Source organism: Sinohyriopsis cumingii, chromosome 5 (genome assembly GCF_028554795.1).
Source record: "Sinohyriopsis cumingii isolate HCF-2022 chromosome 5, ASM2855479v2, whole genome shotgun sequence".
In the NCBI taxonomy this organism is placed as follows: Eukaryota; Metazoa; Mollusca; class Bivalvia; order Unionida; family Unionidae; genus Sinohyriopsis; species Sinohyriopsis cumingii.
Window position 1 is genome coordinate 44706984 of NC_142965.1, and position 139025 is coordinate 44846008.

The 139025-nt window shown below is 36.6% G+C and overlaps 1 protein-coding gene across 1 annotated transcript; it reads right to left on the bottom strand.

Annotated features, from left to right (window-relative positions):
• Positions 1-21258: 21258 nt before the first annotated feature.
• Positions 21259-114538, bottom strand: LOC149799053 (exportin-4-like). The gene is made up of 24 exons (XM_089958030.1): positions 114419-114538; positions 110359-110464; positions 109842-109983; positions 106218-106359; positions 99146-99262; positions 97758-97914; positions 96630-96742; positions 91816-91973; positions 88373-88547; positions 81142-81318; positions 80140-80267; positions 72738-72886; positions 71745-71925; positions 70171-70330; positions 65498-65667; positions 60906-61077; positions 50895-51099; positions 48947-49035; positions 43598-43664; positions 40081-40200; positions 37906-38006; positions 32403-32533; positions 27256-27373; positions 21259-22967 (listed from the first exon to the last, which is right to left on the bottom strand). The coding sequence occupies exons 1-24, from the start codon at positions 114467-114469 to the stop codon at positions 22677-22679; spliced, it is 3420 nt and encodes a 1139-aa protein (XP_089814156.1). The 5' UTR covers positions 114470-114538; the 3' UTR covers positions 21259-22676.
• Positions 114539-139025: the final 24487 nt, after the last annotated feature.

The following is a 139025-nucleotide window of genomic DNA, read 5'->3' on the forward strand; positions in this document are numbered from 1 at the left end:
AAGACATGAACGGAGAAGTGCTCAAAGGAACGTTTTATTTGCCCGAGTTACAACGTGTCACCAAAAAAGAAGACGACGTGTACGACATCGAAAGCATTCTCGAACGCAGAACCCGTAAAGTGGGCAAACGACGTGTCAAAGAAGTCAAAGTACGTTGGAAAGGATATCCACCCAGTTTTGATTCTTGGATCGACGCTTCGCAAGTCATCGACTATAAAAAGAAGTGACCATCATGCCCTTTCACACACCAGACGCAGCTACGTCGACCACTCCTCCTTCACCTAGTTCTTCTGTGCAAGATTTACAAAAACAACCCTTGTGGGTGTGGTGTGGAGAACGTGTGCCTAAAACGCAAATCGTCTTTTTCTGCCAAATCTTCGTGGTGTATTGTGTCATCGGGGCAGCCATCGCCAATTTGAATTTGCAACAAGGAGACAAACAATTGTGGACCATTTTATTGAGCAGTTGCATCGGTTACCTGCTTCCTAATCCCTCCCTGAAATTCACCTCGAACGGGAACCCCGGGAACCTTGTGTCCAGTGCCAGTGCCAGTCACCACTTCAATCACAACCAGAACCCCATTTTAGACGGAGACACGCCTCTGACGTCCAGTAACCCCTCGGACAGCCACAGAACTCTGGAATTATGAGTCACCAAAACCAATTTTACTTAACCTTACCCAGTGACAGTTCCATGGAGGTGTTTCCCAAGAACACGTTGTGCTGTTACACGGCCAAATTACCTCAAGCCATCCAGTTAGATCACGAAGCCCATTGGGAAGTGGCTTTAGTAGAAATGATTCACCCGACCCAAGTCCTCAATGTCCTTCCCAATCAAAATTTTTTTGATGTGGAAGTTCATGACGAGCAAATGCAACAGTGGATGGATAGCAATGTCAAGTATGACAAGAAAACCCGTACACAAAAGTACACCATCTATCACTTGTTCATTCCCCCAGGTTATTATTTTAGTGGTCAACATTTGGTCAGCACCATAACCTCCAGGTTTAATGTCGTGTTTCTGAAAGCTTTGGAGCATGTCAACAAAAATGTCACCATGGAGTACCACAAAGCAGCTCGTCGCTTCTTGATGAAATTTGAACGGAGTAAAATCCTGTCCATTTTATTTTGTCCTGAATTGTTTGACATGTTGGGCGGAGACATGGACATGAGAAAGACCATGATCAAGAAAAACGAATTACCCATCGTTTACGACAACGAGTCTTTTAGCAAGTTATTTCGTGCCCCGGTAGAACTGAACCAAGGACTGAATTTGATGTTCGTGTACTCCGATGTGGTGGAGTACAACGTGGTGGGACACACCTCCGTACCGTTACTGCGTGTCATTCCTTTCAAAGTGGATTCTGCCACGAACACTGACGAGGAAGGTGGAAACACTTACCACGTCCACCGCGAATTTGTCCATCCTCACTATTTGCCTGTCAGTAAGTCGTATTTGGACACGGTCAACATTGCTATAAAAGGAGATCTGGGACAAAATATTCCATTCACCAAAGGAAAAGTCACGGTGAAACTCCATTTTCGAAAACGGTTCTCTCACGACTCTTAAGTCATGTATCCAGTGTACCGAGGGGTTGCTCGACAGCGAGGACACGGCTTAGGAGATATGTTAAAATCGGCCTTTCGTTCGGTGGCCCCGGTGTTGAAACCGATGGTGACACGCGGATTGCACGCCTTGAAAGATGCGGCACTGACACAAGGCAAAGAATTTCTCCAAAATGTCATCATCGACAAACAAAACCCTAAAGAAGCCTTCATGAGGGCAGGCAAAAATGTCTTGCTGCAAACGGGCAAAGACATTTTAGGCCAACGAGAAATACCTATAAATGCCCTGCACGCTACCGAGTCAGGCATTCAGCAAGGACAAGGCAGAAAGAGACGACGAAGAAAACACCCTTTCACCAGACTTCAAGCGAGAAAGGCCAAGAAAAGAAGAACCATTCGAGACTTAGACGTTTTCGATTATTGAGAAAAGAGACAAAAAAATGATGCACCGAGAATCTTGCGCTTGTTCCAAGACGGAACTGGATCTGTTTGCCATGCCCCCCACGATGATGACGATGCAAGAATCCCAGTGGGTGGAATTTCACCCCGTCTCCTCACTGACCGATTCCGCTCCCATCGAGTTTGAAATCAAAGGACAGCCCGAAGATTACATCGATCTGAATAGCAGTTACTTGTACCTGAAAGTCAAAATTCTAGATAAGACTGGAGGTGCTATAGACGATGAAGCAGTAGCTCCCGTCAACAATTTCATGCATTCCTTGTTCAGTGGAGTGGACTTGTATTTGAATAACAAACTGGTCAGTAGCAGCATGGATACTTACCCTTATCGTGCCTACCTGGAAAATCTCTTGACGTACGGAATAGATGCCAAGAACACTCATCTCAATGCCTGTGTGGTATGGGAAGCTGACGAACCTACCAAGTTTGAAATATTGGAAACTGATGAAAAGAAAGACAACAATGATGGATTTGTAGAACGAAGAAAGAGAATCACGGGAGCCGACACAAGTTTAGAACTGATGGATCGTTTGCATTTGGACATGTGGTTGGAAGAAAAGTATTTGCTGAACGGGGTGGATGTCCGCCTGAGACTGAATCGTAGCAGTGCCGCTTTCCATTTGATGGCTGATAGTGAGGGTTACAAAACCAAAATCCTAGAAGCCAGACTCTACGTACGCCGTGTGGAAGTGTTACCTAAAGTGGGAAACGACATCAGTCAGACGTTGAGCAGAACGACCGCCAAGTATCCCATACGACGCGTGGAAGTGAAAACCTTCACCATTCCCAAGGGACAGCGATCCATGATCGAAGATCATCTGTTCCAAGGACAGTTACCCAAACGTTTGATCGTTGGTATCGTCGAGAATACAGCCTTCAACGGAGCTGCCGAAAAAAACCCTTTCTACTTTCAACACTTTGGTGTGTCCAAAATCGAAGTCAGTCGCGATGGCAAGACCTTGTGTACCCGACCTTTCGAACCTGACTTTAAAAAGAAGAATTACTTGAGATCGTACTTGTCCTTGTACGAAGCCACCGGACAGTTAGGAACCAATACCAGTCACGGTATTACGTACGAGGATTATGCAGGAGGCTACGCTTTGTGGGCTTTCGATTTCACTCCAGACCAAGGCAGCGACGAGGGACATTTCCACCCTATAAAATCCGGCCAGATTCGTGTGGAAATTCAGTTTAAAGACCGAGACCCTGATGAAACGGTGAACGTCATCCTGTATGCAGAATTCGATAATACCATAGAAATCAACAGTTTGAGAGAAGTCATCCTAGATTACTAGAAACCATGGAAGACTGTTATCCCTCTTTACCTAGTGGAGAAACTTTTAGTGTTGCATTGTTGTTAAAAAATGTTAGAGTTGTTGTTGTTTAGTGTTAAGTGATTTTTGAATAAAAAATGTTGTGTTTTGAAAAAATTGTTTGATGTTATATTGTTGGATTATTGTTAAAAATGTTAGAGTTGTTGTTTAGTGTTAAGTGATTTTTGAATAAAAAATGTTGTGTTTTGAAAAAAATGCCTTTGTCTTTTGTTTAGCTATAAGAATGTTGGATTGATGCTCTTTCATTTCTTACTATCCCTCTCATGACACTCACTGAACGTTGCGACTCAAAAACCGTGTGGGGGATGTTTTCCTTCACGTCCGCGCTTTGACTTTAAGAACCGGGGCAGTTTCCAGTCTAACCATCCATTGTCGACTCATCCTCCTAAGAAGATGTGCTCCAAACTAGCTAAACTCAACGAAGCCTACGTGAATTTGCATAGGGTCAGACACAGTCTGATACCGAAGCCAGAAGAAATAGAGAATGTGAGAATGTTAAAAATCACTGAAGACCTGATAGAAGAGCTCTTCAGAGAAGAAATGAACAGGGAAAAAGAAGAATGGACAGAGAAGTACAGACTTCAGAGACAGCAGCAACAACAACAACAAGAGCAGCAGCAGCAACCTGAAGCTGACAGAGGCTTTGTCGATTGTCGTATCGACACCAAAGAGTTCTTCTTCTCTTTCCGAAGAAGCAGACCTATCGCCAGAAAGTCTATCCTCAGAGGACATCGCATTCTTAGAAACTAAAAAGAATGCCATAGCAAACAAAAAAAACAGCCCTTTTCAGGGCTACCCAATACTCTAGAAAAGAAATAACAATCGATTTGCCAATGTGTGTAGGTAGAGTAGTGTGAAAATAAACACTAACTCTTTTTTAAAAAAATGTGAGGGTATGTGTTTGTGTGTTTGTGTTTGTAAGTGGTTAAGTAAGTTGGTATGGATAGTAGATTAAAATGATGTCTTTTTTTTTTTGGTGTTTGAGGTGTAAATTTGGGGTTAGATTGGATTGCTTTGCGTATGTGGATAGTCTATTGAAGTGATTTATAAAAAATTTTAAAATAGTGATGGGTAGCATAAAAAGTGAGTGAGTGTTTCTTTTAGGTCCGCGCGTTGTTTTATGGTCATGATGTAGGTAAGATCAATTTTATGTTTTTAGGGGATGTTTTCGTTCACGTCCGCGCTTTCACTATAAATTGAAACTCGTTCGGCAGTCCAGCTACCCTTGTTGATTGATCAACACCAAAAATGAACACGAGACTGGAGAAACTGTTGGAACTTCATGTGCATCTGGAATATGCCAGGCGCATATTAAATGAACTGGCCGCGGAAGCCATTGTGGAGGAGGGAAGGATAAGAGAGGAGGAGGAAAGAAGAAACAAAGAAGAGGAGAAGAGAAGATATAAAGAAGAGGAAAGAAGATACAAAGAGGAGGAGAGAAGATGCAAAGAAGAGGAGGAGGAGGAAAAGGAGAGAAGAAGAAGAAATTTCAGAATCCCAGAGAGCGAAAATTGGGATTCTGAAGCGACATATCCTGCCTCTGCTCTCTCCCCTCAAAAGGTAAAAAGTAATTGGGGGATAAGATGTGTATGCGGCGCCAGGCCTGGAAGGTGCCACCATTAACCAGGTGTCCATGAAGTTCCAAACAAAAAAAAACAGCCCTTTTCAGGGCTACCCAATACTCTAGAAAAGAAATAACGATCGATTTGCCAATGTGTGTAGGTAGAGTAGTGTGATTATAAACACTAACTCTTTTTTAAGATAGTGTGAGGGTATGTGTTTGTGTGTTGGTGCTTGTAAGAGCTCAGGTATGTTTGTGGGAATAGTAGATTATGGGTTTCTTTATTGTTTCTTAGCGTAGGTGAAGAGTATAGTTAGGGTTCTGTAAGCGCTCACGTACGATTGTGTGGATAGTAGATTATGGATTAGTTTATTGTTCTTAGCGTATGTGTTTGTGTGTTTGTGTTTGTGTGTTTGTGTTTGTGTTTGTACCCGCTCACGTACGATTGTGTGAATAGTAGATTATGGATTTGTTTATTGTTCTTAGCGTATGTGAAGAGTATAGTTTGGGTTTTGTAAGCGCTCACGTAAGATTGTGTGGATAGTAGATTATGGATTTTGTTTATTGTTTCTTAGCGTATGTGGAGAGTATAGTTTGGGTTTTTATTATATGAAATGAAAAAGTATAGTTTGGGTTTTATTATATGAAATGAAAAAGTAGGGGGATGTTTTCCTTCACGTTCGCGCGTTGTTTGGTCATGATCTAGGTAAGATCAATTTTACGTTTTAGGGGGATGTTTTCCTTCACGTACGCGCTTTAAGTATAAGAACCCATAGTATTCGTCGTTCAAACCATTCTGCAAAGAATAAAAAAAGAAGATGGCTTCTAACCAAATGGACAAAATACAAACATTACAAGACGTTTTAGACAACTTAGGAATGATGGAGCAGATGTTGATAAGACTGGTTGAAGACCATTATTCCTATAGTCCCCATCGTGTAAAGATGGAAATTAATAACTTAAAAAAGGTAAAGGACAAGATTAGTGGTGTCATGAAAGAGATAAAGGAGGAGAAGGAGGATGAAGAGGAAAGAATAAGAATAAGCAAATGGAACGAAAAGATTGAAAAAGAAGAAGAAAATGAGAAGAGGAAGAAAGAAGAGGAAGAAGAGAAGAAGAAGAAAGAAGAGCAGGAGAAAAAGAAAGAGAAGAAGAGAAAGAGTGTTGGAGATAAAATAAGAACTTGGTGGAGAAAAAGAAGAAATTAGAAGCAGAAGAAGAAAACCCAAAGGCCCTTTTCAGGGCCAGCCATATTTCTCGAAAAGAGATAGCCTTTCCATTGCCTACCCCTTTTTTAAATTTAAATTTAAATTTAAAAAAAAAAAATCCCAAAAGCCCGAACTCTATTCCCCATGTTAATTTCCCCTTGTCGCTAGACAGACCCACACTATAGTTCCATGTTAAATTCCCCTTGTCGCTAGAGTGACCCACGATTTATTCCCATGTTAATTTCCCTTGTCGCTAATCTGACCCACGATTTTTCGCCATGTTAAATTTCCATTGTCGCTAATCTGACCCAGGGGTCTCTGTAATGCTAATTCCCATTGTCGCTAATCTATCCCCATTTACTACTACTAAGTTAAATGACGAACCAACAAGATGGAATTCATTTTCAGCTGATGTAAGTCATTATTATGCTTTAAGAGAGAGAGAGAGAGAGAGAGAGAGAGAGAGAGAGAGAGTTAGTTTCGGTGTACACTGTTTAAATCATTTATAATTAAAAAAACGCGGATTATAAATATTTTTTCTGGTTATTTTCTCATGTTAAAAATAGTTAATAAGTGGAAATTCGCCACTATTCTACAGGGCATAGAAGCAATTGCCTACTGTTTAAACCATGTTTATGTAAGTGTATTCGGGTGCTATTTATATGTGTGCATGTATTTAAACACACACACACACACACACACACACACACACACACATGATAAATCTTGTGCAGCACATAAACATGACAAAACACTGTACAGAAAGTAAGAGAAACTGCCTAGCGTTTGCGAGACCTCTGAGTACTTTTATTAAGGCGCACGGCACAAGAACAATTACAAGCACAAAAACATAGACAAAATATGTATTATATACTGCTTATCATAGTGAATCTGTTACTAATTTATCCAAAATATATTATACATTATTATACTATCCTGTTACAAATTTATGCAAAATATATTATATATTATTATATTACCTTGTCCTTTACAAATATGGACCAAATTCCTACATTACTATTACCACCTCTGGAAAAAATTGATTAAGTAAATTGTATTCTCTTTAAAAGTATTATGGCTCGAAAGCTGAAGACAAGGTAACGTTTGAATTGGATCATAAACATCATTTAATAGCTTTATTAAAATAAACAAAATATATTTTGTGTAACAATGCCATAAATATATTTTAATTCTGAAATATTTATGGATGTTTTTAGCATGGGCACGAACTTGGTTCTATTAGTATGGGCATGAATTTAGATATATTAGTATGGGTACGAAATTGGTTCTATTAGTATGGACATGAATATGATTCTATTAGTAGGAGCATGACTATGATTTTATTAGTATGTGAATGAATATGATTTTATTAGTATGGGCATGAATATGATTCTTTTAGTAGGGACATGAATATGAGTATTTTAGTATGGGCATGAATTTAGATATATTAGCATGGGCACGAACTTGGTTCTATTAGTACGGGTATGAATATGATTCTATTAGTAGGGGCATGAATATGATTTTATTAGTATGTGAATGAATATGATTCTATTAGTATGAGCATCAATTTAATTATATTAGTATGGGCACGTACTTGGTTCTATTAGTACGGAAATGAATATGATTTTATTAGTATGGGCATGAATATGATTTTATTACTATGAGCATGAATTCGGTTCTATTAGTATGAGCATGAATTTGTTCTATAAGTATGGGCATGAATTTGGTTCGATGAGTATTGGCATGAATTTAGTTCTATTAGTATTAGTATTTGTATGAATATGATTATATTAATATGGGAATGATTTCGGTCCTGTTAGTATGGGCATGAATTTGGTTCGATTAGTATCGGCATGCATGTGGTTCGATTAGTACCGGCATGAATGTGGTTCGATTAGTATGTGCATGGATTTGATTTTATAGTAGCATGGGTAGGGATTTGGTTATATTAGTATGGGCATGAATTTGGTTCGATTAGTATGGGCATGAAATGGTTTCTGTTAGTACGAGCATGAATTTGGTTTTATAGTAGTATGGGCATGAATTTTGTTAGAATAATATGGGCATGAATTTGGTTCGATTATAATGGGCATTAACTTGGTTTTATTACCATGGATATGAATTTTGTTCTGTTCGTATGGCATGAATTTTGTTCTGTTCGTATGGCATAAATTTGGTTCTATTAGTATGAGCTGGAATTTGGTTCTATTAGTATGAGCTGGAATTTGGTTCTATTAGTATGAGCTGGAATTTTGTTCTATTAGTATGGGTATGAATATGATTATATTAGTATGGGTATGAATATGATTATATTAGTATGGGTATGAATATGATTATATTAGTATGGGTATGAATATGATTATATTAGTATGAGCATGAATTTATCTCTATTAGTATGGGCATGCAGTTGGTTCTATAAGTATGAACTGGAACTTGGTTCTATTAGTATGGGTTTGAATTTTGTTCTATTAGTATGGGTATGAATATGATTATATTAGTATGAGCATGAATTTGGATCTATTAGTATGGGCATGCAGTTGGTTCTATTAGTATGGGTATGAATATGATTATATTAGTATGAGCATGCATTTGGTTCAATTAGTATAAGCCTAAATTTCGTTGAATGAGAATGGACATGAGCTTGGTTTTATTAGTATTTGCATGAATATGATTCTATTAGTATGGGAATGAATTCGGTCCTGTTAAAATGGTCATGAATTTGGTTCGATTAGTATCGGCATGAATTTGGTTCGATTAGTATGTGCATGGATTTGGTTTTATAGTAGTATGGGTAGGAATTTGGTTATATTAGCATGGACATGAATTTGGTTCGATTAGTATGGGTATGAAGTTGAGTTTATAGTAGGATGGGCATGAATGTGCTTCAATTAATATGGGCATGAATTTGGTTCCATTAGTATGAACCTAAATTTGGTTGGATGAGTATGGACATGAGCTTGGTTTTATTAGTATTTGCATGAATATGATTCTATTAGTAGGGACATGAATTTGGTTCGATTAGTATAGGCATGCATTTTGTTCGATTAGTATGGCATAAATTTGTTTATATTACTATGAGCATGAATTTGGTTATATTAGTATGGGCGTGAACTTGGTTATATTAGTATGAGCGTGAATTTGGTTATATTATTATGCGAATGAATTCGGTTCTATTAGTATGAGCATGAAATATGTTCTATTAGTATGGGAATGAATTCGGTTATATTACTATGAGCATGAATTTGGTTATATTATTATGGGAATGAATTCGATTCTATTAGTATGGGCGTGAATTTGGTTCTATTTGTATGGGCATGAATTTGGTTATATTACTATATGAATAAATTCGGTTCTATTAGTATGAGCATGAATTTGGTCCTATTAGTATGGGCGTTAATTTGGTTATATTACTATGAGCATGAATTTGGTTATATTATTATGAGAATGAATTCAGTTCTATTAGTATGGGAATGAATTCGGTTCTATTAGTATGGGTATGAATTTGGTTCTCTTACTAGTGGCAGGAATTTGTTTCGATTGGTATGGACATGATTTTGGTTCTTTTAATAAGGACATGAATTGGGTTCGATTAGTATAGGCATAAATTTGATTATATTAATATGGGAATAAATTCGGTTCTGTTAGTATTGGCATGAATTTGGTTCTATTAGTAACGGCATGAATTTGGTCTGATTAGTATTGGCATGAATTTGGTCCTGTTAGTATGTGCGCGAATTTGGTTATATTAATATGGGCGTGAATTTGATTCAATTAGTATGGGCATGAATTTGGTTTTATTAATGGAAATCATCCCTCTAATATGACGTAATATAAGGAGTACGCAAGCAAAATAACATCATTTTCCCATCAAATTCAGAATCTGCAATATTTGGCGCAGTGTCTGGGGACCACATAACTTAGGAATCGAGTCTGTGGTCAGTAAATTATTTTGCGACATCAATTTAATTGTATGCACCAATTGGATATTCGAAATTTAAATTAGATCTTAAAAAATCTTAACCAAATTTCTTTTTAAAAATCCCATAAGAAAATTATTTAGGCAGCTTATGATTTTGAAACCACGTATGTGCGCGAATCAGTTTTTTCATCCATCGGTCTATTCATCAGTCTTTCTATCTGTCCGTGACCAAAAATCGTGTCACCACTTATCCTAAATCATGAAAATGACTTAAGGTGTCTAATTGATTTTTTGGTACAAATGCGCAGTCCACATTTGCTTTATCATCTTTTGTTTTAGCTACTATTTTTTTGTTAACTTACTGACAAATTTGGAAAAAAAGACATTCTGAGTATAATTTTATGACGAAGCTTTTCATCGTTTCTGGTTCTCTCAGATCTCCATGAGAATGTACATCGTTGGGCAATACAGTTTTAACTTTTAATGATGGGCATTTTTATTACTGTGTCTACTACACACTTCATAGGTTAGGTAAGTGGGCAATGGAAATTTGCAGTGTAATATATATTTTATCTTGAGAATGAGAAGAATACTTCTTTATGAAGAAAATCATCTGATAGACTAATTGTGTCAGATGGAATTTTCATCCTCCAGAATTTGTACTGTGGTAAATTTTTTACAATGAACGTCCCCATCACCAACTCTCTCTCTCTCTCTCATATATAGTGTTACGAGTCTATGCTCTTAAAATAAAAGTAACATAAAAGAGTGGGGCCCCGAGTGGCCGAGTGGTCTAAAGCGCTCTCCGTTACGGATCACTGCCATCTCACCTCTGTCTGCGTGGGTTCGAGTCTAGGATTCGGCAAACGTGGGTATGTGACAAAGCTCGCTAGTAGCTTCTCGTGGGTCGGTGGTTCTTCCCGGGGTTTTCCCGGGTTCTTCCTCCACCAATAATACTGGCCGCCATGTATAGCCTCTCGTGCGCTGAAATATGGCGTTAAACCCCACAACAACAACAACATAAAAGAGTAAAAGACAACAAGCTTTGTAAAATTTAACAAATATATTTATTTCCATAGAATATAAAGTGAAAATGAGAAAAACAATTTACGGTATGGCGAATTAAATCCCTAAATAATCAAAGAAGTCCAGAAAATATACCAAAACTGAAGTCAAAGACATGTCGGTGGTAGCTATTGAAGTGTTAATGTTTCAACAATCTCGTAATTCCAGGTTTGAATTCAGTATAAATTGTATAAATTCCACTGAATGTCTTTATCCAAGAATTTGAAAAGAGTTAATTCCAGAGAAAATAATCACTTGAATTCAATAATTTCAACCAAAAAAGAAGAGTTTCCAGCCCAAAACTCCTGGTAACAACATATAACACAACTTAAAAGTGCTCGATATTAAACCACGTATGACCAAGTCTTCACAGTCACAAGATTATATAGTTCTCTACTTGACCTCAGGTCACAATTAATATTTTCTAATGGAAAATAACTTTCTAGAATGATGCTAATGTTTACAAAATCAAAAACCATATCCTGTAAAACTCACTTAGGAAAGTCCAAAACCCGATCCAAATCAACATATTTACTTCTTCTATTAATAAAGATCCTGATATTAAGCCCATAAATATAGATAATAATTTAGTTACATATTAGTTGTTGACATAAAATGAAAAAAAATAAAATAGTAAATCAGGTTAAGCAGAAATGAACTCAATTTTGGACAAGGTCAAGTCCAGCACTCAATGTTACATTACAATATAATGTAATGAAATAATTTTTTTTGTAAAACTAACAAACAAACAACTAATATACATAGCAATAGGCCTAAAGTAGAATTTTTGAACATATATGCAATGTTTCTATGAGTATGAAGTTAATACATGAAAACGGGAGGGCTGCGCTATGAACAAAAATTTCACTCCTATCTGACATAATCATAATTTTCTCATTATTCTGGTCAGTGCACTTGTAGTGGTTTCCTTGGAATTGTCGATATGCAGAATCTTCGATATTTCTTCACTTCATATTGCAACAAAGCTAGAGTACGTACATTTTGTATTTTTGTCTCCGTTTACACTATGAGAACATTTAGTGATTACTGATCAGACTAGGGGGGAATTGGTAATGGGAAAATATTTTAAACCAAATAATTAGCTAATTAGATATAGGCGTCGTTCATAATGAACTGCATACATACTTTAACGAAGTATGAATTGGGTTTGTGATATTTCCCCTGATTAATATAGGGAATTCTTGAGACGTTTTCAGGCATAAACGCATAAATGGCTTGAAATACCGATCTATGAATTAGAATTGTGTACTGACAACTCATATCGATGGGAATCAAGAAAAACATCTAATTGTGAAATAATGACTGTGTGGTTCTTAGTTCGATTACAATAAAAATAGTTGTGGTTCAGCGAGTTTTGTAACGACTGTTATCTTGCGGTCCAGAGATGGAACTGCGTCAAGTCAACTCATAGTGTGTTCGACCATATTATTTTCTCTGCTAGGTCCTAACGTGAACTTACACTGACTGCTTTTAGACCCCGGCATGTTGAAATACATTAACCCCAGATTCATAAGTTTTGGGTACATTTATAGAACAAATATTAAAAATAGAGAAATTTTCAAACAAAAATAATCGTCATCTCTTTTCTTCATGTTTGTTATTGTTATTATTATTATTGGTTGTTTAGCTGTTATAATTACTATTGAAATACAAATCCTCCAAGTAGGAATTAAATGTATACTTTAATATTTAATCTCAGTTTTCACTAGTTATCATCACACAGAAATCAAGATTCATGCTATTACTACATTATCCAACAGGCTCGATGTTTGCGATGTTTGCGATGTTTTTAAGTAACAATATTAGTTTGATCGGAACCACGAATCTATTTTTGTTATCGTAAAAAAACATGGAAAGGATCCTAAATATGTTCTTCATATAGCTCTTTTGTGACTTTGTAAATATATAAGAATAGGAGTTATCTGATAACATTTTTATTATGTAAAGAAAGCGTTCAAATTTGTGTATGTATATGTGCATTAATAACTTTGCTGTTTTGGCCTGCTTTAATGACTTACAAACCAACAATAACTAGTAATTTACAATAAAGATGAAATGATCATGGCTGGGTATTAATAGAACTGTAAATTTTTCGTTATTACTTACAAAGTAAATAATGTCAGAAGGACATTTTTTCTCCATTCTGTCGTCACATCAGTGGATTCCATCTGCAATACATTTAAGAAGTACACAGTTTGCTTTCATGAGCCTCTTGACATGGCGCTAGAATACTGAGAAACAAAACATAAGAGTTGCTGACGTCATCATGATTTTCACTAACAAATTCCATACTTAACATTGTGGTCATCATGATTTTCATTAAGAAATTCCATACTTAACAATGAGGTCATCATGATTTTCATTAAGAAATTCCATACTTAACAATGAGGTCACACTGATTTTCACTGGAAAATTCCATACCTAACAATGAGGTCACAATGATTTTCACTGGGAAATTCCATACTTAACAATGAGGTCACAATGATTTTCACTGGGAAATTCCATACCTAACATAGAGGTCACACTGATTTTCACTGGGAAATTCCATACCTAACATAGAGGTCATCGTGATTTTCGTTAAGAAATTTCGTACTTAACATGTTTAGCATTCGTTTCCGTAATATGAATAGCTGATAAGGAGTGCATGTCAAAACCTTGACCTTTCATCTGATAAAGTTTGAATTCATAAAGAAAGAGTTGTAACTGGTTTCAAGGAAATACAATAAAATATCGCTTGTTTATATTTCATTATACATCACATGCGATAATAACAAAATGAATAAAACTGATTTTCATTGCTTCGTAGAATAACATATGACCTGGCCAGATGTAAAATTTAATTCGTCTTATTTTAGCAACTGAGAGCTTGATTCATTACGAGTGATCTCAGGTCACGCAAGTAACAAATTAATTAAATATTCATGTTTATCAATTCTTTTTTTTACATAAGCGTGATGAGTGGTACCATCATTGCCAAGGAAAAGGTTAGAGAGGACTAATTTCATAACGTAAGAATCATGGCATTCGTTTACACACAATGTGTATTCATTGACTTATTTGAAATCATGGAACTTAAAGATGCTGCCTACATAATGAAAATATAATTAATCTGTCATTTTGTTTCCGAACGTAAGCTGTCTTTTGTTCTCCATATTTTCAAAATAGCTGAATCCATATAAGCTCTCTGTTTGTCTCTGATTGCAATTAAACTGTCTTTGTTTTCCAAACTTTCATATCTGAATGTAAGTAAGTTCTCCGTTTGTCTTCGAATGTAATCAAGCTGTATTTTATCTTTCTAACCATTGCTAATTTCTGAATTCCTACATGTTTTGTCGCCTTCTTCTACACGTTGTTTCCATTCAATGCCACAGAAAAGGACTATAATGTAGTCGCAAGGTTAGAATATATTAAACCTGAAATGTGTTAATAGAACGCGGATGCTCCACCTCAATCTCTGAAAAATTTACCTAATTGCAAAAACAAACCAAGGTGTGGTGGACGGACGGAGAGACGGATGAACTTTGTACGTACGTAAATACGCGACTGACAAACGTAACTCAATATACCGTACCTCCGTCGTCGTGGGGCATGAAAACGTCTAAAAATATTGGGAAGAAAATAGTTAAAAAATATATTTTTCTCAACATTTGCCGATGAAGACAACCAACCTATTAAATCTGACGAGAATTTAACTTTATGCTCACAGCCTGATTATATTCAAACTTAAAAATATCCTAGTTTTATTGAATTAAATAAGTACTCGTAAGACGCCCCATGCAACTGGAGTCGGGGTTTTCAAAAGGAACAATGTCTAATGTGTCGGTCTATTTATAACTTGACACGGCATACCATCCTCATGCAAACGATCATGTCGGACTCTAATGAACTGACACACCACATCGAGGTCCGATGCGTCAGTCCACCCCGTGCAACCCACTGGTTACATCACTCCATATGAAGTTGTACGTCTAAGTGTAATGAATAACGAGTACGTGAGTCATTTGTTAATAGTTATGTCTCGATATGATGTATTGATCCTTCACACACTCTAAATTTTGAATGTTGCATCATTTTCTTAAAGATATTCTATTTGAATGTAAAAGGTGCCTTGGAAAACACAGGTAGGTTTCCAAATCTTCTCGCCGCGCTTGTCAGTATAATCTGAGAGGGTAGATGCTGACCTCTTTCCATGAGAGATGATGACGCTGCCATAAGCTCAAATCAGAGGAAATGAATTTTGCCTGCAAATTGTGTTAAGATCACAGCGAGCCTATGTTAAAACGTGACAGGTGTTCTCAGTAGCTGCCTTTAACTAATTAAATTCATCTGATTTTTGTTTCCACAAGAATGACAGCTGATGGCGATTAGAAAATGATTTTACCTAAAAATGAAGCTGATATCCCGCTTGTGATTATATAATGATTTTACACAAAACTGAACTCATGGCTAGCCAACAATATGGTTGGCAATGATAGCTTATATAATGAATTTACATAAAAAATGTTGGCATAGCTTGAGGATGATAATGGTGATTATATATTGATCTTAGACTAAAACACAAGTGAATTTTCAATTAGACAATACAATCTTACTTATATATTACTGTTTTGGAGATAGCACCCGGTCCACAAACGAGCATGGAGATATCAAACACATACTACGTCATAAAATTCTAATAAAAACCACAAATAATAATGGCTACTTTCTGATCGCAGTCGCCAGCATAGGAAGATGCCAGAAGGTACTGAGCACACATCATTTTATTTTTCAGTGCTTTCATGGTATTATACCATGAAACATGATTATTAATTTGATTAGAAAAAGGTTGGATAATCTAATCAAGAACATGAAAGTGGTATGCACATGGACGAATGATCTGCATGGTGAAATTAGCAAAAATAAAAAGACAGCTCAACCTGTAAGCACAACAAATGTCGATTCTGGCGATCAAGAAACATTCAGCCATGTGTTTAAAGCAGAGAACACACTTGGTACTAGCCGATGCACTGTCTTGTTTTGTTGCAGAAGACTACGGAATAAGTTTTATTTACCAAATTCGAGGATGCTCGTATGAATTTCACCTTGTGTAGGTTGCATAAAGTCTATTATGTGGTCATTTTCTGGTATGTTTTCGTCTCTCTTTGGATTGTCTATAAAGTGAACGCGAAAGTAGATTATATATCATGACCTGCAGAATGCATCCTGTATTTATAAATTAATATAGCGAACGCGTTTGGTGACATGTTATCTCAAGCATATCTATTCAAATCAGACAGGCAAAGTTGGTTACATCGCAGTAGGAGTTTCTGGAATCAGCACTGCACCAAAGACAGTGCAGGAACATTAATTTATTTTTTAATGTTGGCATGGTATCATTCCTGGTATCCTTGTTGAATGGCAACAAAGAAGACAACATACTGGAAAATTTTGAAGTAATAACTCAGCAAATGATTGTTAAACAGCTAATATTGGGGATGCTAGCAAATGTAAAAGTCCACGACCAGTAGAAACAACGAACTTCACAACGCAATAGCGAGAAAATTTCCATCAATGAGTAATGCAGGTGTATCTCTTGGCATACACAAGTTGCTACTACTGTTGAAACAGAATACAAACAATTCTTACTCTGCTATCAACAATGCAAGGTACACCTTCAATTATATCTGAGGTATCATTAGAATGTTTTCCTTTTTAATATAATATTTAGCTTAGTTTTTTTTTTTACTTAAATCACGTTCAACTCCTCAAGAATATCTGGTGCTGCAATATCTGCAGCCTTATTTCTGAAATGTACATGAGAACGTGTATTCACGCCGTCATCCATAATGCAATGCTTACAATCATAAACATATAGCCAGATTTTATTTTGCGAGACTGTACTCAGCACATGTCGATCTGAACGAAATGTATCCATCTCTTGTTATTTGCCAGACAGCGCCGCCCTGTAATTATCATACGTGATATTTTTGACAATATTTTCTTGATTCCTTTAGCACGCTTCTCCAATTCATCCAGCAACTTAAGTCCATTGTACTCCTTAGTGTAATAACTTCCTCAACGCCTGTCAAATGTTCTTCCTTAAATCTACACACGTTTGTTGTACTGGTGTCATAGAATTTACTTAGCACATTATTAATCACGAAGACAACCCAAGAAATCAAACTTGCCCTACATTGCAGACATCATCATAAAGATTTTCCATACTAATATTATTACACAAGGAATCAGTATCAGTAATCAGCAGCTGGACTTGGTTGCTATATTTCGCTTTGATCGTATTGTAATGAAAGTCATACATCGAGTACATTGAAAGCCCTAGCACGACAAACCCAACAAAGAGAGGCTCATTTCATTTCAAATTTATTTTTCTGCGATGGATGGCCATTAGATTCTCGTAAAATATCTTGAGAAATGCAGAATCTGCTACTAGCTCGTCATGCATCGCTACATCGTTTGCTAGCTCTATGTTAACATGTTTTCTAATATTCTCCATAGTTTTTACAAATTCTAGAGTATTCAAAAGCTTGTAAAAATCTGTCTCAAGATTGTCTGTATAGCTGCTCATATGGCTGAGTTAAAATTATTCTAAAGCTTCAGCCAAGCTTTCTGCCTGAATTCCGTAACATGGTGAATTCTGATTAGTCTCAGTCCCAAGTCCAGGAATTGCATCGGGTTTTTGTAGTGGATTACGCAGCACTATTTGGCAAGCAGATTTGGGATACATTTTTAGCACCCCGAAATTGCCAACACTAAATTATTTTATTTGCGCATTGCAGAATACAGACTTAGCATTGCATCATCATCAAGCACTTTCTGGTGCAAGCAGATAACTGACATATCGCCACTTGTCAATCATACTGATCAATTAACCAATTAGCGAGCGTAAATAAGACACACCTCCAGGCAATGCTTACATCTGCCATTTTCCTCCGACAAGCTGCTTGTGGCAATAATGAATTGATTATGATAAGTATTTACAATTTTTTCAATGATTTGTTGATTTCTCAATCGATAAGGAGAAGTTAATGGGAGCCTTGTAATTCTGACAATCGATATCCTGATTGTCTAAACCGAGGAATTCTATGTATTCCTTTACCAAAACATAGACAAAACTTTGATGGACATAGACTTTATCTGTGGTTGCATGAATGAACAGCTGAATATGCAAACAATGGATGGAAATTACAACACGTTTGATAAAAGTATGTAGAATAGCATGTCCTATTGATGGCTTTAAGAAAGAAAAAAAAAAAAGAGAATTGAAATTGAAAAATAAACATTTCTAGAATATGGGTGGAGAACCCCCTCAACTTTTGAACTTTGAAATATATTATTTTTGTTTGCATAGGAAGCACTGAAACCCAGACTACATTATTTTAAAGTTTGAAAATTTACACTTTAATGTTGGTTTGTCCCAAAAACAATGATTTATCGTCTTGATCTTTCATATCCTTGAGTGACTGTTTACTTTCTCATTGGGCTGAAGGAGGGATGGGGATACAAAAATGCAATAATAAAGAAATACAAAAAAATGGTTTCAGATAGTTATCGTCCAATATACATGTATTAAGAATGCATTTACATGTTTATATCTACAGACATCATTGATCAAAATTTCATCTGATGAACAAAGTAGAACTTTACAATTATTATGTGCAACAGTATACTTCTAAACAGTAATTATTTACGATTTTGTTATTAATTGTTAATTCATTTACTTCCAAGACAGCAGGAACATAAGCCAGATAAAATTAATAAGTATAAGATTATATAATAAACACATTAGCTTCTTTTGGAGCAAATTTCCTTGTACATGAATAAGTTCACAAGAAGCTTTAAGACTTATTTTTATCATTTACTGAAATAAAACAGATTGTTACTATATGAACTTAAACTAAAAATTTAAATATTGTCTACTGTGTTATAATTTATGCATTTTTGAAATTTTACATTTTTAAGAATAATACAAATCATTTTCAATAAACATATCTCTTAAGCTGAAACATATTTCTTTGACAATCAGTGTATGTTGGTCAGAGGTTAACAGGATGTCATGTCATGTGATTTGGTAGACAGAGCAATTTATCATCTCATGTAAGGTCAATTATGATACTCGTATAGCTCAGCAGGATATTCTAAATCGACTTCAAGAATGTAGCCTGTGTCATAATCACCATGTAATATGTTTGTGCTAACCTTTCAACCATTGTGTTCTAGACTAGTTGAAATATTAATGAATTATAAGCTATTCAACAGAGCTCACTTGGAGAGAATGATAACTAGTACTCTAAGCTATTTGGTATTCACGTTATTTTCATCTCAAACTTGCCAGTGTTTCACTATGAAATGTGTGCCATAGTCCCTGAGATTATTAAATACGCCAGGATTAAATTCTGGCGGCCGTTATGGCTGATTGCATTGGTTTTGAGCAGAACCATGAGAGATTTCAGTAAAACGACAGTAATTTCAGATTTTGTTATAGCAAGGTGACTACTTAAAAATCCAACACAAAGTAGAAGACAAAGTTCTATCTGTCGCTCACATCACAAACATCACAAATTATTTTTGCAGTTGGAATATATTTTACATGGCTGACTTCTCATAGCAGGATCTGTATGAAATATTCTCCATGCTAGCACTGCAATATACTTTTATTAACTTGCTTAGCTCGTTGTTGATGCAGATGATTTTGTAAGCCTAGCAGCAAGGGTCATGTTCTTGATATTTTTTAAGTAGAAGCTCTATTCAGATCGCTATCTGTGCCTGCAATAGGAACAAACAGTGACTTAAAATTATATAGGGCACCCTAGTCATTTGACTAAAGTTTCCAAATTTTGTACAAGGTGTGAGAGCTTTTACGATTTTGATAATAAATTCTTGTTACAAAAACCGTGGAGACACTTTCTGCATTAAAATATTTTGCCCTTGTGATTGTTGTATTGGCCATTCATCTGAACTAATAACTTTTTTAATCCAGAAGTAATGGATGTACATGGTGTTGTCATGTATGTTGCTTTTGCTGTGACTAACGCCCAAAATACTTACTGAGATATTATTTAGTCTCTCAAATTTTAAGGCGGGAGGTCGCGGGTTTGATCCTCGGCCGAGTCATATCAGAGACTTACAAAAATGGTGTCAGGATAATGTGACTGGGTGGGACATCATGCTGCATGTCTGTGGCATGATGCCCCAGTTCTAGACATCACTATAAACTGCCACACTGCAGACATCGTAGCGATATGACTGAAAAATTGTTAAAGCTATGTTAAAAAAGTTCAAATCACAAATCACAAATTTTAAAACGTCATCTACTTGTATAGGGAAAACTTGATAAAATTCAACATATATTGTTATGCGTCATAGTTGCTTAGTGTCTAGACTTTTTGCTAGAGAGTAAAATGCAGATAACACATTCTACTTGAAACATTTGGTGTCATTATTTTACATTCATGTATCTTTGGCTAGCCTTAAGTTTTGCCTATAGTTTCAAATATAATCGACTACGCAGCGAATTGTATTTTGATGTTGTTCTAGGCATCTTGATATGCCAAGCCAGAGCCTTTGTGTTGAAAGTCATCCATCTTGTTCCCGAGCGAGCTAAAATATTTTTGAGATTGGGTGTTTCCTTGTTAACTGCATGCACTGGCTCAGAAATAAAATGTGCTCAAGTTTCTGAATCATCTGTCTTTTAAACAGCACACTCATGCCAACAGACAATTTTATATGATGATGCAAATGTAGCTCATATAACAAATCTTTCTTATATTAGATTCTATGGTAGTGATCACAATTTCATATGGCAAAAGGTTGTGTGGTCACATAACAAGATTCTTGTTGAAGCCAGCAAAGGCCTGCCCCCTCTGAACGAAGCTCGTGTTTTGTGTTCATTATATATCACAACTAGATTGTTTCTCTAATTGATTATTCTTAGTGCCACCAGCAAAACAATATTTTTTAATACAAACCATGCTGTTATGCACAGCAATGTACTGTCCTGTCATGACATATAATCTTTAATCTGTTGGGATGTCAGTCACTTAGTAGTGTACAACAAAAAGGATAATAAAGGAGCTATCCTGGTGCTCTACACACTGTTAGAAATGAACAACTCCGATTTCTGATAATATCTTTTTCCTAAATCTTTATTAGGAACAACAGAGAAGATGAACAATGCTATACACACTTTACAATTAAAAATATATGAGAATCAACTTTATGCTTTAGAACCATAAGGTTCAACATCGTCTTTTTTCTGATCGGGACCCCCTGCATGGGAGCCAATAAATAATATCTCCCTCGCAGACAGGGCAACATAAAAAGAATGTTTTATGAATTTCTACACAGTGTTTTGGAAAGTGTGGTAATTGTAGTCACAGAAAGACATTTGGATGAACAAATTGATGGAGGGTAAAACAATATCCCTGATGCTTTTTAAAACACGGGGATAAAAACTAATTGGCATATAGCCAGAATGATCATATTAAGAGGTTGGTTGTTAGTTTTTCTATTTAAACTTCTAACAAATTATCTGATATATCCTGCTGAGGATATGGCAGCTAAGTGCCCTTCCCATGGACACACTAAAGCAGTCAACATGGGAAGGCTTGGGTGGTTATTCAACCCACAATTGATGGATTATACCTCTGGTGCTCCACCAATGTGCTGACTGCCCTACAAGAGGAGACTAATGCTTAATAACTGAGTAGTAGAGATTGGACTACAAACTGTTCTAACTATGTATTTAGAACTTTATTTTATGCAGCTATATGATAGAAAGCTGAAGCTGAACAGATGAGGCTGGGCAAGACTGACTTGAACTTCTTTGTGGATGTGTTCCTATCCAGCTTTCCATCCTCAATCTGATGCAGGGTAAAATACAAAGCCCATTTGAGAAATTTTGTCCAGCTGTCTGCCATTTTGTATAACATTCATGCAGTTTTATTTATAAGAAATCAATAACCGAAGTTTAAATACAATATTCAAAATATTTTTCAGGTATGTTACTCATGTATTTATATTCAAGACTCCAAAGTGAACAGCTCTGGGACTACTCAGTCCACACACTATTACTTCTTTAAGAAAATGTTATGTTCCTGCCAATAAAAATACAAGGAATGATTGTGTTCACACTGAGAGAGTATTCAATATTTCTACAAGTCATGGAAAATGCTTTACAACAAAAAATTCTGTACACTGCTTCTTCTTTTTCTGGCTTTTTAACATATGAATAAGTAACTGAATAAGACGCAGTTGTATTTATTGACTACAACCAAAGAATTTGCATAACAATATCATAACCTGGATAAGTAAAAAACCAAAGTTCCTAAAATTCATTTTCTTCTGTGATTCTGAGCAGTATCTGTTATACAGATTGCGTCTGCCCTTATGCAGTTGCCAACAAGTGTAACTGAATGATCTCTAAGCAGAAGAAAGTCTCACAGTATTAGTTCGATCACTTCTTTGAAATATTAAACTAATGTAGTTGCCAAGAGGTAAGTAATACATATGACAGTACAGTCGTGTCCATGTTCTTTTTAATATGTATCATCTTACACACAGAAAACCCCGTACATTGACAAGAAACTGATCAAAGAACTCCATGAATTGAATCTTGCTGTGCCGGTTGATGGTCATTTCAAGGGACGGTGGCGTCAGATTGTTGAATGCTTCAATAAGACGCTGTTTGTACAATGGGTCTGTGTGAGTGTCCAGTAACTGGTTCACAAGGCTGCGATACTGGTCCAGATGACAGCAGATTAGCGCAAACAATGCAGCACTGGCTGTTCCCAGCAGTTCCATATTGAATGTTTCTAACAATAACATTTTGAACACAAGCTGTAAGAAAATAAGAACAAGATTTGTGTCAGTAAAAACAGTATCCCCCTATGGTGACCAAAAAGTCTGTCCCAAAAGGATCATAAATGTTGAAAAAGTTTTAAAAAACTGCTACACTGCCATGAAAATCTAATCAGGTCAACTGAATATGCACATAAACATGCCAACTAAATTTCATTTGCCTACCTCATGTGGTCATTGCTTAACAGTGTTAACATGGTGTTTGTAAGATGAAGCCTATGTCCCAAAAAATCAAAATGCGTTTATCAAAGATACAGTAGCTGAAAATGACCTAAAATCTATATTAAAGTTATGTAAATATGGATACAAATATGATTAACAAATTTTATTTGTCTACCTCAAGTGGCATTTGCTTATTCATGTTAACAAGATGTTTGTAAAAAAAATAAAGTACAACAAGTTGAAAACTGCAAAAGACAAAAACTAATGTAATGGCATGAAAATTTTATCAGGTTTTCTACATATGGATAAAATATATATGCAAAATTTAATTTGTCTGTGTTTATGGTTTCTGCACAATTTGTTAACAAGCTTCTCAGAATGCAGAGGTGCTGCCAGGATTTTATCTGAGGCGTGTGGGTGGGTCTCCTTCCTTGACAACAAAAACAAGGAGAGTTAAAAAAAACAGGGAAGGAGGAAATCACCATCCATAGTTCATTGTTTACTCAACATTTAACTACCCATCTTTCTTTCTTCCTGCTCCTTTCTGTTTGGTATCTACTGAAACCAAAATCCTCGCAAGATTCCACACTCTAGTTGCATAAGCATTTTATGTATTCACTGTTTCTGAACTTATCTGTGTATGAATACTGTTCTATGCTGAGAACCCCACTTTCACAATCTGCCATCTGATGGGCTATGTGCAAATGTAATGCTAGCTTCAACAAGTTGGAAAAATGTTTTTTATGGTCGTTTTGTATAATTTTCCAAAGTTTGTATTAACTGATAATTCTGCTCCAAAACAGAAGTCATCTGGTGATTTGGCATGCTGAGTTGACATCCTAAAATTCAAATGCAGACTTCCATCATAAAAGGGTTATTTTTCCCACAATGTTTGCAAATGCTAACCAACATATCTCCCATCTTGGTGTTGTGTTGCATTTGTATTGTAGCAAAAACAGCCAAGGCTTCTTCTTTGGCAACTCATCTTAAACCTGGCACCTGACATTATTTTAGAATTATCATCCTCTATCTGGCAAGAAACTCCACAACATCTTTTACTTTTGTCATCCTGCCATTCATTTGCACATTCAAACCAGTATTGATTTTGAGCTGAAAAGAAACAGTAACTCTTTGCCCAGCCATGCCTGATTATAATCTCACCTTCTACAAATGGACCAAAGTTTGTGTGTGCACAATTGTGAGGAAATGGCATTAACTGCAGAACCCACTACTACAGACGTTTTTGGTATAATTAATTAGTGGGACTTCCAAACATCCTTTTGTATTACCCTATATTTACATACTTTGAAACAGACAATTTAAATCAAGTAATTGTCCTTATTTTTTATTTTATTTTATATTCTTGTCTATTAAGTTTATCTTAACAGTTGACTGCATATTTCATACTGGCCAGAGTGCATATTTATATGTGTAACTTTGAACTAATTTGTGTTAGTTTCCATGCATTACTGCTTTTCAAGTGTGCAAATTAGTAAAATGTTTGTGATTTGTGGACTCATCTGCCTTGGCAGCATCTCAGAAAATGGAGTGACAGACATACTTACAAATTTCATTCAAAACAAACCATGTCAGTTTTTCTTAAAATGAGTTGTATATGCATGACACCATTTGTGTATTAACAACTGAGATCAGACAATCAAACCAAATAGCATGAAAACTTATGCATTACAGTTGTCAAATATTATAAATAATTTAAATAATGATCATTTACACTTTAAAGATAATGTAAAAGAATTAAGTTATTGCACAGTATTGTTCATTTCACCTACAGCTGAACCAAACTGAACCTTTAACTTTATGAATAGAAGTACTAGGATAGAAGATCAGTCATAATGCATTGATATAAACTGAAAATATTAAAATTGCATTCAAGGATAATCAGCATTATTATGTATTGCATTGTATATTATATTATATTTGCATTGTGTATTGATTTTTTCCATGATTAAATGTTATGTATTTTTGATTTTCTTTTTGTGACTGACTTTATCAATGAAACAGTGTAGGAGTTTAAGGCCTACCTGACTAATGTCATTTTTTTGTAAACAACATATAACATAGCTAACTCCTATCTATGATTTTTGATTATATATTATGGTTATTATTACTTGTTGCTCTTTGCTATTAGTTTCAGACTAGAGTTGTAACAATATGTATGTATGAATGATATATTCTTATCATTATGAAATCTATATAATTATATAATAATAATGATGACTTTGTATAGTGCCTAATCTTTAGAAGCTCTAAGCGCTTTGCAACATTAGACAACACCTACAAGATAATAATTAAAAAAAAATATAATAATATTATTAAAAAAACAAACACCATGAAATTAGAAAAAACATTAAAAAAATAAAAAACATGCAGAGAATATTTCAGGTAGGAATCATTATTAGGTCTTTAAGTTTGTTCTTGCAGTCGAAATAAGTGAGTTTTGAGAGCCCTCTTGAATGTGATCACTGTGTCTTTGTGTTTAAGTTCAGTGGGCAATTCATTCTACGTTGCTGGGCCTTGGTATGCAAAAGAACGCTGTCCATATGACTTTGTTTTCATAGTGGGAACAATGGGTATATGATTGTCAGAAGAGGAGCATAAGTATCTTGCTGGTGTGTACACATGGGTGAGATCAGATAGGTATGTTGGACTTGAGTCCAACAGTGAAATGTAGCACAGAGAACAAATTCTGTGTTTGATTCTGGATCGAATGGATAGCCAGTGTAGGGTACAGAGCAGCGGGGGGGTGGGGGTGCTCTGATTGTGGTACTCTAAGTATGATCCGAGCAGCTGTGTTTCGAACTTTTTGAAGTTTCTGGAGTAGATATTGAGATGAACCAGACAGAATAGAGTTATAATAGTCGTCTTGAAAGTACTAATGAACACATAAGTGTTTTAGTGGCATCAACTGAAAGATATCTGCAAACTGAGCTGATGCATCTCAGCTCAAGATATGCAGCCTTGTATACGTTCATGAAATGTTGGTGCAATGTGAGAGTACTGTCCAGAGTAACACCTAGGTTTCGTACTGATTGTGTGAATTTAATGTTGGCATTGCTGATATTTATTGTTTGAGGTAAAGGATGTGAATGAGAAAGTCTTTGTGTTGTGATCAGAATAGCCTCAGTTTTATCATCATACATCTGCAGCTTGTTCCATGTCATCCATGATTTCACATCAGAAATGCACCTCTCTACACCTTGGATGGTAGCATCAACTTCAGTTGGGTGGCTAGATTTGTATATTTGGGTATCATCAGCATACAATTGGTGAGACACTGGATAATGATCTATGACACTTGAGAGCGGGTGAGTGTACAGAATGAAGAGAACAGGTCCAAGAACAGACATCTGTGGAACGCCACAACATAGATCAACTGGGCTGGAGTGTATTCCATTTGCAGATACAATTTGTGTCCTGTTGACCAAGTAGGACTTGAACCACAGTAAGGCTGTATCATGAATGCCAAATACATGCTGGAGATGGTGAAGTAATATATCATGGTCTATTGTGTCAAATCCTGCAGTCAAATCAATGAGGGTGAGGACTGTAATATTTCCGCTATCCAAAGCAGAGAGAATGTCATTAACTGCGTTTAGAAGAGTAGTTTCAGTACTGTGGCAAGGGAGATAAGCAGATTGTACACTGCTAAAAAGACTGTTTGAATTTAGATGAGATACAAGCTGGGATAGAACAACCATTTCTAAGATTTTTTATATGAATGGGAGATTAGAAACTGGGTGGTAGTTCTTTAAATCGTTATGGTCTTTATATCAAACATTCTTTGCTAGAGATTGCACATTTCTGAATGAACACACATACAGTCTGGTAATTTTCATATCAGCAAAGTTTTCTCATAAATATTATTAGGTCAAGTGTTTACAAATTGATCATAATAAAAAAACACATACGTATCCATTGTAACTAACATCAATTTCAAGTTCTCATAAGAATATTTCATCATGTATCTGGTGTAATTAACATCAATTTCATGTTCTCATAAGAATATTTCATCAATGAGGAAGCAGACATTAATTCTTATGTATCCATTTCTGACAATGACAAACAAAGCATGCAATTAATTTACCTTGAGGAAATGTTGGAGTATGTTGTGCACCTGTGAGCCCACAAGGTTTGACTGGAAGACATACGTTGCCAGAGATGTCATGGCCTCTAGGCATAACTTGGTAATGTCTGGACCAAAGCTAATTTACTATTTAAGGAAAACTGAATCAACTGAGATTTGATTATTATTAAGGCACATAACAACATGGTTTCAATACATCATAATTCCCATACCAACATGGTTTCAATACATCCAAAGGACCATATAAACATGGTTTCAGCATACTATCATGGTTTCAATACATCAATAATCCCAATCTATATGGTTTCAATATATGAAAAGGACCACATAATCATGGTATCAATACATAAAAAAGACCAGACTATAATGGTTTCAACACATCAAAAGGCTCATACCAACATGGTTTCAATACATCAAAGGCCAATATCAACATGGTTTCAATGTAGTCCTACAATGTAAGACATAGCACATGTTGATTTTGTTTTAGTGCTATGTCTTACTATCCAAATAATGGCCTTGTATAGTACGTTGTGATGTCGTTGATATTAGAATGAGTAGTCAAAGTTTCAGCAATATCTCACACATTTGGCAGCATATATCGACACTCTTCCACTAATTTATGTGTAATTAATATACTTACTGTGTTGTTTTTATCCTGGAAGAATGAAAATATGATGCTAACAAATGGATGCATTTTCATGTTCAGTTGACATATCTGAATTTGTTGCAATGCAATGGTAGTCGAGATATGCCGAAGTATGTTTAAGTAGGTTCATGTTGCGGATATGTTTCTTGAATGAAATGAAATGTTGCTTTACAGTTTCAATAGGCATAATATATTTTTATTCATTTTGTTGATGAACTTAACCCGATTTCAGCATTCCCGGTTTTCATCGCTTTCCAGCCAACTGAAATGTAGGCCAATGAAACTTGAAAACAGGTCCATTTCGTTTGTGACAATTTGAATTTATTAGAGAAAAGATATCAGGGTAAGTAAAGTCTAACAAAAACATAACTTTACTTTGTAGAAACGTGTTGTTATTGGTTGCCGGTTGTGTGTGATATTTCTGAAAATTTGACTTTCATTATAAAAGGTCCATACCAACATGGTTTCAACACAAAAAAAGGCCCAAACCAACTTGGTTTCAATACACTAAAAGGACCATATAAACATGGTTTCAATACCAGACCTGCCAACACTAACAAGTCCGTCTCAGTAAGGCAGCTGATTTTTTTCTGTATGAATGATCAGTTTTCAGTAAGGTGTAACAAAATATAAATAACTGCTACTGCAAAGCTGGAAAATGTAATTAAAAGTTATCAACGATAAACATTATATTAAACTTAAAAGTTTGTAAAGTACGTGTAGACTTTATTTACCATTAGTACAGTTGCACAAACTCTAGTTCCAAACCCTCTGCAGCTCAATGGCTTGTTGCTATCTCTCAACCTGACATAATTATTGGAAATTCTTTTCCATTTCACATGACAATGGCAATCATATCTCCTGCCACGAGACATACTCAAACTGGCATGTGATGTCCAACAGATGTAATTGTGTCCTTTCCAGCTTTTAATCACAAGAATCTGAATATTCCTTTTTACTCTTCCATGTTGATTATAAACACTTTTCTAGAAGCTTATTTTCCCTTTTGTCTTAAACATGCACCACTTTCTGGATGCCATTTAAAAAAGTTCTATAAAAAAACAGTTTGATCATGCAGATGCTTCTCATAAACAAATAGGTGCAGTTTTAAGCATATGGGGTGCTGCTGTAAAGTTGGTTCCCTGACTAATTTCACTAATTCTAATATGAAACCCGGATCCAAATAAAACACAGATTAACCAATTATCCGGATTTTTTGGCAACCATCATTTTTCCATAGATTTTGCTAGTATGCTGTAAGTCTGTATTTTAAGGGTAATTTTCGTAAGACTTAGGGCAAAATCATAAGAGTTGGCAGGTCTACAATACATCAAATGGCCCATACTAACATAGTTTCAACACATCAAAAGGCCCATTCTAACATGGTTTCAACACATCAAAAGGCCCATACTAACATGGTTTCAACACATCAAAAGGCCCATACCAACATAGTTTCAATACATCAAAAGGTCCATACTAACATGGTTTCAACACATCAACAGGCCCATACCAACATAGTTTCAACACATCAAAAGGCCCATACCAACATGGTTTCAATACATCGAAAGGCCCATACTATATGGTTTCAATACATCAAAAGGCCCATACCAACATGGTTTCAACACATCAAAAGGTCGATACTAACATGGTTTCAACACATCAAAAGGTCCATACTAACATGGTTTCAACACATCAAAAGGCCCATACTAACATGGTTTCAATACATCAAAAGGCCCATACTAACATGGTTTCAACACATCAAAAGGCCCATACCAACATGGTTTCAATACATCGAAAGGCCCATACTATATGGTTTCAATACATCAAAAGGCCCATACCAACATGGTTTCAACACATTAAAAGGTCCATACTAACATGGTTTCAACACATCAAAAGGTCCATACTAACATGGTTTCAACACATCAAAAGGCCCATACTAACATGGTTTCAATACATCAAAAGGCCCATACTAACATGGTTTCAACACATCAAAAGGCCCATACCAACATAGTTTCAACACATCAAAAGGCCCATACCAACATGGTTTCAATACATCAAAAGGCCCATACTAACATGGTTTCAACACATCAAAAGGTCCATACTAACATGGTTTCAACACATCAACAGGCCCATACCAACATAGTTTCAACACATCAAAAGGCCCATACCAACATGGTTTCAATACATCAAAAGGCCCATACTATATGGTTTCAATACATCAAAAGACCCATACCAACATGGTTTCAACACATCAAAAGGTCCATACTAACATGGTTTCAACACATCAACAGGCCCATACCAACATAGTTTCAACACATCAAAAGGTCCATACTAACATAGTTTCACACATCAACAGGCCCATACCAACATAGTTTCAACACATCAAAAGGCCCATACCAACATGGTTTCAATACATCAAAAGGCGCATACTATATGGTTTCAATACATCAAAAGGCCCATACCAACATGGTTTCAACACATCAAAAGGTCCATACTAACATGGTTTCAACACATCAACAGGCCCATACCAACATAGTTTCAACACATCAAAAGGTCCATACTAACATGGTTTCAACACATCAACAGGCCCATACCAACATAGTTTCAACACATCAAAAGGCCCATACCAACATGGTTTCAATACATCAAAAGGACCATACCAACATGGTTTCAATACATCAACAGGCCCATACCAACATGGTTTCAACACATCAAAAGGTCCACACCAACATGGTTTCAACACATCAACAGGCCCATACCAACATGGTTTCAATACATCAAAAGACCCATACCATACGATTTCAATACATCAAAAAGACCCATACTATATGATTTCAATACATCGAAAGACCCATACTATATGATTTCAATACATCAAAAGACCCATACTATATGGTTTCAATACATCAAAAAGACCATATAAAAATGGTTTCAATATGCTGAAAGTTAATGAGCAGAATTTTAAAAAAAACTGTGATGTAAGGGTGAACTTTTTATTCCAATAAGGGCCATCACTCATTCAGTCAGTGAAGTAAGGGTGAACTTCTTATTCAAATAAGGGCCATCATTCAGTCATACAGTGATGTAAGGGCAGACTTCTTATTCAAATAAGGGCTATCACTTAGTCAATCAATGATGTAAGGGCGAACTTCATATTCAAAATAAAGGCCATCACTCATTCAATCAGTGAAGTAAGGGTGAACTCCTTATTCAAATAAGGGCCATCATTCAGTCATACAGTGATGTAATGGTGAACTTCTTATTCAAATAAGGGCCATCATTCAGTCATACAGTGATGTAAGGGCAGACTTCTTATTCAAATAAGGGCTATCACTCAGTCAATCGATGATGTAAGGGCGAACTTCATATTCAAAATAAAGGCCATCACTTAATCATTCTGTGATGTAAGGAAGAACTTCTTATTCAAATAGGGGCCATTACTTATTCAATCTGTGATGAAAGGGCAAACTTCTTACCCAAACAGGGTCCATGACTTGTCAATCTCGGTTCGAGTCTAAGATTCAGCCAATGTGGGTATGTGAGAAAGCTTGCCAGTAGCTTCTCGTGGGTCGGTGGTTCTTTCCGGGGTTTTCTCTGGTTCTTCCTCCACCATTAATACTGGCCGCCATGTATAGCCTATTATGTGCTGCAAAATGGCGTTAAACCCCACAACAACAACAACAACTTGTCAATCTGTCATGTAAGGGCAAACTTTTTATTCAAACAGGGGCCATGACTTATCAATCTGTGAAAAGGGCAAACTTCTTATTCAAATAAGGCTATGATTTAGTCAAATCGTGATGTATGGTCAAACTTTTACCCAAACAGGGGCCATGAGTTATTAATTTGTGATAGAAACAGAAGAAAATCAAACTTGACCTGTGTATTCCTAATATCTGACCTCATACTAATATGACTTTAATATTTGTCCTTCAAAGGTTACCTGAATGAAAACATTGCTTTAAAATCTATGAATTCCATCAAAATTTATTAAAATGAAAACAGTGTTTAAAATGTATGAAGTCCTTCAAAAGTTATCAAAATGAAAACATTACTTTAAAATGTATGAAGTCCTTCAAAAGTTATCTAAGGCAAACATTGCTTTAAAATTTATGAAGTCCTTCAAATGTTATCTGAATGAAAACATTGCTTAAAAATCTGTGAAGGCCTTCAAAAGTTATCAAAATGAAAACAGTGTTTAAATTGTATGAAGTAATTCTAAAGTTATCAAAATGAAAACATTGCTTTAAAATCTATGAATTCCTTCAAAAGTTATCAAAATGAAAACATTGCTTTAAAATGTATGAAGTCCTTCAAAAGTTATCTGAACGAAAACAAAATTCTTGACATAATGGACAGTCAGATGTACATATCAGTTAACAATATTAAGCCAAAATGTGATGGAGGTATAATAATTAACAAATTAGCTTTTAATTAGTTTTTAAATCCCTTTCTGCATGTATATACATTTTCTAATATTTTTTTCGTGGCAAAAGGATACGAAGACAATCCAAGTTCTACTGAGTACATCAGGGATTTGAAGAGATCATCAGGAATGGATGGGAACTTCTCTGGGTTACATTCTGCTAAAAATGTAATCAGCCTGAAGTACTGTAGACATAAACTTGGAAACTGAAAACAAAAGAATCAGTCATTAATGTACAATAACAATATGGAATAAGAGGCCCAAGAGGCCTGAGATTGCTCCTCTAAATAATGCTGAATCAGTAGCAAAAAATAACTGCTGTTCCTAAGGTAGACCAGAGTGAAAGAGCTCTTTGCTAGGTTGATCCACAAAGCATTTGGTTAAATGTAGTTGTTTCTGAGAAGACATGTCTATTTTATAATTTGGGAATGGCAACCATACTGGAATGTGGATTGGCATTATTTGCAAAACAGTTAAAGGTCATGATATAAGATAGGCAATGATAATTTGGCAATCTGACTTGGGTTAGGATCATTTAAATCTATCTGGAGATGGGAAAATGCTCCTGTTTTACAGAAAAATCATAAAATAATACAGACCCAACTCAGCTATAAATTTGTCCATATACCATGGATGCCACAGTATGTAATGTAATTAACGGGCTAAGATCTCAGTCAAACAGGGGTCATAACTCTGTAAAATGCTGCCAGAAAATATTCAAAAAATGACTCAATATGACTAATGCTCTAATGTCTTAAGTCTTTTTCCAGAAATTCAATAGACTGGTTTTTTTTCTTTTTAATTGAAACCATCTGATATTCTTGAGTGAAAAGATTTTCAGATTAGGTACTGAGGAAGTCAGACTAGATCAAAGATCTGTAATTTTCATTTAGGACAAATAAAACACTATATAAAACCCATAATTGATATTGCCTTTTATACAGGAGAATTAGTGAAAAGATTTGTAGTCACATCTGCACCACTTCCATTCAGGACCAATTAAATATCGTAATTAGTTTTCTGATGAAAACCCATACTGATGTGACCTCTGTTCAGGAAGAGTTCAAAATGACTGCTGTGGTGGTCATATTGGATGCTGATTTGATTTGGCACCATTTTTATTTAGGACCAACAGGACACCATAAGAAATCTTTCACTGAGAGCCCCCATGTTGATATGACCATCTGTTCAGGGGAGTAGAGATAACAAGATTAACAAGATGGTTCTTATGGTGGTTGCCATATTCATTTTCATTCAGGACCAGATAGATATTAGTCTTTTGGTGAAAATCACATCATGATATGACTTTCCATTTACGAGGAATCGTAATGACAAGATTTTTAGAAGTCTTTCAGTGAAAACCCTATGCAGAATAGCAATGAAAAGATTTTCAAGATGGCTGCTATGGAGGCCATATTGGGCATCAGATCAGCACCATTTTCATTTAGGATCAATTAGGCATTATAAGAAGTATTTAGTGAAAACCTGCTATTAATGTGACCTTTCATTAAAGATTTTCCTGATGGCTCCTGTGGTGACCATAGTGCATGTCATGTCAGATCAGCACCATTTGTATTTAGTACCATTACAATCATAAGGAGTCTTCTGATGAAAACCCCATGCTGATGCAACTTTCTGTTCTGGAGGAATAGCAACAAGATTATCAAGCTGGGTGTCAAGGTGGCCATAATGGACATCAGATCAGAGCCATTTTCATTTAGGACCAACTCCAAAGCAAAAAGAAGTCTTTTTAGCAAAAACCCATGCTGATATGCTTATCCATTCAGAAGAAGTAGCAATAGCATGATTTTCAAGATGGCAGCTTTGGCATCTACATTGAAAGTCCAAGCCAAAACTATTTCCATTTGGAACCAACTAGATATCACAATAAGTTTTCTCGTGAAAACCCCATGTCAATATGACTGTCCATTCAGGAGAAGAAGCAATAACAAAATCTTCATGAATGCTGCCAAAGTGCCCATTTTCTCATCCAGACTGGCACCATTTTCATTTAGGACCAATCAGACATGATATAAAGTCTTTCAGTGAGACTCCCCCATGTTGATATGACAATCTATTCAGGAGTAGGGATGACAAGATATTCCAGATGGTCACTATGGTGGCCATACTGGATGTCCAAGTGGAACCAATGTCATTCAGAACCAACTAGACATCATAGGAAGTCTTATGAAGAAAACTCACAACTAGATTTTTAAGATGGTTTCCATGGCAGCCTTAAAAGATGTCAGATTGGCAACATGTTTAACATCGTGAGACGTCTTTCGTAAAATCTCACCTCAATATAATCACCATTCAGTAGGGGTTGCAATAACAAGATTTTAAAGATGGCTGCTGTGGAGTTCATATTGGATATCTGAGCAGCGCCACTGTCAATTAGGACCAACTTGACCTTAGGATGAATGTGTGTAAGTTTCACTGTAGTCCTCCAAGTAGTTTGGGAGAAGCAGTGATAACAAACTTGTGCTAATAGACAGACAATAGATGTTGTACAACAGACCATAGGCCATACAATAAACTCTTCTGTTCTGTGACTAGTAGGCCATACCATAAATTCTTCTGCTCTGTGACTAGTACAGCTAAATTCAAACAGTTACTTGACTTAGTTCTTCTTAGCATATAACCTCCTATCAAATTTTGTTTTAAATCAATGAAGTCCTTCAAAAGTTACTTTGTGAAAATTAAATGACATTTTAAGGTCAAACAGGGGGAATAACTCCATAAAATTGTGCTAGATAATAGTTAAAATGACCAAAAACTGAACTTGACCTAGATCTTTTTTAATGTAATGCATCACAACAAATTCCATTTTGATCCATTTACTATGACAAAACCCCAGACAAACGAAAGCAATATAAAGCAAAACAAAAACAATACAATAATTGACACAAATGTTATTTTGGAAAGGAAAAAATAATCCTTCAAAGTCCACATTTTAACTGACATGCAGGAACAGTCACTGAAATACACCTTTTCCTCAATAACTTGTTCACATCAGGGTAAAAAATCATAAACTATGGCATAGAATTGTGAAAGGCATGGACATCAATATGAAGACAACAATTAATATCTGTGTTTCCATTTTATTTGACTGTCCTTGTCTTATATACTTTATACACTATCAAGTTCCTTAATGTTATCTCCTATCTTTTCACATGGAGCTTAATCTGCCTAATTAATGTATGTAGATTTAGTTCATAATTGAACTCATCCAAGATCCTGATAATATTAACCTGTTCATTAAGTTTGACCGAAATATTGTTTTTAAATACAGATATAAAAGTGGCAGTAAACAGTTGAAGCTTGCCCAGTCAAAAGCTATAATGCCTTATAATAAAGGTAGCTGTCACTCATTCTAGAATGCCTTATTGATAAAGATAGCTGTCACTCAATCTAGAATGCCTTATTGATAAAGATAACTGTCACTCATTCTAGAATGCCTTTTTGATAAAGATAGCTGTCACTCATTCTAGAATGCCTTATTTATCGATATAGATGTCACTCATTCTAGAATGCCTTATTGATAAAGACAGCTGTCACTCAATCTAGAATGCCTTATTGATAAAGATAACTGTCACTCATTCCAGAATGCCTTTTTGATAAAGATAGCTGTCACTCATTCTAGAATGCCTTATTGATAGATATAGATGTCACTCATTCTAGAATGCCTTATTGATAAAGATAGCTGTCACTCATTCTAGAATGCCAGCTTGATATGGGTAACTGTCACTCATGCTAGAATGCTAGTTGATATGGGTAGCTGTCACTCAAGCTAGAATGACAACTGATATAGGTAGCTGTCATGCAAGCTAGAATGCCAACGATATAGGTAGCTGTCACTCAAGCCAGAATTACAACTGATAAGGGTAGCAATTACTCAGGCTAGAATGACAATAGATGTGGGTAGCTGTCACTCAAGCTAGAATGACAATTGATTAGGGTAGTTGTCACTCAAGCTAGAATGCCAATTGATATGGGTAGCTGTCACTCAAGCTAGAATGCCAGCTGATATGGGTAGCTGTCACTCAAGCTAGAATGCCAATTGATATAAGTAACTGTCACTCAAGCCAGAATTACAATTGATATGGTTAGCTGTCACTCAAGCCAGAATGCCAATTGATATGGGTAGCTGTCACTTAAGCCAGAATTACAATTGATAAGGGTAGCTGTCACTCAAGCTAGAATGCCAACTGATATAGGTAGCTGTTACTGAAGCTAGAATGCCTTATTGATATTGGTAGCTTTCACTCATTCTAAAATGCCTTATTGATATAGGCAGCTGTCACTCAAGCTAGAATGCCAGACTGATATGGGGAACTGTCACTGATTCTAGAATGCCTTATTGATAATGGTAGCTGCCACTCAAGCGAGAATGACAGCTATGGGTAGCTGTCACACAAGCTAAAATGCCAGTTGATATGGGTAGATTCTAGAATGCCTTATTGATAATGGTAGCTGCCACTCAAGCTAGAATAACAGTTGATAAGGGTAGCTGTCACTTAAGCTAGAATGCCATTTGATTTGGGTAGCTGTCACTGAAGCTAGAATGCCTTATTAATATTGGTAGCTGTCACTCATTCTAAAATGCCTTATTGATATAGGCAGCTGTCACTCAAGCTAGAATGCCAGACTGATATGGGGAACTGTCACTGATTCTAGAATGCCTTATTGATAATGGTAGCTGTTGCTCAAGCGAGAATGACAGTTGATAAGGGTAGCTGTCACTCAAGCTAGAATGCCAACTGATTTGGGTAGCTGTCACTCATGCTAGAATGTCTAATTAATATGGGGAACTGTCACTCATGCTAGAATGGACAATGGACAATAATGACTAGCAAAAAATGCACAAATACAAATAAATTCACCAATAAAAATGCAAATGTTGCATATATCAGGTATATTAACTTTTTGACTTGCTGTACCACTGAAACTGAATGTCTGAATGTCAAAATTAAATATAAACTGCAATGGATTCTTCAGAGCCGCTATTCAAATTTGCAAGCAAATGTTTAAACTGGTTACATCTGGGATATGGGAGGCCACCATGTTGAAACATAATGAGTTAATATCTAAGAGTTACTCCTCTTTCTCTATACAATGGAAAAAGGTTTCTCATCTCTGAGGGAGGGTTGGATTTGGAGATAGCAAAGAATAAGCCCTAATGTGAATAGGAAATGCATTTGACAAAGAAATAAGTGAATAGCAGCTGGCTGTAATTATTGCACTAATATAAGTACTAATATGCAACATTCCTCGACTTTAAAGAATAAAGTCAGAAACTGGCAAACAATAAGCATCTCATATTGTTTACATTTAGGGATAAATGGTTTGATAGGTCACAGCTACTGAACAAAAAGGGGAAATTAGTCTTTAATCCTGGGATGATAAAGAATATATTTCCAAAAGTATCCATGCATCATTACTTTTAAAAAAGAGCTGTAACAAAACAAAACTGTTTTAAACAATCTTTTCCATATGGTATCCAAACACATGTGCTAATTAATGTAAATTCTAAGTACTATAATGTTTTAAGAACTACATCTTTATAAATATGTTTTACCTTTAACAAATCTACACTCATGAGTGGTATGATTGTATTCAATCCATACAGAACCACATCTGCTGCATGTACTTCAGGTCCACCCTGTGGAACACCCTCTTCTGCAAAAGATTGAAATGAATAAGCCAATCCACTGATGCCATCTGGTATTCAATGAACATACAATGACAGACAGAAGTTCGAATCATCAAGCAAGAAAAACAGGCCACAATGACTTGTTTTGATGGAGGAATCAGTATTTATGCACACAAAAGCAGATTTTAAAAATTATTTCAGTACCACAATATGAAGGAGACTTATTACATAGAAATTAAAAAGTACAGCATTAGAAAATTTGGAGAAAAGGAGACATAACTAGTCATATAAACAGAATGAGCATTGAATCTTAGCTCTTGCAAGATTTTATGTATACAAATTTTTGAAATTCTTAAATGGAATTCATAAGGTCTTGATAAATGATTTAGTTTGGTGGGGGGGTAAACAAAACTTGAAAATATAATGCCAACAGGTCTGAGTAATAGACAAGAACATCTGCATTGTTGTTGAAGTGAGATATTGTAAATACAAATGTTTAAGTGAAATCATATAATACAAAACCTTTTGCACAAGAGAATTAACATGTATCTAGTTGACTTATTGGTACTAACCCCTATACATTAAGGGCCATACAATGAGGGCTTTTAACATGGTCAGAATATTAGTGTGCTGTTGAATGAAGTTCTTTATTAGTGAACAGTACTTCAGTACATCCCCTCAAATTACTCCCATGCACCTCTACACACTTTCTCAGCTTGATTATCCAGTTATTAAATGCCATTTTTGTATTCACTCTTCGGCATGTTGTTCATATTCTGGAAAATTGCATCTCTTACTGCATGGTTGACTTCAAGTTGTCTGCCCCTCAACAAACCTTTGATAACAGGATTTAGCAAAAATTGGATTAGAGCTTGAATCATGACTGTACAGAGTATGTGACAAAGTTTGACAACCTTTGGCAACACTATTAAAGCATAAAGATGCACTAGCAAGGTCAAGAAGATGTATAGTGGCACTAGCAAGGTCAAGAAGGAGGTACCTGGATGACCAGGATCTAAAAATAATATGCATAAAACTCTCTCAACAGTCTGTCAAGTGAACTGTCATCTCTACTTTCTTTTCTCAGATCCAAACTTTATTATTTTCTCTTGAGTTGGGTTCAAAACAGTAAATCCATTTTTCCCAAATCTTCTGAGCATCAAATGATTCTTCAATATTTCAAAACAGCTGACAAATTAATGCCCATGTTAAAAGAAATATCTAGCACCATGTCTTGAGCATCCTCCATCACAGCAGATGCTTCCTATCCTACTCACCAACCCCAAACATTTGTATTCCAGAATACTGGTCATCTTTGGGATTCACAATTAGCTTTGATATGATTAAAACAGCTCAAAATTGAAGGATAGTGAATTACATCTGTATCCAAGTCATCTTTAATATCAGCTGAAGTGTACCCACAGAGCACCCAGATTTTACTGAAAGCTCTTTCCTCAGAGGCAGAATTATTATCCTCCATAAATATCAGGTCGTAGACATTAACCTATGTTGTATTACATGCATATATTCAAGCATGCTTCACATCATTTTATTCAATGTTCTCTATTTTTTGGGATAAAATTGCTGACAGGTTCAAAGAGACAAAAAATGGAGCAAAATATTCAAAAAATTTCAAACACCTCTAGTAGCTACAATTTCTGTAAAATATTTTATTTCCACTTAATAACTTTTTCTTCTCAATGGAGTTCCAACCATCATGAACATTCATGTTCAGTATTTTTTAGAGAAGTTTCAATTTTTTCATCCATTTGGACTTGATGCCTCAAGGATTGGGAAAAATAAAAGAATGAAACCAGTCACATAACTATTTAAATCAGCATTTTGTTCCATATTTCGATACATGGACATTTCAAACTGAGAATTAGGCAACAAAAGGTGTCTTACCTGTATCTCATAGCCTAACACAAGAGTATTTCAAACTGAAAATTAGGCAACAAAAGGTGTCTTACCTGTATCTCACTGCCTAACACAAGAGTATTTCAAACTGAGAATTAGGCAACAAAAGGTGTCTTACCTGTATCGCATTGCCTAACACAATAGTATTTCAAACTGTAAAGTACCTAACAGACAGTATTTTACCTGTATCTGGGTCCCCAAAGTCGATGAAATCTTTTGACAGAAGGTTGATCAATAGTTCCAGAACAATCAGAATGTCATTAAACCGGTTTTCTTCCTCATCAGCATTCACAATTTGCTTCCCTTAAACAGCACAGGAGAGAGATGGTGAGTTCACACTACTAAAACATATATGGACTATGCAATATATATCATGTTTACAGTGTACAGTGCTATATGGTTAGCAATGTGTCTGTGAAATATTGGCTATATAGTGCAAGGAAAAGGTTAAGTTCTAATAATATTATTATAAAAAAGACACTAACCTAATGTATAGCATTTGACAGGAAGCCAAACATAAAGGTTACAGGGTCCAATGACATTATGCCATTAACACTAGTGCTACCATAATTCTGGTTCTGGGCTACCAAATGATCAAATTTAGGCACCCCATTGGTATCATGGTTTGTTGTGTATTCTTCAAACTTAAATGTAAAAACATTTCACAAAGGAGAGTTACAATTTGTCTGCCTCAGAACAAGGAAAAAGAATGATTGGACCTGAGACTGTTTTCTTTTCTATTATAGAATATGTCATACTTGTCACCTTTCAGAGGGTGTTGAGGAGTTTGGGGGAGAGTAAATTTGTGGTCCTAAAGGGTCAGTGCATGTAATCCAAATAAGTGACACTTTACAATTGAGAATATGTTATCTACTCAAATGAGACCATAGAAAATAGCAGGAAATTGTTTTCAATGAAGTGTTCAATACCCTTCCTAACAAAACATATCTAGCAGAGTGTGTGTTGTAATAATATGGCATTTTATGCAAATTAAGAGTGCCATGAGGGAGACATTTGATGTAAAATACATATCCCACTGCAAACAGCATTGACCCCGATTTCGTGTCAAAAATTCATGCGGTGCACATAATGTTATTTTGCTGTGCATGAGTAGTCTTTTGGGTTGCTTGGACTTTTCTTCTCTCTCTTCAAGATATAAGCAGCTAAGGTCAGATTATTTTATGAGAGAGTATTACTCAACCACATGCAATTACACATCCCTGAATGGCAATTACTCATCCCTGGTCATTCACTATATTATAAATGGCAATTATATATTACTGGTCATACATAAGGTTTTGAATGGCAATTACACATGCCTGGTCACAACATGTTTTTGATGAAAATTACACATCTTTGGCCATACATAAGGTTTTGAATGGCAATTACACATGCCTGGTCACACAACAGGTTTTTGATGAAAATTACACATCCCTGGTCATACACAAGTTTTGAATGGCAGTTACACATTTTTGGTCACACAGCAGGTCTTGAATGACAATTACACATCTATGGTCATACAACAGGTTCTGAATGTTAATTACACATCCATGGTTCTACAACAAGGTTCTGAACATCAATCACTTTTGAATGTCAATTACACATCTTTAGTCATTCACCAGCTTTTGAATGGCAATTACACAACCCTGATCAACATAAGGTTTTAAATGGCAATTACCCCCACCTGCTCCAATCTGCTGGAACATTATTAAATGGCAGATCTGTATCACTATTGTTTAGTTACATACTAATCGGCAAGCACATTATGAAACAGCAGATCTATAGCAATGATTTCACAGCTGGGACTCAATCTGCTAGTAGATTATGAAATGGCAGATGTGTCTATGCTTTTCATGGTTGGACCTCAATCTGCCAGTAGATTATGAGATGGCAGATCTGTGTCTATGCTGTTTACGATTAGATTATAATTTACCTGCACACTGTGAGACAGTGAATCTGTATGCTGTTTACAGTTGGGTGCATGCAATACATAACAAAATATATTAGATCACACAATATTTGTTATAGTGGATGACTAATGTCCTAGTATGAGCATCCATCAATATATCTTGACCATCAATTTGGTCACAAGGCCCTCGAGTGGCTGAGTGGTCTAAAGCGCTCTCTGTTACGGATCACTGCCATCTCACCTCTGTCTGCGTGGGTTCAAGTCTTGGATTTGGCTAATGTGGGTATGTGAGAAAGCTATCCAGTAGATTCTTGTGGGTTGGTGGTTCTTTCTGGGGTGTTCCCGGGTTCTTCCTCCACCATTAATACTGGATGCCATGTATAGCCTATTGTGTGCTTAAAAATGGTGTTAAACCCTACAACAACAACAACAACAACAATTTGATCATAAAGTTAGAAAGCACAGATCAATCAGTCTATTTCATGCTAATGAGCTAGTTATCACCTGTAAAGTTTAATTTGGTATGGTGTGAAAATTATGACATCTCCTCAAATTCCAAAAGTACCCAGACAGATAGATGGAGTATACAGGTAGGCAAAGAGAAAACAATGATCTTCTGTTACAAAGCTGACATCTGTCATAGATTAGGTCATGTAGAGGGCAACAAGCATCTCCCCTGCATCATATGCTTGTCAGTATAACCCCTGTATCTGACTTACCTCCCTGCATCATATACTTGTCAGTATAACCCCTGTATCTGACTTATCTCCCCTGCATCATATATGCTTGTCAGTATAACCCCTGTATCTGACTTATCTCCCATGCATTATATGCTTGTCAGTATAACCCCTGTATCTGACTTATCTCCCCTGCATCATATATGCTTGTCAATATAACCCCTGTATCTGACTTATCTCCCATGCATTATATGCTTGTCAGTATAACCCCTGTATCTGACTTATCTCCCCTGCATCATATGCTTGTCAGTATAACCCCTGTATCTGACTTTCACAAACTTTAACACAAAACTTAAACATGATGACCATGGTGATTTTATAAAGTAGGTGAGATTGAGAAAACAGGAACTCATTCCATATAAGTAGGTGAGAATGAGAAAACAGGAACTCATTCCATATAAGTAGGTGAGACTGAGAAAACAGGAACTCATTCCATATAAGTAGGTGAGATTGAGAAAACAGGAACTCATTCCATATAAGCAGGTGAGATTGAAAAAACAGGAACTCCTTCCATACAAGCATATAAACTTTAACCCTACAGAGATATTAACCTAAGGCTTCAATTCATTACATTAACTGAGGTAAAAAAATATAAAACTCTGAATAATTTTAATACAAAACATTTAAGCTGTTTAAAATGATGCCTAATCAGGCAAGACAGACACTTCTAGCAGACAAGCATATAAGTTTTAAGCAGGCAAGAAAATCATGATAAGAACTCCTAGAATATTAGCATATAACCTTTAGACCCAAAGTAGTACTGTCCTTCAGTTTCAGTTGAATGCAGCCAGTGATGTAGAAGCAAAACATTGATGCAGAACATCATGATGCTAAAGATGGTGATATCAACAGGCAGAAACTCACATCAAATAATGGACTAGACACATGACCTAGAGCAACATTATCTCAAATTTCACTTGAATTTTCAAAAACTTCAATGCTTAACTTTAACATTCTTGAATCTCCCTGAAAAGTGATTTGTGCATGCAAATGTACATAACAGTCTTATGAAAAATGTATAAAATCTGATTACCAAAAAAATGAAATATCCTACCTTTGTTATGTTTTGAGTACATCTGCAAGGCTGATAAACATATACTGTACAAACTCTGAGACTTTCTCTGTAAAATAGAAACAATAACAATACAGAAAATGAATACAATTCTTAATAAAAATTGTATAATGCAGATAAATGCTAAGCCTGAATGTCCTGATTTTGTCAGAATAGAAAATTTTGCATAGTCCCACCATCCTATTTTGAGCTGAAAGATGAAAATGCAATATAATTTACAAGGAGATCAAGGCTTTTAAATTAGATTTTAATTTAGTAATTATTCTATCAGCCTTTAACAGAGGCATGTGTGGGACTGATATCACTTACCTGACTTGTATAACTAAACAGATAACTATTGGCTTAAGTAGTATTGTGAGAAAACAACCCAGGTAAAAGATCTCCCAAACTTTATTTTTTCTGTCGATTTTACTATATCCTGATCACAATTTCTTTCTTAAAAAAAAAAGGTATAATAAATATGTAAAAGTCTCTTGCTCATAATAAAAGCAATCCAAAATCTTGATGATATAAACCTATTTACCAAGTTTTATGGAAATTGGATGAGAAATAGTCTTTAGATCTAGCGATGTAACAAAATCAATCTGTCAGTTGCCAGGTATCCTTAATATGTACTGATCTGACTTATTACAGAACCTAAGACAATGATAATATAAACTTATTAACAATATAGATCAAATTCCAATTCTGTCTCCAGAGTGGTAACAGGCTAAACCAATCAGATACAAGATTACCTTTTATTGGTATGTTCAGATCTGCCTCACAATTAAACACATCCACGATCTTGATAATGTAAAACTATTTAACAAGTTTGATAAAAATTTAATCTGAATTATTGTTGCTAGAGTACTGACATGCTCAGCCACTCGTCCAGATTGAAACCTATTTACCAAGTTGATATAAACTGGATCAGAAACAGTCTCCAGGGTGGTAACAAGCTCAGCCAATGAAATGCAAGTTTGATATAAACTGGATCAGAAACAGTCTCAAGGGTGGTAACAAGCTCAGCCAATGAAATGCAAGTTTGATATAAACTGGATCAGAAACAGTCTCCAGGGTGGTAACAAGCTCAGCCAATGAAATGCAAGTTTGATATAAACTGGATCAGAAACAGTCTCCAGGGTGGTAACAAGCTCAGCCAATGAAATGCAAGTTTGATATAAACTGGATCAGAAACAGTCTAAATGGTGGTAACAAGCTCAGCCAATGGAATGCAAGATCATCTTATATGTATGGATCCTGTGCAAAATCTTCATGACATAAGAACACATTCCAAGTTTAATCAAAACTGTATCCGAAAATTGGCTTCCAAAATGGTAACAAGGTCAGCCAATCAGATATAAGATTACCTCACACATTATGAAACCCATCCAAGCTTTTAATGAGATAAACCATGCATTAGGACTGATCAAAATCATGTAGAAATATATTTCCAGAGTTGTAACGAGCTCAGACAATCTGATGCAAGATCACTGGATTAATATCGTATATCTCACTCATTACCAAACTTTTCTAAGATCCTAATGATATAAGCAAATATTCTAAGTTTGACCGAAAAAAGATTTACCTCCACAGCAGTAACCTGGTCAGTTATCAGATCATGTCATTATTATCTCTGGACCTCGCTCATTATCAAATTCAACAGACTCTGATGACAAAAGTCCAAGTTTGGTTAAAAGCAATCAGAAAAATGGACTCCAGAAAGGAAACAGTAAATTGTTTACAGATGGACAACAGATGAAGCACTATGCATGATGGGCATAGGGCCATACCATAAGATTTTTAAAGTCAAAACTACTAGAAGACAAGGGCCTGCATATCAAGCACAAGATCGAAGCATTGTTACAAAATGTGACCCCAAAGTAAAAAAGTTCAGTAAGTATGTCACAGACTTAACTGCCATAGCTTCATAATTTTTCATGAGGAAAATCCCTCAAACAAAAGAAAAAAACAAAACCTTACTGCAAATTTTCTATGACTGGGTCCTAGACCCCAATGTAGTTAAGGTAAGCAAGCATGTTGCAGAATGAATTGTCTTAGCTTACATGCCAAGTATGATGATTTTGTGGTTAAGCAGAGCTTAATGCCTTTTTCAGCACATGATAGGCTACACATAGTGACCAGTATACTTGGTGGAGGAAAAATCAGAGAAGACCCATTGACCCACATGAATCCGGCAAGCTTTCTCATATATCCTTGTTAGTCCAACTGAGACTTGAACTAACTTGGGCTGAGGTGTGATGTGTAAATGATGATAAAGTTGTCAAGGAATTTTGGAAATATATACAAATTGAAAAGTTTTAACAAAACCTGAAGAAATTATAGATGCTGTCAATGCAACCACTATAAAAGCTACTTCTATGTCCCACTTCCCACTAACATATCCATGAAAATAAGTATTTGCTTAGTCTAATATGAAAACAAACACGAGTTTAAATTCATTACAGAAGTGCACTTACAATCCAGAACTAAAAGTGACCTAGAGTATCCAAAATTTGTTTCACGTTATACTATGAATATCTGAATTGACAGTGTGTGATTTTTAAGATCTACCTGAAAGTTTAGTATAAATTTCTTAGTACAAAAGACAATGAATTAGGTACTTCAACGTCTGTGCCAATGATGTGGTTGTTGTAATGAGTTTAAGCCATTTTTCAGCACATGGTGTTTTTATGCCATCACTGGTGCTGTGAACTGCATGCAGCTCAGGTACAGATTATATGTATTAATTTGTTTAAAAATTATGCACCAATAATCATTACTCAGAGGTATAATTTGCCCAAGAACTTCCTTAATTTACAAGAATCCTATGGGAAAAGTACTTTTGATTTAAGCCAGTTTTCATGCACACAATAACCGCAGGAAGGAATCTATGGAGTGAATCGAGCGTCTCCTCTATGTACATCTTTAGATGATTGTAATTATGTTACCAATTATCACAGTGAGCCATAATAAACTGCAAGACAAATTGTGGTTCTTAAGAAGACTGTCATACACTGCATTAAGTAACAAAACAAAATGGGCAATAACTCAAACAAAAGTCACAGGAGCATAAAGATTTTTCAACATGAGCGTCTTCAGGTCATGAACATAATATTTACTACGTTTGATGAAAAAGTTCATGGCAAAAATAAAAAAAATGTAGGTCTAGTTGTGCCATCAAGATTGTTTTGTATTCAGGTACAAAAAGGGTCAATAACTTGAACAATACTTGCAGTAGCAGAGTAATTTGTAGATACGTATCTTCAGTAAATAACTGTAACATTTTCATGGCAATACTTCTAAAACTGCAGACTAGTTCCACTAAAAAGACTTGTCATCAATGGTACATGACAAAATGGGCAATAATTCCAGCAAAATTTTTGGGGAAGAAAGTAACTTTTTTTAAATGCCCATTTTCAGGTGATGACTATCTATTTACCAAGTCTGAAGGTATTCCATAAAAAAGCAGCACTAGCTACAGTAGCATGTGCCTGATGGAAGAAGGGAAGGTACGAAGGAGGATGAGATATAAAAATATGGATCAAAGTAATATACTGGTTATAAAGATTTTGCTATAAACATAATAAGTACCTAGATTTCCTGTTATTTTGATCTAAACCAAAAGAAATAATATTCATTACAGACAATGTAACCTTAGAACTCTTATTCCAATACAGCCACTGTAAACTTAGAACTCTTACTGCAATACAGCTCTTATTCCAATAATGCTGTAAACTAAGAACTCTTATTCCAATACAGCAACTGTAAACTAAGAACTCTTATTCCATTATAGCTCTTATTCCAATACAGCAACTGTAAACTAAGAACTCTTATTCCATTATAGCTCTTATTCCAATACAGCTATGAACTAAAACTCTTATTCCAATACAGCTATGAACTAAAACTCTTATTCCAATACAGCTATGAACTAAAACTCTTATTCCAATACAGCTATGAACTAAAACTCTTATTCCATTACAGCAGCAAACAAAGAACTCTTATTCCATTACAGCTGCAAACAAAGAACTCTTATTCCAAAATGACCTTAAACTTGGAATTTTTATTAAAATAGAGGTGCACGATAAAAAAATCTTATTCCAATAAAGCTGTAAACTAAGAACTCTTATTCTAGTACAGAAAAAGGACTGTGTGTCACGGAATTGTATAAATCTATTGTTTTATTATTTACATGTACTTGGGTTTCATTTTTTGTGTGTACAGGATTACCTGAGGGTGATTTTTGTATATCGCATATTACTTCGAAACAATGAGTTCGGTTCATCCTATGCTGCATGAGTGAAGTGCTGTGTTGGGATAACTGATTTTCCTCAAGTGCACAGATGATGTAGGGCTAAATACTCTGTGTATAAATTACCACACTGTAGAGCGAAATGTCATATTACGATTAGTCCTGTCAGTGAGCAGTCTACTTTAACGACTCATGATCTCCAGCAGTAGAGCTGACTGACTGGTGGAATTATTGACCAGTGATTGATGATTGATAGACCAGTGATTGACTGATTGTTGATTAACTGGCAGCCAAGTGTTGTACTGGAAGAGTGATGGAGTGATATGCTATATCTCCATATATGCACCAGATTGTAGGTGTCTTTTAGTGTGCTGCTGAGTGAGAGGACATTGGCCGGAATAAGCTTCTGGACCAACGAGTTTGCAGAGAACAAAAGATTGAACAGATCTTTAGGCAGACTAGGAGGGGCAGACTATTTGTGGTGGCTCCTCAACCTCCTGACACAGAGTTGGGGCTGAGAAGATATTTCGCACATCATTATTTGAATGAAAAACTCATACAATTCACTATTTGAGTGAAACACAACATTTTACTATTTGAGTAAATCATATCATATTTCATTGAACAATATCATTTATTATTATTGGTATGAAAATTGTCAATGTCTATGTGAATCATTTGATTTCATTGTGTGAAATCACTTTGAATCGTAAATCTCTGTACTATTTAATGTTCTTTTCTTATGTATCACTGAGCACTATTTCTGTAGTTTTTAAAGTTTATAAAAAAAGTGCATGAAGCTCAAGCTTAAGCCCTTAACTCCCAGATACCTTGTCTGGAGTCCCCAGTCAGATACCCTGTGTGGAGTCCCCAATCAGATACCCTGTATTGAGTCCCCAATCAGATACCTTGTCTGGAGTCCCCAATCAGATACCCTGTATGGAGTCCCGAATCAGATACCATGTCTGGAGTCCCCAATCAGATACCTTGTCTGGAGTCAAAATTTCCAGATTTTGAGCTCAAGATAAAGTTTGTTGATCAAAACATTGTGATAACACTTAGTACTATGTTTTTACTCATACATTGTTTGTGCTACTTACCCTTCCCAGAAAACACAGCTGTTTGTTCACAACTTCAGAAAACAATTCCAGAACCAGTGGTACTACATCATCATAGTTGTGATAAACATCTGAAATGATTAAGAAATAAAATATTGAAATATGTTCATAAAACACTGAGCCCATGACTAATAAAATTTAATTGAAGGGCAAGTTTAAAGGTCATAGTGGGGAAAAGATGAGATTCATGACTGATGTGATGTGATATCATGTGACCTGAAGTCATAGGAATATTTCAATACCCTAGAAAAATTATCTTTGGAGGGTGACTGAAGTGATGCAGCTGCTTCTTTTAATGGTTTCTTGTTAGGAGTAAATTCTAATCAAGTTATTTCCAAAATAATAAATACCTCAAAGCAAGTAAATACTTCTACAAATAAAGATTTCATGAACTTCTTGGTTTTCAATAAGAAGGCTATCTGTCTCACCTGTCCATCTATCTAGTTTCTCCAAGTAAACATTTCCCAACTTGTATACACAAAGTGTAATGTTCAAAGGATATCTTAGACTTCACTCTAGAATTTTAAACCATAAAATATCTCATCATAGGTCATGTATACTAAACCTGCAGAAACTGTTTTAAGTTTCTTTTTTGTAGCTTATGCAACTTGTTGGAATTTACAAACATTTAACCTTGTCATATTTAAATTGTGAAACCAAAGACTGAAATAGAAAAACTCACATCTATATGGAATGTTCAAATGAAAAATTCAGCAAAACTTTGATAAGCAAATTTTTTTTATTTATACTTTATTTACCCGTAATAATGTGCATCTAACAACCAACACCCTCGACTCAGACCTGCCATCACATAAAGCACCAACAGATTAGGGTCTACACTGTTTTGCTTGAACTCATTAGCACAACAGGTAGTACTGAGCCTGTCTACCAGTCTACTATATATTGGTTGACCTGGGTCTACAGTGTTCTCAGCAACATAGCCCACCATTCTTATACGGACGTACAAAGGTGTGGAAATGATAATGTTATCAACTCTGGATGCCTCAACCACACCATACAGGGATTCTGATGTTCTTACCTAGCAATACAACAATAATGGGTTTAGAAAGGTGTAGAGATGAATAATGTTAGCCCAATACATAAAGATTCTAGTAATTCTAACTAGCAACACAACACAATCTTCCAATAATGGGTGTAGAAAAGTGCAGAGATTAGTAATGTTGTCAACTCTAGATGCCTCAGCCAAACCATATAGAGATTATAATGATTTTACCTAGCAACACAACACACACTGTTCCAATAATGGGAGTAGAAACGTGTAGGGCTGAGTAATAACTCTTGATACCTTAGCCACTACACACAGATCTAATCTTACCTAGCAACACACACTGTTCCAATAACGGGAGTAGAAATGTGTAGGGCTGAGTAATAACTCTTGATACCTTAGCCACTACACACAGATCTAATCTTACCTAGCAACACACACTGTTCCAATAACGGGAGTAGAAATGTGTAGGGCTGAGTAACAACTCTTGATACCTTAGCCACTCCACACAGAGCTAATCTTACCGAGCAACACAACACACACTGTTCCAATAATGGGAGTTGAAACGTGTAGGGCTGAGTAGTAACTCTTGATACCTTAGCCACTACACACAGATCTAATCTTACCTAGCAACACACACTGTTCCAATAACGGGAGTAGAAACGTGTAGGGCTGAGTAATAACTCTTGATACCTTAGCCACTCCACACAGAGCTAATCTTACCGAGCAACACAACACTCACTGTTCCATAATGGGAGTAGAAACGTGTAGGGCTGAGTAATAACTCTTGATACCTTAGCCACTACACACAGATCTAATCTTACCTAGCAACACAATACACTGTTCCAATAATGGGAGTAGAAACGTGTAGGACTGAGTAATGACTCTTGATACCTTGGCCACTCCACACAGAGCTAATCTTACCTAGCAACACAACACACTGTTCCAATAATGGGTGCAGAAAGATGTAGAGATGAGTAATGTTGTCAACTCTGGATGCCTCAGCCACACCACACAGGGATTCTAATAATACAATGACCTCAGATTTGATCTCCCCATTGTGGCACACCTTGGCAAAGTTCTCCCTCTTCAACATTGAGCAGAATCTGTTCTTTAGTGACTCAAGTACCTGTTCAAACAAAAATAAACTAGAATGCATTTCCATTCAAGTCATACTTGCTAAGACATGATAACACAGCATAATGCAACCTTTCAAGGCCAGTAATTTATAAGTGGCAGAAGGAAAACCAAACTGAAATCAACAATTACAACGCTCACCTCTAAGAAGCTTTCAGTATTCTCCTATAACTTCTTTAAGCATTAATTATCATGCAGAAAATAAATTCAGACTGAAGTGATCATGACCACAAAATGTTATCCCATTACTAAATGTTGTTTTGGTTGAGGTGGGGGCAGGGGACAAAAGTGGGGACATTGTACATTTTTATAACTGTAAACAGCATTTTGTAGCCAGTATTATTCTGACATTCAGTTAAATTATACACGACGGGTATTTTAAATGTTTTAAATACTTTGTGATACCATTTTTTGTTTCATTGAAAATGAAATCAATTTTATGCCAATCAAGAGACAATGTTTTATAAAAGAATCTGCAGCTTAATGTGGAGCAAGTCAGACAATATATGCGTGTGACATAAAATAGGTACATGAAAGTGACCAAAACAATTATGACTGAAAACAATTTTGCCACTGAGCAAAGAGCATGCTGTAAAATCCATTTGCTTTTAGGGTACTTTGATGATTGATTTCAAGGCCAAATTGAACAAAGCTTACAAATATAATTCTGCCAAATCCGACAACTGTGAGGTGGTTTCAATATTTTAAAGATGGATGTGAATCCATGGAAGATGATTCATGTTCTGAATGACTATTGCATGTGATTTGGTGAGCAGGAAGTGGCTGCTGTGGCAACTGATAAAGATGCTTGATAATCTGTGACATGTTTCTAATATCACAGGCATTCATTTTTCTGCATTTTAATATAACGAAGAATTACTAAAAAAGGTTTGTATAAGATGGGTGCCACATTTGTTAACAGACTGAGGTTAACATTGCCAGCTATGAAAACAGGACCAGTTATGTTTGAGTCAGATTGTCACAGGCAATCAAGCAAAGATTTACTTTTTTGAAACCAACTCAAGAGAAACTAATAAAGTTTGGATCCGGGAAAATGAGCAATGACCACAAACCACCTGATGTAGTTGGTGTGTCAAGACAGTATTATATGCAATATTTTTTAATTATTGAAAGTCTAGTCTTCCATGTTCCTGTGCCTCACTTCTAGTGTTACTGGGATTTTCTATGTGAACAAAATGTTGCGAAACGTTAGGGAACACTACAAAACAATGTGTCTGCACACAGGTAACTGAGGTATTAATCTCCTCAAAGACAACACACTGGTGCAGAAATCAACCATCATGACAAACTTTGCCACAACTTCCATACAGCCCTTATTTAGCTACAACTAGTCTTTGACGGAATCCCATTATTTAGAGATTCACAAATGGGTAGAGAATTTGAAATTGCCATGCCACTGCAAGTACAGTTTTCAGTGTAGGAACAATGTACCAAAACATGAATACAAAATGGTATTTAATAATTGGATAGGAATACTGAGGAAGTGTGTAGAGATATATGAGGAGAAATCTGAGGGGATGTAATGACACACTGTTCACTAAAGAAGAACTTTGTTGTACAGCGTACTGATATTCGGAACTTTTTAAATACCCCAAAGCTATAAATTAACACATTCGTTTCTAATTATGTCTAAGTAGATGAACTGTCATGAATTGATAAAAACTGGATCATTTCTTTTCTATTTGTAAAATTATTGTGTTTAAAATCAGATTTAGAAGCAATTATCACTGGCTAGTCCTAGAAGCCAGATTTTACTTGGCAAAAAGTTTTGAGTAATCTGGATTGGCAGCTGGTATTGTAAGCATATTCCATGTCCGAGTAATGACCTTGATTAGCCACTGATGCCTCGCATGAAAACCATTCAGACTGCATGCATTCTTCTTATTCTATTACTATATACATTCACATGTCCAATACACAATTCAAGACAAACTATGACTAAACCTTTTACAGTATACAATGTATAGTCAATAATATTGAAAGTCTACCACTGAGAAAACACATTTATTACGATTTCCAACTACACTGATCAAAAGGGGCCTTCTGCATACATAGACTAGGATGCAAACAGTGTAGAAAAAAAATCTGTTAGCAAGAAATTAAATATCTGGATTGGAACAGAATCTAGCAAAAACAATTCTAGAAATTATGTTTCTTGTACGTACATTTTAAATAAAATTCCTATAATGGGTACAATGAGATTGGCATTATGGGTACAATGAGATTGGCTGGTGAGTATATGTACTCTAACTATTCACATGACTGATTCTCTGCCCCAAAAATATTATGTAAATAAAAACTGTTTTAGGTACTTCTCATGTAATATGCAATAATAAAGTCATTTTCATATTGTATAACTAAGAGAATACACATGCAATATTTTCTTCAGTTATCTGACTTGACTGGATACTGTATGCTGTGATATATAGCATCACATTTTGTGGACTCTGGCCGTGGTGCTATAGTGGGGTTTCTCCATATTATGTTTTATGTTTCAAAAATAAACAGTGCCCAATAAATGAACTTTAGACACAAACTTTGTACATGCAAAACTATCTCAAAATTCATGCATAAATGTACTTTCTGAATTATTTAAGCCAATCCAGATCATTTCAAAGGATATCATTAAAGATCACCCTGGAAGCAGATGCTGAAGCAGGAGGCAATTCTCTAGATGACAATCTCATTCCAAAATATGATGCCATCTCAACACCACAACAATAAATTTACATCAACATCTCATCACAAAATCTCATTTCAAATTTTGTGGAAAATCCCAGTTTCTAACCAGCCCTTATTTGGCAGAGATCACAGACACACGTTAGGTCGGGTTGAACATATGTTCTATTACATACAGATATCACGTGCAAAACAAGTTCAATGTATATTGTACACTAAAAAAAAATTGCATACCATGGGATTTTATTATTTATTTCAAACCATTATAAGAATTTTCAACATTAATATGGAAACCAAATATTGCATTCATTACTGTACCTTACCATTTGAAGGACTAAGGATAATTAAATTTACAACTGTCTATTGGAATAAAGACATGTATTAAGAATGCACAAGATTTTTTTTATGGCACAAAAAGCTGTAATAAAATGTAAGCCCTGATTTTCATTCTTTAGAAATATTTAGAGTATTATTTGCAGCAAATATTTTATAATTTGGAATTCAGGGTAAAGTGGATCACAAAACAGAGTTACTGCCAGTAATAGATTCATAGATTCCAGAATCAATCCTCCTACTTTAAGCTTGTAATATTATGATAACGGATTTATCATGCAATCCACTACCCCTCACCAAGTTTCATGATTCTAGGCATAACACAGTATATATGGAATGCAAAAACACTATCTGGTCATGAGGAAAATGCAAAAAACTCAGTAAAATATGAGATGTAGGTCACAGGGACCCTTGCTGTAAGGTTGCAGTACGATTAAAGATGTATCTAATCTCATGATTCTAACATAAACTGAGAAAAAACTAAAAAATACAAAATTTATGCCAGTGAAGCATGAAATATGGGTCACAGTGACCTACTTTTGTGATGAAGGTGTAGCAATCATCAAAATGCATCTCCTTACTAAGTGTCATGATATAATTATGCATACACTCTGTCAAAGAAAATGAGCAAAGCAAAAAAAAACTATGAAGAATTTGAATGTGTATTTGCAAAGTTAATGCATATATATGTGTGTATGTATGTATATATGTATGTATGTATGTATGTGTGTGCAAATGTCATCACCAACACTAATGCCATGACAGGGGTGGTACAATAGCTCCTCTATACTGTGTAGAGGTGGCAGAGGTTAGTGAAAATGGACATTTAGTAATTTTACATCTTTTCAATAAGCTCTTAGAAGTAGAGATCAAACTTTGTGGATACACTGCTTATGACAAATGAGCAATTTGGTAGCCTCCCTAGCAAAGATAGGACTTCCATATGACATGTATTTTTGACATCTCTTTAAAACAAACTACTCATCAACTCTGTTCAAACTTCGTTACTATGTCCACCTGACTTCATGAGTTTGTCACGCATCATCTGACACCGGTCTTCTAGTGCTAAATCTAGGATAAATTGATAGCTCAACTTTAGGTCTGTAACATCTACTGCAATTCATTATGTTGAATACGCATAGGTCTTCAAATTGACCTTCCATGCATTTGTTTGACTGGACAAAGTGCTAGACTTTCATACAGCAATTCAGGGTATGCCAACTGAAGCTTGTTCATATACCTGTCAGTGTACATGTGACAACATTTGTTTAGTATACTATTAAACTTTACTACCAAACTGATACATATCAGGTGACATGTTGTAAAGGTTAAATGTCAGACTGATAACCTTATTCATTACCTCTGAGGTAACTCGCAAACCATAATTAGATAGGATTTCTAATGGTATCCCTAACTTAATGAACATCATAGCTGCCAACCTTCCAGGCTCACAATTAGTGAAAATAGGGATAAAAAGTCGTGAATTTGGACATGAATTCGTGAAAAATACCATGACAATAACTCCATCCACTCTGATCACTCCATCCACTCTGACCATCAATACTACACTATATCAAGTTCGCAATATAAAACTAAAGCACTACATATATGCAAAAATATTTATTTATCAAGACATGAAACTGTGGCAGACTTGAACTTCCTCAACTGCTTGATCGTAAATTTGTTTTCTAAACAGTTCAGACTTCATGCCTGCTGGTTGATCTTGGTGACTAAAACTGCTGACAAATTTTCTGCAGCTAAGGAGGCCCTAAAGTCTGTCTTATTTTTCCTCACCAGAGAAAATACTCTTTCGCTGTCACTGTTGCTGTGAGGAATGCACAGGAGCTGCAGTACTTTTGGTTCTTCCACAGGAAAATTTGGAAGCGATTTTCAAGTCCGGGAACATTTGTCAGAATAAATGTTTAGCACGGTCTCCAGCTGATAAAGGTAGATTTGTTTCGACAAGAAAACTCACAAATAATGCTTCAGCGCTGGTAGCCTGCAGGTCTTCCGCCAATGGTTTAAAATATTCCAGAACTGTAATCTGCGAATTCTTAATTTTCCCAACTTCTGCGTCTTTTTTGCAACCGACGTGCTTCCTCACATCGTCTCTGCGATGGCACACTGAGTGCAAAAAACATGATGAATATCAATGTTTAATGGCAGAATGCATGGCCAATTTTTGATATATTCCAAATTAAACTTCACTTTTTGAGTAATACATTTCTTTTTCCTTGGTGGTGAAGACATTTTCAAGATCTTACATGCGATGCTGAACGGTAACTCAAATCAGTGTGGGTGACACATGCGCGAAGCAAAACTCCGGTTAGGTCCCAGTTTGTCTCAAAAGCATTTGTAAAACTACTCTTATACATATAGATTAAAATAGGCTAAAATGCTTGCTACCAGGCCAACTATACTAATCGGCTGTAGATCTACTAATATCGCGACCAGCAGTACCGGACCGTTTTGGCAACTGCGAATATCACGACTAGCGCTTAACAGGAAATCAGTTATTTTATTAAAGATTTAAAATAATTAAGGATTGGAGAATTCATGAATTTTTGGCTTGCGGCATGAATCAGTGACTCATTGAAAAAGTTGTGAAATTCACACCAAATTCGTGAGGGTTGGCAGCTATGGAACATGTCTACAAGAACATTGGCTATGCACTCAGCTTCAGAGCTCAGAAAGTAATTGCCTCCATGCATCTTGTGGTATAATACAACAAAATCAAAACACAGTGGTTAATCCAGCCAGTAACAGATGAGATATGACCAATAATTTCTACACATATATTCAACCTAATTGGACTCTAATAACTCTTCCTTTGAAATGTCACATGACCTACAGAATCATGCTACCCCAGACTCAGCTAATAGCTAATCTGACAGTTTTCTCTAAGTGACCTGCCATACTGGATTAGAGCAATACTTTTAAAACAAATGTACCTACATCTCTGGAGTATGACTAATGGAAAAAATCTTCTACAATATTGATCAGTGAATTCCCTTTACAGCAGCCCCTTATGATGTAGAAACCTAAAAATTAACCCACTGTTATATTGTTATATTGCTTCTTGGTTCCCATGCCTACTTTGTCTCTGGCCATATTTGTGATAACAGGGATATGCTCTATCATGTTATTTCTCAGTAAGCACTTGATCATCTCAAACATAACTCCATCTAAATATGACTTAAAACCATAATCTTCTGCTCTTTTATGGTACCTTCAACTGCTGGTAGTCTAAAATCGACATGTGCCAATGAAGTGTATCGTGATCTGACTGAACTCTGCATGTACACATGCTGATGTTTCATCCTATCACATGACTGAACTCTGCATGTACACATGTTGTTTCATCCTATCACATGACTGAACTCTGCATGTACACATGCTGATGTTTCATCCTATCACATGACTGAACTCTGCATGTACACATGCTGATGTTTCAGCCTATCACATGACTGAACTCTGCATGTACACATGCTGTTTCATCCTATCACATGACTGAACTCTGCATGTACACATGCTGATGTTTCATCCTATCACATGACTGAATTCTGCATCTACACATGCTGATGTTTCATCCTATCACACAACTGAACTCTGCATGTACACATGCTGATGTTTCATCCTATCACACAACTGAACTCTGCATGTACACATGCTGATGTTTCATACTACCACATGACTGAACTCTGCATGTACACATGCTGATGTTTCATCCTATCACATGACTGAACTCTGCATGTACACATGCTGATGTTTCAGCCTATCACGTGACTGAACTCTGCATGTACACATGCTGTTTCATCCTATCACATGACTGAACTCTGCATGTACACATGCTGATGTTTCATCCTATCACATGACTGAATTCTGCATCTACACATGCTGATGTTTCATCCTATCACACAACTGAACTCTGCATGTACACATGCTGATGTTTCATCCTATCAAACAACTGAACTCTGCATGTACACATGCTGATGTTTCATACTACCACATGACCGAACTCTGCATGTACACATGCTGATGTTTCATCCTTTCAAGTCACTGTTATCTGTGCTCTCATTATCTCATGTCAACTCAACTCAGGCAGCTGTAGTGGTTTGGTGGTTACCATCCTGGACTCGTGACCTCAAGGATGTGGATTTGAAACATACCATCGGACCAACATGGGTCATCTACCATGGTGTGTCCTTGGGTAAGGTACTTTGCTCCCATTGCCTAGGCACTAAAATAACCTACTTGTGTTACTGTGCTACAGAGCACCAAACAAACTCATTTCATTGATCTCCTTTGGTCTACTCCCTATTTTTTAACCTACTTGTGTTACTGTGCTACAGAGCACCAAACAAACTCATTTCATTTATCTCCTTTGGTCTACTCTCTATTTTTTAACCTACTTGTGTTACTGTGCTACAGAGCACCAAACAAACTCATTTCATTTATCTCCTTTGGTCTACTCCCTATATTTGATCATTACAACTACTTCTGAATGATCTCAGTATGTTTCAGACTGTCAGATAAAAGACTGCCCTATTTTGTACACATGTGTAGCATTTAACATCACTGCAGTTAACATCCCTTCTTTATTTTGGAACTGTCATGCTTGTTTTTAACAGTAGCTTTCTCTCTCCAGGATTCCAGATAATTAGATTGTTTCTCTTGTTTGCCCAAGGGCTTTTGCAAAATGATCTACATGTGCCACCATTACCCCCCACATTTAAAAAATTGCTTTTATTTTTAAAACATGCACAATTCTTTCTATAATGACTCCTAAAGAAATAGAATCAGACCACCCTTCAAACATCTAACTAACCTTTCCAGATTCTAGCCATTGAAGTAGCTAGTTTTATGACCAACTTATGACCGGGATAAAAGCCTCACCTTCTCTGATCTGCTCTATTTAAAATTATCTCTAAACCTTTACTTGGTCAACTTCAAATAGCCTAAGTACACTTCCTGTAATTTGTCACAGTCTATCACATGAAGACAATAGTGAACATCCAGTGCTTTACCCATATTTTTTCAATCTGAACCCATTTTTGTAGCAATAATGCAAAGTTGGCTTCCTTGGAGGCTAGTTTGGATTGAATGCAAGAAGACAAAAGTAACTGATAACTGACACATGTAAAATGTTAGAAAATGTAGACTGATATTCTGAAGATGTGAATCTTCATTTACTCCACAATTGGACAACAAAGTATTAAAGTTTTCCTTGGCACAGGCTAATTTTTATGTGATCAGGAAGAGTTGTTTTCCTAAGCCCTTCTTATATCTGGTTGGTGTCCCAACATTTATTTTAAATGTAATCCAACTATCGACTATATATTTAATGCAGCCATTGTTAAGGACATCCAGATAATCAAATTCTGCATTATAAATGGCTTCAACAGTCTTTAGAATTCTCTGTCTTTAGCAAGGAATAAAAGATAAAAGATTACTTTTGACGACAATGTTCACAATATGTTTCCGGTGAAAACTTCCAAATAATGCACAGAGATTTATCACAATACATTTTTCTTAACTTTACATATCAAAAGGGGCAGTGTGGATTTTTTGTTGCTGTTGTTGTAGAGTTTAATGCCATTTTTCAGCACATGATAGGCTATACATGGCGGCCAGTATTAATGGTGGAGGAAGAACCCTGGAAAACCCCGGAAAGAAACACTGACCCAAGAGAAGCTACTGGCAAGCTTTCTCACATACCCACATTGGCTGATCCGAGACTCGAACCCACGCAGACAGAGGTGAGATGGCAGTGATCTGTAATGGAGAGCGCTTTAGACCACCAGGCCACTCAGGGCCCTGGGGTACTGTGGAAGATAAGCTTTATTTTTTAATTTTTTTTAACACTGACCAAAATCACCCATCACAAATGTCTTGTGACAGTGCAAGCCATACTGATCTTTTTACCTACTACATAAAAAAAGATACTGGAAGGGCCTAATGAGTAAATGGTCAGCACAACCAATCCAATTGCTTAAGCGCTTGGAATGGCTACATAAATGTTAGGGCAAGCACCTAAATGATCCACAAAACAATTTATCTGAACTGACTCAAGAGTTCTGCAATGTCTGAAAATTCTAGTAAGAACTTGATAAATTTCATTCATGGTTAGGTCAATTATGACTCAATAATGTATTTTTTCTGTCTCATTATTGTATTATTTCTGTCATCATGTGGCAATTGAAAATTCACCTTTTTTTCTTTTGAATAATATTTGCAAGATTAATGGGCTTTTCTGGTTGGGATTCAACTTATTCTTTCTCCCCCAATTTCTTGTATGTGTGGAAACCCTTTATCAAGCATGCATAATAGAAATTTAAAATAAAAAAATTATGTAGCTCTTCAGGTGGAGGTAGGACATGGCCATTAATGGTATGTCACCAACTGGACAAATGAAATGTTTTGTACCTACATTTAAAACAACAGCCCCTTTCTATCTGTAAAAGATAGGATTGAGATGAAAGGATTGATCAGCCATATTCATCAATTACCGATCAAAAAAAGAAGTCCAACAGAGTAAGTAAGGATGCATTTGGTAATCAGCTGCTAGAGATCATATTAGATCGAAGACAAAACTGGTAAAGTTGTCCACATAATAAAATTATGATCAAACAAAATTCATACAACATACATTTGTAAATAAAATACAAACATTAAACTAACAACGAACCATACCAAGACAGATCTCTGGATGAATCTATCTGAAATATTCTTATAAATTAAATTTATTTCCAAAGATGATCTTACACATTTTCTGAATTCATCTCTCTGCTGATCTCTGATTCCTGACATAGCAAGGACAAGGGCTTTAAACAGAAGCCTCTTGGATTTGGCTGGTAGACTGTTGAATGGAGGACTGTTGCTTGCCTCATGTCTGGCTAACTCCCACAGCCTCGCACATTTGGCCACAAAGGAAGACCTAAAAAAGCATTATCTAAATAAAGATCAAAGTAAATCAAGAAACCTGTTGCAATTTGATCAGTACATAAATGTCACCCTGTAACAAGCAAGTGTCAATGGCTGATTTGATTACAGCATTGGAATTGAAGAAATAGCTCTGAACAAGGTGCTCATGTGTTCAAGCGCATAATTCAGAGATGTATTTATTCTGCTGCATTCATGAATAATTGAGTTCAAAGACTAAATAAGAACATGCACAGATTTTTCCCTTATTTTCTAAGATTCTACTTCCCTTATTAATAAATAACTTTAACTTTCACTTGGGAATCATCAAAACAGAAATGAAAGCAGAGAACAACATCTGTTTAAAAGAAAAATGCTTGTAAAGTATTAGCATCTTTGGCAAGTAAGTAGACAAATTATAAGAAATTTATGAGGATACATCCCTGAAAAATATATAAAAAACTCATTCTTTGGAAATAATATATAAAACTGCATCAAAGTGACATGGATCTTATTAAAAACAAAAAAGTCTTAATGGATACATATCTGTGGTAATATTTATGCACGATGAACAGACAAAATTTAAAGTCAAGAGCATATTTCAATGAACTATTCTAAATAGAAAGCAACTCTCTTTTCAATTATTATACTAAATGAAAATGCATACCACTTTAGCTGTGTAAGATACATCACAGTCTTAGAACATGATAAGAAATCTTTTTTCATGTTACCTCTCGTTAGTTTCTCAATCAGCAGAAAGAAACGTACATGCGGGTACAAATTCACACTAAATCAGGATACATATCAAGAAAGCAATTTCACTGAACAGGATTCTGTGCCATCAAAAACTGATCAGATTCAATGAATTTAACAGAAACCAATTTTTGGAGTAAAATGTTTCTTCATTACTACTGAACAAAAGAGGAATTTTATACAGTAGACATGTTGTTTAACTTACCAAGGTAGATGCTGCGAAACAGTTTTCTACAAACATTAAAAAATTACTTGAATAACTTAAAAGTCAATAGTTATATTGCTGAATACACAAAAGTTGAGTACATGTTATTTAAATGCATGTACTAGCAACCCACACAAGTAATTACAAATGGCACATAACATACATGGTGTGACCCCGCTATAACAAGGTAGTTGGGGTCCACAGAACCTGACCGTGTTATAGACCGGATCGTGTTATAACAGACATAGTCAATTAGCTGATGTAAATGATGCATTTACCCAAAATATGGCAGGCTGGGGTGGTGGTAATAAAAGCAGGTGCAAAAATATGTGTGTTTTGATTAAATAAAGACAAAAACTAGTCTGAAAAACACTTGTATATAGACAATTTAAATTTGTGTAGTACAATCCATAATCCGTAAAGTACTCTACTTGTATATAATAAATCCATGAATTCGAGTATAGCTCACATGTTTAAACTTCATATATGATACATATCCTCTAAGAAAATACAACACATATGTATAAAACATGGTAGTCCTCGTTTTGATCTATATATGTTTGTCACTTAACAATTCACTACATTTGTTGCAAGTAGCACATGGCTGTAGCTGTTTACATGCTACATGTACATGTTCTTAAATTGGCCTAGATTGTGGTCAGCTGGAGAAAACAACATGTTGCCGAGGCTAATGCTATTGATAAGGAAATGAAAACATGAACAAATTAAAAAGTTTAGCAAACATATTTGCAAGATAACCCATCTTCATATAACCAGATGGCCATATGTATATGGTTTCAAAAGACTTGAAATTTAATTTGCATTTTATGCTGCCACTGGTAGCTAGCGTAAGCATTTTTTTCCCTGCAAAAGTGAAACTTTCATGGTACAACAAAAATGTGTTCCAGTCACTTTGGAAAATGCAATAATCTATCAGATTCCATTGTTTTTATTTAAGTTTGGTGCTGACTTCCTTTGATGAAAGGTTTTGTTATTACTGAAGATTGTAGTCAGCTTTCTTTGATGAATTGTGCATGTGCTATTGAAGTTACTGGTAATGGACAGTTTTGGAGGACCAAACATGTGTGTTTCTTATTGCACTGGCAACATAAAAAAACTCTAGAACATTGCCTGGGACTGATTTTTTCCCCTTCATTTGCTTAGCATTTATACAGAAGAATTGGAGCTTCAAAGGTGATCCATTTTCTTTGAAGTTTCAGCAAAACTTATTTTTTTCTGGGTTCATTTTATAAACAAAAGGAATTAAAAGGAATTAGCCATGATTTGGTTGATTTTAGCACTTACTTGTCCTGCTTTTAAAAGTTGGTCGATTGTGGCTAGTCCAGGTAGCACAGACAGACCAACAAGTATATCTTAGTTTTTTATCTGTTTTTTCTAATAGCTTTTTAAAATTGTTTTTGGTGACATTTCTGGTGTCAGAGTGATGCTGACTTCTTGCATGCATCAGATTTTTATAAAAAAAGGCCAACGAGTGGAAAGAAGAGGAATGTTACTTACCATCCACATATAGAGGTCAATTTTACTTACCATCCACATATAGAGGTCAATTTTACTTACCATCCATATACAGAGGTAAATTTTACTTACCATCTGCATACGGAGGTCAATTTTACTTACCATCCACATACAGAGGTCAATTTTACTTACCATCCACATACAGAGGTCAATTTTACTTACCATGCACATACAGAGGTCAATTTTACTTACCATGCACATACAGAGGTCAATTTTACTTACCATGCACATACAGAGGTCAATTTTACTTACCATGCACATACAGAGGTCAATCAAGATAAATATATTAATTGCTAGCATGTGGCCAATAGCCTGATACTATTTCGTCCGAAAAGATCCATTCTGACATGGTGCCTTGTCCAGTTAATCTCCACTTCCAGAAATGTTTTTAAAAAAATGAAGAGATCTTACAGCATTCAGTACTCAGGTCAGATGACAGACTAAGCAGATTATGATATAACAATGCACTGTTGATGTGGTCAGTCAATATGAAAAATAAGTTTGTCTATCTAACAATATATAAATTCCAGTACATTTTATCTCAAGTTTGCAGCTCCTTTCATGGTGCCTCTGAATTTCTTCACTCAAAATCTAAGTTGTACATACAAGTTTAAACAGTCAAAAATGGAGGGGGGAATTGCCAGATGGTATATTTTGTCAGCAGTAAGGAAAATAAATCACAATTTGCTACATTAGCAAAGCCCTGCGTTATCCCTGAATAAACTTTTACATGTTATTTTTTTGTACTTTTAAGAAGAAAAACTTTTCCTGTGTACATGATAAATACATGTATATAAAATTGCAGGAGCCACACCACAGTCATCTTATATTAGAATTCTCTCTTCCCCAAAAATGATAGCACACTTTTTACTTACTTTTCATGCTATTAAGAAAAAAAGTTTAGTGTGTGAGAAACATACATGTATATGAAATTTTGGGAGCCACACCAAAACCCATTTATATCAGAATTCATGTTATAACAGAGCATGCTATAGTGGGGTCACACTGTATATTCATGTTAAAGTTCTACAACAGCTAGAAAACTTTGTCTTGGGTAGGAATCAACAAGAAATTGTTGGATATATAAATGGAGCATACATTCTGGAGATGAGAAAATCCTCCACACCTGCTCTACAGTTGAGTACAGGAGTGTGTGCTACCTAACGTGTGCAGTATCAGCAACTTAGATACAGTGCCAATCCCTACATGAAGGGGTGATCACTCTGTTTGACTGCCACTTGTGTAGGCTGAGAACATTTAGCTTTCATAGCTAAACAATGAACCCTTGAGGACTGGATCTGCAAGGTAGTGGTTGTACTCCAAAGGTATTATGATCAGTAATATAATATTTGACAAAGAAATTAAAAACTGAGGTTATTTTATAACAAACTTAGATCAATAAATGGGTTTCCCATTTAGGTAAATAACATCACCAAATGAAATCTGACCAGATCATTCAGTTCAGCCTGTTTAGTTTTTATAGAAACAATGGTGTTATGACTAAACATAGTACTGAATTAAACTCAATGACTTTTAAAAACAAAAAACTGACTTTCAGAGAGGTCTCAACTGTACACATGCACTGTGCTAATATAATTGTTTAAATTTTCTTGTTCTCGCAATGCATTTTTTTAGGCAGAACTGGTTCGAGGTTGTTGACTCCTGTGTTACTCATAAAAGGCCTGTTTACCAACTGGTTTACGCTGTGATGCACATATGAAGAACAATGTTTCAATAGCTTATTTATCAGCCTAACAGGTCTGCACTAAAGGATTAAACTGGACACTCCATTTTCTTTTGTTTGACTGTTGTGTACATCTCTGTAAATCATTTTTTATTATTCTTTAGTGGGAAAAATACAAAATCGTATCATATTAGATCCATAAATTTTTTTGAGTGAGGCTATGGAAAGGCATCCATGCTGATTAGAGACCATGCTTACCTAGATCTATTGCTCAACAGAGCCACAAGACATTGTAAAGTGTCTGTAAGAAGCTTTTCCTCCGATGTCCAAGCTGTTAAGTTGCTGACTAGCTTCTCAAGGAGGAAGGATACTGTCCACTCTGCTCCTTCAGAGTCTCTTCCAAATGCTGCCAACAAGGCCTTACTGATCTGAAATCAAATATCTCAGTTCAGCACTTCCAAATGCTGCCAATAAGGGCATACTGATCTGATATCAATTCTATCAGCACAACATTTCTAAGCTAAAGTTTAATTTATTGCTTAATTTTCCAGTACTCAACAAATAAATACACTTGCATTTGGACGAAACATCTCAGATGAATCAACTATTGATAAAAAGACATCCTATTAAAAGTCTGGATTCATTAGATGGATGAAGAAAAAACAACAAATTACCACAAATAAATTAAATAAATTGACACAAGGACATATTTTTTTGCCAAGTATCGATCTGACCTTGCTCTGATGAAATGCATAGAAACAACAAAACTTTCATATCTGGTAATACTTATTCATGCTTGAATAATTTGAAAAGTGTTTCATGTTTTGTACTTAAAATTATAACTAGGTTCTGAACAAGAAAAATTAAATAGAGCAGATATTTAAATGAGCTAATTAAGTTGGATTTAAGATAGACAAAAAATTGAAATTACACAATGAACTTTGTTTTGTTCCCCATGCTTCATAACATGTACCAATGTCAAATTGCTGATAGGGTATTAGACATAAATGCTGTTAAAATAGAGTTTTGGGAAGTAAAAGGTGTTCATTTCCAATGCAGATCAACAAAGTATGCCTTGATATACAACCTTCATCAATTACACAACATATCTCTTCTCCATAACCTCATTATAACAGGGGGTCCCGAGTGGCCGAGTGGTCTAAAGCGCTCTCTGTTACGGATCACTGCCAGCTCACCTCTGTCTGCATGGGTTCGAGTCTAGGATTCGACCAATGTGGGTATGTGAGAAAGCTTGCCAGTAGCTTCTCGTGGGTCGGTGGTTCTTCCCAGGGTTTTCTCTGGTTCTTCCTCCACCATTAATACTGGCTGCCATACATAGCCTATCTTGTGCTGAAAAAGGGCGTTAAACCCCACAACAATAACAACAACATGATCATAATAAATTCATTTTGTAAGGCAGGTTCTAATTTGTTCATGCTATGACAATACTGATCCTGGAGATTACAGTGGATAGGTAAAATGGAACTATGGGCATGCAGATTTCAAGTTCACATGCTGAGTTTTCATGAGTTTATAAACATTCCATTAGAGTTAACAGTAATTAGGGGCTGATCCAGAAATAAAAGGGGCAGGGGAGGGTCAGATGGTACTTTTTCATAAGTCAGACAATTCGTACAATATTCCCAACCATCCTCCTTATAAAAGTATAATTAAGTGCCTTTTGAGCCTCCCCCCCCCAATCACCACCACCACATTTGTTCTGGACCTACCCCAAGCAATACAGCAGTATAAGATAACAGAAACAGATCAAACTTCATAATACTACCTTGTTATGCAGCTGAAAATATCAGAAAAATAGCAACAACTAAAGTTAAAATCTATAAAGACACCTCAAAATCACCCTTCAATGAAAATGTTTTGCACATATGTATGTGTGTGTGTGTTCTAATAAATGCACCTCCACCTTCAAAACAAAATTTCTACCTTTTCTAATCTTATAGATCTGTATATATCCATTATGGTATATCCAGATAATTAAAACAGTATACAAGTAATCTAACAATTACTAGAAAAATAAAAACAATTTAATTTATGAACATTTTCAGCCAAACAGTGATGTATGGAATTCAATGTTCCCACCCTTTTTGGAAATTGCACTGCCCCCAGGGCATCTATTATAATAACTATGGTATATATATATATATATATATATATATATATATATATATATATATATATATATATATATATATATATATATATATATATAGTTCCAATAATGGTTTAGTTGTATTACTATTATACTATTATTTCAATACCAATATTTCTTACATTTTAATGCTAAAAACTGGAAGTTGTAATCACTGATTCTGTGTGAATATTTTTGTCTTGAATGGTGAGCTTTCTTCAGTGCACAATACTAAGAGTGGTTTAAAATTAGCACAGTCAGTGCAAGAAAGGAACATATTCTGAGCTTAGAATTAGCACAGTCAGTGCAGGAAAGGAACATATACTGGGCTTAAAATTAGCACAGTCATAGCAAGAAAGGAACGTACACGGAGCTTAGAATTAGCAGTCAATACAAGAAAGGAAGATACACACTGAGCTTAGAATTAGCAGTCAATGCAAGAAAGGAACATGTACTGGGCTTAAAATTAGCACAGTCAGTGCAAGAAAGGAACATACACCGAGCTTAAAATTAGCAGTAAATACAAGAAAGGAACATACACACTGAGCTTAGAATTAGCAGTCAATGCAAGAAAGGAACATGTACTGGGCTTAAAATTAGCACAGTCAGTGCAAGAAAGGATCATACACTGATATGTTTCATGGAAAATATGCATTACTTATAGGTTACTGTATTTTGTATGGGAAAATATGAATGAGTTTTTCTGAAAAATACTATACGGCCTTGAGTTCATATTTACCCATACAAATGCAGTAAACCTTTAAATTATATGCTCATTGTGTTTAACTACCTAAGGTTTCATAATAAAAGACATTATAAGAAAAACATTTAATTGAATTATGCATTCACAACGGTAGATTCATCAATACACAATAACATTATTCATGTGCACATAGCTCGGCCCAGCAACCTTTTAACTTTGTTGTGCGCTATACATTAGTTTAAAAACGACCTGTCATTTTGGTCAACTTGAAATTTAGAGTCATATCTTGAATTAATGTGCATGGATTTTGTTTCTAGGTTGATCAAACTCAGTTTTGCTTTTCTGATTATGAGGGACTGGATTATTGGGTCAATTCATTGCAGTATGGAGAATGGATTTCAGCTGGAAATGTAGGCTACTCAATTGAAATTCCAGTACAGCTTCTGTGTATATCAGGTTTTGCAGGACAAGTCAGACAGATTTGATGAACTAAGGAAGTACAATTTGAGTAAATTCAAGATGCATAAATGTAAGTATATTTATTACCGTTCTTATTACCAGCTAAAAAAACATGTTTATGCCCTGTCACTTGCATGTTGCTGTTGTAGGTACCCAGCTATGACCTGTATCATACAGTTTGTCTTCTATCACTAACTAAACAGTGTATCAAAATAGGTACACGGGGACAATTGAAAAGCAGCTTTGTTGGACACTCATTTACCCAGCAGAAATAATACTTTCTTGTCGTCTTGGATTATTGGCTCTGAGGCTCTAAATTTTCTATCAAAACCTTCAGTTGCATTTTTTTATTGAATCTTGAATCTAGTATTTTGACAGAATTGTAAAATTGTCTGTCTCTGATAGATATGCGATAGCCCTTGGCCTCAATATGCTTTTCTATGCTATATTTTTTTAGACCCTAGATTGCAATTGTCATAGTCTTAACTATTCTATTTGCAAAAAGATATGATTATTCTCCTAAATAACCAGTTCAATAATCAGAACAGTATTTCCAATTATTGTGTCTTTCATGTTTCTGGCTGACATTGTGAATATCATATTCATTCGTTTGCTTCATTGAAAGTTTTGTTTCTGACTCAGTGAACTCATCCTAATCTATACTTTTAAATGGATGAAACAGCTGCTTTAGTTCATTCACAAATTTAGTCAAACAAAACCTAACGAGTCTACTACACAAGTGTACATCATAGTTCCTCTCACACTACACTATCTTTAGGCACACATTTCAGTTATATGAAATAAAAATAAAGCTGCAATGGTATTGTTACAGCAATATTGACTGGGACAAGCAGAGGCATGGCACGGCATTATGCATAGATGTGATCCCACAGGTGTCATAGAGTACACCTTAAACTGCTTTGTTGTTGGAAGCAAAAAAGCAAGGATCAGGGGCAACTAACACCAATGTGCAAGACAGCTTGACAATGGTTATACAAGATCTACTATTTGTTTCATCAGTTAAGAAGTTTGAAATTATTAGATTTTAGAAGTATGGTGCTAATATAATTAAAAAAATAATAAAATTTACATTGATAACTATGGATGTATATCAAAAGCAATTTAGAACTGATCAAAATTTTGTTACCATCAGACATGAAAAGAATTTACAAGCAATTCTGAATTACACACACATATATATATATATATATATATATATATATATATATATATATATATATATATATATATATATATATATATATATATATATATATATATATATATATATATATATAAATAAAAACATTTGGCATGCATCAATTATAAATAACATATACCCAATATGCTTACTTGTCACTTTTGAACATGCTGCAATGGAAACAACTTCTTTATTTATACAGGTGATTTATACAGGTGCCTGATGTAATCTTGATACTAAAAATGGGCAAGGATTATAAACATATTGTTGCAGTTTCACACTCAGCCCTTGACTGCTTAATGGTATTTACATTTACAATAACATTTACAGTCATCTGATGTGGAGAAAGATTCCCTTTCAATGAGTGCAATCACACATATTTATGAGTCAGATCTCTAAAAAATAATGGAGGCACTAACCTGTGCATAGTAATTTTCATCTGGCAAGAGGTAAGATGTGATCCATCTCTTAAGGAACCACATCACACTACTGCCAACCTGGGGACTAATAAAGTCAGACATATCAGCAGCAATGGCCTGCTTTTCCACTTCACACAGTCGAAATACTGCTGATATTAACCTGAAGCAAAAAAACAAATTTGAAATGTACCACTAAGTTAAAACAAGAAGTTTCAGCTGATGGGCAGGCAGTAGGAAGTTTAGATGGACAGATGGATGGATAGGCAGACAAAAAGAAGTTTTGACAAACAGATAGGCAGGAAGAAGGAAGGTTAGATGGATGGGCAGGAAATAGGAAGTTTAGATCAACAGATATGTGGATGGGTAGACAGAGAAGTTTAGATTAATAGATGGGCAGGTAGAAGGAAGTTTAGATAGACAGATGGGTTGATAAGCAAGCAGAAGGAAGTTTAGATGGACAGATGGGCAGGCAGAATAAGTTTAAATGGACAGACAGATGGATGGGCAGGCAGAAGGAAGTTTAGATGGACAGATGAGGGGATGGGCAGGCAGAAGGAAGTTTAGATGGATAGATGGGGAGACAGGCAGGCAGAATTTAGTTTAGATGTACAGATGGGTGGATGGGCAGGCAGAAGGAAGTTTAGATAGATTGGCAGGCAGAATAAATTCAAATGGACAGATGGATGGATGGGCAGGGAGAAGGAAGTTCAGATGGATGGATGGGCAGGCAGAAAGAAGTTTAGATGGACAGATGGGGGTGTGGGCAGGCAGAAGGATGTTTAGATGGACAAATGAGCAGGCAGAAGGAAGTTTAGATAGATGGGCAGGCAGAAGAGAGTTTATATGGAAAAATGGATGTATAGGCTGGCAGAAGGAAGTTCAAATGGACAGACAGATGGATGGGCAGGAAGAATAACAAGGGTTACACTATATGCCATTTCCACATTAAAAGTGGAGCTTAGAAATCAAGAGGATGTCAAAGTTGGTGCATCAGAATTCTGTCTCTCTAATATCAAACATACCTAATGACTGCATCAAAATTCTGTGTCTCTCCAATATCAAACATACCAAATGATTGCATCAAAATTCTGTGGCTCTACAATATCAAACATACCGAATGACTGCATCAAAATTCTGTGTCTCTCCAATATCAAACATACCTAATGATTGCATCAAAATTCTGTGGCTCTACAATATCAAACATACCTAATGACAGCATCAGAATTCTGTGGCTCTCCAATATATCAAACATACCTAATGACTGCATCAGAATTCTGAGGCTCTCCAATATCAAACATACCTAATGACAGCATCAGAATTCTGTGGCTCTCCAATACCAAACGTACCTAATGACAGCATCAGAATTCTGTGGCTCTCCAATATCAAACATACCTAATGACAATCAAAATTCTGTGGCTCTACAATATCAAACATACCTAATGACAGCATCAGAATTCTGTGGCTCTCCAATATCAAATGTACCTAATGACAGCATCAGAATTATGTGGCTCTCCAATATCAAACATACCTAATGACTGCATCAAAATTCTGTGGCTCTCCAATATTAAACATACCTAATGACTGCATCAGAATTCTGGGATGCACCAGGTATACTATCTGCCTTCTCCCCTGGAGATGCCAGAACTTTGAGTGTTGTGGTGAGGTCAATACTACTGGATTGATTTGTGGAATAGTTCATAATGTCTGCTGGAATCAAAGGTGTTTCACCTTCAGCTTCCTCTGTCAGGACATTTGCTGAAAAAAAAATAATGAAGTTGAACATAAAGAAATTAGAGCCAGATAAGGCAGTGATGCCTACAATTAAAAGCATCACCTAGAACATTAGACATTGTCAAAAAAGGTATAGAAAGACATATCAGTGTATGTTAATCAGTACTGACCTTAATTAGTCTAGTCACAGTCCATCTATTTCAGCATTCCTTTGTAGATATGTGACTTTTTTAAATAATAATTAATAAACTAAATCTGTGTTTGTAAAAGATACAAGCCTCCACAACAGACCAAACCATCCAACTGCAATCTCAACAGCTGAAGGAGCTGATGATTTGTATTATAATGGCATGAAGCTATAAAAAGTTTATCTACAGACGCATACAAACAAGCATACCAAATTTCACCTGTCCTAAATGCTGGTTTTGGTCTAATCACGCAAACAAGTTTTTCACCCCACCTGCCCAAGTTTCAAGTCCAAAAGGTTAAAAAAAATGACTCAAAAATAAAATAACTGCTGTAATGGTCTGACAATCTCATTTACCTATCAATACATATCTACATACGAATACAAATATGTTTACCATTTTTCACTGTCTACAACAACTGGTTTTGGTTAAATTATGCTGAAAAGATTGTGTTAAGAAAGTCTAAATCCAAATTAAGTACAAAAATGTATACAAAATTTGAAAAATTGCTTTGATGACAGCATACAAATATGCTAGCTAAATGGACAGGAAGAAAAACAATATTCTCCTACTGCAAACAGATGGGGGAAAAGACAATTTTGTATTTATAAGAATGAAAGATATATATCAACTTGTTTATTTACTAACCTGACAGAAGTACTAGCCAATGTAAATCTTCATGCAGAACATTTAGAAGGGTCATATCATAGCTGCAGTCATGTCCACTACTAGCCATTTTTTGCTGGTGAATTCTCTGAAGTTGACCATGAAGTCTGGTCACTCGGTCCTCCATCAACCTACAACATAATGGTATCTTATGTGTGAACAGCTAGAGGGTATTTGCTTGTATCAAGTAAATAATGGATATATTTCATTAAGTGAACAATGGATATATTTCATCAAGTGAATGATGGCTATATTTCATTAAGTGAATGATGGCTATATTTCATCAAGTGAACAATGGATATATTTCATCAAGTGAACAATGGATATATTTCATCAAGTGAATGATGGATATATTTCATCAAGTGAATAATGGATATATTTCATTAAGAGAATGATGGATATATTTCATTAAGTGAATAATGGATATATTTCATTAAGTGAACAATGGATATATTTCATCAAGTGAATAATGGATATATTTCATTAAGTGAATAATGGATATATTTCATTAAGTGAACAGTGGATATATTTCATCAAGTGAATATGGATTTATTTCATCAAGTGAATAATGGATATATTTCATTAAGTGAACAATGGATATATTTCATCAAGTGAACGATGGATATATTTCATTAAGTGAATAATGGATATATTTCATCAAGTGGATGAAATATTTGGTTTGTATGTTGCAATGATTTTTTTTCTTCTTCTTCACAAGATGAAATATATGTTATTCACTCAGAACAAACAAATTTTCTTTTATTTAATGCTGAAACATACTGGCTCGAAATATGTATAACAGACTGAAGTGTTAGATTTTTATCATATCCAGCATAATAATGTAATGTTCTGCTGTGTTTTGTGTATTTTGCATGGAAAATAACACACATGTAACATAATTCTCCTTCCAAATTCAAGGCAAAAAGCACATTAAAAAAGGACCAAAAGAAAGCATGTGATGAGAGATTTGAACCTAGTACTCTTGTGTGACAGGTGGCCATACTTATCACAAGATGAAGCAAATGACAAAATGGAAGTTAAAATTTCATGATGTTAATAATGTCTGTTTACTGCAGTGAAAAAATATTCTTCATAATTCACTCCAGCAAATTATCAGAATAGTTTCCATTGGAAAATCCAAAACTTCTTGGGATAGCATAAAATAAAAGTGGTTTCTTTCCAAGTGGGTTTAATTCTTGGGCCCAGCCAATGTGGGTATGTGAGAAAGCTTGCCAGTAGCTTTCCAAATGTAAATGGTTCTTACCAGGTCCTATCTGGCACTTAGAAATGGCATTAAAACAAAAACAACAACCAAAAAGGATAACAAAAACACCACTAAAATCAACTACTGTCACTTTATATGCAATACCACTCACATAAATTTTTAAAAAAAAACTATTCACATTGTCATCATTATTTTATTTTCAGTTTTTTTAAATTCTTGAATAATGTCCAATCTGCCATTTAAAGAATTCCCTGGAGGGAAGATATCAGAGCAGATGTCAATGCCCAATAATATAAATGGCTTTTTCAATAATTCACATTATTTCTCAACATTTTGTCATCACTTACAGCTATATATTAATATGGAACTTCTATCCACTTAAACATTCAGAAAGGAACAAACAAATAATCACATTTCCCAGGACACTGAGTTCTACTGAGATAAAGTCTAAATGTGTGTGTAAGACAGTCTTTACTATGAATTTTCAAACAATAGCTTTTCTCTTGCCTGAATCATCTGAGTAAAGTTAGAAAAAAACATGAATACCAATCCTTGATACACATATTATGAATATTCATATAAATCAATGTCTGTGCCCTTGCAGCCAGTCTTCAATGACATGTTAAACACTACATTCAAAGGTAATACTGCATTTTGTACCTTTTCCCTATCCTTTTCCTGTAATTATTTCCAGATCAATTCAAAACCCAACTTATTTATAAACATTCACGAGTGACAAAGTCATTCAAAGTTTGGATCTGGACTTGGTCTGAAGTAACCATTAAGTTTTGGTGCTATGAAGAGATTTGAAATAATCTCTTCCTTATTATGTTATGAAGGTAAGTTACCATTAAGTTTTGGTGATATGAACAGATTTGAAATAATCTCTTCCTTATTACGTTATGAAGGTAAGTTAACATTAAGTTTTGGTGCTATGAAGAGATTTGAAATAATCTCTTCCTTACTATGTTATGAAGGTACTTTATAATTCCTTATTACATTATGAAGGTAGTTTACAATTCCTTTTCACAACATTTCATCTACTTTAAGGGAAAGCGTCCTTCTTGACAGCCATTTATAATTTCCATAACAGGCCAATGGCATGGCATAAACTGACCTAAACAGTGTTTGAAGGTTGGCTGCTTTAGTAAAAGTATCAACAATGTAATACACAGCAAGTTTATCATTTATTTCTTTTGAGACAAAACTCAACAAAATATTGATGCCATGGTTGAAAATCACAGCCTGTACTCCATATACTTACTGCCTCTCTTTAGCACAAAGTGAAATATGGGATTAAGAGTGGACAATGACTCTTTTATAGCAGTTGTGACTAACAATTTGAATGATCTTTAAAAAACATCTTACAAGAAAGTGAAAGGGTGAAAATGCTAATTTATACATGTGAGTCCAAAGGCTTATGAAAAATATTATTTTATCAACACTCACATTTCATTTCAAGTTCTCATACAGTATCCAAAAACTCTACCAACTAAACTGGAGAAACAAGATATTTAATTGAATTTTATAACATAATTTGCAAGTTTTGGTTATATGTTATATGAGTAAAATATTTTCTGCAGGTGATGGTTGACCGGTTGTTGTTGTTGTTGTTATTGTAGGGTTTAACGCCATTTTTCAGCACAAGATAGGCTATATATGGCGGCCAGTATAATTGGTGGAGGAAGAACCCTGGAAAACCCCGGGAAGAACCACCGACCCATGAGAAGCTACTGGCAAGCTTTCTCACGTACCAACGTTAGCCGAGGCTGAGACTTGAACTCACACAGACAGGTGAGATGGCAGTGATCCATAACAGTGAGCGCTTTAGACACTCGGCCACTCAGGGTCCCAATGGTTGACTGGTGCAAAGCAACTGAAATTGTAGAATTCAAATCTCTTTGTGGCCATGTGTAAAAATTACAAACTGGAAAATTTCATGAATCAGTTTGAAAACAAAACAAGACCAAAAGTCCCCAGCAAACAGTTTGTTTAATTCCCAAATAAGGCAATATTGACAGTTTAGATGTCTACATGAGGTGGAGTCTTTATCAGAGAAAACTAAGAACTAGTGGAAAAAATATGATTCTGGACTGACAATCCCTAACTACTGTACATAGTAAAGAAGGAATCCGACCCAGGACCACAAAGTCAAGCAGTAAACAAATGATCCTGGATTTGCAACAACATGTCCTGCCCATTCTGGTGTTGGAATCCAGTCCAGGAACACAAAGTTAAACAGAAAACTAATGATTTTGGACTGGCAACCACTTACTCCTGCATATTCTGGTTCAGGAATCCAGCTCAGGACCACAAAGGTAAACAGCAAACAATTGATCCTGGATAGGCAACCACTTACTCCTAAACATTTGGAGTAGCAATTGAGTCCAGAACAGTTAAACAGTAAGAATGTAACCAATCTGCTGTCCATTAAGAATGTAACCAATCTGCTGTCCATAACGCATTTTCATTGCATACACTCCTGATCATGAATAATTGATATATCTGAATAATTTCAAATTACTTTATCATAAATTCTAAATATTTTATAAAGCTACTCAGAGCAAGGAGAAAACTTATATTAAACAGCCATCTGTATTTCTAACACATATGGTTATTAAAATGAAACCTGTCTTATCAAGTCACATTTTATTGTAACAAATCCTGCCATTTTAATCTTTATAGTGTATTCATAAATGAGTGAATCTGTGTGTGATATTTGGATTTTTAATGTAACTTTAACAATTTTTCAGCCATATTGCTACAATATCTGCAGTGTGGCAGCTTATAGTGATGCCTAGCACAAAGGCATCATGCAAGCTGCATGATGTCACACCCAGTCACATTATCCTGACACCAGACCAACCAGTCCTAACACTAACCTCTTAATGCTGAGTGCCTAGCGAGGCAGCTGTTAGTACCATTTTTATAAGTCTTTGGTATGACTTGACCAGGGATCGAATCTGCAACCTCCTGCACCTGAAGCGGATGTTCTAACCACTAGGCCACCAGAACGGTCTATTCACAAATGTAACAGCAAGTCTACAGTTCACTTTCACTTCAGAGATGTCACAGTCAAGAATATCCCTTCATTTCTTGTTGACAGATTATGTGCATGATTTCTGAGCTGAGCCAGTGATTGCTATCGCTATGGGGGCAAAAAATCCAATCCAAAACAAGAAAAACATGAGGAATGGTGGTCAATTTGCTTACATAAATATATTTATGACCGTCCCATACTCCACTTCTACCCTATGATGGTAATGAATCTATAATAAAATATGTGCATAATTAATCTGAAAACAGAACAATGATTGGTCAACATACATATCCGATGATGATGATAATATGCATTAGGTTTCACAGAAATCCACTAAAAATTGAATGAGTAGCTGCATTCACAAAATTCTGTCATACACTTCCATCAGCTGTAACACAAAGGCAGTAACTCTTACAAACTCATGGGAGCACAAAGATTTGTCAGTAGGTGCATCTTCAGATGATGACTGTAATATGTATCCTCCAAAAAACTGAGCCAAACTGTGGCAATAGCTTTAAGCCAGACTGTGGCAATAGCTTTAAGCCAGAATGTGGGAATAGCTGTAAGCCATAATGTGGGAATAGATGTAAGCCATAATGTGGGAACAGATAAGCCAAACTGGGAGAATAGCTGTAAGCCAAACTGGGGGGGGGGGGAATACCTGTAAGCCATATTATACAAATAGCTGTATTCCAGACTGGAGGAACTGATGTAACACATATTGTATGAACAGCTGTAAGCCAAATTGTGGGAATAGCTGAAAGCCATAACTGTTCAAATGGTTGTGCTAATGAAATTCTATTAATCAGCGCATTAGACTACCAAACAGTAATGGCAGTAACTTTAATAACATTGCAACAGGAAAGTGATTTGTCTATATGCACATCTTCAAGTAATCAACATAGTATTTATCAGGTTTCATGGAACTCCATCAAAAACTAAATGATAAGTTACACTAACAAGATTGTGTCATACACTGCATCAAGTGACAAAACAAAAATGGCAATAACTTTGACTAAAATTGTGGGAGCAGAGAAATTTGTTGACACATGCATTGGCATGCAATGAACATAATATTTAGCAAGTGTCGTGGTAATCCATAAAAACCTGCAGGACTAGTTGTGCTAATGAGTGCCACATGGAAGGATAGATAGATACAAGTCTTACTAAATACTCCTGCCTATTTAGATAGGCTTAGTGGTGTGAAATTCTGTCATTTCTAACACAACCAACAAAACTGTCTTTTAGATGGGTCCTTTTCTTGTACCCCTCCCACTTTTAAAAAAAGAATACATCAACCAGAAATACATTTTAATAAATTTTGACAGAATAACCTTAAACCAAAAACTGCCACTGTTATATCCGTGAGACTACTTACTAATTAAATTATATTTTGTAACATAGATGCATATCCGTGTGCTTTTCTAACTTATGTTTAGTTTCATACACCAACCCTATGCCATGCTTCCTGCAACCAGTTTTGAATGCATAAAAGTATTCAATGTTTCATGTTGACATGATGTACATACAGTGGCAGGATGCAGATCTTAAAATAATTTAAAGATTTTACCTACAGCCATATGTCTAAGCAACTCAATTAATTTACCCTGATTCATACATAGTTATTACACAGTTATACCAAGTCCTTATGCAGGTTCAAGTTAAGACCATACACAGAAAAGTGTAGATTTTCCACCACAAACTTGCCACTCCATGGGATGGATACAAATTTTAAACAATTCAACAAGATGACAAACCAAATCAGATCATATCAAAATACTGAAAGTCTCTATCTTGAACAATGTAAGAGTATTTGTAAGACATTATATACACATGTATATAAATATATAAAGATGGACAGTATCTACGAATTGTATTCAAAAAGCAGGATCTCTGAATTAACCGAGATACATGTACTATCTCCATGTACCCTATCCATATAAAGCTGAATATCCAATATAAATAAACACAGGATTTACACTGCTTGTGCTTGCTAATATATACTAAACCCGGGAATGAAGATGCACACATGTAATGGAAAAAACTAATTCACTTACATGTACTGTGAATAAATTATCACATACATACTGGGAATGAATTCTCAGACACATACTGCGCTTGAATGAATTCTGACAAATATACTGGGAATGAATTGACACACACATACTGGAAATGAACTGAAAGAATTTTTACAAATGTACTGGGAATGAACTGACACACACATACTGGAAATGAACTGAAAGAATTTTCACAAATGTACTGGGAATGAACTGACACACACATACTGGGAATGAATTTTCACACATGTACTAGGAATGAATTGACATATACATACTGGGAGTGAATTGACACACACATACTAGGAATGAATTCTAAAACATGTACTGGAAATGAATTGACACACACATACTGGAAATGAATTCTCACACATGTACTGGGAATGAATTGATACATACATACTGGGAATTCATTCACACACACATAACTGCATCACCCGGTGTAAAACAAGTAAACAAGCTTGAGAAAAACAAGTTGAAAGGTGATTCTAGTAAATAAGTAAAAAAGACATAAAACAAAAGAGGCAAAACCCATGGTTTTCAAATATCCGAGTTATTATAGCACAGTTTCAAGTGTAGATTATCTCCCCTATTTCCAATATGATGCAGTATTTGCTTTATAATCAGACAGCCAGTCAAAAAATTGAAGTTGTTTTGATGCATAAATACAAGTGTAGATTTTCTCTCCTATTTCCAATCTAAAGCATTATTTTGCTGTATACCCATACAGCCAGTCAAACTGATTTAAGTGAATTTTATATATAGTTACAACTAAGACATAGTGTAGAGTTTTAGAGTTCAAAATGTCTGACCGATTTGTTACAACGTGAAACCTGGTCAAAAACTTCCAGAGTTTGCACTGAGTGAAAGATTCTGGCAGTTAGAAGCGTCACATTAGCTGGGGACAACCTGTTTGGGAAATCTGTTAGTTGCTAACAATGTTCCTTTCAGAAAAGGTTTTCTTCTGAAGTTAGTACACATTCTAAATGGAATGCCTGTGACTCTGTCACTATCCCGACAGCAGGTATATCCCATTACTATAAAGCTGATCTGAAAACATACCTGGATAGTAGGGGAACACTGTGATGGGGCACCAGTCTACCCAGAATCCCAATGCTACACAGTTGATCTGAGAACTTCTCTCTGTCATCCTCCTCTATCTCAATGACTGGGATGGAATCTAATGTGTTCTGCAAAAGAAAAGTACAGGGAGCTCCTCTGAACACCTCTGTTGCTACTACTTTCTTCAAATTAATGACTAATCAATATTAATAAACATAAGCAAAATATACTGAAACTCCATTAATCTAAAACCTTTTTATCTGAGTAACAAAGAATTCTTATTATACCAACAGGAAAATTTTAAAATTAAAACTATCTGAAATGATAAAATTGACAAACTAGATGTTATAATATTCTGAGAAACTATTTTCTCGTCAACAAACCAAATTACAAAATCATGTAAAGATGCTATTATAAATCATTTAGTACATAATGATTTTGATAAGAGGGATAAGGTAATGAACTCAGAATAACAAAACTCCTAGAAATTTACTTACATAACTCTTGCACAAAAAATATATAAGCAATATAGGTACATGCAATGCCATGTAAAAAAAACTTGAGTGCAAGTAATAAAAGTTAATAAGTAGCATGAGATTTATAGTCAGGTAAAAATTTGTACCACACATAACAAATTACTCTATTTTAACTTAATTCATATAATATTGACAATTAATCAATTCTGAAAAGAATTAGCATAATTAATATATATATATGATAGATGTACTTTCTGTAAGAGTGAAAAGAAAGAAATGAACATATCTTCTGTGACTCTGATAGTATCCTAATTTATTGGCAGCATTTTGAAGAACATTTTACACCTTTTTGCCAAATTTTTCTTACTTGTCCATGAAAGAAATATTTTTAGAAAGTGAAGGATTGGATATTTTGAGTAATTTATAGAACAGTATACTATTCAAACAGAACACTTCATAAATCTTGAACTAAAAGACAGCACAAAAAGACCCTGAAGTTAATAGACAGTACTTAAATTAACCATACCTGCATCCTGGACCCATCTGGTGGACTGATGTGGCATTGTATGTATTCTGAAAAGACCTGGACAGTGTACGGCTGTAGGAAGTCAACAGAGAATTCTTTCATGCTTACAGTCAGTTCCATCCATGTCTCCAACATCTTCTCATAGGCCTCCATGTGGACTGTGTCATCTCGGATCAACTAAAATTAGGAACAGTTGATGAAGGAACGTACAGTTGTTTTTTCCCCTCTTACATTTACTATTATTTGTTGCAGCAAAAGGCAAGGGTTCTGCACGAAAACAATGTCTTGCCTATAATGTAATTTTCTTTAAATGACCATCAAAATCCTAATATTGTAACTATGGCAACACATTCTGTACTGTAAAAATGAAACATATGTGCTAATAAATGGGCTGGATAAAGATAACTCTGTGTATATAAAACTAAGTTATCGTTCCTGTACCAGAGCCAGAATGATGTCTGGTGACCAACACAAAATTGATAACTGAATATGAATACTTTGAATAATCACAAAATGTTTGCAAGGATACAAACTGCAAACATTTGGCAAGATAACTGCATATGTGAAAATCTGATTAATGATAAAACAAAATATTGTATTGGAAATTAGCAAACATTTTAAGTCAGGAATAAGGTGCATCTACTGAATAAGAATTTTTAAAAAATAATCCAACAATATTATAGTTAATTGTAATTTAATCGGGATATATAACAATTAGCAACTTAAAATAAAATGAAGCCATAGTTGTGAACATTAAGTGATCTAGGTGTATGGATTGTAACAACAATAAAAAGCATGGAACGCAAATCACAGAATCACTGATGGCAAAGAATACCTCCCTCTCATGGCAAAACATTAAGGACACAATGTTAAGCAAACAGAGCAACCTCTAAGGACACAAGAATAAGCTGGGCCATACTCCAAAACAAAAGTGGGTCTATACTCTGATACAGAAGGGGGAACATAATCTCATACAAAAGTGGGAACATAATCTCAAACAAAAGTGGGACCATAATCTCATACAAAAGTGGGACCATAATCTCAAACAAAAAAGTGGGAACATAATCTCATACAAAACAAGGAACCATAGTCTCATACAAAAGTGGGACATACCCTCATAACAAAAATTGGCTGAAAATTATTTTCAAAATATGTATATTTATCATCATGTAATTGCAACTCTAGTAATATACAACAAAACAAACCCTGTGATCTTGACCTCTGACCTTTAAACCACCCCATTTCTGTAAAAACTCTAATAAGAATACATGTATGGAAACAGAAGATATAGTCCTTCTACAGCTCTAACAATTTGCCCCCCAAAACCCAAACAATTTATTTACTCTGTGACCTTGACCAATGACACCAGGTAGAGCTGAGTATAGCTATACATTCTGTGTCACAGTGCATAGCACAGTAATAGCCCTCAAGGCAATGTCTGTCACAACAATATCACATATGCAAATAAACTGTAAGATATACAAGTGAGTCAATCACTCAATGTCTGTCACAACAGTATCACATATACAAATAAACTGGGGGCCCTGAGTGGCCGAGTGGTCTAAAGTGCTCTCCGTTACGGATCACTGCCATCTCACCTCTGTCTGCGTGGGTTCGAGTCTAGGATTTGGCTAATGTGGGTATGTGAGAAAGCTTGCAAGTAGCTTCTTGTGGGTCGGTGGTTCTTCCTGAGTTTTCCTGGGTACTTCCTCCACCATTAATACTGGCCGCCATGCATAGCCTATCGTGTGCTGAAAAATGGCATTAAACTCCACAACAACAACAACAACAAATAAACTGTAAGATATACAAGTGAGTCAATGTCTGTTGCAAGAGTATCACATATACAAATAAACTGTACAAGCGAGTCAATGTCTGCAAAACATCTTTAGTATCACTTAAGGATGTGCTAAACTCCAAGAAAAAAGAAAACATGCGTTTGTGTCTTTATTTTGTATGTTGATCAGAAACACTCAAATAATTTAAACACACCTCTACTATCACATTCTACCAAATTGATATACACCACTCCCTTGATAACCGTTGCCCTGATAACTTGCAAACATGCTTATAATGATGGGTCAGGCATGGATATAATTTGTTTTCTACCAGAAAATACCCAATAAGTGATCCCTATTTGTTGAAATTAAAAGCAATTGTGATAAAAATGAAACTATAATGGATCACTTGTTTTATCTTTGTAAACAGTAGATATGACCTGGAAATTTTAATCAAAATTATGAAAATATCATCTTTCAATAAGAAGTCATATAATTTGTAACATTTTCTTTCCATAAAAACATTCTTAACACACCGTAAATAATAATATTCAATGCAATTTTGATCAATGAAAATGACACGCCTAGTGGAAGCATTACTTTAATATATAAATACCAATTAAATAATTTTCATCAGTTTTATTTAGTTCTATCTTTTAGTTTCTTTAAGTGTAATAATCATAACTGAAATGTATCCTCTTGTATTTAAATGTAAAATGTGTCACTCAAACGTGACATTATGTCTGCAAGCATTTCTCTGTGAACCTAATTAAGTGCCGACCGTGTTTTGATATCTAATGTAAGTATTTGTTGTATTGGTGTACTGAAAAGCTGAACTCTTTTGTATTGTCGTGTTAATTGTGTCTTTTAGATCAAATAAAAGAGGTGGAATAAAAGAAAAATTAAAAGGCAGGTAAATCTTACATGTTTAAGATCTAGTAGTTCCAGTCATGTCTGGTAAACTCAATTCAATGGAACACTGTTATAAATGTTACTGTGTATGTAATATAATTAAACTAACATAAATTAACCTAATCAATCATAAAAATTGATCAAAGATAGCAAGGCAACCAAGCCAAATAAAAACAAAGATAAAAAGCTTTGTCTCCAGTATGAGTGTTAATGCATTATCAACACAAATCAAGTGTGTGTGATTTGGATTTTCAATGTAGCTATAACAATTTCTCAGTCACATCACACTGATGTCTGCAGTGTGGCAGTTTACAGTGATGTCTCTTACTGGGGTATCATGCTGCAGACATGTAGCATCATGTCCCACCCTGCCACATTATCCTGACACCAGACCAACCAGTCATAGCACTAACCTCTTAATGCTGAGCACCAAGTGAGGCAGCTGCTAGTACCAATTTTATAAGTCTTCGGTATGACTCTGTATGCGTTTGAACCCACGACCTCCTGCATCCAAGGCAGACACTCTAACCTCTTAGGCCACTGAAGTGGTTTAAATCAAATCAACAAACATGAGTGTGTGCTTATTATTTTCTTTCAATCAATATATTCCATGGCTAATGACATCCTAAAAAGTATAATGACTAATGTTGATATAGTGTTTACAGAGTGTGCAAAGAATGAATACTACCACTAGCTGTTATGCTACACAAGGTCAAGCTCTTTCAACCAAGAAATTTAATATTTGTCTTGTAGGGCATTTATTGCTTTGCTGATAACTTATTACAAATCACATCTGAACACTGTTCTGCGAATTGAAATAATCATGCTTTGTATTTGAAATATGGAGTAAAATCAAACCTTACAGCAGCACTGCCGTTGTTCACAAACTTGCAAATAATCTATAATAAAGATTGCTTAAGCATTCTCAACATTTATCTCCCTGATTTGCCTATACCTTAAAACAAATTGGGATGTTCAATTTTGTAAACTTCATCTATGCAAATTAGCATAACGGTTTCCAACACAGCAGTCTTCAAAGGATTTAATACACCACCCAAGCAACTGTCAGCCAATTAAGTAATATATGAAATGATGATTGTTTATACCTGACCTCTCTGCCTTTAACTGCCTCCATGACAATCAACTCTACAAATTACCCAAGGATAGTGTTACATGAGCTCTAAGCAGGACTGTTTACCATTGATACATGCCACATGTTATGGGCATATAAAGAAGTGGTATTTATTTACTTCTTTTTTTTCAAAGATTACTGAAAATTGTGTTTTTTGAAACATGACTGTGTCAGGGGGCTTTGGGAGTAAAAGATGTGTTTTTAGTGTGACACGTTTTGTTATGGCATGTATACCTGTAGTCAAAATGCTGCTGGTGCAGATTCATTTTTGCAAGAGTGTTGTTTCAGTCTGGGATTTATCTGCTAGCAAAGAATAAACAAAACCTAAAACTAAAAGGAGTTGTGAGAACAAAGTATCTTCCAACAAGAAATATACCTATCATTCAATTTTAATAATGCTTGCAGTGTTTTTAGACTTATGACCCTGTGTTGCGAATATTAATATCAATAATACCTGTAACTTGTGTTTGTTTGCAGGACAACATTTCTTGACAATGCAAAATCTTGAATACGGAGGCAGTTTACATGAACATGAGTAGATTAAAGCATCTAAGGTACCCCTTGTAAAGTTCAAAGTTCAATAACCAACTCTACAGAGTTAAAAACTGGATCCAGACCAAATCTGGACAAGATAATATCCAGACCTGATTGCAGTAATTGTATTTTTTGTATATTTTGCTTAAGTTCAACAAGTCTGTAATTTAAAGGTCATTTCAGTAAGCCTTAACATAAAAGCTTAAGTACTGTCAGGTTTGTAAAGTGTGTGAGCTATTTATATGTAAATTATTTTGTGATCGATGAATGTGTAGATGCATGAACATAATCTGATATGAATGACTCCAAACGTCCCTTTTAAAAACAAATTTCATTGAAAAATTGCACACAGATTTAAAATATTCAATAATTTTGTCACAGATCATTATGTGTCTGAATTAAATGGGAAAAATTAACAGCAAAACATTGTGTCTGAATTCAGTGTCTAATATATAGCATGAACAGAGTATTAACACCATTTACTTACCATCTGATATCGTTCCATCGTGGCATGCAGCTAATCCATGATACATGCAATTCCATTGAAAAATTGCATACATATTTAAACTATTCAATAATTTTGTCACAGATCATTATGTGTCTGAATTCAATGGGAAAAATTAACAGCAAAACTAGGTTAAGAGAGAAGAAGCACATGTACGGTTCATTATGTTCCAGGGTCTATGAATGATGTCTGTACCAATTTTATACTGCTTAAATTTTCCCAGATGTGTTTCTGTGTACCTTAATTAACACTTGTACACCTATTCGTTTGAACGACTACAGCAAGAATAATTAACAATCAACACATGCTTTCAGCATGCATATAACTTTTACTTCAGATTTTGTGAATATTGAAAGAAACATGTGAAAACTACTATACTAATCATTGCGCAAAGTGCAAAGTCAATCTGAATGCATGACTCCATAATTTTAAATTTCATCATTTCTTAAAAAATCTGTCTGGTGGAGTCTGCTTCTTTGCTGCGAACTGATGGCTTCTTGCAAAGTCAAGAATGCTTCTGATCATTTTGCAACGATAGTTTTGCTTAAATACCAATATGATGCCTTGGTCCAGTGGCTGAATTTCTGATGTAGTGTTCTTAGGGAGATAAGAGACTTAATCTTGCCATCACAACTGACAAGATTTTCTACTGGGGGGTGGGCAGGGCAATTATCCAGCAGAAGGAGAGCTTTTTCCTCTTGCTTGAGTTTTCATAAATGAGCCCGAACGGTTGGAACGAACGTTTTATGGAGCCAGTCATCAAATATGGAGTTATTCATCCATGCATTCTTGCTGTTAGTGTATTCAAAGGGAAGGGCCTTCATATTAACATGATGAAATCATCTGGGAAATTTTGATTTTCCAATCATCAGAGGTCTCACTTTGTGGCTACCTAACTTGTTGATGCAAAACAAGAGAGTCACTTGGTCCTTCTTCTTCTTAAATCCTTCTCGTTTGTGACTATCTGTCTTGGTTGCAAGGGTACAATCAGGTAACATTTTGAAGCATAAACCAGTCTCGTCGCAGTTATAATCAGGATCGGCTGTGTAGCAACCTTCCTCCAGCAACTTTTTAAGCTCATTTGGAGAGGAATTGGAAGCCTCTTTAACTGCTGAGCAGATTTCCCCAGACACAGGAACCTGACTGATAGCGTGCCTTATCTTAAATCTGTCCAGCCAGCCATTACTCGCCTTAAATCTGGTATCTTCTCCATTGATATGGTGATCAAATTTCTCTGCTTGAGCTTTCAGAATTGGGCCAGAAATGGGACAAACCATTGGTACAAGGCTGAATCTAGGCTTCTGTCACTAGCAAATTTAACCCTTTTATGCTGTAAACCAGTTTCCTCATCTAGAATGTAGGGAAGACTACGGAGCATTTCTTCTTCTAGTTTCCACCCTCGCAGAGTGGACTCACTAATTCCTAGATATCTGGCAGGCTGAGTTTGTTGTTTGCCCTTTTTTAGTTGATCCAGGGCATACAATTTCTCTTGGGATGAGAACGACTTGCACTTGTGAACTTGCTTTTCCATAACAGTAAAATATTTTTTTTCATAAAAAATAGGAAATTAATAATGAGTTCATAAGCAAACACCAAACACATGTAAAACCTGAGAACTAAGTGTAGTGGGCCTGCAATGGTCATGAGTCACTTATATAAAGTTTTTTAAGCTGAGAGCATGTACCATTTCATACCCTTTCAATTTCCAGCTAATAAAGTGGATATTATTTACTGGTCAACTGATTGCATCTAATAACACCACCAAGCCCAGCAAACATGTTGGCAGGTTTTGTTTTTTGATATTTATTAAATTGTGAGAATCTTTTATCAACCACTGCATTGTCTGCTGATTGGTTGTGTATGCAGTTAAAGAAGAAACACATATTGGCTATTGATTGAGCAATGATTGTATATAGAATTAATTGAAGACAATCACAAAGACGATTTACTGGCTTTACTCATGGACCAATGATAAGTAATATTTCCGATAATGTTTATTTTGGCATAACACTTTAAGTACCTGGTGATATTGTTAAAATTCATGTGAACTCTTCCCCCAAAATGATAATAAACATTTTATACACTATTTCTCGTACTTAAAAAAAAAAATTCCTGGTATAAGAAAAATACCCATACATGTATTTAAAATTTCAGGAACCATGCCACGATCATATTAACTTCGAATTCATACGTGATTTCTTCCCCGTAATAATAAAAAATTTTTAATAAACTATTTCATGTACTTTGAACAAAAATATTTTTTCATATGTGAATCAATATACAAAATTTCACGAGCCATTCCAATATAACATTATATGTGAACTCGCGTTATAGCGGGGTTGCATTGTACAGTCATAGATGTAGTCTCACCTCTTCCTCCATGGAGGCCTCCCTGCCCATGGCACATGTGAGGCGTGTCAGCTGCTCTATAAAGCTCTTCAGTGTAGGCTTTGGGATGTCCATCAGGCAAGTGGTTGGGAACATCATCGTCAGATTTTGAAAGATACTAGCTATCCCAATAAACTCAAAGTCCTGAATATCCACACTGAAAATTTAATGTGAAAGGAAGTTATTAACTTCGCAATTCCTCAATAAGGTAGATATTTTATAGAGCTTATTAAGTTCAAAAGTGGGTACAAGAGAAAATATTTTGAATCTATATACAAAACCTCTGAGTATTACTATTTATGAGATAAACATAGATACATTTATCCTTGCAAATGAGACTTTTAAATTCAGTTCTGTGGTCAATTAAAATGGGCCTACCATGGATGGACAACAATAATTTCTCTGAAGTGCAATGCCACAACATTCATCCTAACATAAATTACAAGAGATCATATTTGCATTCCTAAAGGCACCATTCTGGTGGTACAGTGATAACCAGAAATTTATTCTAATGTTGTTAACATAGGTCACTGGACCATATGTGTGATTTACATCACCTACAGGTCTTTGCAAATCAGTTGGCTATAGCTTTTTGTTTCCATGCACATGAGGGCTAATAGTGTGTCTCAGTTTACTCAGATTTTCCCCCAAATCTGCTTAAAGGCTCAAGAAGCAGCTGTGATAAGACAACAACAATCATTTCAGACTGCTAATATTTAATAATAAACAGTTATTAGTTTCAAATTTCTGAACTCTTAGTAATAAAAAAGCATGAGGGCTGGAAAAGGGAGTAAAAACATCTCCCTCAATAACTTCCACAAACTGGGTTCAAAAAAGCATAAGCAAGGGTACCAGTTACTGAGAGACCTCTGAAAAATCAAGAAAGGGATTAGACATCAACAATGAGAAGCTGATGATGGGGACCTGATTAGATCACTGAACACTTGTTTAACATTTGTGCTGGGAAATTTTTTTATAAACAGTTTTTTCAAATAAGTTCTTCACTGTTTTGCATAAATTACCATCATTTTCATTTCCTCCAATTTCTGAAAGATTGTTTAGAACCTCAAATGGTTTCAACACAAATCATGTGTACCACTGAAAACATTATGTATTACATCACCACTTTTTGCAAATGAATTTGGACACATTTAGTTAGTGTAGATTCATAATAAAACAAAATATTTTATGCTTTTTACAAAGTGATATTTATTTAGATAAACAAAAATGATGAATAGAGAATTTTTAAAATTGTTATGTTAGTAAGATAGTGATATTGCACTTTCTTAGGAAGTTATAGTGAAATTTAAAGTTATAGTGAAATTTAAAGTTACAGTGAAATTTCTTCTTATCCTTGAGCAAACCTCTGAATGTCAATTTGAGTTTAATTTTAGTTCAATATAAATTTTGGAAGTCTATTCTCAATAATCCCAATCTGTGAAACTAAGCTATTATGCATATGGTATGCGTTGCACTTGGATCCTTTCCTAATGTTGACCACTTTTGTGAATGAGTCTGATAAACCAAAGATTCATTATAGTCTCTGTGTGTGTGGATTTTTACTGTAGCTTTTAACAATTTTAGTCATATCACTATGATGTCTGCAGTGTTGCAGTTTATAGTGATGTCTAGCAAAGAGGCATCATGATGCAGACATGTGATATCATTTCCCACTCAGTGACATTAACCTGATACCACGCTGACCAGTTCTAACACTAACCCCTAATGCTAAGCGTCATGGAAGGCAGATACTAGTACCATTTTTATATGTCTTTGGTATGACTCGGCTGGGGTTCAAACCTGCAACCTCCTGTATATGAGGGAGAGTGTACTAACATTGTTCTTAGCATTTGGTTAGTTAAATGAGTTGACTTAACCCATGACTGCTTGATCTTACACAGGTTGGAACTGCATTACTTCTAACATCTTTAGTCAACCTCCCTTACTTGATTTCATACAAAAGACTAATTAACATGATAATACAATGCAGGCCAACTTTTAATGGACTATAAGAATGCAACGAACAAAACAAATTGATACTTAATTAGGTTACAAAGGAACACTCATGGGATATAATGTGATGAACATTTTCTGAACATAAGAGAGTACATCACATTTATTATGCTAACACTGAAACAGAGCGTGTGTGTGATTTGGATTTTTAACATAGCCTTAACAATTTTTCAGTCATATTGCTATGATGTCTGCAATGTGGCAGTTTATAGTGATGTCTAGCACTGAGGCATTATGTCGCAGACATGTAGCATGATGTCCCACCCAGTCACATTATCCTGACACCAGGCCAACCAGTCCTAACACTAACCTCTTAATGCTGAGCGCCAAGCGAGGCAGTTGTTAGTACCATTTTTGTAAGTCTTTGGTATGACTCGGCCGGGGATCGAACCCACGACCTCCCACATCTGAGGTGGACGCTCTAACCACAAGGCCACCGGAGCGGTCAACACTGAAACTGAATTAAAACATATAACATTTGATATGATGAGACTTGTTTAACTGGTATTTATTTCTTAAAGAATTATCAAAATTAAGCATTACTGGCATTTTAGCTAGAGATGGTTAGGTACCTGGCACAGCTACTTTGCACTACCAGGAAATACCTTGTCCAACTGGGTTTTAAGACAAAAGTTTGATCTTACGGCATACCCTCCCACAGCATTAGTAATTTAAAAAAAAAATACATTCTGCCCAAACCAAACTTGTTTTAAGGTTGACAAAAATGGGAGTGAGAGATGACGGTCAGTAAAATGGTCAAATGATGGTATAATTTAGTGTACTGAAAATTTTTGTTAAAGGAAGATTTCACAAAATATATGGCTTTTCAAGTTAAAAATTTCATAATCCTGAATAATTTTTCTGGGCACTGTAGTGTTGTTTTTACTATAAAATGAGCAATTTAACAAGGTTTTAATTATCAAATTCATTTATGATTTTCTTTACATTCAACAATAGTGGACATATCTTTGGGCATTTTCTAGAGGAACCAAATGGGAGCTATGCTTGACCCTATGTTATAAGTGGATTTGCAAGTTATCTGGGCATGTGTTATTGACAAAGAGGTGTATGTTGAATTTAAAGCCACCTACTTTCCTGGGAAATTTGAATATCTGCATGTTCAATGTGCAAGAACTGATGAATGGAGCATGTACCAATAAACCAATGATCCATGACTGTAAAGACTGTACAGTATTTATCTTTTTTAATTTGTTTTGAATCAGAACCATTATAACAAGGCAGAACATGTTTGCGTCACATGAAAATCAAAGAAATTGTTTGAAAATAACAGTGGAGAGGAAATGGCAAATGTTTCATACTCCTGACACCATTCAGGCATGATATATAGATGGAGTGCGATTTACATTTATCGTTTGCATGTCAGCATACTACAGGGCAATGATAGTCTATACCTTGTTAGGAATTCCAGGAAGCAGCTGATGTAGGAGTGCAGATAGGATGTCCTGGCCTTGTCATCTGGGAAGATGGGACCATTCAGGGATGCCAGTTGGGACAAACACATCATCGAATGGTGAGCCATCTCCGAATTGTGACGAGCCTTTTTGTGTAGCTAAAATGAGATTGTAGAATCATACTGACTTACAGTTAGTAGTATTAGAGAATTTTTAAATTCAAGGAACATCATGATATGATTAATACTATGAAGAAATATAAAAGAGTTGGTTTTGTGGGATTTAACATCATTTACAGCACATGACAGCCAGTATGCTTAGTGGAGGAAGACCATAAAAATAACCACTGACTCACAGCAAGCTACTGGCAATGTCCCTAAGATGGTTAAGCCTAGACTCAAACCCACATGGACAGAGGTTAGATGTTAGTGATCTGTAAAGACAAAAGCAATGTAACTGGTATGGCTTAGAGAGAAACCACAATTATCACCTGTTTGTATGGTGGATGTTGTTATGGCTCATGGAAAAACACTAACTCACCTGTTTGTATGGTAGGATGCCAATATGATTTACGGTGAAACAACAACTGCCACCTGCTTGTATGGTAGGATGCCACTATGGCTTACATAAAAACCCAACAACTGCCAGTTTGTATGGTAGGATGCCAGCATGGACTACAGAGAAACAACAACTGTCACCTTTTTGTATGACAGGATGCCAGTATGGCTTACAAAGAAACAACTGTCACCTGTTTTAAGGTAGAATGCCAGAATGACATGCAGAGAAAAAAACAATTGTGATATTATTGTATGGTAGGATGCCAGGATGACTTACAGGGAAACAACTATCACCTGTTGTATGGTAAGATGCTAGTATGACTTATGGAGAAAACAACAACTGTCACCTGTTTGCACGGAAGGATGCCAGTATGGTTTACAAAGAAACAACTGTGACCTGTTTGTCAAGATACAGACTCCCATACATGTTTTATAAGATTCGGAGTAGACGATAAGCTGTGCTCAACTAGTTGGAAGGAAACCATTACTATAAAATCAACACACAGAGCCAACAACATTCCACACCAAATGATGTGTGTCACTGAAGACTTTGAATCCAATGTGTACTGAGTATGGTTTTGTTATATCCAAAGCTGCATTGTATCAGATGATTGCTGGGGTCCACATGAAAAACTGAAGTATGGATCTTATAGAACCTCTTACTAAGGTTTGAGAGAAGGCAATGTTCAGAGTAAAAGAGTCCATTAATACTCAGGTCCTGTAACTGTCATAATAAACATATCAAAAGAGCCAGTAACTCTTCAAGATTGTAGAAGGAATTTTAACACCAGTTCATCCTTTATAATCACTAAGTCAATAGATGCCAGAAATTATGCCCAGGTTGATGGCAAAGGATGAGCAGGGCAAAACTCAAACAGCAGCAAGTGGAAGACTTCCTCGATTAAAACCTGGAAGGCAGTAATCTCTGATCATAAAGAGATCTAATGAAGATGAGAGAGCTGGAGAGCAAATATCCTCCTGTATAAATGTTGTGGTGCCGAATCTCCTGTCAGGGTTCCTGCAATCTTTAAAATATATAATTCCATGACTTTTCCAAAACGTTTTTACCAATTTCAAGAGTACCTACTATGTGTTGTTGTTGTCAGGTTTAATGCCATTTTGCAGCACATGATAGGCTATACATGGTGGCCAGTATTAATGGTGGAGGAAGAACCTGGGAAAACCCCGGGAAGAACCACTGACCCACGAGAAGCTACTGGCAAGCTTTCTCACATCCCCACATTGGCCGAATCCTAGACTCGAACCCATGCAGACAGAGGTGAGATGGCAGTGATCCGTAACAGAGAGCGCTTTAGACCACTTGACCACTCTGGGACCCCTTACTATGTGAATTCATAACCTATAATACTTACCTAACACATAAATTTAATACATGAATATATTTTACAGCTGGCTTTGGGCAAACTTTATCCTATCGGATAGGTCATTCTCTCTTGAGTGCTGTCAGTACAATGATTTTGAATGGCAGTAAGATTCTGGGATGCAGTCTGGCTATGAAGTTTTAGGGGAACCTACTCTAATAAATCCATTGTCAAAGTTAAGTAGATTGGAAAAACTTTTGTGTTGGCAAACATAAATGCTACCGGATAATGTAAAATAACCAAATTCCATGACTTTTCCAAAACTTTGAATGAATTATGAAAATTGCAAACTTCTGAAGGCCCTTGAAATGCTTCTCTGTAATTTACAAACTTGTCCAGGATTTCCATGACTGCAGGAACCCTGTCCTGTGCTATCTGGATATGTAGCTGGAGATGACTGTCAAAGGTGGTGGCTTACCATGCTTACAGAATATCCTGATCCGGTTACTTCCAAATAATCATTAAGTATATGCTCATTTTTGAGTGTCAGAGGCTTAAGAAAGAAATGAATCAACATCATGTGTGTGCTGAAGCACGAAGGTGGAAATCAGATGCACTGAGTTACCTGTGGCACTATGTGGGTTATACTGATCCATGTGAGTGCTTGTATGACATGGTCTTGGCAAACTGGGGAAAGACGTTTCATCTTCTGGCCTACAATTTATGATTGACTGTGGTGGTGACCAGTAGTGATCAGAGCCACATGACAGAGTATGGTCATTACAGAATATGGCCATCTTGGCATGATGTTGTCCAGTTCGTTCAGCTGGGATGGTGTATGGGATATTTGATCCACATAACCGGCCTATGATTCTGAAGAGCAGGATGGTAGTTGAGGTGAATTGCTTTGATCTCTGTATCGCTCAATTGCAAGCACTAAAGCAATTGGTCATCAAACCCTTGCAGTAATCAGCCTATTGATTCTGCCAAGAAAGTCTGTCAAAATCAGGTGGTGAGGGAGGAACTGGTCCATAGCTGACCATGATAACTTGGATTGCTTCATGGTTGATGAACCTTGTGGATTGCCAAACCCATCAAAAAGAAAATCATTCACCAAAGAAAGTGACATTGGCATATATACTGAATGCATTTTTGTCCCTCAAAGGATGTTTCTGGGCCATCCCCTTTTTGCCTGCCAATACTACAGCCCACTAATTTTCTGTCCATGAAGCATATATCTGACATGTATTCACAGACTGGCAACCGAAGCCAGCTACACCAGTAGGATGGTTGTCATTCACATGTTTCCAGTGTTACTTAGCTAACTTCAGGTCTTGCCCAAGGTCTACGTCTGTAAGACAAAAATAGAGCACACAATATATACAGGTGTAGCTCAGGATGCATACTACTCTATAGCCATAAGGTGCAAACATAGAGGGCTATACATTATGTGGCAATTTACCTGTGAGAAGAGTGCAGATGTCAGTCGATACAGGTAAAGTATTGAAGAGTTGCTATCAATTCCTGTGAAGTGGATGCTACGGTATCAAATTCTAATAAAGAGCTACCTAAGGGAAATCCCAAATGACAGCATATAGAGGTAAAATCACCTAAGTGTCTCTTATAAACAATTACTAAGTATACACTATAACTACAGACAACATACCTTTATGAATCCAACTGCAGCAGAAATTATGCAGCAATTATATTTAAATTTTCTACAGCACACACAATACCAGCACATAAAATAAAGCTGCAGCAATGTAAGGGAATGCACTAGCAACCTGTGTAGTTGTGTACATGGGCATGTAAGCATGTGAGTACAGTAAAGTTAATAATTTTAAAAAGTCCCAGAAAACTTCATCATCAAAACAAAGGTGTAAGAAAAGCCAGAAAATTATTGATGAAGTATACTTCTTTTCAAAGAGAAATCTCCTCAAGGTAGAAAAACTTCTAGAATACTTGTATGGATTGCAAGGGATCTCTGTCCCTAGAAAGTGCTACTCAGCACGAGTCAAAGTAGTAATTTATGTATTATTTGGCACCTATCCCTTTATCAAGGACAAATTACTATCTAAATGCCACCTATATATATGGACAACTTTTAACTTTTTTGTTACAAAGTTTTAGTGTGGGAATGCTTCATTTGCGAGGTAATAGTAGGTCTCCTAAGGTAAGAGTGGGTAATGTATTTGAAAAAGAACAGCAATTTGGAAGCAAAAATAATCCATTAATGTGAAAACACAGCAATGTACATCTTAACACAAAGGACACATGCTCATACAGGACAGTGTCTGAACTCACATTTCTTCAATTTACTTATATACTTAACCTCTACTGTGCGGACACATGCTTATCTGAACCCCCTCTTCTTGAGTTTTATTTACATACTTCACCTATATGGTGAAAACACCTGCACATAAAAGGATAATGTGTCTGAACCTCCTTCCTCTTTAATTAACTTAATATTTCAACTCTATAGAGTCATCTGTTTATAATGATAATATGTTTAAACCCACTTTTCTTCAGTTAACATATATTTCACCTCTAAAGGGAGGACACTTGGTAAAATTCAACATCATGGCTAAAATTACCTTTTTTTCAAACTATTTCACCTCCATAGAAAGAACACCTTTTCAAAGATGAATGCCCATGTAGATGGACATAACCTTAGTCACCTGTGGGCATCTCTACAGAGTACAATTTCATGGTCAGAATTAACAAAGATATGTGAAGAAACCAATTTATTTTTTTTGTTACATATTTAGCCATTTTTTATTGTAATTTGTTTTTGTTCTCCTCACAGTTCCTCTTCTTATATATTCTATGCCTCTTATATGTAAGCTCCTCCAGACATCCCAATGTGTCATATTCCACCAGATTCAATGAGAAATGTATAATGCATTTTGAGAAGTCATATTTCCATATGCCTTACCTTGAAAATAAACTGGATAAGGTTTTCATCCAGTAGAGTGTCTCTCCAGGTCTCCATGGGTTTCAAGGTAACATTTTGATTCAAATCAAACGATCCAACATGACGCCTACCTAGTGAGCTAGTTAAGGCATTTACTATCAAAATTTAGCATATAGATATATAACTACATTTCTGCTTGAAAATATCAACAATAGAAAAATGATAAATTCTAACATTTCTGGTAAAGGTAAGCTAAGACAAAATATCTACACATTTCTTGCCCTAACCATTAAAGACTAAAATAATATTAGAACAATTGTGTTGCTAAAGGTCATATTTAAAGACTATAACCATAAGGATTTGAAAATACTGAAATTTGTGGTTGGAAAAATGTCAGATTGTAACTGAATATAAAATATTTGTGAACATTTAAGATATTTTCTTACAATATATAATTCTCATTACCATAATTCCATTTAAATTGTCATAATAACAAAATATGCTTCAATAAATTTAATATGAATTGAATTGTTTATTTTTTGCCAGGAATAAATGTTTTATCTTCCATAATATTTTATTTCTGACCCTCCAACGTGATTTTATTCTATCGGCCATTTTGCCCCAAATCCTATGTTTTAACAGTTTTATACAAATTTAATAATGCAAAGAGTGGTTATTGCATTTCTAATCACCTATTGTATTGAGGAGTTATCTATTATAGACAGGAACTATTTAGCTTCAAAATTGGGGAATTTTACAACTGTAGTAAGGATGAGGTTTTTCATAATTATTCAATGCTTTAAAATTGAAGTGTAACAGAATATCAATTATAGAGCAAGAAATTTCATTATATTCATTATTGTGACCGCTTACTGTAATCCATCTATTTTTATTACATTTTATTTTAGCTTGCAAGAGAAGACACTTTTCCCCAAGTTAGGAGTAGAGCTTTAACTGTAACTATGCAACGTTTTTCTGCAACATAGGTTATAAAGAATCTAAAGGAAAGTACATGATCTAAACAATGACAGACTTATAACAATAGCAAACTATTTTCGTATATAAAATATTACAAGGAATGCAAACTGAACTCTTAAATAATTTTACTGTGTTGTATAGTAGGGTATATTTTGTTTTTCGAAAGGATATATGATTTAGGAGTGAACTCCCAACATAGTACTGTCTCTGTAATAGTAAGGAAACGGTTCAAAACAGCAGTTGTCTCCCTTGGCAATGGACTGGCTTGTTTCTCAATCTCATGTAAAACTTGAAGGGAGAAAAGGAAAACTCTCTTCAAATCATTTGCCTGCAAAGAATGGACACAGAAACAAAATTAAACATAAGACAACTTTGTTAACCATAATACCTATTGAATTTATTCTGACACTGAATAAATGCCTCAAAAAATAACTGTTCTGCAACATTACAAACAAAATATCAAAAACAACATTACAAAGGATGGCAAAATGGAATTTTTCACATTCACGCATCATCCAATCTCGTCAACCTCAAATCCCTTCATCCAGGGCTTGAATGTAAATCCCATAACCCTTGGAACACTTCTAAGCCCAATGGCATCTGGTTTTGGTTTTGCTTAATGCATCATGAATGTTAGTTATCAATTCTAAGCCACATCCTTTTAAGAGGTTAAAGCAAATTCCTATATAAATTGTTATTTGTTGGTATAAATGTTTAGTGCACCTTGAACAAACTGATCCCACCTATATTAAAATCAGAGGTTGCTTTACAAAACATTTTGTGGAACTTATTTTTAATTGACACAAATGCAACATTATGGGCTTGGGTCAAATTCCCAAAGGTGAAAACAGTGGATTAACTTGTGACCCACCACTCATCCTGCCTTAAAATTCTCAATTACAATTCTTGTAAAATGTACAAAACTCAAACAAGGAAAATCTTGGAAATAAATGTTAGCATTTCTATTTGTGATAAATTTTGATCCTAAATAAACAAATGTACTCTGGAAAGATTATTTTCACCAAAAATATTAAATGACTGTAATAGATAAAGACCTATTAAAATTAAAGTGGGTGAATCCAAATATTAATTTCTAACTGGCAAAGTGTGTTGATGATGTAATGTGTCATTATTCTGTGCTGGTATTTTTGCCACAGCAATTTTTAATTCACAGAAGTGTGTAAACAAGTTATAATGAATGTGTATAATTAACGAAGTCTACATCAATTTATGTCCTAAACAAGATAGAATTAAAATATGACACTGATGAAATAAAAAATTTATTTTTGAAATTTTATATATTAGTCTTTGATCAAATGTATAAACATTTGTTCTACTGAACACTGTATACATGTATTACTAAGTACAAGTACCACCCACAAACAGAACTACATGACCAACAGAAAAACATACATTTTTGACTCTGTTGACCATGCTGACAGTACTCTCATCCCTCGATGAATGATACCATGGCTTACAATTAACTTGTTCTTGTGAGAGAATAAAATAAATTACTTCAAAACTCTTATGCGTGAAGCCAAAAGAATAAAGTAAATTACCTCAAAAGCTCTTTTGCATTTCATGTGGAACTCCCATGTGAAGCCAACAGTGCTTGTCCGACTTGAGGAGGAGTATTCATTCAATAAAGCCATTAGTATCGAACAGGCAACTAATTGCTGAAATGTAATGCATTATCATTTTTCTGTGAGATATATCATATTCAATACTAGCAAATGAAATTCAGAAAGGGAAGTCAGAGACATCCAGGTCAACTTTTGGGGAGTCAAACCCTAAATGTTAAGAGTCAAATGCTAATGCTATCAGCTGAGTGTGGAACCTGGAGCTGACCTTACATGACCCATAACTGTCGCATCACTTGTAGGATGTTAGAACCATATAATCACCATACCAAAAAAAGAGGTGGAAAATAAACACGTGATTTTAAAGTTGTTGTTTTGGGGTTTAACGCCATTTTTCAGCACACGATAGGCTATGTATGGCGGCCAGTATTAATGGTGGAGGAAGAACCCGGGAAAACCCCGGGAAGAACCACCGACCCACGAGAAGCTACTGGCAAGCTTTCTCACATACCCACATTGCCCGAATCCGAGACTCGAACCCACGTAGACAGAGGTGAGATGGCAGTGATCCATAACGGAGAGCGCTTTAGACCACTCGGCCACTCGGGGCCCCTGATTTTAAAGTGATTCTCAGGAGAAATTGTTTTTTTTATGTGCACCTTTGTCATGGAACAAAGGAACAAATTTCCATTTGCTCAATTGTATACCTTGCATTGTTCAAAGATACTGTCAGTGTTCGACTGAAAATGGCGTCCAAGGCAAAAAATTAAAACAGATCCGAAACAAACGAAATCATCTTTTGTACCGCGTTTATGACTGACCAATGATAATACATGTAGTATTGTTATTGAACCAGTGGAACCTTCATCATCCAAAGATGAGGTAATGGTTACTCATAAAATAAAACATATTTTGTGCAGCAATGGTTGAAAACAGCTGGCTACGTTTTAAAAAAAAGTTAAGTCGGGTGAAGAATGTGACATTGAAGATGCCTATCTTTTGCCATATATGTAGTGAGGCTAAAAAAACCTCCATGACCAAAATGTGCAAAAAATAATAAATTTCAGAACAGTACACTGGCAAAGCATGCTGGGTTGCCAGAACACAAACTGCTGATTGAAGGTCCACAACACCAGGCAGATTTGAATGCAAGTTTACAAAAACATTCTTCCAAATAAGGCATAGCAGTGAAAGTGCTACTTAAGTGTGTACATTTGCTGAGTGTAGAAGACATCCCTTTTCAAAATACAAATACTGCATCTTCTTAATTTAATACATGACTAAGCAGCTGAAGAAATTGGAATTTTAAAGAATTCTGCCAATCAGTATGACTCAGCTACTACCTATTCAGAGTTACTGGAAAGCCAATCAAATGGCATTGAGGATAGTCTTATACGTGACCTGCAAAATTTGTCATTTGAGACAGCAATGGCAGAAGAAAGCACTGACGGAGCCAACAATAAATGCCTTGTCATATATGCTCAGATTATTTCTGCTGACATGAAACCATCAACAAGACTTTTAACAATTATTGAATGTTCAGATACGTCTGGCAAGGGAATTTCCTTTCTGGCTTTAGTCATATTATATAACTAATATTTTCGTTGTGTATTTAAACAATATAATTATTTTAAAACAACTGAAAACTGATCCTCGGCTTGAATAAGACTCATAGGTTTAGATTCTGCCTCACTGTTTTTTGCCTTGATGAGTCAAATGTCTTAAATGAAACTATTTGTAGATAAAACACTGCATATAATGCTCATATTTTTGTGTGTGAATAAACCCATAAAAAGTGTCAAATACAAAACTGATATGATGCTTACTTTTGATGTATATCATGTGCCATGACCATGCATGTGACACAAGTATTTCTAAAAAGACTTAATAAGCTTGTTGCCTGTACCATTCATTTAATCAATGCTATGTAATTTGTTGCCTCTACCATTCATTTAATCAATGCCATGTAATTTGTTCTTCAAATCTGAGAGAACAGTTAACAAAAATAGAATGAATCAGTTGTGAATGTGTCTGTATTTGAGTGTACATGTATGTGTGTATGAGCGCAACATAACAAGCTGTGCATTTATGTTGAAAACAGGGAGAGGTGAGGTCAAAAGTTAGTGTATAAAAATTTGCATACAGTCTTCCAATAAATAATATTAAAATAGGAATACTAATGAAACTTTAAAATTTCATATGAAAAACATAAATATATTTTATCTTCAGGTATGTATTTAACTGAGAAGTTACAGAAAATATATCTTTACTGCTGCTAATACTGTAGGAATTATTTGTATATACTGTTACACTTTTTGCTTCTCATGTTGTCATCTTCCTTGTCATTATTAATAATGCCATGAAACAATTTAAATTTTTACCTTATTGATGAAACATCCTTACAGTTTAAATTCATGCTAAAATTATTTTTCAATTTATGTTGTCTAGAGGTAATGTCTACCAGGGGTCATGTTACCAGGTGAAGTGGTTGACTAAGTCACCTAAAAAATTTAAACGTCGCTTTCTTCTGTTAGGAAAGCAAAAACAACTGCACCATGTGATTATTTTTAGAGTTACATTGACTGACCATACATTTTGAGATGCCTCCTCGCCTTAGCCCAGGTTAGTTCTAGTGAATGATATCAATTACGCTAACAAACTTTTGCACCTTCACTGGCATGTGTTTTGAGAGCTGAGTGACCATTAACTCTTACCTAAGTAAGTTACCAACTTATTGCCGATTTCCGCATGTTATCCCTTGATAATAAAAACATACAAAAACTTGTGATTCAAAATTTTAACAATAGTCTGTAAATAGCAATTTGTGCTTTATGAAAAGAATCGGTGATATGGATATTTTAACTGCCGCTTGTACATTATTTTGTCATAAAGTTAGTTTGAAACTTTAAGTGAACCAGTAACGGGGAAATCCATAATGGGAGACATTGCTGTCTGGGAAGTAACAGTTTATTAGATTGTTTTTGCAAATCATCGGGCAAATATATTCAGAAAAATATCCAATTCATAGAAAGCAAAGCCTAGGTATTGTGTAATTTAAGATTCAACTTTAAAATGCAATTATGTAGGTCAGAAACATATGGCAACGATATGTTGTGGAATTCACGAGAAGCTCTCTAAGGTCAAAGGTGTGTTCTGACTTGACCTGTATTTGTGAAAATACGGAAAAACGCAGTGAAGCAGATACTATTTAACCAATGCCTAAAATTACTACAAGTAGACAAATCCATAAATTTACAATCCTATCAATGGACTGTTGTAATGCAGAGAGTGAGTGATTGCATTACAAAAAAACCTTCTTTGAAAAATATCTGCACTGACATGTCTGTGTTGATTCGGTTGGAAAGAAGTGTTAAGTTCATATACCAACAATAAAGGAGCCATGTCTGTAATGTTATGCATTTCAGTGTGTTAAGTATGAATAGTTATGGTAATGTTTTCTCCACATCAAAGCACAGGGCCTCGTAGTGTTGCTTACAATTTTTGTGAACTCATACATGATCAGAAATATGTCCACAGGATACTGATGCCCCTGCCCCTCTTATATGAATGGGCGATGTAAGTCGAAAAGAGCAATCACTCTGGTAAAATGCATGCATGCGTGTATAAGAAGAATGTTTACTGAGGGCATAACTAAACTAGAGGCTCAAGTCACTCACCTGACTGCCAATTCGCCAATAGCAGACGCAGTTGGCAAATGATTCTAGGTCAATAGGATGCTTTATATTGAAAAAATTTCCAATTCTGTTTATCCCATGTTAAGAAAATAAATATTTCAAAATTTCCATATTTTTTTTGTATCTTTACCCACACATCAGTATTATTAACACAATACTAAAAAGCCTGTATGTCAAAGTCTGTCAAATTCCTCTGAGTGGCTGTTTGAAAGTTGTTCAAGGTTTATCTATTTACAACTACAGCAGCCAAACTTGACAGTGGATCGGCATCACAGACCATGGTAGTGGTGGTAATAATAATCAAAACAATAACACCAATAGTTCACATTATGCTCCTGCTAATTAAATATTTTTACAGGCAGTTAGTAAATGTCCTCATGCATAAAAGAAAAACAGACCAACAGAAGTTAATAGAAACTGTTCAAAGGTAGCATGCTATTATCACAAGGATGTATTATAGCTACAATTTCTAAATGTTAAACAGACATAACAAAAGAAAATATTTGTAGAAGTATAGTTTATTTAAAGCTGAAACATTATGTGCTTGTTCAATCTCATTCTGCAACTATTAAAACTTAACCTAAACATTTAAAGCCCTTAATGCCAAGATGCCTTCTTATAAATCAGTATTTTTTGAGAAGGTGCTGATAAAATATTCTAACATTTTAGCAATGGTAGCCATATTTGATGGTGGACTGGCATCTTATGAACAAACTGAAAGCCCTTAACACCATATTCGTTCAAATTTAATAAAATTCTGTTGGAGACTTTATGAGGAAGTCATTAAAACTGTAATGGCCGAGCTAGGTCCTGATAATACTATCTTGGAGTATCGCACCAGGGATGAGTATGCTTCTTACCAGCTGACTAAAGGAGGGGGAGAATGGAGTAAACTCGAACTCTTGATTTCTTTTCAACCATAACACAAGATGATTCATTTATTAATAAACAGCGAATAAAGTCAGTTCATGACCATGACAGTCTTGTTGTTTTTCTCCTAAGCCAAAATACTATCATTGTTTGGAGGTACAGTATGGTATATGATAATTTCATGCAAGGTCAGAGTACACATTAGCACTATGCTATTAGTTCATTATATTATTTCTTTTGATGAGTGATATATTGGGAGTTACCATATGTGGATTTAGTTGCAATAAAGGTCACTACAGAAGAGAAACTATGACTTGATTGTAATTGTGAAATGTAAAAATCTGCAAGGAAAACACTTGCTTGACTTTACACTTCAACTTTAGCGTAATACTTATTTGAAGTGAATTGGTATAAATGGAAGTAAACTGGCTGTCAAGTCGGTGAGGAAAACACTCACAATGACTTAGACAACAAATACATTATAAAATAGACACATAACTTATGTTTTATAGATTGCTAGAATAATGAAGTATTGTTGAATTGAATTTAGAATGTCAAGTCGGTGAGGAAAACACTCACAATGACTTAGACAACTAGTAAATTATAAAACAGACACATAACTTATGTTTTATAGATTGCTAGAATAATGAAGTATTGTTGAATTGAATTTAGAATTTCAAGTTGGTGAGGAAAACACTCACAATGACTTAGACATTTTATTTTCCTAAGAACTTTGTTGGACCTATAATTTAAGAAAAAGGAATTATATATTTGTAGTGCAGCAAAACCTTTCTGTATGTCTTTAGCTTCATAAAACTAATTAAATAAAGAAAATAAATAAAGAAATGAATAAAAGTATTGGTCTGTGAGGACAACACTCACTTGACCATATAACTGAATTTCAAATAACAAATGATTTAACAATATCTATTTTGCTTGTAAAATAAATTAGAAATTACTAGCATGTGTATAATTTGGAAGAAAGAAAGGAATTAAAAATAATAAAAAAAAATAACTTAAATAAAAATTGATTTGCACTTAAATAAACTTTATAAAAATATTTACTGTCCAAAATATTGCCTCAAGTTACATAATTCTCTAATAAACTAAACAAAACAAATTTTAAAAAATAATATATAAAAAATAAAACACAATAACTGTGATGTGCCTAGTCTGATGGCTGCTAGCTGACTGACTCCTCTCAAGCAGCCCACAAAGCCTTATATACTCCTGACAAAACCCACAACCAACAAAGCCCACAATTCTTGTTGGAATATTCAAACCAGCATGCGCTAGTATTGCATGTGTGTATTTAGTTAATTTTCACAATGATTATTTATAAAAATTTCCAGTTGGATAATTTGCACATTAATACATTGCGACTGAATTGCCCTAAGAAAAAAAAGAAAGAGAAAAAAAATCAGTTTCGTATTTCGTGGCATATACCATGTTAGTCTGTTGCTCATAGCAATGGTTCGGAAACCATGTTATGCACTCTTACAATATTACTGAGGTAGACCGCATGAAAGGGTAGTCAACAGTTATATGTACCAAAGAAATAAAGAAGAGGAAAAACAAACTTAAATACAATGAAGTATATAAATGAAACATCAGGGAATATAAGCACATTGAGTATGTACTGTACAGTCTTAAGCGGTTAACTAGAAATACTCATTAATCGAATTATCAAGGATGCCAGCCGCCGGCATGATACTCCCTATTTTCGCTGTCACAAAATCATGTAGACTATACCAGCTAATTATTCATTGACAAGTAGACAAAACAAAGGATCCTAGAAAACAGTAATGTCAACTCATTTGAGCAATTCACTGCTAATGCACTGATTTATAATTTAAAAAAAAAATGATTTAGACCGAATTGGACGGCTTGTATGAATAGTGTTTACCATATACACGCATGCATACCTCACTCCCTAAATGCAGGTTATTACAAAACATTGATCTTTTTTGGTGGCAGTACCTGATGGCAGATTAGCATCATTTGTAAAAAAAAACTTGCATGATCCTCAGGGCAGGATGATTTCTGCCAAGTTTGGCTGAACTGACCTGATGATTTTTGTGATGTTGACATATCAACTGTTAATGGACATATGACATCTGATGCATGATGGACAATGCAAGAAAGATGCAAGACCCTACCATAAGGTCAGATGGCCCTATGACCTGATGAACTAAATTCACTAGAGGGCAAAAACAGAATATATTCACTTGATGCTGATAATGTCTGCCAAATTTTCAAGACAATTCTCAAATGCTGCACAAACATACACACACAAATATAATATCAGCACTACAAAAGAATCACAGGTCTGAAGATTATATAAGAGGATGATGCCAGAATGATATGCACCAGCTGACTGCTGCCAAGTTTGAACAAAATCCATGGGAAGACATGGAACTAGTAGAGCAAGAGTTTCAGGACATACATACATAGATGAGAACACAACAAAAGGCTATGACTATTACCATAGTAACATTTCCACTACTGATCAGCTGTGTGACATCCTGGAAGAGAGCGTCCAGACTGGCTCCATTGCTGTCTAGTGTTCCTCTCTTTATTATAACAGCCACAGACTGTAAAATCTGCTCTCTCACATAGCTCTGCAAACTACAAGAAGAAGGCGGCATGTCAAGCCCATGATCAAAGTATCGCTATAAAATGTGTGACCTTGACCACAAGGGCATAAGTTTGAGAGTGTGCTACAGAATGATTCACACAATGTACTGCATAAACAAACACCATCAATGGTTGAGGAAATATAAGCAAATGAAAACAATAAATACATTTTTTCTATGACTGACTTTGATATCAGGGTAAATGGTATGCAAGGATGATCGAGAATGAATTGTCTTAGCTTCAGTTTGAATCAGATTGGCGCAAAAAGGGTTTGAGAATCTGGAAATCGGGTATATTTAAAAAAAAAAAAAATGCAAACCCTTGTATGTAAACTATAAACAAAATTTCAGAAGCTGAAACTCCAGAACCAGTATTTGGAGGTCATGAAACTGGAAGCAGGAACTCCTACTAACAAGAAATTTGTGCACGAATTATTAATGAATATATATCCAAGTATGGGCTATATTCCAAATTTTCATTTGTAATTTAGTACATATTAATAATGGAGTATCAAACTCTTCCATCTAAAAATTTATAATCCAAAATACAGGAAAATATTTGAAAGAAAAATTGCTTCTATATTATAAGCCATTGCAAAACAACGTCCTCGTCTGAATAAAAGACTTGGGTAAATACTACTTTCAATAAAACATATTCTTACTGCAAGAAATAGAAGAACTACAATAGTAAAAATAATACATCAAAAACTTAGCAAAATTTTTATTAATTAAGCACATGCTGAGATAAACAGAATTTAAAGCATTACAGTTTTAACAAAAAAAAACTACATTAAAATATTGTTGTGTACAAACAAAGCATATAGTCAAATTTATAATTGTCCATTATGTCAGAAAGGACTGAAATGCATGAGACAAATTATTTAAGTCACATGCTCATTTTTCACTTACCTAAATTGTTCACTAGTGAATTTGTTTTCTTCACATTTTACTTTTAAACAAAAATTGCAAGACTTCAATTCGCTTCTTGTGAAAAACCCAAACTAGCCATGACAAATAATCCCACCCTTTACCTCACTGCCAAGTGTCACACATGAGATAGGAATGTGACCTTATTGTTTATGTTCACATGGACACCTCTCTCTCAATAACTCATATACAACAGGGTCCAAGACATGGACTGCACTATAAGCAAGGCTGTGAATTACCGAGAGACCTAAAAAAATAATTAAGGGATGCATTCCCTAATGGACACTGAGAAAACCAGAGGTGTGATGGGTAACAAGGTAATTTAATATCCTAAAACTAATTTTTTAACTGCATCGGGAATAATTGCCAATAAATAGTTTGTTCTAATGAAGTTGTTCACTTCTGTTTAAGTTACTTTTATTTTCAAGATACCCAACCTCTGACAGATCATGAACAACATTTTCCAAGAGAATTCAACCACAATCGCAATAACGTGAAGACGTTGTGCTGTCACTGCTTTTTGTTGCTGTTGATTCACAGCAAAACAAGATTCCTTTTTCCCCAAAAAACTAGGTAGATTTATTTCATTTAAAAAAATGTCAATGTCAAAATTGTTCTAGTTGTAAAATATTGATGGCATGATTTCAATGCAAGAAACGGTGAAACTTCTCAATATTGAGGTAATCTCTGAGTGCTAATTCAGGAATTTTTAGTTCACTATAAATTCAGAAACTTGTTTCTCCATAAAGTTCTATAACTTTGAAAAAGAGCTTTTCATTCACCAAGTACTCAATTCACTTGGTTGTCCTGCTATCTCTGTGTTAATGAGCTTGCTAATCTAAGGTGGTTTAATTATATTACTTACCAAAAAATATTTATATCAGTGTTTGACTGATCAATTGAAATGGGTTGCCCAGACACACAATTGTGACCACTACCACACAGGTCAGATCTGCATGCTTTAACTTTTCTTTTATTCCACCCTATTAGTCTTATTTGATACAAATGACATAATTAACATAATCTGCTTTTAATTAATAATACAGTCGAATCTGTCTTGAAAGACCACCCCTTCTGCCAAAAAAAAATGGTCTCTCATGACAGGTCATAACACTATATAATGAATAAATCTATGCATGGAGATTCTGGTCTCTCAAAACAGGTGGTCTTTCAGAGCAGTGGTCTCTCAAGACAGGTTTTACTGTATAACAAATACTCCTGCAAGTCAGAGATCACAACATGGTCAGCACTTATTTAGGTTCTCAAAGAAACATTTGTGGACATAGCTGTATCGTAGAGTGACACTTTTCACATTTGAGTGCAAGAGGGCATATTTCATTTATGATGATTACACTGAAACCAAATTGAAAGATAGAATTATAACACTAATTTCACTGGACAAAGGATTTTAACTAGCGTTTATTTATTAACATGTTGCCTCCAGTAGGCATTAGAAAATTTTCATTGATAACATTTTTTGTCAAATATTATTGTTATTTACAGTGTACTGAGAATATTGCTTTGAAGAAAATTGAACAGAATACAAGATTTCTTATTACAAGTTGAGAATTTCAGAATGCTGATTCAAATCCAAGTATCAACCCTCATTTCTGACAATAAATTGAATATAAGGTTTCATTGAATAATTTTCAATGCAATTTTCTTCATGTTTAACAAATTAGGGCCAATTTTTCATGGTATTTTCTAGTTTTAAAAAAGGGATCCATGCCTTACCCCACATTTTATAAGTGGGTTCATGAGTTTTATGAGCACAAGTTATCGAGGAAGTGGTGTAGTGGTACTGCCATTGATTGTAATTCTTTTCCATGAAATTTCTGTAAACATGACAAATATTCGTTAAATTTACCATTCTGACTAGCTCCATATCTGTAATCACCCTGTGGTCAGTGCAAAAGATGAAATAAGAGCCAGAAGTCATCACTGGTTTTTTCTCAGTTGATACATGTTTAATCTGTGAGTCTGCCTTAAAACATTTGTGTTCCAATTTAAATACCAACCATAAATTGATTAACTTGCTCCTATTTATTTTAGTGAATGCTAAACTGTACATTAGATTAATAGGCAATAAATACGAAGTGACTTCTACGATCATACATCCTGGTACCTGAACAAACTAAAACTGCCTTCCAAAATTAAAGAGTAGCTATCAACAAAGAAGTGTATTTCATCGTAAAAGTTATAACTGTCCATTTATCTTAACAAGTAAATGTAACATACGGAAACCAAGGCCATACATGTTTTAACATCCACATTAAATGACAAATCCCAAGGCCAACTACCAAACATTGTTGGGCAAATGAAATTTCATGCAAGTAGCCAATTTTTGCACAGGAAAATAAAATAAAGGACTTTTGAAACCATTATCCCCATAATCCATGACAGGCTTGTAAGCAAAAAATGGGTATCTTACCACCTGTATCTGGTAGACCTAACGTTGTACAAGAAATGTTCAGATAATGTATTTTTTTATATTTTTACAAGCAAAAATGGTGCTACTCATGGGTGCATATAATTAATATCCATTACCTGATATGCTGCGTAATAAAACGCAAAAGAAAAGACCGTAGGGATTCAATGTCATCTCCGCTGAGTAGTGACCACTCTCGAACCACACCCTCTTTAATTGCTGCTGCAGCTTGGAACAATACATAATCCGTTTTGCTGTTTTCTGAAGAAAAAAATAATGCATAGATAGCATCTCTGTATAAGCAACATAAGCTGAAGGTAAAACAATGCTCCAGTGTTGCTGAGAATAACTAAAATAAAAATGATAAAAAAACAATCCCAGATTCCTGAAATATTCAAAACTGGACAGACTGATACATTATGCTTACTTCTGAACATAAATCTTTGAAAAGAAAAGAAGAGATCATTATCTGAATCTATCACATACTGAAAACTTTGAACCCTGAAGAAAGCTGATCTTGTTGTAAATACCCTAATGGAAAATCTAAGTACCTATACACTTGGCATTCATATATATATTGAAAATAAATAAATAAATAAACAACACTAAATCACAAACCTATCAGTGTATTCTTACCCAAGATATATTTGCATATACTGTAGGGTTGTTTAGTTTTCCTGAACTCCAGAATTATACCCTCGGCCACATGCCTTTGTTCTGCGGTCACAAGATTTGGAGGCGCCTGGGAAATTGAGGAAGAGAAATAAAATATTGGCAATTAGAAATATGTGGTCAATGGCATGACACAGCATAACCCTACTATTCCAAGAGATCTCCCTTGGGGTATGGCCTGACCTATAGGCCAATGTCACAACAATGAAAGTGTTTGTGTCTTCCAATTACAATGTGCGTGTTAATATGGTGGGGGAATTTACAGTTTCCTAGATATTAGCCAGGGGCAAGTCCCTACTAAGGGGCATGATCCAGTGCCTTTGTTGAATGTACCAATGCAGTTATTCCTCATGTTCATAGAATGTATACATGGATATAAGGAAGGGATGTCACTGGTTTCCAAATTATGATGCTGGGTAGGTATGCAGAGTTTATACTGGATATATGTACAATTTTCCAACAACAAAATTGTGAACTAGAGGGAAATAATCAACTGACTGCTTGAAGACAACCGCTATTCATGCATGACAGTGTTAGGAGCAAAATAAATAAGCTTGAATTATATCCAGGTCAACTATATGACAGTATCTTGCAACTAAAAATCATTATTTGAAAATAAATTCACTTGAGTGCAAATGACAAGCTCTTGGCTAATATGGGTTAAAAAAGTATTATTAAAGTGAGTTATTGCCGTCTACACTATTTACCCTGTAAACATCAATGCCCATTTGTATAACTACAGATGCCAAGCAAACAGAAGCCCAGGTTGTGAACAAATACTTCCGGCATCGAGCAGTAAACTAATTATTTGAACTTAAAGCCAAGGCATCAAAAGACAATGGATGTTTTTATTACAAAGCAAGCCAACCTTGGATTCTTTGGACACTGGATTCTTTTTAGTGTGCCAAATTTTTCTTTTAAATATATACAAAGTCGACAGAGATCTGAACACTAACATTGGTTTCTTTTTAACCAGTATTCACGCAAATTTTGAAAAAAAAATATGAAACAATGGAACAATTTTTTATGATTGACAAACCAGAATTGCCCAGATGATTTGGGGAAAATAAAATCACTGGATAAATTTGTGAGTGCTAGAAGAAAAGATGGTTTCACTGACAATATGAATGAAATTTAAGCGTTCTTTGATCTCATGCCTGGATGGACTAATGATAAGGTGAGGGTTAAAAGTTCGAGAATTAGCACGACTGGTGCAGATTTGAAAATAACTGACTTCAGTCCTTGCAGTTTCTGCTTCAGAAGATAGGTTACCTCTAATGATAATTTTTCACTGCATGAGAAAACAAAAAAAATATTTAAGCAACGAAAGAATGGATCATACATGTGCAGGAGAAGGGTTGTGTTGACGAGATGCTGCTGCAGTGGATTTAAGAGTTTTACCTTAAGTACAGTTTAATATTTGTTAAAATACATTTTCAGTTGAAGTACATTTTCCGACATGTAATTTTCAAATGATTTGAAAGGCATTCCACAACTTACAACTCTAAAAAACGATGTGTCCCAGAACATACAGCACACAAAAAATTTACTTTAAAAATGAATTTATGGTGTCCCACCAAATACAGTTTTCAAACATATTTGGTAAATACAGTAACAGAAGTTCATTTTATCCAATCAAATCAGCTGGCTAATTCCAACTACCAAGCTGATTTTGATTTGTGGGGTTTAATGTCATTTTTCAAAACATGGTGAGCTATAGATGGTAGCTAGATATTTAGTGGAAGAAATGAGGAAGAACAACTAACCTATGGGAAGCTACCAAGTAGACCAAGCAGCTGTTTGAAATATACGGAATAATGGGTGGAGGGTGAAGCGGAAAGAGAAATAATATTTACAAGAATATAGATTCATTATAATTTTAAAGAAAATATAGGAATGGAGTTTCTTACGTTTTACATTCCATCTACAACTAATTCCTCACTTTTAAAGGTGATTGTGCCACAGTACCTATTAGTATACCTGTATGGTCAGAATTACCTAATTATAGTAAACGTCACATGGGTCATGTATATGCATTTATTAATGTTATTAATACCTCTCTCTCATCAGGGGAATTCCCATCATTTTTCAAAACTGCCATTGTAAAGACTCTGCTGAAGAAACCAACTCTAGACCATAACGATTTAAAGAACTACTGCCCAGTTTCTAATCTCCCATTCATATCAAAAATCTTATAAAAGGTTGTTCTATCCAAGCTTGTATCTCATCTGAATTGAAACAGACTTTTTAGCAATGTACAATCTGCATATTGCCCTTGCCACAGTACTGAAACTACTCTTCTAAAAGTAGTTAATGAAATTCTCTCTGCGTTGGATAGCGGAAAGATTACAGTCCTCACCCTCCTTGATTTGTCTGCAGCATTTGACACAACAGACCATGTTATATTACTTCACCGTCTCCAGCATGTATTTGGCATTCATGATACAGCCTTACTGTGGTCCAAGTCCTACTTGGTCAACAGGACACAAATTGTATCTGCAAATGGAATATACTCCAGTCCAGTTGATCTATGTTGTGGTGTTCCACAAGTGTCTGTTCTTGGTCATGTTCCCTTCATTCTATACACTCCGCCACTCTCAAGTGTCATAGATCATCATCCAGTGTCTCACCAATTGTACGCTGATGACACCCAAATATACAAATCTAGCCACCCAACTGAAGTTGATGCTACCATCCAAGGTGTAGAGAGGTGCATTTCTAATGTGAAATCATGGATGACATGTAACAAGCTGCAGATGAATGATGATAAAACTGAGGCCATTCTGATCACAACATAAAGACTTTCTCATTCACATCCTTTACCTCAAAGAATAAATATCAGCAACACCAGCATTAAATTCACACAGTCAGTATGAAACCTAGGTGTTACTCTGGACAGTACTGTCACATTGCACCAACATGTCATGAACATATGCAAGGCTGCAGATCTTGAGTTGAGATGCATCAGCTCAATTCGCAAGTATCTTTTAGTTGATGCCACTAAAACACTTGTGTGTTCATTAGTACTTTCAAGACTGGACTATTGTAACTCAATTCTGTCTGGTTCATCTCAATATCTACTCCAGAAACTTCAAAACACAGCTGCTCGGATCATCCTTTGAGTACCACGACTTGAGTACACCTCCCAGAAGCTCTGTACCCTATACTGGCTATCCATTTGATCCAGAATCAAACACAAAATTGGTTCTCTATGCTAAGTTTCACTGAACGACTCCAGTCCAACATACCTATCTAACCTCACCCATGTTTACACACCAGCAAGATACTTAACACTCCTCTTCTGACAATCGTATACTCATTATTTCCACAATGAAAACTAGATCATATGGACAATGCTCTTTTGCATACCAGGGCCCAGCAACATGGAATGAATTGCTCACTGAACTTAGACACAAAGACACAGTGATCCCATTCAAGAGTGCTCTTAAAACTCACCAATTTCGACTGCAAGAACAAACTTAAAGACCTAATATTTCCTACCCTAAATATTTTCAGCATGTTTTGAAATGTTTTCTAATTTCATGGTGTTTGTTTTTTGTAATCATATTATATATGTTTTTTACCTTATAGGTGTTGTCAAATGTTGTAATGCGCTTAGAGCTTCTAAAGAGGAGGCGCTATACAAAGTCATCATTAGTATTATGTGTGTGTGTATGTGTGTGTGTGGTCAGAATGACCAGACTGATCGGAGTTTGTATATCTTGCCCTAAACATAAATAATTTGCAGTTACAATGGACTCAGAGCCACCGAAAAACCTCCTGGACTTATGTGACTGCACTTTAAAAGATGAAATTTCGGTCAACACTGATAGTTGTTTTAAAATATAAGAACAAATCGTGATCGTAATGACGGCATTGAGTAGGTACACATAGCTCGAAAATTGGGTTCTCTTCGATACACATCTATATTTACGTCAGATTTTTTCAATACTATTTTTTGTGAGGTTTGCAGGTGTCGCATTCATTATTAAATTAACTTATAATTAACTATAACATTTCTGACCAGAACAATTTCTGATGCTTGCTCCAATTCATTCATAATCTGTCCCTCCATCTCGTTGTTGGCTCTTTTTCACAGGAGGTAACGATTCATCGAACACAAAGCGATACTTTTAAAATTCTGGTTCAAGTCAAAAGCTCCTGTATTCCCCTGATTGTGTCCACGTGGATTATTTCCTGCTCAATATTTTCTCCACCAGGATGGGATATTATATATTGATATATATACCGATGAATGGAATTGTAATTTAAAACGAGATTTTCTTATCACACCAATTACCATCAGAAAAAGAACAGATTTATCAAGTAAATATTTATCTTTTCAACCCTGTACAACAACAACAACAATGCTGCTGCTGCTACTACTACTACTACTACTACAACAAATAAATTCATGTCATATACATGTGAATCACGATCTAATATATTGTCATTCAGTCAACAGACAGACACAAGGAAAATCAAAAGTCCATTCAAATGACACTATCTTTAAAATCGAATTGTAGACTTTATTATTATTATTACTATTATTATTATTATTATTATTATTCATGGTTATCTTCATCAACACCGACGTTGCCGCAGTATTATTATTATTATTATTATTATTATTAACATAATTTCAAGCAAGCTCTCTCAATGACAAATGGTACAAATTCAAAATTTAAAATTAATATTTGTTTGCCAGTGTCTAAAAATATGTTAGGCAGAGTTTTTGCGCATGCCGAATTTGGTTCTTAAATAAGTTTAAAGTCTGTTACCATTGAATCTGGTTTACGATTTGGCGTGTGCCAAAAAGGCTTTCTAATTATGTTACAATATTATATTAGCATTACATTTGGTATACAAGATATGATTCTTAATTTTTTTGTCTCTAATATTAGATCATGACTAACATTCTGCGAGCATACACTTTTATATCCAATTTGAGTGTTAAAAAAATCCGTTTATTTTACCTCATTGAAAATTTCACCTAGGTGCTACGGACTCAAAACAATATGTAAAAAAGGAATGGTTACCCTGGATCTAAATGGGAATTTAGCATGGGTATATCATTCTGGACACAAACAAGAATTTAACATGGGAATGTCATTCTGGATCTAAATGGTAATTTAACATGGGCATGCCATTTTGGACACAAACGAGAATTTAACATGGGAATGTCATTCTGGATCCAAATGGCAATTTAACATGGGTATGTCATTCTGGACACAAATGAAGATATAACATGGGGATTCCACTTTTGACCCAAACGGGAATCTAACATAGGGATGAGGAAGGTGGGGGCATCCTAGTCATGATGTAATCTACTATCAATCACCAATTTATCAACTATCCAACACTTAGTTATCTATTATTCGTCACTTAGTTATCTACTATCCAACATTTAGTTATCTAATATCCAAAATTTGTTATCTACTATCCAAAAACCCCACCCCTACTATCAAACGAAAAAGGTAAGACGCAGAAGAAGAGGGATGAAATCATACATTACCACATGCAAAAGGACAGGAGTGCTAATACCTATACTATACTTTCATAACACTAAAATATTATCACAAGCCAAACGGTAGGATTGTTTATATACCCACTACACACACCATAACACCTCTTCGTCGCTGCCTTGATCTGCAGATAAATTAAATCTCCCAAATATATCCTCCTTTTTTTTTAAATAGAAAACAACCCTTCCCAATGACTGTTTTCATAGTATCAATAATTTGACCAGTCCAGCTAAAGAAGAAATAAAAGTAGGTCACCATTTTATTATTTCGCGGCATTATATGACAGGAAGAAATCAACATTTGGTTATCCTTTCTATGACCTTTTAGTTGCAAAGGGCAATACTGTGTTAAACAGGGGGTAGATGTTAACTAGGGATTTGGATTCAGCCATACTGGATGATTTGGTTTTGACAAATGACAAGCGTGAAACGAAGCTTTTTAGCCTCTTGAGACGGGTCAGCGCTTTTGGCAACGTCAACTATTGTCGATCGGTCAGTCAAGATGTTGCAATTAATTACTACTGGTAGGCGGGATATTATCATGCTACTATATAAAGTCACGCCTCGCTTGGGTTCCAACACGTGTGCATAGCTGTTTATAGGCAAGACCGCATTGTGCGGGCGGGGATGTAAAAGCACGCATTGCTCAATACACGCATCTTGGCACAAATACGGCATACAAATCCTTCCCTGCTGCAATGCGAAGGCGGTACAATATCTCAGCATTGCATCTTCAACCACTGCGGCGAGGGTCAGAACTCTTGTAAGTTGCAACGCTTAGACCCCCTCCCCAAAAAAAAGCAAACAACAACACGCGAACAATTTGCAAAGGTTCTTCGAGAGCTCCAGGATCTGGCACCGCTAGCCATCTCAGTGCTCGAACCCTCTGAAAGCAGCGGTGGGGGCAGGGTTGACAGCATTCCACGACCAACGGCGAGGCCGACATGGACTAGGCAGAGGCTGCAACAAATCTTGATTTAGAACAGGGTTGGTCTCTCTGTCACTGTACCTCGCCAACTGCGACCAACGATCAGCTTCTAGTTAGAGAGGAACATGACGTGTTGATATAACATCGCCATCGCATTAAGAACGCTGTGGGGAATCGATTCCATTTAGCGAATAGTCAGCGTATGTGTTATAGCATAGCTTCCGGAAGTGATGATACAGTGCAACAGCTGCCGTTAAATTTTGATTTAGAGTGTTGTTCGCGTCTGTGTTATATAACTGTGTCATATCACTGCGAGCATACGCAGCGGTACAAACGAAATAAAAATGCCAAACATCGATCCTAAGAACGTTCTGCACCAAGAGGGACACAACAAGCTCAAGCAATTTGACAACATGCTTTAGGCGCTACTGGCTGCCCAGGTGAGGGAAGTAGTCCCCAGTAGTAAACATCGATCACTAAAGACAGCTCACAGAATGACAAAGCTCCATCCAGCCCACAAGTCTCCACTGCCAGAAGTCAAGCATTCAAAGTCAAGCCACAACTCTTCAGTAACCACATTACCAACGTCAGCTTCTAGAAGATCAAAGACACACCCACCAGCCCCAGCGGTGGAACCAGCCAGCTTTCGAGGTCCATCAGACGTCTATTTGCACGCCTAGAAGACTAGCCAGCGGAAATAGCAACTCCAGTTCCAGCCCCCGTATTCCTACCCGTGGAACCAGTCATGGTGACTAACCACAGTTGACTCCAGCCACCTCTCCTCGCTGACCTTCTGTTAATCCCCGATGTTGAAAAGCATCACTATGTATGGCTTAAATACCTCTCCTGAATGATGGCGGTCAGGAATATGAAGCATAAAGTTCGCAAACACATTTACTTCTGATGCATTCATTCCTTTTTCAGGGAAGATCTGCTATAGCACCACATTCGAATCTGCCGAGGCATGGACAAATAGGCTACAGTGGACGACCCTCCCAAGCCTGGAAATAGCAAGATATACCTCAAGCACCTGTTAAAATAGATGAAGGTACTATGCATAATGTAAGTGGATCTCGAGTCCCTAAACTTTCCAGCGAAGCGGGAAGACGTTAGACCCGGCCCACACCCAAGAGCCCCGAGATACTTACAAGACCGAGAGCATGACCCCATGTGGTTACAGCTATGTGGTCGTCCGCTGTAACGGCATATTCAGTTTGCGATAATATGCAGCTGGTCAAATGCCATCATTAACTAATCGAGAGTATTAAAGACGAGCTCAGAGGCATACAGGACGTACTCTCCATGCCACGATCCATGAAAATGACACCAGAGGACACAAAGGCGTTCAAAGTCATCTGAGCCCGCCACAAGTGCCAAAAGTGTCGAGGCAACAACTGTGCCACAGAGTACTGCCACTGTTACGACTCTTAAAATAAGCAACAAGAAGGAGCGAAACAAACAAGTTGTTTATAATTGAAAAATACAATTTATTTCCCTAAAGTACACAAGTGAAAGAATTAAAAATAACTTACGGTATGGCGAATGAATTCCTGAAGTCCTTACTGTTATATCAATTCCAAAATTGTCTAGTAATCAGAATGAGTTCCACAGGTATTCCAAATGATAGTCTCTATCGCAAAGATTTATCAAGAATAAAGAAGAGTCATTAACTTGTAATTCCAAAATCATCAAATTAATTCACAGTAATCCAGTGACAGCAATAAATCCAAAAAGTTTTTAAATTAATTCACAATAACTCCGTACAGCTATTATATATCTAAATAGTCTTTAGATGAGTTCTAGAGCTCAATAATTTCAACAAATTATTAAATAAAATAAATGAATCAATCCTCTCAATATAACTCTTCCAGGACTGATAGTACTACTAAGAATGAATAATTCTACAAAATGGATCAGTTATATAGAATACCAATATGGATTATAAAGAATGCAACACGAGAGTAGTAAAGTGGGGCACTTTAGGGACAATGGGACTTAGCATTAAAAAGACCCCTGGGTCACTTCAGGGACAATGGAAATTTAACATGGAGAAAATCGTGGGTCACTTTAGGGACAATGGGAATTTAACATAGAGTTTGGGTCTGTCTAGGGACAAGGGAAATTAACATGGGAATAGAGTTTGGGGCTTGTCTAGGGACAAGGGGAATTGAATATGGGATTTTTTTTTTTTAATTTTTTTTAAATTTAAATTTAAATTTAAATTTAAAAAAAGGGGTAGGCAATTGAAAAGTCATTCTCTTTTCGAGAAATATGGCTGGCACTGAAAAGGGCCTTTGGGTTTTCTTCTTCTTTTAACTTCTTAACTTTTTCCACCATCATCTTATTTTATCCATCATTCCTTTCTTCTTCTTCTTCTTTTCTGTTTCCGGCATCCAGTCCGGGTGACCCATGGCTCGGAACTTGTTTTGGATTTTCATCCAATTGTTGTTAAGTCGCTCAAACTCTTCCTTTTTCTTTTTGTTTTCCACATCTTTTCTTTCTTTCCTCCATTTCTCTTTAATCTTCTCTACTTCTTCCTCCATTACTTTTCTCATCAGATCTTCCCCTTTCTTCACCTTGTCCAACCCCCATTTTACATTCCTCCACTCTGTCCAGTATAATATCTTTTCTAGGAAGCACCGGACTTAGATGACATGATCCAGTGCTTCCTTCAAACTTCCCACTCTGAAGTAAGGTGGGTTAATGAAGCCTCTTGACTTATTGACTTCTTCTTCAATCATCCCTGCTATGATATCTCTTGCTGTCTTTAGGTCTTGAACTTGACTCGTTACAAAGTCTTTCATATCTCCATGCCTCCATTCCTCTTCTATTCTTCCTAAAACATATTCTACATCCATTATCCAGAAATAGATGTCTCTCAATAGATTAAATAGAACTGATACTTGAGTCATTTTGTCTCAGTTATTCCGTAGAATGGTTCCAACGACGAACGTGGTGGGTTCTTATACTGAAAGCGCGGACGTGAAGGAAAACATCTCCCTAAAACATAAAATTGATCTTACCTAGATCATGACCCAACAACGCGCGGACGTGAAGGAAAACATCCCCCTAAAACATAAAATTGATCTTACCTAGATCATGACCCAACAACGCGCGGACGTGAAGGAAAACATCCCCCTACTTTCTCATTTCATATAATAGAACCCTAACTATACTCTTCACATACGCTAAGAAACCCATAATCTACTATTCACACAAACATACCTGAGCTCTTACAAACACAAACACACAAACACACAAACACATACCCTCACATTTTTTTTAAAAAAGAGTTAGTGTTTATATTCACACTACTCTACCTACACACATTGGCAAATTAATAGTTATTTCTTTTCTAGAGTATTTGGTAGCCCTTAAAAGGGCTGTTTTTTCAACTCCAGATGCACCTATCTAATGGTTGCACCTTCCAGGCCTGGCGCCACACACACATCTTTGACTCCAGTCTCTTTTTACTTTTTGTCTTGAGAGTGCAGAGGCGGGATGATTTGCTTCAGCACCCCAGTCCTCTGTCTCGGGAATATTGTACGACATCCTCTCTTCTATTTTCTTTTCCTCTTCTTCCCTCTCTCTTCTCTCCTCCTCTTCCTTCTTTATTCTTGCTTCTTCTACGATAGCCTCCGCTGATAGTTCATTTACTATGCGCCTGGCATATTCCAGGTGCATCTGGAGTTCTAACAGTTTCACAATTCTGGTGTTCATTCTTCTGGTGGTGGTGTTGATCAATCAACAAGGGTAGCAAGACTGACGAATGAGTTTCAATTTATAGTGAAAGCGCGGACGTGAAGGAAAACATCCCCCCTAAAAACATAAAATTCATCGTACCTAGATCATGACCAAAAAAAAAACAACGCGCGGACCTAAAAGAAACACTCACTCACTTTTTATGCTACCCATTCCTATTCTAAAAATTTTTTATAAATCACTTCAATAGACTATTTACATACGCAAAGCAATCCAATCTAACCCCAAATATACACCTCAAACACCAAAAAAAGACATTATTTTAATCTACTATTCACACAAACTTACGTAAACTCTTACAAACACAAACACACAAACACATACACTCTTACTATCAATAAAGAGTTAGTGTTTATTTTCACACTACTCTACCTACACACATTGGCAAATCGATCGTTATTTCTTTTCTAGAGTATTGGGGTGGCTCTGAAAATGGCTGTTTTTTTTTTGTTTGCTATGGCATTCTTTTTTCAGTTTCTAAGAATGCGATGTCCTCTGATTATAGACTTTCTGGCAATAGGTCTGCTTCTTCGGAAAGAGAAGAAGAACTCTTTGGTGTCGATACGGCAATCGACAAAGCCTCTGTCAGGTTCAGGTTGCTGCTGCTGCTGCTGTTGTTGCTGTTGTTGCTGTTGCTGCTGCTGTCTCTGAAGTCTGTACTTCTCTGTCCATTCTTCTTTTTCCCTGTTCATTTCTTCTCTGAAGAGCTCTTCTATCAGGTCTTCAGTGACTTTTAACATTCTCACATTCTCTATTTCTTCTGGCTTCGGTATCAGACTGTGTCTGACCCTATGCAAATTCACGTAGGCTTCGTTGAGCTTAGCTAGTTTGGAGCACATCTTCTTAGGAGGATGAGTCGACAATGGATGGTTAGACTGGAAACAACCCCGGTTCTTAAAGTCAAAGCGCGGACGTGAAGGAAAACATCCCCCACACGGTTTTCGAGCCGCAACGTTCAGTGAGTGTCATGAGAGGGATAGTAAGAAATCAAAGAGCATCAATTCAACACTCTTATAGCTAAACAAAAGACAAAGGCATTTTTTTCAAAACACAACATTTTTTATTCAAAAATCACTTAACACTAAACAACAACTCTAACATTTTTAACAATAATCCAACAATATAACATCAAACAATTTTTTCAAATCACAAACATTTTTTTCTTCAATCAAATACAGTCTACTTTAAACAGGGCTGACAACGTTGTGAATGAAATTGTGATTTCCACTTTTGGAAATCATTAGGCCATTAATGGACACTACGTTTCCTAGCTTGAGACAAAAGATAAGCATAATGGTCACAAAACCATCGATCTACTTTCACATCGTTTCTAGCAGAAGAACGAGGATCAAAATGAGTCACTAAATGTTCTAAGGAATAGCCCAGGCTGCGATGATGCAGAAAATACACACAGTACTGTCCACACACCAAGGAATCCGTGCCTTGTAATTTCACGTTATTGAATCGAGTAGTCTGAGCATTTCTTCTCATAAAGTCAATGATATCGTCTTCCAAAGGGGGCAATCCGTACGAATCGAAATATTCCACACATCCTTCTTGAGGAAAGTAGACGGCTACCCAGTGGGTTCCTGGGAGATGACTGTCGTCCGTGTTGATTACGTAAGCTTGATGGTCTTTAGGTTTGCGATGAGGGAGTTCATCTTTAGCACAGACGACAGGATTCCAAGAAGCCGTATACGAACTGTGGTTCAAAAGGTAATAAAGTTCCCAGGTATCCATGTTTTGTGTGTGCTTTTTTTCTTCTTCACAGGTAATAATAAGTCGTCAATTCGATCCTGACTTTTTGCTTGAAAATGTCTGACGAATAAACGGTTATTCGTTCTGTTTCCTCACTCTGATTCAGGAGAGCTTCGATACGATGGATCTCTTGAGTGGTTAATGGTGGACAAGAATGTTCACGCAAGTCTTGATACCACTGGTGCAACACGTCTTTGTCCGAGATGAGACTCCAAGCTTCGTCCAGATACTCGTCCAATTTTTCTTCTTGACTTAACATCAGGCATTTATCGTGTTGAATTTGACTGGGATGATCGTTTTGACATCCATAGCAATTTTTCTTGATCAATTCCGTCATTTTTTCCAAGTGTTTGGCAAAACAGGAGACTAAATGGGCTTCTTGTTCTGGCCATCTTGACTTCATCATGAACACTTCTTCTTCCACAGTCTCCTCACATTTCATGTCCAAAGTTTCTCCACTAGGTAAAGAGGGATAACAGTCTTCCATGGCTTCTAGTAATCTAGAATGACTTCTCTCAAACTATTGATTTCTATCGTATTATCGAATTCGGCATACAGGATGACGTTCACTGTGTGATCTGGAGGTGGATTTGCAAACTGAAGTTCCACACGAATCTGCCCGGATTTTATAGGATGGAAATGTCCCTCGTCGCTGCCTTGGTCTGGAGTGAAATCAAAACCCACAAAGCGTAGCCTCCTGCATAATCCTCGTACGTAATACCGTGACTGGTGTTGGTTCCTAACTGTCCCGTGGCTTCGTACAGGGACAAGTACGATCTCAAATAATTCTTTGCGACACCAAAGTTGGGCTCAAAGGGTCGGGTACACAAGGTCTTGCCGTTGCGACTGACTTCGATCTTGGACACATTGTAATGTTGAAACTCAAAAGGATTTTGATCGTGGGTTCCGTTGAAGGCTGAATTCCTGACGATACCAACAATCAAACGTTTGGGTAACTGTCCTTGGAGCAGATGATCTTCGATCATAGATCGCTGTCCAGCAGGAATGGTGAACGTTTTCACTTCTACGCGTCGTATCGGATACTTGGCAGTCGTTCTGCTCAACGTCTGACTGACGTCGTTTCCCACTTTAGGTAACACTTCCACACGACGCACGTAAAGTCTGGCTTCTTGAATGATAGTTTTGTATTCATTGGCATGGGCCATCAAATGGAAAGTGGCACTGCTACGATTCAGTCTCAGACGGATATCCACCCCGTTGAGCAAATACTTTTCTTGTAACCACATGTCCAAATGCAAACGATCCATCAGTTCTAAACTTCGCCCTTGCAGAATTTTCTTACGACGGTCGTTAAACCCCACATTGTGAGGATTGTCATCTTCTGTCAGGACTATGTCGCTAAACGTGCCTACACCTGCCGTGTCAGGTTTCCATACCACGCAAGCATCCAGATGAGTATTCTTGGCTTCTTTTCCGTACGTCAAGAGATTTTCCAAGTAGGCACGATATGGGTAAGTATCCATGCTGCTGCTGACCAGTTTGTTATTCAAGTACAAGTCCACTTCGCTAAATAAGGAATGCATGAAATTGTTGACAGGAGATACTCTAGCATCGCCTCCTGGATTGGTATTGTCCGTTTTGATCACTTTCACTTTCAAATACAGGTAACTGCTATTCAGATCGATGTAATCTTCGGGTTGTCCTTTGATTTCAAACTCGATGGGAGCTGATTCCGTCAAAGAGGAGACGGCATGAAATTCCACCCATTGGGATTCTTGCATGGTCATCATGGTGGGGGGCATGGCAAACAGATCCAGTTCTGTCTTGGAACAAGCGCAAGACTCTCGGTGCATCATTTTTTTCTCTTTCTCAATAATCGAAAACGTCTAAGTCTCGAACGGTTCTTCTTTTCTTGGCCTTTCTCGCTTGAAGTCTGGTGAAAGGGTGTTTTCTTCGTCGTCTCTTTCTGCCTTGTCCTTGCTGAATGCCTGACTCGGTAGCGTGCAGGGCATTTATAGGTGTGTCTCGTCGGCCCAAAATGTCTTTACCTGTTTACAGCAAGACATTTTTGCCAGCCCTCATGAAGGCTTCTTTAGGGTTTTGTTTGTCGATGATGATATTTTGGAGAAATTCTTTGCCTTGCGTCAGTGCCGCATCTTTCAAGGCGTGCAATCCGCGTGTCACCATCGGTTTCAACACCGGGGCCACCGAACGAAAGGCCGATTTTAACATATCTCCTAAACCGTGTCCTCGCTGTCGAGCAACCCCTCGGTACACTGGATACATGACTTACTTACGAGCCGTGAGAGAACCGTTTTCGAAAATGGAGTTTCACCGTGACTTTTCCTTTGGTGAATGGAATATTTTGTCCCAAATCTCCTTTCATAGCAATGTTGACCGTGTCCAAATACGATTTGCTGACCGGTAAATAGTGAGGATGGACAAATTCGCGGTGGACGTGGTAAGTGTTTCCACCTTCCTCGTCAGCGTTCGTGGCAGAATCCACTTTGAAAGGAATGACACGCAGTAACGGTACAGAGGTGTGTCCCACCACGTTATACTCCACCACATCGGAGTACACAAACATCAAATTCAGTCCTTGGTTCAGTTCTACCGGGGCACGAAATAACTTGCTAAAAGACTCGTTGTCGTAAACGATGGGTGATTCGTTTTTCTTCGTCATGGCCATTCTCATGTCCATGTCTCCGCCCAACATGTCAAACAATTCAGGACAGAATAAAATGGACAGGATTTTACTCCCGTCAAATTTCTTCAAGAAGCGACGAGCTGTTTTGTGGTATTCCATGGTAACACTTTTTTTGACACTTTCCAAAGCTTTCAGAAACACGACATTAAACCTGGAGGTAATGGTGCTGACCAAATGTTGACCACTAAAATAATACTCTGGGGGAATGAACAAGTGATAGGTGGTGTACTTTTGATTTTTTGTGCCAGGGGTTTTCTTGTCATATTTGCCATAGGTATCCAAGTACTGTTGCAATTGTTCGTCATGAACTTCCACATCAAAAACATTTTGATTGGGAAGGACATTGAGGACTTGGGTCGGGTGAATGATTTCCACTAAAGCCACTTCCTAATGTGCTTCGTGATCTAAGGGGATGGTCTGAGGTAATTTGGCCGTGTAACAGCACAACGTGTTGTGGGGAAACACCTCCATGGAACTGTCACTGGGTAAGGTTAAGTAAAATTGGTTTTGGTGACTCATAATTCCAGAGTTCTGTGGCTGTCCGAGGGGTTATTACTGGACGTCAGAGGCGTGTCTCCACCAAAAATGGGGTTCTGGTTGTGGTTGGACTGGTGACTGGCACTGGCACTGGACACAAGGTTCCCGTGGTTCCCGTTCGAGGAGAATTTCAGGGAGGGATTGGGAAGCAGGTAACCGATGCAACTACTCAATAAAATGGTCCACAATTGTTTGTCTCCTTGTTGCAAACTCAAATTGGCAATGGCTGTCCCGATGACACAATACCACACGAAAATTTGGCAGAAAAAGACGATTTGCGTTTTAGGCACACGTTCTCCACACCACACCCACAAGGGTTGTTTTTGTAAATCTTGCACAGAAGAACTAGGTGAAGGAGGAGTGGTCGACGTAGTAGCTGCGTCTGCTGTGTGAAAGGGCATGATGGTCACTTCTTCTTTTTATAGTCGATGACTTGCGAAGCGTCGATCCAAGAATCGAAACTGGGTGGATATCCTTTCCAACGTACTTTGACTTCTTTGACACGTCGTTTGCCCACTTTACGGGTTCTGCGTTCGAGAATGCTTTCGATGTCGTACACGTCGTCTTCTTTTTTGGTGACACGTTGTAACTCGGGCAAATAAAACGTTCCTTTGAGCACTTCTCCGTTCATGTCTTCCAATTTATAGACGGCAGGATGACGGCCATGCACTCGTCCAGTGACGCGAAACAATTCAGTCGTCCAGTTAGGTAAGTAACCTTTGTCGAAAGTGCGTTTGGTTTTGCCAATGCGCACCCAATCTCCTATGGCCAACTCTCCACTTTTCTTGGGGACAGCCCTCGTCGGGGACGTAACAAACAGACGCTCAAACACCAACACTTCGTTGTCGGGAGTCACGTCTTGCGGGGCACGTCCAATGCTTCGATGGTAAGATTGGTTGTACGCTTGCACCAGGTGAGGTAAGATGTCGATGTACTTCAGAGTGTGGTGATGCGTAAAATATTTCCACATGCGTTCTTTCAAAGTGCGTTGAAAACGTTCCACGATGCTGGCTTTGGTTTCGGGATTCTCGGTGGTAAAAAAATGAATGTCAGGTTTCTTTAATTCTTTTTGGAAAGCTTGGTTCAAAAATTCGGTGCCTTTGTCCGTTTGCCATCGAAGAGGGTCACGACCGCTTTGTTTCAGCACCCGTTGGAGGACTCGCACTAACTCGCTGCTGGATTTGGAAGTCAAGGGCACGACCCAGGCAAATTTGGAAAAGACGTCGATGACACAAAACAAATATTTGTAGCCACGATTGTAGCTGGCCAAATGAGAGACATCGGCTAAATCGGCTTGCTATTGATGATCGATGCCTTCCACTCGGGTGCGACTTCTGGCAAACTTGCGTCGAATGGGTTTGTGTAAAGTGTAGGTAGCTTGTTCTTGTAACCATCGTTGCACTTGAGGTAAACGGAGACTTTTCAGTCGCGTTTTGGCAGCACGATACAATTTTTGAACTCCTGCGTAACCTGCAGGATGCGAGGGATCGTAGTAAATGCTGGCTAAGATTTTTTCCATTTTTTGTGTGTTAATAAGTCACCCACTCTTCGGTGATGCTACTTTGGGTGGGACGGAAGGGTGGTTTAGAAACGGATGGGCTACGGGAGTAGAAGTCGAAGGTAGTGGTGGTGGTGGAGGTGGCAATGGAATGGCTTTGGTTTTCTTTTCTTTTTTCGCTTCTGGTTTCCCTTCTTTCTTTTTCACTTCTGTCGAAGGAGGAGTGGACATCATCTTTTTAACCCAAGCTTTCATTTCTTCTCGTTGGGGTGTGGGGGACGGCGTCAGCAAGGATGTTGAAATCTTACTTGAAATGGGAGCTGCTGACGGTGTTTGAAACACTTCTCGCATCTCTTCTTCCTCAGGTCTTCGTGAGGTAGCATCTCTGGTGACCCCTGGGGATGGTAGTAGTGGTGGTGGTGGTGGTAATGATGGTGCTGGACTTTTCATCAAGGTCTTAAAATCTTTCAAAGTGGGTAGAGCTGTTTCGTCTAAAGCTTTCTGGTGAAAGAGTTGCAGTCGTTGCAAGAGTTGACCGTACTTTTGCGATTTTTCTGTTTCGGACAAATCTTGGCGATCCATCAAAGACTGTAATTCGTGTTGTAACTGGGACATCTCGCTCAAATTGGGATTGGGAGGTAAATGCGGGGTGCGTTGTTCTTGCCACCGATGGTATTCCATCCATCGTTTGTAAGGCACTAAAGCTAGTTTTCGTCCTTCCATGGGGTTGTCAGGGGTCGATTCTGAGATCTTGGGACTTCCGAGGGCCTTTTTATCTTGCTCCCACCAGACCTCCCAACATGGTTCCCAAGACTCCTTTCAGTATGGGGCCTAACAAGAGAGGCAAAATGCCTCCACGTTGGACCAACATCTTCTTCTTTTGACGAATGGGAATTTTCTTTCGAACCATTTGGCGAAGAACGTGACGATGTTTGCCTAAGCATTGTTTCTGGTGTTTGGACAAAGGGATCGTGCCTTTCAAAACATTCAAACAACATTCGCACACGGTATCGATGACCTCTTTGAAGGCCGTTTGAATGAGTTTTTTTCGTAGGGGTGGAGAAGCTTTGGTCAGGACAGATAACATGTCCCCATGTTTGGCTAAACGTGGTGGTAGTCCTTTCCTTTTCATTCCTTGGGGTTTTCTGGAGGGTGACATCTTTGAGTCTTCAGGAGCACCAAAAAAAACCATTGATACCCTACTTGGTCACAGGTCTTTTTTATACTGGAACGCGTCGCCTCTGATTGTCTTTACGGCGTATCAACTTCATGACAGGCATGACACGTCGTGCAGGGGTATGTAACGGACTAAATCGAGCCAGTTCTTGCTTGGACAAATCCAGTAAACTTTGTAACATGCCCGATCTTTCACGGACTTTGATTTTGGGAGAAGGTACTTTGTGAGCAGCAGCCACTGCCACTAAATTGGAGGGTCCTGCCACTGGGGAAGTTCTTTTGGGGGTCATCAACGGAGAAGTTCTTGGTGTGATCAACGTCTCCAAGTACTCTTCAGTTCCTGGTGTCATCAACGGAGAAGTGGATAAACGTGAGGCTGCCGGAGACACAGTCGCCGACGTGGCAGGTCGTGGTTTGCGAGTGTAAGGTTGCGTCCTGGCCGAAGTGCCTCTCTTGCGACTAGTTTTCTTCTGTGGACTTTTCTTTTTCTGAGGACTTTTTCTCTGTTTCTTTTTCTGGGGGCTTCTTTTCTTTTTCCGGGTTGGTGTCTGGTAAGAGGAGGGTCCCGCCACTGGAGAAGTTCTCCTTGGTGACTTGGTCTTTTTCTTCTTTGGGCTTCGTTGGACTTTTTTCTTGGGGATAACTTTGGGGGCATTAGGATCCCATCTTAAGAGTGAGCGAATGATGACCCCTCCTAGAGTACCGCTCCCTCCAGGTTTCAAAATGATTTGTTTTTTGGTTTGAGTGTCGATGCGGGGATCAGCCAGTTGGACCAAAGCGACTTTGTTTCGATCGAAAAAGCGTTTGGTTTGATGAGGAATCTGAATGATTCCTTGGAGTAATTGACGTGCTGTCACCGTGAACCATCGTAAGACTTCTTTGAGACTAGCTTCTAAGACACGAGCTCGTGTTTGTGGATTTTTTTCTCGACTGATGCCATACAAGGCACGAATCAATTTGACGGGAAGATGCGACTGAAGGGACGTCATGTTCACACTGTGTGAGACAGACGAAAAAGGGTCTGAGGTTTTTATAGATTTTTTGATGGGGAGTGAAATGAAGTCGAGGACGGAGACGTGTACAGGACAGGCCCTCCGTCTTGGCACCAGTGGTGAAACAAGTGGGTACGAAATCGCAAATCATCGGGGGTCGTAGGTTTCAAATCGACGAGTAAATAGGCGTGTGGCGTTTGAGTGGCATCGTCGTATGCCTGAGTCAGCCAAGGTGTTCCTAACTGTTTGGCTAAGACTTGCACTTGCGATTTATCTCGAGGGCTTTTAAACAAGACCACGTAATGCGCATTGAGACTGATGGTGCGATGGGCTTTACTTTGTTGAAACAAATTTTGGGTGATGTAAACGACACTGGCATTACGGTGATGCCCTTTGCGCGTGAACCACAATTTAATTTCTTCTTCGTCTTCTCCTAACATGTCGTCGAAAATGACCAAATGGGTTTGACGGGAGTCAGAGACGATGCCGTCGTCTTCTTTAGGAATGCCTTCCACAAACACGATGGAATCGCCTTGACTTTCTCGCAAGAGGTTGTACGCCGATTGCCACTCTTTGTAACACCACACGATCCGTTGAGGTGGCCGATCGATCAAATGATGTTTATGTTCGATCAAACGTTTGACGAATTCGGTTTTGCCTGAACCGTTAGGTCCAGCAATGAGCATGTTAAAGGGATGGCGAAGATACAAAGCCTCCCAACTGGCACGATCTAAGTGTTCGTCGATGACTTTGACAGTAAAGAAAGAGGGAGCAGAGACAGCAGAGGTAGCCATTGTGTGAGAAATGTCACTTGTGACACGAAAACAAACAAGACAAGAGTTTATATACTTTTTTCAGAACACGTTTATTGAATGTTTTTTTCAAACATGAATACGAAAGACAAAAATACATAAAAACCAAAGGCTTAAGTACAAGAATAAAAGGCACATGATAACCATGAACGTGGAATAAAAACAAGTGTCTGTACAACATGTTTTGGGTAATGTTCTAACCAGTTCTATAGTAGGGGGTAAGGTCACACAAGTGTCCTCCCGAAAGGGTCTTTCAGGTCTGTCCACGACAGTCCTGTCCTGGGTGACGGGTTCTTCTGGCACCGTCACTAACACGGGTTGAAAAGTAACTTTTTTCCTTGAACAACTCTCGTGCATACTGAGCCACCTCTTGGGTTCAAGCCTCAAAACCCCATTCTTTCCAGGCACGGACATCTGTCCAATGGGGATGTAAGTCACAAGCTACACACACATCGTCATACACGTCTTCGGTAGCTAAAAGTTGATGAATCTTTTTTTCCTGTTGAGGTCGAGAAGTATCCAGATGAAAACACAAGGCTTTGAGCAAAAGGAGTTTTTCGTGACCATTTAAGGCCGTTGAGGTGGTAAGTACTGATCGTAAAGAGTCCACAAAGAATCGGCTGGTAAACGAAATCCCAGAAAACAAGTCACTAAGACACACACCACTTGTCGACCCAAATTGAATGGATACAGTTCTTGTAATAATCGATGGTAATTATCCACGGTTTGAATATGGTCATTGAGTTCCTTCCACGGAATCTGTTGGATTACATACGACATAAGTCGTGGCATGGCAGCCTGTTTTTATAGTCTCTTTGTTTCGGAAGCAATACACGTACTTTCTAGCCAGTAATGTTCGTTCTCGAGTTGGGAATGTAAATCTTGCATATTGTAACCTGAACTTCAGATTTCGATTAGAAGTTTCCTCTTCCACTAAGTAGATTCCACGGAAAATATGTTGGTAATCCTTTACCTCGTCTTCCTCAATGCGTTGCTCTAGGTGAATCTCGAAGTAACCAAAATGATCAACACGTGGATCATCGGGGGCCTGGAAGTATTGGACAAGGTCTGACCACTGAAACAATTTCTGACGAATCAGTTCTCTTATACCATTCAGGTACCAGTGCCTAAAGATCTGGTGACGTAACGGATGCAATTGTTCTTTACGTTTGACTTGTATTTTGACCAGCTCTCGGTAAATGCATTCTCTCAATTCCACAGGCAAAGCACGAATGTTCTCTTGTAAAGTATCCATGAATAGGTCAGTCCGTACAATTCACAATCTTCTCATAGAGAGCAAAAGTAATCCACATAGTGAGTAATTTCTGACCACTGCCATTCAGGGTAACGTCCAAGAATGTCACTGAACTCTTTTGATGTAGACGGTCTAAAGCGATATAATAGGATGAATGCACCCTTGACCCAAAGAAATCTAACACACTGGTTGACTTTTTTCACTTTCCTCTTGTGAATTTCTCGACACAAAAGTTCTACAGTGACCCATTGAGATTTCACTCTGGCAAACCCCTGCCAAACTTCTTTGTAAATCTTCTCTTGCAGTTCTTTAGGTAATGATTCAATATCGTTTTTGAAATGAAGTTTAAATACTGGTCTAGGTGATGTCCGACATTTGACTCCTAACCAATCTGGTTTCTTCTTCGTCAACGACATGGTAAGTTACTTCAATGTCTCGGTCCCACTAAGGGTACGTAATGACAATTCGGTGACCATCGAGCATGTTCTACGTAGGCCGAATCTTGCGGTTCCCAGTGGTGAAGTGACACACCGCAACTGAAGCACTTGACGTTATCTCCTTCGCCCAAGTAGAAAAATCCGGCTCTGGCTAATTCTTCGGGGGTCGGACCTCCCAGATACTTAGGCCATTTTCCTTTGAACGATTGAAGACGATTTTCAAAGTCGCAGTATTCCGACAAACGCACAGGAAACGAATATTCGTCTTTCACAGGTTCGTTTCGATAAGGGTTGGGTGACAGGAACAGGAGTTTGCTCAGGGCTGGATGACATCCGTAGGGGGGTAGACGTGAAGGTGAACATTCCACTTTAAAAGGAAACCCAGTAAAATGTCCAAGAGGACGAGCGGCATCCCTTTCGCATCCCTCAGGTTTGACACGCACAGCATCACTTTCCATAATAGAGGTAGTGACACTAAAGTTCCCATGATGCTTTACGCCATCGCTCAGGTCACAAGGTACAGCATCGTATCCATCACAAGGCTCACAATCGCATTCCACTTCCGAAGCCCCACACTTGAATTGTGCCTTTCTAAACAAGTTGTTTTGTGTTTCTCTGAAAGTATTCATCTTGTTCGCTCGGTCTTGGTAGTCACAATGAACTATCGATCTTGCCTAGGGTTCCTTTTTTATATACAGACCAATACCGACGTGTCCATAAGGTAAGGTAAAATGATTGGGAAGTCGCACTCGCTTCTGGTACCCGATTTGATAGACTTTTTCCAAGGGCCGACTGACGATGTGGTGAGTGGGTAAACGTACAATCTTGTTGGGTTGGTAAGTGGTCACTTGAAAGTTTCCATCCTCTCCCGATTGCAAGGCTTCTTTCAATACCCCAAAGTTCACCACACGACTGGTACGATGATTCAGAGTCAGTCCTTTCACTTTGCACGTCGTGTGCAATTCTCCTTGTGGGTCCCGGTATTCGTAGCCGTAATTTTTGGGACCACCACTGACGAAACTTAGAATCTTGTCGTCGGGATGTTCGTCTGTCCAGGCTCCTAAACGGTCTCCTTCGATGTCAGGGTGATGTTGAATCGGGTGATGGATGTAAATGCAACTGTCCGTGTCAAAGTACAGGACGCGTTCCCCTAACAGTTCTAAAGCTTCGTACAATTTTAAGCGAGCATGAGCTGTCACGTAAGCTGCAATGATGACATTTCCAAAAGGGTCGTCTTGTACAAAGTCCAGATCTTCTTCGTAATTGACCAAGATCAAATCCTCGCGAACGACGTCCACGTGTTTCATGTATTTGGTTTTGTCGTGAATCATCTGGAAGTAGCGGGAAGGTTCTGTCAAATATTCCGTCTTGGGTAAACACGGTCGTTGTGCCATTTTACCCCACAAGCAATTTAACATCACTTTGGCAAACGACCGCCTGCCTTCGTTTTTCTCGATGTGGTCTAAAGTGATGCCTTCTTGTTCATAGTATTTCTCTTTGAATTGTATTTGGTCTTCGGGAGTGTGACACCAGGAAGGATAGCCGCTGGCTTCTTGCTTCAGTTTCAAAAAGGCATCCACGTAGTCAGCGAAAATGCCTTTCTGACTGGGGTCACCCTTGTGGTATTGTTGTGTCTTGGGAAAGTGACAAATTTCGTACACTTCTAACAGTTGGTATCCCATGTCCAAAGCTTTGAACAATTCTACGCTGACCCAGGTTCCCGTCAAGGCCCGTTCTTCCTGGCTGTGATGACAAGGCTGGTCTTGGTTGCACGTTTCGGCACAAGTACGGCACAAGGGAAACATCAGTTTGCCTTGACAATGGTGAGGTAAGTCGGGATGGTATAGGTTCGTGGGAGGCAAAACTTTACACTTGATCAAGCCTTCGTATTGTCGAATGTTTTTCAGGTCGATGTGTTCCGTCAGCAATTGTGGGTGCCCTACAGGAAAGCGACAATATTTGCACACGTAGGGATACAGCGAACAGACGTCCAAGTATTTGATTTCTTCTCCTTTCTCTTCGTCGGCTTGGTACAGCAAACAGGTGGCATTGGTCCTTGCTCCGTACAAACTATCACTCGGGTTCAGCGGGTCCATGAACTGGTAACTTTCCACGAGGCGTTTAAACTCGGGATCGGTTTTCATACGGTGATCGTACTCGTGTTCCCACATTTCCACCTCTTGGTATCCTTGCTGTTCTAACTTTAGGCGCCGCTGACAAGTGTCCTGGTACAAGTCTTCCATGGTTCGTTGCAAAAACTGATTTTTAGTGCCACGGTCAGGGTAACAGACGGGACATCCGTGAAATAAGCAACCGTTAAACTCGTACACGATCTTGGGGTTTTCTAAGTCCCAGCCATCGACCGAATACGTTCCGATGGTCTTTTCGCCCCCTCCGTTGCGGGCATGCTGAATCCATTTGTCTTCCTTGTCGCACAAGTAATGTAACCAACGTAGGGCTTTGACCGAGTATTGACGTTTGACAAAGTGGGTCGTTTGAGGGCTGATGACAGCCACGGTGTTTTCAGGCATGAATCGTTGTCGATACACTAAGGAACACGCTTTGGCAATGGTGCAAGCTTCTTTCAAAGGATCGACTCCTCCGTGTTCCATGAACAGTTCTCGAAATTTTCCACAGCAACGCCGTAAAATGTCCACGTCGGAACGACAATACTTTAGCATTTCTTCCTGAAAGTCGAAAGGGTCCGAGGCGTGAGCCTGGTACCAAGCGTAGAAAGCTTCTCGTTGTTCGGTACGCATGTTGTCGGGGTCGTAATAGTGAGCCTCAGGTAAATGGGGTAGAACGGCGTGTTGATTGGCTTCCGTATTAAAAAAGTGTGGAAAGTACCCTTTAGCCATTTCTGTCATTCCAAACGTTTTAGGCATTCGACTCAAAGGCATGGCCAAGTAGCTCATCGAATCTTTAAACTGTACTTGTCCCACTTGCATGAAAATGATTTTGGCTCCGTTCAAAGTCACTTTAGGACGTTCGGTGCCATGTTCCGTATAGTACCTCAAAAGAAACTGTCCATCGTATCCGGAGAATTTGTGAGCCATCACCGTGGCATGACGATGACAATCTCCGTAACGTTCGATGTCCTCTTGGCTCCACGTCTTGTCGATGGGGTCTAAAACCCATTGGGCAAAATCGGCTAACGTGTTCGGTCCCCGAAAGATTTTTTCACGCCATCCAGGAATTTTGCTGCAGTTAGGGCAATGACTGAAGATATGTTCTTGAATGCACTTCTCGCACGCTCGATGAGCCACGCAAAAATTAGGAATGTGAATGCCGGTCTCTTGCATGCATTCGAAATCGAAAAAGATGAAATTCCCTTTCTTCTTGTGACCGTCCTCTTTCTCTGGTGGGGGTTGGTATTTTTGCACGTAGCATTGGTGTTCCAAGTCCACGATGTGGTGACAAATGTGACATTTTTTCTTTCCTCGACATACGCGTGCCTTGGCATTATTGGTAAGTATGCCTTGTCCACAGGTAGGGCACAATCTCAGGAGTTGACAAGCACATTTCTTCTGTGAACCTTGTGTTTTCAAATGTTGTTGGTAACAGGTAGGGCTGACAAACGTGCGCAGACAAGTCGAACAAGGCACTGGTTCTTCGCTCAGACAGGGTGGAGAGGCCAAACATCCTGGGCATTTCCATCCACAATGCTTGTGTTGCTCTCGATTATTATAACCATAGTCACATTTCTCACAATAATAAACATATCCCAGGAATCCAGTGATACTGGTAATGGTATCGAAATGGTCATCGTGATGATAAAGGTGAATGTATTTTCCGTCCTTAAAATGTTGGCCTCGAAACAACAGAGGCCCGCGCATTTCTTGAGGGTGCACTTTCAAGGTGTAGCGTGGAGCTAGGGCATCTTGCAATTTTTGCATCTCAGGAATGCCACAGGGTGTGTCTTTGGACAGGCCAGCTTGTTGCAACAGGAGTTCTGCTTCGTTTCGTTGTTTGGTTCGGTTCGATTTTCGAATGTTCTCCCAGGTTCTTTTCCATTCTACCGTGTCGTTCTTGTTGGCATAGGTTCGTCCCACCACGATGGCACGGGCTAAGCACATCTGGTCTTGAGGGTTGTTAATTCGGACGAGACTCTTTTTGGTGTTGCGAAGGTCGTCCACCAATAACATCTTTTTGCGTCCAGTCCCTTGAGGAAGAGAGACGTGAGCCACTTTCAGTGTGTCTTTACCATCGGTGATGTCAAACTGGTCATTAGATTGTTGTACGTGTTGAATCTTGTCCATGATTTTGGAAGGGGTTAGTTCTGCGGGTCTGCTAAACTCGATCCAAACAGGGGATTTCAAACCGTCGTGATCTATGGATAGTGTCAAGCGATCGGCTTCTTTGGGTTGACATTGTCGCTTGAGTGCGGTGAGCAAAGAATCCCACATCTCGGTGATAAACCCTTCTGCTTTCTCCAATGGTACGTCGGCCTTGAAATCTTTAAACTTCACCGTGTAGGTGTAAGCCGTGGTTCTAAATTTTCTAGAGGAGCGCTTTTCTGTCTCTCGAATGGAATAGTATTTTTCAGGGTTGACTAAGGGTGACGAACTTGGTTTAGAGGTTTCAAATTCTGGTTCACTCATGTCCTCTTCAAAATCACTGGCATGAATTTGTGCCAAGATTTCAGCTCTGGTACGAGGCGATAGATCACGTTTCTGCCTCTTACTTTCTTCTTCTTTCTTCTCGAATGAATGGGATCGTTTCATCTTGGGTGCAAAACGTCAAATGACTCAAGTGTAAACACCATAAACTAATTTATAGTCATGGGAGACCAGCGTATATAAAAGGGTGCGTGTCTTGTCCTTTCACTATTCATTTCACTCTCAAGCCGAGCACAACGATGGAAGAGACTAACCAAATCGAACGTTTCGTCAGAGCTTTGCGAGGGGTCATTAGAAAATTCTCTTCAGACCAGCCCACGGACTACTCTCCTTCCTTTCGAGATAAAAGTCAAGATACTTGCTATATCTGTCAGAAGAAAGGGCATTGGTCTTCAGAGTGTCCAGACCGTCAAAAAAGAGAAAAAACAGGGGCTAAAAAAGACAAAAGTCAAGATACCTGTTATTATTGTCAAGAAAAAGGACATTGGTCTCCAGATTGCCCAAAAAAGAAACAAGAGGAATCAGAAAAAAGAGGAATTCTTCAGAAGAAGAGAGGGATTCTTCAGAGGAAGAGAGGGATTCTTCAGAGGAAGAAGAGGAAGAAAGAAGACAATTCTATTTACAAGAGGCAAAGAAACAGGAGAAGAAAAGAAGAAGGGAAGAAAATGAGGAGAAAGAAGAGGAAAAGACGGTGAAGAAATTAAAAAAACAGAGAGACTAAACAAGGAGAAAGAAGAAGTCAATGAACTTTTTATTCAAGTGTTGTGTTGTGAATTGGATTGTAAAAAATGGATAAAAGAATAAATTAATGATATAAGGTAAGTGTCTTTGAGTTTTGATTTTAAAATATGAACGTACACTCACGCACTCATACACAGAAACGTACTATAAGGGTAAAATGGGTGGGGTTTTTTTGAGTTATTGGCAAATTGAAATTGTATTTCTTTTCGAGAAATGTGGGTGGCCCTGAAAAGGGCCTTTTTTTTCTTTATGGTGTAGGGGTGAGTTTAAGCAATCAACTTTAACTGCCTTAAGCCTTTGACACGGCCAAGGCCTACTTCTGGACTGCGTAATGTTGATGATGATAATGATTGGGTTGAAATCACTAAGGGTGGTACGGTAGGCTTAGTCACAGGGTTGACGTGTTTAGCTCGGGAAGGTCGTATTCTCTTCGGTCGTAATAAAGAAGTCTGATACATTTGTTTCAGACTTCTTAACTCCGCTAAAATGTCCATCAGTACCGTGACCGTTTCATTTTCACCCTCTTGTTTCTTTGCTGCTACTTCTTCTTGCTGTTGTTGCTGTTGTTTTTTTTCTTACCTCTTCTTCTTGCTGCTGTTGCTGTAGGAGAAAAGCTTGTTCCGCTTCCTTTTGTCGTTGTATAAATTTCTCCAATTCTTCTTTCTGTCTCTGTCTAAAATTCTCCACTTGCGGTAATGAAGAAGATAACGAAGGGTCTGGAACAAATTCTTGCGAGGAGAGAAAATCCACAAAATCCCAATTCACCTCTTCTGAAAGTAAGTCCGGGTTCCCTTGGGCAGTCTCCCCTGCTGGTGCACCCCAATGGATCGTTTTCTGAGTTTCCGTCATGTTGAATCACTGTCGCATAGATTGACTGTACACAAGCGCTAACGAATCTATATAGACCACGTGACGTCACAGACTGTTCTCTTCGGATTGGATACGAGCTGACTGAATTTTGTAACGCGTGTTCGGATTGGTGAATGAACTCAATCCGTTTCAATCCTACCTGTACCTATAAATAAGCGCAGTTCACTGCGTTGATTCACATGTTCTCGTCGCTTCAAGATGTGGACCACAGCTGAGTCATCCACCCTTGTGTCTTCCATGATGTTTAGGACGGACATGCTCATGTATGTCCGATCCAAGTGGACCGTTGTCCACAGGACAAACACCAGCCTGTGGATACGTAGGATCTACGTTGAAAGACAAGGATGCCTGAAAAGAGTGCTGATTTACGGACCAACAGTGAGACGTAGCCTAAGGACAAGAAGAAGACCAATGCGGTGCCATTTATGTTAATGAATACATTAACATAAACCCAAAGGCCCTTTTCAGGGCCAGCCATATTTCTCGAAAAGAGATAGCCTTTCAATTGCCTACCCCTTTTTTTAAATTTAAATTTAAATTTAAATTTAAAAAAAATTTTAAAAAAAAATCCCATATTCAATTCCCCTTGTCCCTAGACAAGCCCCAAACTCTATTCCCATGTTAATTTCCCTTGTCCCTAGACAGACCCAAACTCTATGTTAAATTCCCATTGTCCCTAAAGTGACCCACGATTTTTCTCCATGTTAAATTTCCATTGTCCCTAAAGCGACCCAGGGGTCTTTTTAATGCTAAGTCCCATTGTCCCTAAAGTGCCCCACTTTACTACTCACGAGGCTTCAATATATCGTCTTGGTATTTCGAAATCAATAAGTCAGCTGTTTTAACACTGACTAATAATAAAAGAGGTCATCTTGACCTTTCAGAACTGATGTCCTGGAGAAAGGTCACTGAACATCGAACTTAGGGATGAATGGAAGGACTTGATACATGACTCATCTTACAGTGTGAATTTAATATTGTTAAGACATTTACTATTATGAATATTATTTTAAATTTAGCGTTTGAAAAATCACTATAATCCTTCCGAACTGAA

Excerpts from the sequence above, each read along its gene's own strand:
- LOC149799053 (XM_089958030.1), bottom strand. The coding sequence starts at position 114,469 with ATGGAGGGACAGATTATGAATGAATTGGAGCAAGCATCAGAAATTGTT. Across the intron at positions 80,268-81,141 it reads CAGATGGGTCCAGGATGCAG|AACACATTAGATTCCATCCC; the intron begins GTATGGTTAATT and ends TTTCTTTTGCAG. Across the intron at positions 40,201-43,597 it reads GTACTCAAAACATAACAAAG|GGAAGCAAATTGTGAATGCT; the intron begins GTAGGATATTTC and ends GTGCTGTTTAAG.